Below are 144,179 nucleotides of genomic sequence, written 5' to 3'. Positions count from 1 at the left end.
TGTTTAGCCTGGGAAAGAGGAGACAGAGAGGAGTTATGATAGTCATCTTCAAATATCTAAAAGGTTGTCACATGGAGGATGGAGCAAGCTTGTTTTCTCCTGCTCCGGAGGCTAAGACCTGAATCAAGTTACAAGTTACCAGGTCCTAAGGCTACTGTTGTTTCAGTCCCAATGAGTGGCATGTTGCTTGTTCTGTCTTCTGGAGCCAGCCATGACAGGCTGTTGTCAGCCTGGAAGCCAGATTGCCTGTGATGGCCACCAGCTTCGATGGTTTAAAAGAGGACTGGGCAAATTCATGGAGGGTAAGGCTACCGTTGACTACTAATCATAATGGCTATGTTCTACCTCCACTAGTTGCTTGAAACTGCAGGAGTGGGGAGTGATGTTTGCTCAGGTCCTGCTTGCAGGTTTCCCATGAGCTGGCTGGCCATTGGGAGAAGAGGGCTAGTCTTATGTTCTTAAGTCTCTTTGGGAACCAGGGCTCTCTCCAGCCACTGGTCCCACCGGTGGGAGGAGTCTACCGTTCATGGTCTTTCTTACTCACAATGAATGATAGCAAACCCAAGCAGTTTTTGAGGTGAGCAGGAGGGTGTTTCCCCATTCCTCTCGCGAACACTTGCTTTGTGGGGAATGCATCCTCGACTGTAAGAACACAGGGAATCGTAAATGACAAGATCGAGGTTTGTGATCCTGCAACAGCACACCATTCCTTTGAGATTTTTAGAAGATTCCTCACAAGAACAACACAGAATAGCATAGTTTAAAAAAACAACATGAGAGGGCAAAAAGAAATATTGACTAGAAAGCACAGAGTCTCAAATACTAGACTTAATGCATTTGGCCGCAATTGGATGATTACCGAAAATAAATTCCCACACATCTCCCGATGCAGTCAAATATTTATGCAAATAAAGACTGAGCCTTTATCTGGTGGCGCTCTGAAGCACACAATGCTCGGCCTCTCACAATACTGTCATTCATGTGTGCTCATATTGCCAAAGGCAGAAGCCCCTTACACCATTTTTTTTTTTTTTGCAATGCTAGCATATTTCATTACAGGTCCCCCACCCCACCCCCTTTCCGAAACCCTTGGTAGTGGCTTCTTTATCTCAAGAACTTATGATCTTCCAGGACGCATAGGGGTGGGGGGAACTGATGGCACAGAAATTGTAAAGAAGGGGGATAATTGCAAAGAATGGGCCATTTAATGTATAATTAATTCCCCACTTTTAAATAGCTTTCTAGGAGAAAATAGTGAGCACAAAGCAGGGATGTGAATATATAAGATATTTTCTCTTTAGTCAAACCGGAGCAAGACAATCATCTCCTTTTCCTGTTCAACTAGCAGTGTAGGAAATTCAAGCCCCGCATAACCTACCGGGGCTGCAATATATAGTCCATTAAGGGAAAATTCAAAACTGAGGCTTAGATTCAGGAGTGCATGAAACAGCTCGTCTGCGGCTGCAGAACTGTAAAACACCGGAATGGCGATGAACATCATAAAACACATCTCAGTTTTTTCAGCTGGGCTTACTTCATTCTCTTTCATAAATTGCTTTTGAAACAGGGTGGGCTGCAGTACAAGGGCAGAACAGGTGTTCTGCATGCTGAAGTTCCTGGGTTCAGTCTCTGGCATGTCTGCTTTGAAAAGGGATTGGGTAGTAGATTCTGGAGAGCTGCTGCCATAGGTTGTGGAACTTCAACTCCCATCGACTCCAGCCAGCATTCCCAGTGGTCAGGGGTGATGAGAACTAAGAGCATTTCGAGGTCCACAGGCTCCCCACACATGCAGGAGACAGAGTTAGCCTAAATAGGCTCACCTGTATAATGGACATAGCCAGCATGGCTCCCTCCAGATGTCATGCACTACAATTCCCATCATCCCTGGCCATGGCGACTGGGGTTGATGTGAGTTGTAGTGCATGTGTGTGCATTTGTAATGTTCCAAGTCAATCTCTGGCATCACTAGTTAAAAGGAATTCTCAGTAGCAGAGCTGGAAAAGGCTTCCACTCGAGTTCCTAGAGAATCCAGTTTCATAACCGTTGAAATGCACAAAATTGTGTATCAATGGTCCAACTCAATACAGTCAAACTTTGATTCTTGAACAAGCTCTGTTTTTGAATGTTTTGGCTCCCAAGCACCGAACACACGGAAGTAAATGCTCTGGTTTTCGAATGTGTTTTGGAACCTGAACAGACCATTCTCATACTCATCCTTTCCAGAAATAGGAGTGCCCAGTTCCTGGTTTATTCCCTCCTCTAGGGGGCAGCAGTAGTACACAGTGCAGGAACAGCAGGAAATTGGACCTGAATAGTGCAGATGGGGAAAGGAAGAAGTATGGCAACATCAAGTGACGGAGGATTAGAAGCCTCCTGAAGTACGGCGACCCTTTCTTCCAAGTACGGCAAGGAAGAGAGGGCAAAAGAACAGCTGCCCGGGGCTTTCTCCTTCCTGTATAATAAAACCAAAACCCTTCCTCGAAAGCACCCGGTAAGTGCTTGTCCTCTCACTGCTTAAGATGTCTGATGGAAATAAAATTGTAGACCATCCCCCTCTCCCCATCATGGCAAGGAATGAATAATGCATTTCTGAGGGGGTGGGGAGCTTGGAATTCCTCTGCGAGGCTCATCTCTGCAATCCAGGTGTCCTTTCTACTCAGATTCTCAGAAGAGGCGCTAAATTATACTATCCATTATCCCAGGCACCATATTTGCATCAAACATTCTTCACATACGTCCTCCTGTCAGAGTACCAGTCACTTCTTGGCTTCAGCTCTGTGGCCACCATTCACTGCTTTTGACATCTTGACACCCGCTGCCTTGCTTGGTGCTTTACAGCATGCTAAACGCTCCTGCCCACTACACGTCCTTGCAGAACCCCTTTATTGTTTGATGGAGACGAAGTTCAGGGCTAGACAGTTTGGAATTCTTCCCTGCCAGAAAATCCCATGGCTTTGACTTTTATTTTATTTTAAAGGGGATAAGTTTCCTCCCTCAACCATGCACCTCATAAGCTGATTTAATGATTCACGGGGTTTCCAGATTCATTTGGGACAATAAGCTGCCTGGAAGGGGGAATTTGGGCAAGTGAAGCCTTCCTCTACTTTCTTTCTTTCTTTCTTTCTTTCTTTCTTTCTTTCTTTCTTTCTTTCTTTCTTTCTTTCTTTCTTTCTTTCAGCCTGTTTAGAAATGGGGCAGAAATTCAGTTCAGTTTGGGCTTCAGTCAGAACTGACCTGATTTGCACTACCCTAAACAATAGGCAAACTGGAACCGACTTGGAAATCAACGGTTCCTCTGAATGTTGTGATGTAGTTCTCTTACCCCAAAAAATGTGTACGGAAAAGGTGTATATTTGGAGAAAGCATGTATCTTGGTGAATGTGACAGTTGAAATGAGTTACGTTAGGGAAATTGCTTGCAAAAATGTGTATATTAGGAAAAATGTATACTGAAATGCTGGTGAATTTCCATGAGGACGTCCCTCCCCCCCCCCAAATTCCCCTCTGTCCCGCCCAAACTGAAGACTGCAAAAAATAAGAGACTCAGAAAAACTGAACTTGACAAATTTGTCCAACCCCTCATCCCTTTAAACATAACTGATTTAATGGCTTGTGATCTTGTGCACAGATTGAATCCTGTTGATTTTCATGGGATGACAGCAGCTTTCCTGAGAGTAGGATAGTAACCCTCACTTGGAAAGATTGACTGATTTTTTTAAAAAAATAAACAAAAGTATCTACTGAGGGGATCTACTAAACTTAAAGATTTCACCCGGTATTTTTGCTTTGCTAGTTTGTTACTTTCCCACCCACCCCCCCTTTTTGGAGTATGCAACTGAGTTTTGTTGAAGCCAGCCTATTTCTTTCACTATGGACACATCCTTCAATATTAAAATATTTCTTTAAATGCCACATACGCTGCACCGTTGCTGGGCATGTTTCATAGACTGAATCGCATAAAAGGTCATTAAAGTTACAGGCTGCGGTTACTTCTGCATGTCAAACAAAAGGTGTCTTAGGGCTGATTTAATGACACGTGAAATTGGTAAACACAGGGCAAGATGGTGACTGCCTGGGAGAACAAAAAAGCTGTACATTTTTCTGTAGTGATGGCAACTGCCTTTCTCCTTCCCTGACTATGGCCTGGACCAGCAGGTTGCGTGTTTCAAAATGGGCTTTGGAACCAATGTACCGGAGTTCTGGGCAATGTCAGCCCACTATCAGATGGATGGACAGAATATTAACATGCTTGCTTCTGCTACTTAAATATTCATCTTAACCAACACAGAGAGATATTCGGTCCTTTGAGCTTTGAACTGCATTTAACTGGCATATTTATATGGAAGTGTTGGGGGGTATCCCACTTAATAGCTGAGTCCCGCTTAATCAGACCAAGGGTCCATCTGGCCTGGCCTCCAACTTCCCACAGTGGTCATCCAGAGGACCTTCTGAAGCCCACAAGCAGCTATGAAGGTAATTGCTGCTTTCCCCCAGTCTTGTTCTTCCCAGGCTTATTGCCTTTGATGCCGAGCATCACCATGGCAAATTGCCATTGACAGTAGAGCTGAGTGGAATTTCTTTGAAGATTTTTGTGTGTGTGTAAGAGAAAATTTCAGATTTCCTTTAAAAAACAAACAAATAACACCTCGTTAAAAGAAGGGGGTTGGTGTGTGTATGGACCAATGATAAAAGTAAAGCTAAAGGAGCCCTGAGTGGTTAAGTCCAGTCAAAAGTGACTCTGGGGTTGTGGCACTCATTTCGCTTTCAGGCCAAGGGAGCCAGCGTTTGTCCACAGACAACTTTCTGGGTCATGTGGCCAGCATGACTAAGCCACTTCTGGTCCAACTAAACACCGTGTCAGAAACCAGAGCGCATGGAAATGCTGTTTAACTTCCCACTGCAGCAGTACCTATTTATCTACTTGCACTGGTGTGCTTTTGAACTGCTAGGTTGGCAGGAGCTGGGACAGAGCAACAGGAGTTTACCCTGTCATGGGGATTCAAACTGGCAACCTTCTGATCGGCAAGCCCAAGAGGCACAGTGGTTTAGACCACAATGCCACCCACCTCCCAATATGGACCAGTAGTGTGACTCTGTATAAGGTAACTCCCTATGTTCTTAAGATTCCCGTGACTGAGTCCAAATGTGTTGTCTGAGGCCGGATTATGCAGCAAACATGCTGAAGGAAACTGGGTTAGGTCACTGCTTGGAGGGGAAACTTGCCTTGAATTCCATTGTGGAAGAAAGAAAAGGTATCCAACTAAGTTCTGCTGAAAGTAGAGTGAAACAAATGGACCTAAGTTAACCGTGTCCATGAATTTGAATGGGTCTACTCTGTGCGTGACTAATGCGGAAAGCAACCCACAGGATATAAATATCAGAAACAGGTAAACTAGGGGAGGGGGAGAACCTAAGGCCTTCTAGATATTTCAGGACTACAATTCTCATCACCTCTTATGGTTAGCAGTGCTGGGTGATGCTGATGGGAGTTGGAGTCCAGCAACATCTGGAAGGCCATGGGTTTGCCACCCCTAGTTTATCTAGAGCAGTGGTTCCCAACCTTTTTTTTTTTTTTTGGCCATGCCCACCTAAGCATCTCTAAAATCCTGATTCCCCCACCCCCGTGACATATAATTCTTATTTTTCAAAAAGTGAACTATTCACATGGAAGAAGCCTAAAATGCCATTCTCTGTCAATAACTCATTTTCCAATTGTCCCCCTTAAAACTCCAATTGCCCCATTGTGGGGTGTGTGCCCCACATTGGGAACCACAGATCTAGAGAGACTGAAGTGTGTATTGGAAAGTTGACCCTGAATGCACCTGCCTCTCTCCCCAATGTTACTCAAAGCCACCTCTCTTTCAGGCAATATGCAGGCAGTTGGCACCATCCCAAATGACAGGAGGGAATAAGGATGGGAAAGACAATAGTTCAGTGACACAGTGCCTGTTTTGCATGCCAAAGAAGCCAGGTTCCATCCTCAGCATCTCCAGGCAGGGCTGGGAAAGATTCTTCTGAAACTCTGGCTAGCCAATAGCAGTAATACCAATTTGGGTGGACCACTGGCCTGGCATGTTATAAGGGAATTTGCTATAGCTCAGTCAGTAGAGTGAGAGACTCCTAATCTCAGGGTCATGAGTTTGAACCCCACATTGGCCTCAAGGTTCCTGCACTGCAGGGGGTTAGAGCTTGTGGTCCCTTCCAATACTACAATTCTATGAATCACTGCCATGTCACACTGTGATCCTGTGACATGGTCCACACTACGGCTATCGGGCACAAGGGAACCCTGGAGGATTATAAAATTGTGAATGAGGTGGAGAGACCAGAAACAGGCAGTCACGATAACCCTTTCTAAAATAAATAAATCCAACTGGGAACAGTAAAATAACGCCTGTTTTTGGACCAAATTCCTCTGTGGCATGGAAGATTCCGAGTAACACGGAAAACTTCCTCAAGCGAAAAGTTAAACAAAAAACAACAAAAACAAGGTAGAAGGATTTTTAATTAAAGGGTTTTCTTGTATAATTTCCAGCCTGAGGAAAAGTCAAGGGTTCAATTTCGATACAGGCCCCCATTGCCCAGAAAGAGAAAAGAGTGTCACTCAACCCTCACTTGCTTGCCTTCAGTGAATTATAATTATAGATAGACCTGCTGACTTACACGATACAACTGAGAAAAATAAGAGGAGTTACATATATCAAAATATGCCTATTTTCTTTATGCACTCCTCTGTGTGAGATGTCAGCGGAATCATTATTCTGTGTCAGCCTTTGTTGACAATCCTGTTTTGAGTTCTGCTAATGGAAAACTATCACACTGATTTGCTTCAGTTTAACCTAATCTTCCTGTCACACTACAGGTATTTTCCATTATGCATAGCATATCTATAGTGATAGGTAGACGATTTTGATGAATTCTGACGCAATCTTTAAAATAGCAGCACAGAAGCGCTCTTTTAGAACCGACAATAGCATCAGAGAAATGGCGTCTGTTAGATGTCTAGGGTAATTTGGCTATTTTACTTCATCTTTCAAGTGTGTGTGTGTGTGTGTGTGTGTGTGTGTGTGTATGAATGACTGGTTGTGGTGGAAGCTGTTTTTATGTTTCCGTTGTACAGATTTGTGAGAACAATGCTTCCCTTCCTCCTAGTGATGGGCAAATCTGTCAGTGCTGGTTTCTTTCAGATTCCCATTTTCCCATTCTTAAATTCAGTTCTGCATATTTGCATATCATCAGCATTTAGTATGAATTTCCCCCATATATTTTATTTCATTGATTTCCCACCTTTCTTCCCAAGGTGCTCAAGTTGGTGTTCGTGGTTCTCTCCCTCCCCATTTAATCCCCACAAACACCCTGTGAAATAGGTCATAACCCAGTGAAATAGGTCATAACCCAGTGGGGACTCGAACCCTAGTCCAACACTCTCACCACCATACCAACACTGGCTTGTGTGCAACTTAGCCTAATATACACATTTTTGCAAAGCAGTTTTCTGTAACGTTATGCATTTTTGTATATTATTTTCACTAATATATACACATCGTCCTAGTATATGCATTTGTATACGCATTATTAGGCTGGAGTACTGACTGCAAAATTCAGAAAAGTGCAAATTCTGAAGGATGGCCGCGTTTTGGTTCATGATTCAGAAAGTGTGAATTAGGCCATTCTGGCACCTCTTTTTCTACAAAAATAGCATTGCCTATAACCCAATTGGCATAGTCTGGGCTGGCCCAAGGACTTGGATTATTGAGAAGGAACATGAAAAAAGGCAACCACTCTCCTACTGCTGAGAAGTTTTCCTGCATAAACTCCATTGAGATGAATAGGTACAGCTTGTTACCATGCCCTTGCACAGTTCATTTTGAAACACCTTGCAGAAGAGAACTGGACCCATCAGTATGTATATCTATTATTTTTTGTAAACCTAAATCTCTTAATATACTCTGTTTACTCTTCAACAACTATAGGATCAATTGTTGTGTCATGTATTATCTCCCCCTCCTCTTTAATTAAAAAATCCCCACAAGTTTAATTTAAGGTGCTTCTTTACTGAGCATTCATTCTCATTTGTTTAATTTAATGACCATTTAATGAGCATTCATTCTGATTTGTTTTCTGGTAGGCTAAATGATCAGGACGCGGGTGGCACTGTGGTGTAAACCACAATCGGACGGTTGGTGGTTTGAATCCCCGCAATGGGGTGAGCTCCCGTTGTTTGGTCCCAGCTGCTAACAACCTAGCAATTCGAAAGCACGTCAAAGTGCAAGTAGATAAATAGGTACCGCTCTGGCGGGAAGGTAAATGGCGTTTCTGTGCACTGCTCTGGTTTCGCCAGAAGTGGCTTAGTCATGCTGGCCAAATGACCCGGAAAAACCATCTGCGGACAAACTTTGGCTCCCTCAGCCAGTAAAGCGAGATGAGCGTTGCAACCCCAGAGTCATTCGTGACTGGACATAACTGTCAGGGGTCCTTTACCTTTACCTTTTACATTAAATGATGTTTTGAGGCAAGTGTTACCCCACACTCCCCACTGCATTTCCCCCTGTCACTTTCCATGTGGCAAAAAGTCTGACTGGTGGAAGCAGGTTTGATGTGCAAAACTTCCTGAATGAGCAACCTGAATTTGACAGTATGTGATTGAATGCTACCTGAAAATAGCCACCGTCTGGAAATGCCCTAGTTAGCAGAGGTTTGATTTGCCCTTCTTGAAATGAATGGGGAGTGAAACTACTGGACACCTAAGTTAATGGGGGCCAGTTCTATTGCCATCAACCTGGTTAGAGACGATTTAGAGTTTGAAGCATACGTCTCTAGGTAGACTGATTGGATTAAAGCAATCTCCGCATGGCAACTATATGTACAGCAGTCCTCAGAGATGGGCAGGAAATGATTAATTTCTCGAGAGTAATTTTCTGTCAAATAGACTGGCCGTATCTTTTTTTTTCTTTTTTAAAGGCTGGAAATGTCACACTTGTACAAAGAGTGTTCTTGGGAGCTGCATTTGATCATTCGTTAACTACTGTGATATAAAAATGTAGAAAATCCGTGTGTAATGCTTCAAATCTCTAATCTGGTTTAAAAGGTCAGTGGCAGCCTAAAAGGACTTGACATTTTCCCTTTAAAAATCTGACTTTTTGACTCTGAGCTAACAGCATTTGGAGCCCGAAGGACCCAAAGGATAAATGCAAAAAGCTGATTTCAATTGAACTATTTAGAAAGAGGGGATCTTCTAATTTATAAGATAACATTCACACAGCTTTTTTCCATTAACAACTCAATTGACTGGAAAAAAATTATTTCCTTGGTTATTTCACCATCTTTCTGTGCTTTTGTACATTTTGCACAGGAGGGGGTCCGGGAGGGAGGCTCAGGATGTGTAATGTCATGACTTGAAAGCAGAAAGCTGGAGGCTTTGTGCAAACAATGTATATGGCATCTCATCATCTACCCTGCCTGCACTGTCTATTCAGGCAGCGTGGATCATCTGTTTCAGCTGGTTAAGGCTGCAATCCTGCACACACACACACACATGCTTAGGAAGTAGTCCCACAAGTGGGACCTGCAACCAGTGGCGGAGCTTCATACTCTGGCACCAGGGGCGGACACCAGACGGGGGCGTGGCTGCTGGCGTGCATGGCACACCGCCCAGAGGGGCATGGTGCGCGTCCTGGGGGCATGGCATGCCAACTGCAGGGGCGTAGCACCCAGCGCGCGCGGGGGGGGGGGGAGCCGCGATGGCACCCCACTAGGATCGTAGTGCCGGGTATGTTAGAGATTGCAAATTGCCTACGTGCAGAAATGCAGCTGTCTATCTCCTAGCAATTAAGCAATTAACTAGTTGGCAGAAAGCCCAGATCTGCTCTCTCTCAGACCCTTAGCAACGACCTGTGATTGGTCAATGAGTTCCTTAAGAGTGAGCTCTGTGTGAGAGCTGGTTAGTGTGTGGTGCAGGTGTTGGTGTGCAGAAAGTGGTCAGTAGAGAGAGAGAGAGAGAGAGAGAGAGAGAGAGAGAGGAAAAGATTTTATGTTTTGTTTCTTTTATTTTGTAAAGTCTGTACATAGTAACTTATGGATGCTAGTTGCTTCAATAAATACTATATATAGTTATCCAGTGAGTTGCTGAGTTCCTGCGTTGTGCTGTCCAGTCAATTACACAACAGCCAAAAGCTTCCAGAAAAGTCTGTGTCTAACTCTGCGGTGTCCAGGAATACGTTATACTCCTGACACTAAATCTTAAGAGGGTAGTGGTGCATTCCCCCCGCCCCCTCTTCCTCCACCAGTACCTGCAACAAAATGTTGCAGGATATCCTCACCTCCTCCTAGGAGTGCTCCTAATCAGGGCCCCAGCTGAGGGGGGCAACAGCTGTGGCTTCCTCCAGGCTGCTATAGGTTTAAAGCAGCGTGGATAACCTGTGGCCCTTCAAATGTTTCAGGACTACATCTCCCATCATCTCTGACAATTGTCTGGGGCTGATAGGAGCTGGGAAGCCAACAGCATCTAGAGGGCCACAGGTTAGCTAAGGCTGCTGTAAAATGGTTCAAGCAATGGCCCTCAGTTCTCTCTTCCACTTCAATAGTCTCAACGTTTTGCGCTCCACCCCCGCCCCAGTGGTCACTGAGAAAGATAATTCTCCATTGAATTTTGTGTGTGGCAGGTTTCCAGCTTTTCAGTTCTGTGGACTTCCTGTGTGCATCTGTGAGTACAAGAGGGTGAACTAGGTGGGTTCCATTTGACTTGACCTGGCAGGGATCTTCTTGCACTTATGCAGGGAGTGATTGCCATTACTAGCCATTTCTGAGTAAACAGGCAGAGGATTGGATGGCATATGTGGTCTACCTCAATGGTGGTTTTCTTCAGTCAGTGGTCTGGAATAGGGAGGGTTCCAGCTTGACTTGAGGAAGTAAGCCCAGCTGCAGGCTACATACCTCAAGGATATTTTATTTATTTCATAAATATTATACACCGCTTGATTGTAGAAAAAACCTCAAAGTGATCTAAAATCATAGAATTGTGGAGTTGGAAGAGACCCCAATGGTCATCCACCCCAATCCTCTGCAATGCAGGAATCTCAGCTAAAACATCCATGACAGATGCCCCCCCCCCATCCTCTGCTTAGAAACTTCCAAGGAAAGAGAGACCACCACTGAAATATACTCGGAGTCAAGTGTGAATTTCATGCTCTTTATTCAGCTCATAGTAGTGAGGAATGGAAGTTCCCCCAAAACGTCTGCTTTATATACACTATTTACACAATGGGCCCCATGTGATTGGCTAATTCCAGGATACTCCTGTAGGCCAATCAGGTTGCGGATTCACTTCCACCTGGAGCTGGATTGGGTTGTTCCTGCGGACCAATCAGACTGCTGCATTCTGGATCCTATTGTTCTAGGACCAATCAGACTGCTGCATTCTGAATCCTGTTGTTCTAGGACCAATCAGACTGCTGCATTTTGGATCCTATTCAACTCAGTACATAACAACCACCTTCCAGGAAGTGTTTTCCACTGTCAAACTGCTCTTACTGTCTTACTTGCATTTAGTCGGAATCTCCTTTCTTATAACTTGAATCCATTGGTTTGAGTCCAATCCTCTGGAGCTGCAGAAACTAAGCTTGCTCCATCCTCAGTGTTACAGCCCTTTAGATATTTGAAGATGGCCATCATATCTCTTCCTGTTGTACCCTGCATTGTCGATTGTGCACCGAGTAGGCTTGGTATAAATTACTGCCAATGTCCCTGTCCACTCTATAATTCTATGAAGTCATAAAATATAGAATATGTATAAAGATATGGAATATATTCATCAATCTTGAAATGATGATAAGAAATAAGCATTTGGAAAATACCTACCCACTTTACTGATAGGGAATAGACGCAGGGAATAGAGACAAGCCCTATCACACCAGTACAGTCAGGGGAAGGGAATGTGGGGCAGCATTCATTGGCCCTCCCCCCAACACCCTTGGTGGCCATGGTCCACCCACCCCATCCATGCAATTGAAGCTAGGTCTGGAATGAGAAACCTGGGCATAGATTCCCCATGCAGTTTAGAAACCAGCATGATCTGGGTTCTAAACTGTGTGGAGAGGTGATTTACATCACATAGCAATGGCCTGCTTCAGACTCCCGACCCCTCAACTCACGGACGGTTGAGGTGGGGCCAGTAAGAATGGGGGTGTGTGGTCTGTGAGCACTGTCCTGCTCATATGATCGCTTACTGAAACGGGGCTACAGAGATCACCCGATTTATGTCATGCTTCTCATACACACACTCGGGAGTCCCAATTTGATCCACATTAAAACCCCACACAACTCTTTTTTTTGCTCTTTCAAAATAAAAGTGCCCAACTTGTGCATCCTAAAAAAAGAGAAAAGTTTAACAGAGTTTGGCCCATGGTGAAGCTAACAACAGAGACATGGCACCATGAGAGGACTTTTAGATGAGCATTCACCAGACATAATGACTGCATCTACATCAGTCACTTGGCAATGGGGGGAAAAAAGTCATTTTAACAGAGCGTTATCACAGGATCGATGTCTCCCAGCTTTCCTTCAATGTTTATTTTTGATAAATGCCTCTGCTTCAGCTCTGCATTTATCTAGCAGTTAGAGGCTATTACATGGTGACAACCTTCTATTCCATTGTCATCGCGTCAGATTCTTGAAAAAGATAATAGGCGGATTTTATTTTTATTTTGCTGTTCAAATGTTAAGAAAGAAATGACATTGCTGTTGCTTATTTAGCCACTTCTTAATTTTAATAAATGATTATAGAGATAATTACCGGAGTTTGCCTTAAAAACCGAACAAAACCTACAACATAATGCCCTTTGACATTGTGTGTGTGTGTGTGTGTGTGTGATACACAACCTAGGCACTACTTTTCAGCCAAAGCACCTTAGGCACTTTACTGTTTAAAATAATGTCATACAACAGGAGAGGTAAGATATAAAAAGAAAACGAATAGGGAAGAAAGAGGAAAATGAATGCACATTCAGATACAGTGGTACCTCGGGTTAAGAACTTAATTCGTTCTGGAGGTCCGTTCTTAACATGAAACTGTTCTTAACCTGAGGTACCACTTTAGCGTACTAGCTCATTCCTACTTAATGACAAGGTGGTTTTAATCATTGGATAAACCAGTTGTGGAGGGGTGGAGCCAAATACTCACCAGGCTGGTAGCGAGGAGGGGCTGCATCCTCCATAGATGCAGCCAGGTGGACTGGCTATGGATGCAGACGCATGAACTGCTGTTCTTCCACAAACAGAACATTGTCAGTCTCCATGATTCATTACCCACTTGGAGAAAAAGTCCATTATCCTATTTGGACTTAAACAGTAGTGAGAAGTGATACAAGAGAACATAATGTAAAATCAGGGTTGGTTTTTTTGGTTTTTTTTTAAACCCATCCCACTGCCTGTTCCTTGGCAAATGCCTCCTGGGACAAGGAGATATTTTTCAGTCTCCTGAAACATACTGCAGCGTAGAACAGGGTGGGCAGAGCAGAAGCTAATTCCATCCTGTTTTGCTCTGTACCACCGTGTTGCATGCTGTTTGGTTCCACCCCATTGTGCACAATTTGTATACCCTTTTAATATAAAACAGGAGCTTTTTTTTTCCCAATGCACTCAGCAACACCTTTTATGTGCAGCTACCGATGGAATGGGCAATGTTTAGTTCCTCCGATGCTTCCTGTTCCATCATAATATATCCTATCTGATTTGAACCATGGAGGCATGAGGTCATCACACTCATTACCTCGTCCCTGATTGGTTGGGACCGTGTCGTGGAAACGTCTTTCCAAGTTAAGAACAAAATGGTAGCAGTAGCAGACTGGAGACATGGTAACACCATACCGGAGTGAAAATTGTATGGAACAGTGGAAGGTAGCCCTTGTAGCCACTGGATCTTTTCACCTCCCCAAGCACCAAGTTTCACATTGAAAACCACACTTCACGAAAATTTGGCGTAGCGCTAGATTTATCTTTCAGAATTAACTGGTTTCCAAAGTGCTGTTTGAAACAGCCTGCCTGAAAGCCACATGAATACGTTCTCAGTGCCCTGATGTAGCAACCAAGAATACAGGAAGCACTTTCTCCGCCGCCCCCCCACTTCACAGATGTGTTACATTTTTAACCACTTAAGCTCAAGGACCTTTTATTTTTGAAGTTCAGAGGCTCTTCCTTTATTCATCATCGAGTGTTTAGATGAAAGTAACAAATGATAGAGCTAAAAGTCTTTCAGAAACAAAATCCTACCCCCTTCTCCCCACCCTTTTACATAAACAGATCTGCAGGCCTTGCATTTTTCACCATCTGGCCCACAGTGTGAAATGACATTAGTAGCATGTCAGGTTTATTCTCTTATTGGGGGGGGAAAAAGAGGGGGAGGGAGAAAAATACATAATCCTAATCTACAGTATGAAGAGCATTAAAATGAAAACATCTGCCCTACAGAAAAAGTGTAGATGAACTCTACAGTCAGCAAGCTGCTGGGCTTTGTCAAGAACATGTTTACAATGCTGACGGCTGTAAATTTTCAAGATGGTGACAAGTCTTCTAAAGTATCTTATTCAAATGTTTTTAAATGCATGGCTTTTTTTTTTTACCTTGTCAGCTTTATTATTTTTCATAAATTAACTTTTCTTTGTTATAAGGGACAGGGGACACCAGATGGATAAAGCGGTCCTGAGAGCTCAAGATCCAATAGAAGGTACACAAACTGTGTGTGCTTATAAAAAGTCCCCAAATGAACCAGTACGGAGGTAAAATTACAGACCTGCTCAAAAAACTGTAAGGATTCAGTGTGCGCAGGCAAAGTATGACTTCTTTTAAACGCACCCTTAATTTCCCCCCCCCCCTCCGTAAAATCTGTTGTAGGACTTGCAATGCCAAACTCACAACTGCACTTGTTCAGAAGATCAAAGGGCTGACTCATCAAAAGCTTTCTTAAAACAGCAAGCTGGTTGGAAGGAAGGGGGGGGAGAAATTGTATAGTCTACACAAGGAACCTGATCCCTAACATAAAATGTTTGGTTTATGCTTCCTCTGTTTCCAATTGTATTCTAAACTCCCTGACCACAATCCACTGCGGAGCTGAAGTCTCACTGATTTCACATTGTCTATTATTGGAGCACCTTGGAAGGTCCTCTACTGGGCCTCTATCCCATCTTGTTCCATGTAGCAGGATCCAAAGATATGGCTCTTTTCACGCTGGCATCACTCTGTCCTGGCATTGCTCCTCTGTGGAAGCTGAGTGTTACCAAAAAGAAAAAAGAATGTAGGAAATGCTGACAGTGCCGGATTTACGTATAAGCTAAACAAGCTATAGCGTAGGGCCCCACTCTCTTGCCCCCCCCCATTTCACTATTAATATACTTCTTAATTGTATTTCAGTTCAACAATTACTTTTGATAAAATGCATATTTTGCTATGTGCAAATGGCTTTAGATACCTATTAGGTCCATAAATTACCATGTAGCATATATTCTACACAAAAAACAGCGGCAATTTGTTGTTGACAAAGGACAGCTGGACATATAAAGGGGCCCCATTACCTATCCATTCTCAAGGAAATCGGCCCTGAGTGCTCACTAGAAGGACAGATCCTGAAGTTGAGGCTCCAGTACTTTGGCCACCTCATGAGAAGAGAAGACTCCCAAGAAAAGACCCTGATGTTGGGAAAGATGGAGGGCACAAGGAGAAGGGGACGACAGAGGATGAGATGGTTGGACAGTGTTCTCGAAGCTAGTAACATGAGTTTGGCCAAACTGTGGGAGGCAGTGAAGGATAGGCGTGCCTGGCGTGCTCTGGTCCATGGGGTCACGAAGAGTCGGACACGACTGAACGACTGAACAACAACAACATTACCTTCAGTAGCTTAGGACCTCAGCAAACCTAAATCCGGTCCTGCTGATATTCATTAATTTCTTGGGTTTGGGGAGATTCCATCCTCTCAAACTTATAACAATATGAATACTGTTGCAGTTTCTGGCAGCGCTGATCACTTACTGGGAGAAGCATAGCAGGCACCTCGATTAAACCCACCGCTCACATAGATTCTCAGTGCTCTCAGAAACGACAGCACCAAGCACAGATTCACCAGCCATTGTGGCATGCAGGTAACTTTGGTCTGGAAGTCAAATTCCTACTTAATGGCACTCCCCAGCCGTTGCATACATTTATGAGACTCCATCTAGGAAGCCGACCTGTACCCGAACACTTGTCATCCATAGTTAGGGTGTACTCAGGATTTTCTGGATTCTGGAGCAATTTTTAGTGTTGGTTTTAAAGTGTTGGGGTTGGCATTTTGGGGATAGACCACAACAACAAATTTAAGGGTGAGTAAGATAAATAAGGTAAAGGTAAAGGTACCCCTGAGCATTTGGTCCAGTCGCAGACGACTCTGGGGTTGCTTGCTCATCTTGCTCTATAGCAGTGTTTTTCAACCACCGTTCCGTGGCACACTAGTGTGCCGCGAGATGTTGCCTGGTGTGCCGTGGGGAAAATTTGTTTATTTGATTCCTATTCAAGAGAATTACTTTATATATAGTCAATATAGGCACAGAGTTAAATTTTTTAACATTTTCTAATGGTGGTGTGCCTCGTGATTTTTTTCATGAAACAAGTGTGCCTTTGCCCAAAAAAGGTTGAAAAACACTGCTCTATAGGCCAAGGGAGCCGGCGTGTGGCCAGCATGACTAAGCCGCTTCTGGCAAACCAGAGCAATGCACGTAAACGCCGTTTACCTTCCCGCTGGAGCAGTACCTATTTATCTACTTGCACTTTGATGTGCTTTCAAACTGCTAGGTGGGCAGAAGCTGGGATATATGGGCATTAATCTCTCTTTTTTTTAGTAGATTATGTATAACTGGTAATGAAGATCATCGTAAAATGAGGCTGTCCTTAACTATTTATGTGTATACATTAAATATGTAAAGTCACTGTTTTGTGAGATTTCTCTTCCGTTTCTTTGCACATTTGCTTCAGTCTTGTGCAGCATCTGCAAGGACCAATATGTGTGTGTTTCTTTTTTCTTTTTATAAATGAGAAGGGAGTTTGGATTAAATCATACATTAGCAATATATATCTTAAGATTTCTTCCTTTCATGGGTATGTGAGTAGAGAATCGTTTTCTTCCCTTTTTTTAAAACAAACACACACACACACATTTCCTGCAGTGATTTGGCATACTCCAGACAAAGCCTTGTACTTAAGTGTAACAAAACTGGAGCTAGCAGACTCATTCTGAATGTAAATGCTTGCAGAAAAGTGAAAAGGGGGCTCCAGGTTATTAGGACAGTGAAAATCTTGACTGTTTTTATTTATGTAGAACATCATAGGAAAAGAACATGAAAAATATTAACACAGCATTTATGCTGTAGTCAAAGAAATGGAGGGTTGACTCAGTGTTTTTACATTTTGGAAAAACACACACCCCACCCATTTTGAAACTGAAGCAATATGCCATACCATCACTAAGGGCAAAAAAATATTCAGTTTACCAGTCTTCCTGGGCCACTTTAATATCCTTTGCAGTGACTACAGCAGGATAATTTTGTGTGTGAGAGAGTTTTCACAGTGCATTCTTGATATTTCCTTGGCAGATCCCGAAAAACTAAGGCTTTTTCTCCCCCAGTGGGTTTCAGTTCAAGCTACCTCAGCTTGGTAGTTTATCTAACGGACAAATTATGAGGAGCAACCTCTACCCTGTAAAAGGGATTTTTGGGGGGTGGGTGGGGGTATTGTTTATATTGGTATCACAGAGAGGGAGAGAGAGAGAGATGTTTGATACAAATTGTTTCAGTTGGAAGGAGTCTTGCCAAAGAAAACAGACATGCAGCTGTTTTCATTGCGTATAATTTTTTTTTTGTTAAATATGGCTGCACCTGTGTAAACACAAACTTTATTTCTAAGAAGTGCCCCATGCAGCTGCAAAAGCTTTTAGACCTTGCCAGACATGTTATTTTTATTAAAGCATGTTACATACTAAATAGCTTTTTGCTGGGCTCCCGTGCCTTAAGAAAATGTGTATCATTAGAAACCTTGCACATTTTTAACAAGATATATATTTTATTTGTTCTTTATCATATCCTGGCATAGCCACAGTGTACTTCTCAGTTTAATTTTTCATTGACTTTTTATTAGGGCTTAAAATAGGTCCTATAAAATACTATTTAAGTAACCACAAGAGTTTTCTCGTATATTCAAAGCTCAGCATGGAGATCGGCCAAGCCTCACCAAAGTCCATGGGAACCGTTCCATAGATTTCAGCAAGTTTTCCAGACTGCTTGAAAACAAATACTCCAAATATTTCAAAATTCGGAATTAGATTGTGGATTTTGGGTTTGCAAAAGGAGTACAGAAAGCAAACTAACTTGGGGAGGGGTGGTGGTAGGAAATCCAAAGATTATAATTTTTTAAAACATTATTATATGGAATATTTATGATCTGCAAACAGATTCATATCATACTTTTATGATACTACTTTAAACAGTCATTCCTTCCCACAAAGAAATCTGGGAGCTGTAGTTTGTTAAGGGTGCTGAGAGTTGCTAGGATACCCCTATTCCCTTCATGGTGCTACAATTCCCAGAGTTCCCTGTAGAGACAGATTGAGTGTTAAACCAATGCAAGTTAAAATGCAGAATGGGTATTGTGCTGTGCCTGTAACAGGGTCAATTCTGCTGATCAAAGCAGGCATGGGAGCATATATAGGAAAAGGCCATCTTGTAGGTAAACTGGTCCCAAGTTGTTAAGGGCTTTAAATACTAATAGTACCTCTTTGAACTTGGCCTTGCAGCAGTGTCAAAGCAATGGTTCTTCAACATCAGCTTTGTTGGACTGGTCATGTTATGCGGATGCCTGATTATTGTCTTCCAATCAACTACTCTATTCTGAACTTAAAAATGGAAAGCGCAATGCTGGCGGTCAACAAAAGAGGTTTAAAGAATCTCTCAAGGCAAATCTAAAAAAGAATGTAGTATAAACACCAACAACCGGGAAACACTGGCCTGCGAGCGCTCCAACTGGAGAACAGCCTTTACCAAAGGTGTCATGGGCTTTGAAGATGCTCAAACTCGCTTCGACTTCCGGCGGCGACGCCATCGTCGGGTGGTCGAAGGCTGCTTCGGGTCCGAAGCGCCTTGTCCATCCCGGGGGTTAGGAGCCGCGCTACCGCAGCGCGCGGCTCCGGTTGGGGTGCGGGAAGAGCGTCCCGCACCCTGGGCTCCCCGGCTGCGCCCGCGGAGGCTCTGAACCCTTCCCTTGCCCCCCCTGTAAAGGGGGAGTGGGGGTGAAGGGCAAACGGAGCCGGGCTTCGGGGACATGCCCCAACCGGGATGCAAATGCGGCGACAGAGCCCGCGGTGAGCGTCCAAGTTCTACCTGTGAAGAATGGAGCTAAAAGAACCCGGTGGTCGTGAGTAAAGAATTTGATCAGAAATCGTGCTTTTGGAACGATCCGGGGGGAAGGAGAATGGCAGCCTGCCCTCCCTCCCTTCGAGCTCAAGAATCTAACCAATTTGACTGATTGCTGCTACAGAACTGGTTACAATGTATTTAAAATTGACACAGGAGACTGGCAAACTTTTCTTTTGGGAAGTTAACTAGAGGAAAATATCTCCTTTTAAAGTTGCGGTATTTGCGCTCCAGTTCAGGAAAATGGCGATGAACAAAGAGGGGAGTAGAAATACGACACCCGTTTCCTCCTCCTCTGCCAGCATGCTGGGTTTCGTCCTTGAACTGGCACTGAACTCTGGACTAACGGACGAACAGAGACTCACTGCCTTGAAGGTGGAACTGCTCTACAGAAAAGTCAAAGTCTTGTGTGGGGGTCTGAAATGGAACCAATTGCCCACAGAGGAGGCTTACAAAACTTTTGATACTCTGGAAGAAAGTCTTGCCAAAGAGCTGAGAGGATGGATGCAAAGATGGAGTGAAATGAATGAGCTACTTCGGAGAAGAAATTCGCTTTTTGGGGGTGGCAGCCCCAAGGCGACGTTAAGATTTCGTATATCCAGTCCCCGAGGTGTGAGCTCGGGGGCCAGGGACAGAGAATTAAGGTATTTACAAGAAGAAAAGGAATGTTACAAAGAACCGAAGAAGCTGAGAGATGATGAGATGGACACCTCTGAACTCGCGGCAAGGAGAGGTTTGGACTGTGCCTGGATCTGTGGACGCTTGGAGAGGGAAGAGATATGGAAGCTCAGTGCTGATGCCATTAGGAGAAGAATAATGGACAGAGGGGGTGTGGGGTGAAGCATTAAGTAAAACTTTAAGCAGCCTGATATGGTAAATTGAAATCGGAGGGTGAATACTGTCAACAACTTTTTGTTATATTTCTTATTTGAACATGAAAGGAGATATTTCAAGTTTTTACGTTACTAGCAGCAACCTTAAGGATAGAAGAGATAGATTAGATGTGAATGATTTGAGAAGATTTATGAGGTGGAGTATAAGCAAAGTGAATTTAAGTGGATTAAGTTTATGGATTTAGAAGATTAAATGGTGAGGTATTATTATGATGATGCATTTTTAGCAACTGTTGAAGATATAATTGAATGTAATTATACAATTGTAGTTAATGTTTTTTTGTAGGAGAAATGGTTATAAAATAGACTAAGGATACAAACTCGAAGGTGAAAAGGCAGGGGAAGTCAAAAGTCAAGATATGGAATTAGAAATTTTTTTTTTTTAGAAAGATGCATTAAGAAAGCTTGACATTGTTTGTATTTGTTTTATTTGTTTTGCATTTGTTTATTGTAGGTGTGGGTGTGGGTATATGTTTGTTATAGAAAAATGCCAATAAATTCTTATAAAAAAAAAAAAAGAAGATGCTCAAACTCAGGACGAAAGGGAGAAACGTGCTAATGGTTATACAAAAAACACAAACAAACAAACAAACAAACAAATAAACAAACCTGAAAGCCTTTCTTTTAGGGATGATAGGGACAGAAGTTCCAAAAAAGATTATTACTGGTAAGTTGTTTATGTAGGTAACAACAGCGGCCAGGATTCTCTATGAACAAAGATGGAAAGAAAAAGAAGTTCCCACCAAAGAAGAATGGATAAGTAAGGTGATGGACTGTGCAGAAATGGCAAAGTTAATAGCTAAAATAAGAGAATCTAATGACGATTGCTTTGTTGGAGAATAGAAGCCCCTTTTGGAAATATTATCGCTTGATGAACTCTCGAGCAGGATTTGAAATATGAGCAACAGAAAGGATTAGAGCAGCCAGTATGGATGCGTTTGGTATAAAAAAAAATTAAAGGTATTGTGCAGCAGAGGTGGGGGAATTAAAACACAGTGGCAAATGGGACAGGAAGTTGAGAAAATATATACTTCAATACATAAAAAATTATATGTTAAACTTTCAATAAAAAATTATTACCTCCGCCCCCCCCCCAAAAAAATCAGGGCTCTAAAATTGCTTTGGTATCCTAGGGAGCTAAGTTCAGTCTGGTAAAATGGGGCAGACTCCTGATGCCCAGGGAGCAGTATGGCTTAGCTGAATTTGCGGTTGCTTGGCACTATCAATAATTCTTTTTAACGTGCTTCTTTCTTTCTAGCCTTGGTGCACAAATGGGCACCAGTATAAGGACAGCAATGGGTTATTTTGGCCCCCACATGCCAGATACAGGTGAAACTCGAAAAATTAGAATATCGTGGAAAGGTTCATTTCTTTCAGTAATTCAACTTAAAAGGTGAAACTAATATATGAGATAGACTCATGACATGCAAAGCGAGATATGTCAAGCCTTTATTTGTTATAATTGTGATGATTATGGCGTACAGCTGACGAAAACCCCAAATTAACAATTTTAACTTTGGGTTTTCATCAGCTGTACGCCATAATCATCACAATTATAACAAACAAAGGCTTGACATATCTCGCTTTGCATGTCGTTAATCTATCTCATATATTAAACTCCAGTAGCTAATGAAAACAATTGCTTACATAAATGGACTTTTCCACGATATTCTAATTTTTCGAGTTTCGCCTGTGTAATGGCATGTGGAAGGAAAACATTTCTTTCCAACATATCTTCTTATAGTGCAACAGATATTTGTGTGCTCTTCAGATATAACCTGTACACATCTTTTCTATGTTTTATCTCAACCCAGAGGAGACCTCTTGAAAAACCAGTAAGCAGGGACTGGGACAGGCCATAAGTGAAGACTCCTTTTTTTTTTTGCTGTAGGTCTAAGATACACCCACACACAACACAATCCACAAGAAATGTGTTGGGCCAATGGCCGTAAATAAAACTTACTTACTTACCTCAAGAAATGAATATACACAGGATAGTGCTCCAATGCAGAGTGTATTGTTATGAGTACAAAAACTGGCAGTTGTGTCGTCCGACTCCCTCTGTTTGTGTAAGCTGCACACCCTGAAGAAACGGCTGCTGTCTTAAGCTCCACCACAAAAGGAGATCATGCCACTTTTAGTTTGGAGTTTTGCATATGAAATGCAGCCTGGCTCCAAGTATAAAAACAATGCAGAGAAACCTCAGCATGCTTTGCCCCAATCACACGGGGTAATTCATATTTTATTAAATCCAGTGCTGAAACATAAAGCATTAGTTGATTATGTGTAACCAAATGATGTTAGATGTCCACGGGCAATTATAATAAAATATTAAAAGCAGTTTCATAGCCTGGGGAAGGGAGGGGGAGGAGGAGGAGAGATAAAAATATACAGCTATATACTTCTGATTTAGTTGCTTCAATTTCCTTTTTTCGGACATTAAAAATGTATATAAGAAATGGCATCTCCACTGCAAGAAGATATGAAGCTACTTAAAAAAGAAAAAAAGAAAAAAAAAAGCCAGAACATCAAGTTAACCAAAGTGTGTCTGAGTTCCTAAAAGTCACAAAGAGTTTGGGCTGCAATGCTACTTGCTTGCAAATGGAGTGAAGCTCCGAAATCCTTTGATAACGAAAACCTGAGGTTCTTATGAGAAAAATCTATCAACTTTGGAAAGAAATAACTCTGGGCAGGAGTCTCTTTAAAAAAAGGCAAAAATGACTTCCTTGATAAAGTCTAAATCATTCCTTAGGTTATGTAATAGAAACTGTTGTGGTTACAAAATTAATCAGTCCCTCCTATTACAGCAAATTGGTGAAGATTCTATTGACATGTCTTCATCTACATGTCTCATCGGAGGTGTCCGTGCCATTTAGCTACAAAGCCCCGGAGGGTTTATTCTTCACAGAATCTTATAATACTTCAATTAAGGGACACCAAGCTGCCAACCAGACAGCCGAGCGTTTATTTCTTGATGACTCCTTAAGTTGTGCCACAGGCCTATCATTAAGAGAATATTTTTCACAGCATGCCGCAAAGATCCTCGCGCCATTAAAAGGAATTGAAAAAGCATCCAATTTGTTGTTTCCACCTAACACAGATATTTTTCATTGCTGGAACAGCCATTAAAAACAATCTGTTTTATTGCCTTCTGAAAAGATCACAGGAAGTACACACAGTGATTTATTTCAGGGGTGACAATAGTATTAAAAGCACCATGAATCTGTAGGATTGGGAATAAATATTCAGAGAAAACAAAACATTACGGAAGTGTGTTTTTTATTACTATCCATTTATCATGTGCTGCACTTGGCCTGGCATTCCTGACACCCAGGACTGGCCCAAGATATGTCAGTGACTGAAGTGAAAAATTCTAATTGTTACCCCACCCAGAATGTACACATTACCATAGGGTACAATTCACTGGCACAATCTACTGAGGGGAAATGGGAATCCTTTTGCGCAAGCCCTATGTGTCACTGGAGTTTATGTAGGTGTCCTTCCCACTGGATTATGTTCATAGTTCATATCAGCCTGGCCTGCAACCAGTGTAGTGTTAAGCAACTCGTTCCGTTAGCACAAGAATTTGCTTGCACAAAGTAACTTTATCCCCTTCTCCTTCTGCTGCGCACAATTTAAATCTGTTCTAGGGCCTGGTAGACCTGGAATGGTCCTTGTGCTCACACAGGTGGCCAGGAATGTGTTACAACCCGTGCAGAATTTATGCATAAGCTAAACAAGCTATAGCTTTGGGCCCCACTCTATTCGGAGGGCCCCAAAAAATGTAAAGGAAAAAGCCCACTGGGTGTACATTTACAAAATATAAGATAAAAAGCAAATAAAATGGCTTTAGATACCTGTTAGGTCCATAAATTACCATGTAGCATATATTCAACACAAAAAACAGCAGCAATTTGTTGTTGACAAAGGACAGCTGGACATATAAAGGGCCCCATTGCCTTCAGCAGCTTAGGGCCTCAGCAAACCTAAATCCAGCCCTGGTTACAACCAGGCAAAAAGTATTGGGAAAGAGTGGTCAGCCTCAAGTCTGGTGGCACAGGAGTGACTATGTCAAAACATGGCTGCTGGGACCCCTGCTTTGAGATCTCCTGCGCCTTACACTACTAGGCAAACCCATAACACCAGCAGGGCATGTGTTCAGTTATCCTCTCCTCAAAACCCTTTAGTACTCTGTGGATATTTTGCGTGAGGAATAACTTCCTCCCCCGGTTGCTTCCTTGTCCTCTCTTATGTGAAATTCCTATGGCTTTTGTAACGAATGTGCCTTGTTTCAGCAAGATGGTGCTTACACACAAGTTCCTTCAACTTCAGTAGCTTTTTACACAGATGAGCTTGCATAATGTGGTCCAGCGATGGGGAACCTGTGGCCCTCCAGGTGTTGACCGACTCCAACTCCCATCAGCCCCAACCTTCACTGCCAATTCTCAGACCTCGTCAAACTTCTCCTTGAGCTGTGCCTAGAAAGCATGGGTCAGAGTTGTTTCCCCCCACCCCTGCTCCTTTCCAAGGAGTGATTGATCACAACAATGGGAAGTCCAGGAAAAACCCAAATTGCTGTTTGCTCTGATTGAACACTAAAGAGTAGTTTGCCCCGGGGGGAAAGCAGCAGGAAGTGTGAATAAGGCGACAGGAATGTAGTTGAGCAACATCTGAAGGCAAACAGCTTCTTCGACCCTGTAGCAGTCTGAACAAGAAAATCTTGATACTAATGAAATGGCTCTTACCTTAATTTAAGTTGCTGCTTTATTTCTCATACTAAACGTGTGGGAATGTCAGCATTTATGGTATTTTTCCTGGGTATGTGCCAGCTTAACATTAATTAAATGTTATTGTGATATTTATGCCATCAGTGACATTTTAAAAGATGCTTGGAGGATGCTGTCAAATGGTACTTACTTCGGCTATCAATTAAAAAAAAAAAAGCTTCGGTTTTAGTCATCTTCAACAGGAAAGGGAATCTTCTTTCCATGATACATTTAGGCTGTCAGTTCGCACCCTCTGAAAAGACAGTGAATACAATTTCTAAGATATTTCCTAACATTAAGCAAAATTAAATATAGATTGAACATAAAACTGATATTTTAAATTACCTGGCTGACACAGAAGTAATCTCAGTTTTGCACCCCCGACAGTCATTTTGATATATGGAACTATCCCCCCCCCCCTTTTCATTGTATTTCATTTTGAACTACATACTTTCCAGTAAAGCAGCATGAATGTATAGCCTTGTGGGAGTCCTGTGGGAGTGGGAAAATGTCATTTGTGTTGTAGGAGGAAAAATTAGATTAATTTGCTTACATTTTTGAAACTGGGCACTTAATACCCTGTATACCTGAAGGAGTGTCTCCACCCCCATTATTCAGCCCGGACACTGAGGTCCAGCTCTGAGGGCCTTCTGTTGGTTCTCTCACTGTGAGAAGGGAGGTTACAGGGAACCAGGCAGAGGGCCTTCTCAGTAGTTGCGCCCACCTTGTGGAACACCCTCCCATCAGATGTCAAGGAAATAAACAACTATCTGACTTTTAAATGGTAAATGGACCCCTGCCCATTAGGTCCAGTTGTGGATGACTCTGGGGTTGCAGCACTCATCTCACTTTATTGGCCGAGGGAGCCGGCGTACAGCTTCCGGGTCATGTGGCCAGCATGACTAAGCCGCTTCTGGCGAACCAGAGCAGCGCATGGAAACGCCATTTACCTTCCCGCCAGAGCAGTACCTATTTATCTACTTGCACTTTGACGTCCTTTCGAACTGCTAGGTTGGCAGGAGCTGGGACTGAGCAACGGCAGCTCACCCCGTCATGGGGATTTGAACCGCCAACCTTCTGATCAGCAAGCCCTAGGCTCTGTGGTTTAACCTACAGTACCACCCTAAAGGCAGCCCTGTATAGAGAAGTTTTTAATTTTTATGTTTTATTATGCTTTTATATTTGTTGGAAGTTTTCCAAAGTGGCTGGGGCAAACCAGTGAAATGGGCAGGGTACAAATAATAAAATATACTTTACATGGATCCTCTTTAGGAAATATGAATTTACTATCATGTCTGATACCCTGAGGATATTTCGTGCAGCAAGAACACACATGGAATCTTTGTCATCTTCTGGTTAAAATCCCCCAGCAAAGAACAGAAATGCTTTGGCCACCCCACTAATGGTACAGTAAATTGCATTTTCTCATTTGGAACAATGTAATAGATTTCTCTACAGAGTGATTTATCATGCAACAATTAGGAGCCCTGGGGAATTAGATGACCATTTAAAATTTTATCAGCTTGTTTCAATAAACTGTTAATGTGACCCTAATGTTTGGGAAGCACTTTAATATAATCAGATTTTAGTTGTTCAATCTACTGACATTAATGGCTAACTCATTAATCATGGGATTCTCACAGAGACCTCTGAGTCTGTGCTAAGTTTAGTGGGCCAGTTCTTACAATAATAAAAACAACAGGCAATTTTCTAGACAGCTTTTTCCCTCACTTTCACAGTAGAATATTGTGTTTGTTAGCAGTTGAATGGGTCACTAAGTAATTCATTAGGGACTTGAAGTGGAAGGGGAACATTTAATGTTTGTAGCTCTCTTTTTTAAAAATAAAAAAGGCAGCCTCCATTTTATTTAATCCAGAATGGTGCAATTAAATACATACTTCTAATATATCAATCTCCAGTAATAAAACGAACTTTGGGAGAGAAGACGGGAGGCAATTATGCATTGGTGTTAGGATAGCCATACATTGTCAAAAACCAAGAACTGAATCACCAAAAGAGGACAAAAGAGGATACAGATTTGCATAAAAATTGCACATTGCATATGCAAATTTAGAAATAATTACTATAATTTAAACATAATACAATACATTTTGCCATAGTGGGGAAGACTGTGACCAGATACAAAACACAAGCTGTTCTTGGGGTGGCTAACCAGATGCCTAGGAGAAGCCCATAAGCAGGACTTACAACAAAAGAGAACACTCCTTTTCATGATCTCCACCAATGGTCTTTGGAGGCCTGCTGTCTTTGATACTGATGGTTATATATAAACATCATGACCAGTAGGATACCAAGTCTTGATGGACAACTTCAAGGCCCCTTCTCTGCCTTCTTGGGCTGGACAACCCTTGAGACAGATGACTCTTGCAAATTGGAGACTGTTGCTGCTAAAGTAGAATATGCAGCCACCACAACTGGTGCACATTTCTCTGTGACTACTATGAGCGAGCCACTCTGAGTAAGAGTGGAATGTGATTTCTCTAGTAAAAATGCTATCATGGTGTTATGTGCTTGGCAACAGGGCCAGCCCAGGACATTTTTGCTCTCTGAATCAAAGGACAAGATGTCCTGTTACAAAAGTTGACCAGATTGGCAGGTGAACCTTCTTCAGCACTGACAATGGGACAACACCCCCCACTTCACCAAAAGGCAGCAGGTTAGCTTCATGGGGCCAGGGCTCCCTGCTTCATAGTATCTCCCCCACCCCCCAAGGCATCTGACTCACTCTGAAAAATGGTGGAGCTGGTCCTGCTTCCTACTTCCTCAAGCAGTGAGGCTCCATCGGTAGCACTACTGGGTTTAGTTGCCTTTTAAAGGGCCCTGGTGGATAATACCGAAGGCTTATCTAATCCATCATCCTCTGTCCCACAGTGGTCAACCACAAGCAAGGCATGACCACAACAGGCCACTTGTAATGATGTTCCTCAGCAACAGGTATTCAGATATATGTTGCCTCTGATCCTGGAAGTAGTACACAACCATTCCCACTGGCATCCATGGATTGCCTTGTCCTCCAAAAATCTGTCTAATTCTCTTTTAAGTCCATCATCACATCTGCCTAATTTACACATAAATTCACTGATGTCAGGGACCGTGCTGAGGAGAGCTGCACTGAGGAGGAATGGTGGGAGCCACCACCACCCTGTTCCTGCTCCTGAATCTTCCCAGGACCAGGAGGACAGTATAGATTTGGAACAGTGGTTTGCAGAGGGGCATAGTTCAGAAGGAAGAAGCTGGGAAATACTGGATGGATAACAGCTAGGAGAAGAAACACTGGAAGAGAGAGGGTTAACAGATTCATAGTCATTGGACAGCATTCCTCCGATCTCCCCAAAGTCAGGAAGAGCTCAGAAAGTCTCAGAACAGAGAGCATAGAGGGTACAAACTCAGATTACAAAACATAGGAGTGACATAGATTAATAGGGACGGAGGGAGTGTGATCCTTAATTGGGAGTACCGCCATTTCTAGAAGATGTGTTCTTTGTTCTGTTTCTGTGATTATGAAAGTTTCTAACTGGTAAGATGTTCCTTTCTTTGATCTTCTTATCTACTGCCATGGGGAGAAGGAAGCCGATTCCCCGAAGCCTGACAACTGAGCACAGAAGAGCAGATAGACAGCAATAGTTTGTAAAACATTATCAGGGACTAATTCAACATAATAGAGGAAACCATGAGTGTCTGCCTCATTCAAGAGTGACACAGTAGCCTGCAGAGTTTCCCTAGGTAAGGAATTCCACAATGTAGTGACCGTACCAACAAGCAAGACCTGCTTCTTGTTCCTCCTCTTCTAATTTCAGAAAGCCAAGGAGCTTGTAGTAAGGATCAAAGTGATCTAAGTGTACATCAAAATTTGTATAAAGACATTCTGTTAGATATCTATTCTAGACCATTTGGTGACTAGGATGATATTGTCAGGATGACATATGCTGGGAGTGTATTGGAAGGTAGAATTGAAGGACAGGTACAAAACAAAGCCAATGTTATGAGCAAGGCCATTATATGCACCAAGCTCATGTGCCACGAGCAAAATTTGCCACACTGTGTTGCCACTCAATCTACATGGAAGAGGTTTGCAGTGGAATGCTCATTGTATAGTCCAGGCATAGGCAACTTCAGCCCTCCAGATGTTTTGGGACTACAACTCCCATGATCTCTAGCTAACAGGACCAGTGGTCAGGCATGATGGGAATTGTAGTCCCAAAACATCTGGAGGGCCGGGGTTGCCTATGCTGGTATAGTTTATGCCCATAATGAATCCATTCAGTCAAAGAGGGAGCAGCTCGGCAGAAAGCGAGACACACTCAGAGAGAAAAACAGTCACTGGAAGCAGAGTAGAGACATGTACCAGTCCTTTCTTGTCTGTTATTGGTGTTAAGAGCTGAATCCATATACAGTGTAAGCAAACTTTTATTGACCTTATAAACTCCATGGGTACACAATCTTACATACTACCTACTAGCATGGTTTTATTGACAATTTCTTGGAGAGTTTATATGCACATGGACCTCTCTTTTATAGACCACTCATGTTATGATTGCTAATATAATACACTAGTCAATCCAACTCGAGTGACCACTGGAGTCTCTACCTGGTATACAAGTGTGAAGATAAGATCACTGTCTTAGTTTCAAATGACAACATACAGGGTTAGCACACTGTGGCTAGATGGTCTCTCTGGCATTGCAATTAAAATCTTTGATTCATTTGTTTTGCAAGTTATGATCTTGCAAACTCCTTTTGTGGTCCATGGATGGGAATACCCCAGTGTTGAACTGCTCCAAGGGCAGAGCTATGCATAAATTCAAGGCAAGGTAAATAACAGGATTGTTGACTTTGTTCAAAAGTCAGACTTGGACTTAACAATTCACATTGTAAAGAGAACAAGGTCAGTTTTTAAACTATTCCAGTTTATTCATTGGTCAATGCTGTGGATGCTCAACTGAATGGTGATTAAATATTTATTTTTGTCAATAATAATATACCTTTTGTAAATGATACAAAATCACACTAACTTGGAACATCTTATACTAATGGGATCTAGTTCACATTTCAAGCATCTCTGACAGCAATGAAGGATTCATTTTAAAAATTGATTTTTGATAGCTTTGGGTTTTCTATAATGATATTGCAATCTAAATTATGTAATGCAATATATAAATTATTCACGGTACTGTCAGCATTGCTTAATGCATATTAAGTTTATTTATAAAACCTGTCTGTGGGCTCAATATATTAAATAAGCAACCTGTCTTAGAGGGGATATGCAGTATTGACAAGTCACATGATATATAGGGTTCAATAAAATGAAAGTAAGTTAGGTCATTATTAGTTTAATACATTACCAAAACCTTGTGCACTTTGATAGTCATTTTGTTTGATTGCAAAACTGAACGTTCTAAAATAATGGGTATTCAGCCAATTAAAACTGATCTCGATCCTCATGTAGAGATCAGCAAATCAAAAATTGGGCTCATTTTGTCAAAAAGGATATCAAATGGCCAATTGTGTTTCCAAGGCCAAACTGAAGTTGGGTTAACATGGGTCAGGGCTAATATTACTCAAGCTTGCAATCCACTGCTCTTTGCATGCAGATTTTAAATGCATTGAGTATGTTCAACATGTCAACATCTAAGGGGGAGGAACAAACTCAAAGAGATTCTTGTACAGGAATTCAAACAAGATGGTGTAACTGACAGCTCTGGCTCAGTCCTGATTTAACCATGGTATTGTCATATGTGAAGAAGAAGAAGAAGAAGAAGAAGAAGAAGAAGAAGAGGAGTTTGGATTTGATATCCTGCTTTTCACTACCCGAAGGAGTCTCAAAGCGGCTAACATTCTCCTTTCCCTCCCCCCCACAACAAACACTCTGTGAGGTGAGTGGGGCTGAGAGACTTCAAAGAAGTGTGACTAGCCCAAGGTCACCCAGCAGCTGCATGTGGAGGAGCGGAGACACGAACCCGGTTCCCCAGATTACGAGTCTACCGCTCTTAACCACTACACCACACTGGCTCTTTTTGTATGTGGGTTGTATGTCAACATTTATATCCATGAAAAGAACATATCACAAGGGCAAGATGGTTCCACATCTGGGTGGCCAGAACAAGAACAAGATATTATTATTACTATTTATTTATTAGATTTGTTAACCGCTCTTCATCACAAGATTTTAGGGCAATTCATGGGATAAAAACACAAGGCAAAAACACAAATAAATAGTTAAAACAAAACAATTGCCCCTCTCTCACAAACACATTTAAATGGCTGTAGAATATTACCCAGCCTTATAAAACCAACAAATATAAGTATAAATACAAAATACAAATTACCATACAACACTTAATAACAATTTAAAACAGCTCACCCTCCAATAAACAACACCCACCTGCCCTTTTACCACCGAGAAGAGCTCTGCTAGAGGGTGTTTTGGTGGTGCAGTGCTGGCTAAGAAGAAAGAAACCATCCAGCCATTCTAGTAAGCTCTATGCTGTGCTTGAATTCCATGGCCTGTGTTTTGAGTATACAAGTACACTGGTGTTGTTGTACAACTGAAGAGGCAGGGTGGTTAATGAGAAGATATATGTGAAAGTAGAGATGTACTGTGCTCTGGGGAGGAAGAGGAATTTTAATTTAACCTGCAAGGCTTCCTCGACTTTAAAAGAAAATCCTCCTCTGTAGCAATGGCTTGACTGGGTTTCCAGCAGAGGACCGACATGATGAACGACTTCAGTGCAATACATGACAGTTTTAGTGTACATTATCTGCAGTCCATCATGGAATAATGTGTCACATTAGCTGCTGGAGCCTTCCTGGTTTGATTTAGGTGACTTCATTTGTAGTTAGTTGACTATTTTGAACTACTTTGGTCAAATGGCTCCAGGACTGCTCTGTGACGGGGCTTAGCTTGTTGCAGAGGCAGAACAAAACCTTTTCTTCACAGGGGCACAGGTGCTCCACAGGTGCAATTTCCCTGCACTTACTGAAAATCATAATAAAAGGCAAAGAAGAGCTAAATTGTAAGAGCAAAGAGAAGCAAACCTTTGCGATTACACATGTAAAAAAGTGACACTATTCTAACATTAGCATTATTAACGAAGATTTGCTTGGAGATGTACAGGAAATGCAAGAGCACGATGGCAAAGTTATATTTATTGTGTATATGTGTGAAATACAGTGGAACCTCAGTTTTCAAGTGTCTTGGAAGCCGAACATTTTGGAACCCGAACACCGATAAAACCGGAAGTAATTGCTTCTGTTTTCAAACGTGCCCTGGAAGTTGAATGGCTTCCGCTGCGTGTTTTTTTCATTTTCTCAATGGAAATTGCCAACAGCCCTCTGCGCCTCAGTTGTCGAACGTTTTGGAAGTTGAATGGTCTTCCGGAATGGATTACATTTGACAACCGAGCTTCCACTGTATAGATGTTCTATCCAAATTTTGGATGCTGGAGAATTCTGGGGGAAACAGAAATGGGAGTGAAAATTGCAGACGTTCACTTATTCATCATACATCCAGAATGGATATTAATCTAGTGAATATGATCAGTATTCATTATTTGTTTATTTATGCCATGTTTTATAAAATGTATACACTGCTTGTTTGTTAAAAACCTCAAAGCTGCTTCCACAAATTATATGCAATTGATTTCATTCCCGGCACCCTGAAATTCGCATTGCATTTACTTGGCATTGAAATTAATGGGGTGGAATAACGTAATGACAATGTAGCATGTGTAGTGTAGGTTGTTTTGTCACAGCAGACAAATACTGTAATGTAGTTTCTGGCGGAAGAGTAAACTGCAGCGAAATGGAAACATTGCAGCATGCGATGAATGCAGGGCAGAATGGAAAATGATACTTACATCCAAGGCCTTAATACTCATTAGCTTTCACATGAAGCATGCACATAAATAATCCCCATAGCATCCACAGAGGAATGGATTCCATAATATCTTCAAAAGTAATGGATTGATATCGTCATAAGACCCTGATGTTGGGAAAGATGGAGGGCACAAGGAGAAGGGGATGGCAGAGGATGAGATGGTTGGACAGTGTTCTCGAAGCTACTAACATGAGTTTGGCCAAACTGCGAGAGGCAGTGAAGGATAGGCGTGCCTGGCGTGCTCTGGTCCAGTGTTTTTCAACCACTGTTCCGTGGCACACTAGTGTGCCGCGAGTTGTTGCCTGGTGTGCCGTGGGAAAAATTGAAAAATTCAAGAGAATTACTTTATATATAGTCAATATAGGCACAGAGTTAAATTTTTTAACATTTTCTAATGGTGGTGTGCCTCGTGATTTTTTTCATGAAACAAGTGTGCCTTTGCCCAAAAAAGGTTGAAAAACACTGCTCTGGTCCATGGGGTCACGAAGAGTCGGACACGACTGAATGACTGAACAACAACAACAAAAGCATTTATGAAGAGGAAAAGCTTGTTTAATAAAGCACGTTTACCAAGGGAGTTATACTATGGGGATATATTCAAGTAGCATATACAATGCATGAACAGGTATAAGAATACGTAGGTACCACCCGCCACCCTCAAAATAATTTCAGCATTGGGTCAAAATGAGATCACATTCCAACAAAAGGTGCACAGCTATGGATCCTATACACCAGGAGTGAAGAACCTCTGGTATTTCAGATGTTCTTCAAGTCTAGTTCTCATCATCCCTGACTATCGGCCATGATGGGTGGGGCTGATGATTTCAGTGACCATTGATTTCAATGTCTTAAGCATGGCAAACCCTTCATTGGCTATGGATCCTAATTGATATATTAAGGTGTTAACAAGACATGCTAAACTATAAAAAATACTAATGTAAACAGATTAATTTTATTGTATTGCACTGTATCAATGTATTTAAGTACAAACTGCGTCACAAACTTCTTTCATCACAGCATAATCCTATGATCTCTATCATGAAGTCAGTCCCATTGAATTCAATAGGAGCTACTCCCGGGTAAGTGTGCATATGTCAAAATGCATTTTTGCTTATGACATACCTTTCAGTGTGAATGGTATCTTCAAGTCTATATTAAAAAAAGCAATGAACAGTATGTACAAAACTCACATATCATGAGTACAATCAGCTCCACTTCTTGAGGAAATGTTAGAATGTTCAACATCCATGTTCTCAACAAGTAAATAACACATTCTTTGGCTACATTATGACCAGATTATATCTATTAGTTACTGCTGTGCACCATGTAAATCTCCAGATTCCCCTGGGAGATGAGAAAATCATTTCAGACTTCAATAACTAACAATCAGTTATTGCTCTGGGCAATAATAAAGCTGAATGCAATTACCTAAAGTGAAGTTAGCAGGGTAACAAATGAAATACAGATTTCTCTCTCTCTCTCTCTTAAAATAAATGTAGCATCTCCTCATCACACACTACCGCAGTGTACTAGTGGCTTTTTAAAATGCATTGCCTGAACACTCTTTGAGGTTTGAAATATATGTGATTAAAACTTACCGAAAGTTACTTTTTATGATATCACTTGCATGATTAACACAGGGGTATGAAAGGCTATGGGCTATAAAACTGCAACAGTAAAAAACATTCATTCTAGGAAAATAGACATCCTTAAAGGCTATGTACTTGACCCATAGCATCGTCTCCTATTTATAAAGGCAACACACACACACACACACTGGAAGAGTGTGGAGGGATGTGGTCAAGATCCAAAGGTTCATACAATGATTTCCGCACAAAATGAAGGCATTTTGGGGTACTTTGTTTTTCAGATAGGAGCTCTGCCATGCCCTATGGCAAGTCACTTTTGGAAATATGAAGCGTTTCTGTCATGCAGGTTGAAATACCATGGGATTCTCCCTTCCCAAGAGTGAATATATACACCTACCAGGCATGTGTATGATTGCTGATTTTAAACAACATATTATAAGGCATTTCTTTAAAACAAAAAAGAAAAACAAAACAAAGCAGTATTTTTGTGCACATTCATTTTTCTCTTGTTATACCAGAGTATATTAATGCAGACCATAAAACCCCTAGTATCCAAACATCTATTACGCATGTACAGGGTTGGCATCCCCTCCTCCCGCTTGCCATGGGTTTTGTATTAAACAGCTTCATGACGTTTGGAAATTCCACAGTTGAAGCTTTTCCCTGTCTGCCTGTTACGTGGCTGTTTGATAGCGCAAGAGCCAGCCCTGCCAGGGGAAAAAGGTGACGCAAAAACCCACATTTTCTGACTGTCATATTAAAAAAAAATTAAAAATCATGTGTAGACAGAATATTGCTCTGTTAGTCACAGTCTGAAATGTGAAAGTTCTTAATTAGGAGTGTGAGGATTCATTACAAATGGTGGGTGAATAACCTTGAACATCATCGGCTCACAAATAATTTCCCCCTCTGTAGTGATTTGTGCTATGTGACTATCACTTCAACCTTGTTCATTCACTTGTCCTCATTAATATAATTAATTAATTAGGTTGGAGTTTACTTCTTGAACATAATGAATACAGAAAGCGGACTTATTCATCAAGCTCAATTTCATTTACTTTGACTCTGAGAATTCAAAAGACTTTTTTCTGCCCTTGACTTCCTTTGAACTGGACCAGGAGATGGTGTGGTGTGTGCATCTTCTTGGATGGGAGAAAGCCTGTGTACACTTTACGTTCACTACCTTAAGTACCTTGATAGAAGAAACATGGGCTACAGGTGTCACAAAAGAAATAATTTCCACTCCAGTTGCCTCGTGAGATTCAGTGGAACACATGCAAATTGCAAGCATACTTTGGTGTTGAGCCTTAACATGCTAACTTTATCTCACTGGTTAGTGTCAAGGGATCATTTTCTATATCATTTTTTCTCTTTGCCACAACATAACTTAGTTACCTGGAAACAGGCATACCAAAAGAATGATAATTTACTAGCAGAAGAGAAATTTGCCTCCCTATATTTTGCAAAATCCATTTTGGAAGGAAGGAAGGAAGGAAGGAAGATTCCATATCTACATCCCATCAATTCTACTGCTGTTCTTGAAAAATATTTTGTGCTTGCTGGAAGGAGGGGACAGCTACATTTGGGCCCAATCCCATGGTTCATAAGGAGGCATCCTAGGGGGCATGGGATTTTGTGGATCACTGTCTCCTTGGGTGCAATGGATGTCTGCCCATGGAAAGCTCCTCAATGATGCTGTGAAAACCTCCAAAGTTGTCTCTCTTCTGTTCTCGACAGTAGCAGGAGGAAGGAACATGTTGTGTGGGATCCTTTCATTCTGCTGACACAGACCCTGCAAGTGTCCCTATTTTCCAGGGACATCCCTGATTTAGAGAAGCGATCCTGGTTTCTGATTCAATCCTGGAATGTCCCTCTTTTCCTTAGGATGTCCCTCTTTTCATTGGATAAATTTTGGAGGGTGTGGAGTTATCCAACCCCCAAGCCATCTGAAGGCAATCCTGTATAGGGAAGTTTTTTTTTAAAAAAAAATGTTTCATGCCTTATTATGTCTTTATATATGTTGGAAGCTGCCCAGAGTGGCTGGGGCAACCCAGTAAGATGTGGGTGGTATAAATAGTAAAGTTATCATTATGGAATGGGACATCCCAATTTTCCTTGGAGAAATGTTGGAGGGTATGCTGACATGGCCCCCTACAACACGCGGAACAGAATACTGACTCTGGGAAAGGCGTACATGTTCCCCCGCATTGGTCCTATGGAGTGGGAAATCTTTTTTTTTTTTTTAAGCCACAGAAAGGATGGGGAAAGGGAGTAACATTCCTGCCCTCTTGGTGGTTCATCTGCCTTTGGTGTTTCTTAACATGTTCTTAGGCTCCAACCCACAGTCCAACTCAGAAGAGAACTTGGAGGAAAAGGAATCAATGCCTGCCTTCGTACATATAAACATTCTGACTGTCATTGTCCCTGGCTCCATCTACTGTGGGTCTTCCGCCCTTCTGCCCTGCCAGTTCCAATGGGCACCAGCCACCACTGCTTATAATTAATAATACAGAATGTTCCAGTTATTTTTTTTAAAAGGAAAGTCTATGTATGTTTCAAAAATGAGTTTATATGAGAAGTAGATAGGACAGTGCAGTGAAGAATTGTATTTATTAATAATATTTATAGCTTGCGGTGCTGATAACACCAAGGTTGCAGGTTCGATCCCCATAAGGGACAGCTGAATATTCCTGCATTGGAGTGCGTTGGACTAAATGATCCTCAGGGTCCCTTCCAACTATAGAATTCTATGATTCTGTGCATTCCATGTGAGGTTGGCTCTCAAAGTAGCTTACAGTTAAAGTCTGCACAATCATGCAATATATTACTGATACGTGTGTGCGTGTGAAGCCCTCTCTTCTTGTCAGAACAGACAAGTCATTCCAGAAGAATGGAGCAGAAGGATTTGCAGATGAGCTCCAGATCTGGCTGACAGTAAAGTTTCCCTTCTGTTGATTTGCAGTATCTTCTGGTGTCTGGCTGTTGGTGATGCAGTCTGTTTTCCAGGTTTTTCCCTCCAGAGAAAGGGGGCAGAAGGCACTGCAGGGTCTGGCAGGTGGTAAAGATGCCAACCCGCAGACACAGCCTTTCTGTTGAACTGCAATATTGGGAGTTAGATGCAAGAATCACCTGGTTCAAACCCCTGTTCCGTCGAGAAGTACACAGGGTGACCTTGGGCAGATACGTCTCTCTCAGCCTAACCTATACTGTTTGCTGTGAGGCAAAAAATACCACTGCTCTAAACCTGATTGGAAGACGAGTAAGATGTTAATTTATAGTAATGGAGCACATTTCTGCCACAAATGTTTTCCAATCCAGCTAGACAATCAATGGGCACTTCCAGATGGTGGCTTATTATGGTTAACAGGTCATTGAGATATTGCAAATGGGTTATTGACAACAAAAAAATTTAACACTGGATTTTCCCAAGAAAGTGTAAATCTGGATTAAACTGGAAGGGGTGAATACAGGCTGGCATATTGATGAAAAATATGTTGTGCGGACAGGTCAAAAACTTAAATGTGTGAGGAACACTGGTCACATGATAAATAACCACCTAGAAGCACCCTAATGCTCTTAGCCAGGCAAAGTCTATTTTCATAATGTTTGGGGAATGAAGAGATAAGCCTTTCATTCCCATGTGCTGCTTTCCCAGTAAGAAACAGACACTCCCACACTTATAATTATTTAAGGAAAAGCAGATACATAGTTACATCATACACAATGAAGCAAATGTCTAGTTTAACCCTAATTGTAGACTTCCATTGGCTGTATCCCGGTCTTCTGGAATTAGCTCTGGTCAAACCTTTGTTTCAGAATCTTTCCACTGATATTGCAAGGCTTTGAATCCAGCTGTAAAACACAATTCTGTCAGTACTGGCATAAAGAAAGAAGAAGAAAATAAATTAAATGCTTCTTCCAGTGACACAAGACTCATGAAGAATTAACTAGGATAAGCACTTATTCTATCTGGTGCACTGACAATCTGAACAATGCAGACAAAAATAATAATTAAAACATAGGTTCATGCTGAGATGAAACTTTCAAGAGTCTCAACTGTGTTGAGCTTATGATTTTTCTGTTTTTGTATTTGTGAGCATAATTATGTCCCCGAGGCAGCAGGAGCTAGTGCTTGTCATCTCCCATTTCCCCCTCCAAAGGAAGATTAATTTCTTTACATAGGAATTCAAAAGTTGACGCCAGAGCAATAATAATAAATGTAAACAAAACCTTTTATTTTTTTATATTCTAAAATGCATAATTTAATGGCACAGTCACATAAATAATGAAAACACTACATATACTTTAGCCAATTAAGGGTAAAGCTGAAAGGTAACATTTAATGAAGTATTGACTCGCTATGTCAACAAAATGATGGCAGACATCTGTATGGATGATAGCATTTAGCAAAATGCTATAAAATCAATAGAGAGAAAATGGGGAGTGGGCAGGAGCAGACTTGATGGCTCAGAGTCCGGGTAATGGAATATGGAGCCTTTTGTCCTTCCCTCACCAATGGAGAGGCCTAGGTGGCTGAACAGGACAACTTTCCAATAGCTGGTTGGAAGCCTACATGGAATGAGCTTCCTTTCATAATAGACAGGTGTTTGCATCACAAAGTTAACTCATGCTTCTTCAAATTATCCAGAATCAGTAAAGATATAAACCTTTCCACACAGTCGTTAAGGTCCAGCAGATACTCATGAAGATGGAATCACAGCAGTCATTCCCTTTGTGCTGTAATTTCAACGTCAACAGAACCTACACATGTACTGTACAGCATGCAAGGCTTCCTTCAAGAAAGCAGAAGCCCTAGGTTTCCACCCGACCTTGAAATAAACTTGTGTAGGCCAACGTATATCCTCAACATGACTAACCAAAGTCAATGCATTAAAACACACACACACACACACACAAACTTGTGATGAACTCTACCTTGACACCAAACATGGAAAAAAATCATACTCTTGCAGTTGCACCTAGAAGAATTAGCATCACCCGTGGCCAGTATTCACATATGGATTACAATGCTCATCCATTTAAAAGTTTACACTGAGGTTACAAGCTCAGAGTCAAGTGGGTGACAGGGTGGTTAAAGGATGTTAAGTGGTAGCTAATTTGTCAGATGATCTTGAGTATTGAAACCAAAGGCTCGCCCACACACTTCCACTTTGTTTCTGCTTTCCCCTGGGAAAACCTGCTCTTTACCACTGAATTGGAGTCAGTTTTCCATGGACTGATGTTTGCTCTGATTCAGCTGCAGATAGCAGGTTTTCCTGGAGAAGCAAGCAGAAAACCTCTCAGACCCCTGCTTTCTAGGCATCGGGCAAGAGAAGTGTGAATGAGCCCAAATACAGAAATAATCTTGTATGGTGTTAAAAAAGAAAATTTGTTTCATGTATGCGTACTAATCAGCCATTGGAGAGTGCCTGTCTCCTAGTAATCACAAGTGAGCCCTCCAACAGAATGTGCGTTGCATCCTCCCTTCTAGAAGGATCGTTCCTGTTCAGGGTTCTGCCTATTTCCTACAAACACAGTCATTCTCTTCCACTTTCCTTCTCCAATTATCACTCATTTCTTGTTTTCTTCTTCCCCCTCCATCCCTTTTGCATTGTGCACTGCTTATCAAGTCTGCAAACCTGTGGGTAGTGACTGTGTTGCTTTTCATCTCTCAACTAGTGTGCCGCGGAACAGTGGTTGAAAAACACTGATATATACTGTAACATTATTAACGTTGATCATGATAACTTCCAAGGGTTAAAGAAGGCTTAGCCCTAACTCTGGGCCAGGCTGTTTTTGGAGCGCGGCAGCCTGCTCTCCCCCCAAATTACTTTTTGAAGTCGTCAATTTTCAAAAACAGATGTCTGGCAGATATAATAAAAATTCTTCAAAATATAAAACAGAAGTGAAATCTTATTAGATATTTATAGGGCATGACCCAAGCTGATCTGTATGAACCCCCCCCCCCCTGCACCCTGTGCAGCTGCCTAACGATAGCACCGGCCCTGCCCGGGACCCTCTTCTGGCGCCTGCGAAGTGCCTCTGAGCATGTGCTGAGGGCCGTTTTTCTTACAACTCCGCCCACATATTTGGGGAAGGTTTCTCCATGTCTTTGGACAAGAAATTAAGTTCTGTTGGGAGGCGAGGGGGTGTTTAGAAGAAAACGGTTCGCAGTAGAGGTTGAGTTGCATGTTCCGATTTTATTTCTGTCCTCAACCTGCCCAGTTTCAGAGCAAAAGTCAGGTCTGCCGCCTTCTCCGTCGGGCTGGGTTGACACTGACGGGAGGGAGAGGCGGACCCGTCCCCGCCCGAATGAGCGGGGGCGTCCCTCGGACACGGAGAACCCGCCCGCCATAAGAGGAGGAGGAGGAGGAGGAGCCGACACGTTCAATAAAGGTATCGATGCGCTGGCCGGTGTTTGGCGGGATCCGCGCGGGAGGCGGGGAGGGGACAGAACGGAGGGAGAATTGACGGCCGCGGCGCAGCCGGCCCCTCCCACACCCGAGCGCACGCGCCTGGCCAGGCCCCAGCTAACGGCCGACCTAGCAGGAATTCGCCCGCCCGCCCGCCAGGCTAGCGAAGGCCGGGACTTGCTCAAGGGACGCTTTGCCCAGCTCGATTTCCTTGCCTCCCATTGGTCACCGCGGAAGGGCTCAGCTTCGCCATTGGCTAGGCCCTGCTGCCAATCTTGGTTTGTTTCGAAGTCCACGCGTCCTTTTGTCTTCGGAGGGGAGGGCGTTGAAATGCGCCGCGGTGGCCATATTGCTTTAGGGTGGTAAGGTAGCGCTGGGCGGGGGGGGGGGGAGGTTAGAGTGGAGAGGAAGAAATCTCAGCTGAGGAGGAAGAGCGACTAGCTGTAAGCCAGGGAAACAAAAAGGGGAAAGATGAGGGGACGTGTGTTGTTAACCTTGCCCTTCAGCATCATTTGTTAGGGTGCGCTTGTCGTCCCGTCCCCCCGTTTAAAGTCATTACAGGTCCGTCCAATTAGCTGCTTTTTGGACACCTAGCGCAGGTCTCTTTTGTCAGATCCCGTGGCCCATCATGGATCTGCTGAAATCATCCCTGCTTAGTTGCAGGTTTGCCTTTGACACCAAGATTGTGGAGAGGGGAGGAAATGGGGACTGTATTTGGAGTGGAGGCTCTGGATGATGATGTCTCCCTCCCTCCTGACCTAGAAACAGTGCTCCCCCCCCAAAAAAAAATGTTTAGGGGTACTCTCATTTTCCTACTCATTGAAATTTGTTGTTGTTGTTCAGTCGTTCAGTCGTGTCCGACTCTTCGTGACCCCATGGACCAGAGCACGCCAGGCACGCCTATCCTTCACTGCCTCTCGCAGTTTGGCCAAAATCATGTTAGTAGCTTCGAGAACACTGTCCAACCATCTCATCCTTTGTCGTCCCCTTCTCCTTGTGCCCTCCATCTTTCCCAACATCAGGGTCTTTTCCAGGGAGTCTTCTCTTCTCATGAGGTGGCCAAAGTACTGGAGCCTCAACTTCAGGATCTGTCCTTCTAGTGAGCACTCAGGGCCGATTTCCTTGAGAATGGATAGGTTTGATCTTCTTGCAGTCCATGGGACTCTCAAGAGTCTCCTCCAGCACCATAATTCAAAAGCATCAATTCTTCGGCGATCAGCCTTCTTGATGGTCCAGCTCTCACTTCCGTACATTACTACTGGGAAAACCATAGCTTTAACTATACGGACCTTTGTTGGCAAGGTGATGTCTTTGCTTTTTAAGATGCTGTCTAGGTTTGTCATTGCTTTTCTCCCAAGAAGCAGGCGTCTTCTAATTTCGTGACTGCTGCCACCATCTGCAGTCATCATGGAACCCAAGAAAGTGAAATCTCTCACTGCCTTCATGGATCACTGCCTTGTCGTGGCGAAGGGGCTTGAATTACTCAGGGAAGCTATGAGCTATGCCGTGCAGGGCCACCCAAGATGGACAGGTCATAGTGGAGAGTTTGGACCAAACGTGATCCACCTGGAGGAGGAACTGGCAACCCACTCCAGTATCCCTGCCAAGAAAACTCCATGGACAAAACTCATTGAAATACTGCCCCTCAATGAGGCCAAACTCAGATTTCCCCCCAGAAAAAAGCACTGCCTAGAACCAGTTGGATCCCCCAGCCACGCTCATGTCTGACCATGCAATTGACCTTCTGTAGACCTGCCAAGTATTTTGGCATAGGTGGTGCTCATCTACCTCTCACAATTTGAGGGAATGCTAAAAAAACAACAACAACACAATACAGCTGAGCTGGAATGGGCTAATCTCTTCTGACTTGCCGCAGGGATGCACAGAGGTTCCACATAACTGCAGAAGATGCACATTGTCCACCCCACCTGATGGATCCCTGGAACCTAAGGGTGCTTTGCATTTATGTCCTCCTAAAAAACTGGTTCCGGGGTGGCGCCGTGGGTTAAACCACTGAGCCTAGGGCTTGCCGATCAGAAGGTCGGCGGTTCAAATCCCCGCGATGGGGTGAGCTCCCGTTGTTCGGTCCCAGCTCCTGCCAACTTGGCAGTTCGAAAGCACGTCAAAGTGCAAGTAGATAAATAGGTACCGCTCTGGCGGGAAGGTAAACGGCATTTGCGTGTGCTGCTCTGGTTTTCCAGACGCGGGTTAGTCATGCTGGCCACATGACATAGAAACTGTCTGCGGACAAACGCTGGCTCCCTCGGCCAGTAAAGCAAGATGAGCGCTGCAACCCCAGAGTCGTCCGCGACTGGACCTAATTGTCAGGGTCCCTTTACCTTTACTAAAAACTGGTTGCTGGTGTATGTAAGAGAAAGGCCAAGTTCCTCTCAGAGAATGACACTTACTAACCTTGTTTGCGTGTGTGTGTGTTTGGCAGCTTTTTCTCACTGCAGGGAAATTACAGTACTGTACAGTATTAGATTTCCTGAGGCTAAAAGGCTTCTTTCAGCCACAAGATTGTCATGGACCAAACTGGTCAGATATCAGTGCTGAACCACAAGAAATAAACTATATTCTAGTGACTAGTGTGCAGTATCATAGTCCATACAAGGTGCCACATTTTCTTTTTTTGCAACCTATCAACACGATGCTTCACAAAGTGGCACATTCACACTTCTCACCCACAACACTCAGTTCTCTGCCATCTCCATTGTGTAGGTACACAGGAAGCTGCTTTCCTACAAAGGCAGACCACTGATCCATGTAGCTCAGTATTGCCAACACTGAATGGCAGTGACTGCAGGGTTGTTGTTTTTAAGACAAGAGTCCTTCCAAGCCATACCTGGAGATGCCATGAGTTGGATATGGAACCCTTTGCATGCAAAACATGTGTTCCACCACTGATCCTTGCCCTATGGCCTTTCTTCCTCATCCACTGGTACTAGTCAGTGCTGCTGCTTTCAGTCTGCATGGTGTTTGCTTGGCAAAACCTCCACATTCCTATTGTTGAGTGGTAGCCCTTGATGTTGCTCCTGGGCCAAGCTGGTGGTTAGGTTGGTGGGCTGGGCAATGCATGGCTAAGGGTGGAGCAGTGTGCAAGTTGGCTGCTAGAAGCAAAGTTCTAATGTGTGATAAGTAGTGCCACACCCATTCCTTCCCTAAGACATTTGTCCATGCACCTGGAAATGAATTTTTCATTGGATTTAAATTAAATTTTAATAGTGTACTGGTAGCTTGTCTGGCCATTAGAAAAACATGCAAACTTGTTAAAAAAAAAGCCAGCCTGCTGGTAGTCCTAGAAGATGCTGCTCCTGCTATGTGCAAATTGTGAACGTTCAGCTGGAAGTCAATGAAAATAAGAAATTAAAACCAAAGTAGAATAAAAAGGCTTAACTTTATTACTCAGGATTAACACATGCAAAGATAAAAAAGACAGTGTAGTATGATCCTAAGTAGGTTTACGTTCCATTGATTTCAGTGAAACTTACTGAATCAAACAATCCTTGGTATACTGTAAATAAGACTACGGGCAGCTGTAGTGGGTTGTTTTTTTTATTGAATGAAGTCAAATATTAAAATGCCTAAGTTGTTTTTGTTAACTTTACTTAAAACATAGGTCATAGGAAACTGCCTTATACTGAGTCTCTCCACTGGTTTATCTAGTTGAGTGTTATCTACACTGATTGGCCGTGGCTCTCCAAGATATCAGGTGGTACATTCACAGCCTTGAGATGCCGGGGATTGAACATAGAACTTTATGCATGCAAAGTAGATGCATTACTGCTGAACTATAGCTTTACCCTGGGTTAAGGGCTGAGCATGATAGTGGAAATGAATTTCTAGGTTAAGGCAGCAATTTCTAAGCGGAGACTTTATCCACTTCTTTTCAGGTATGGGCATAAGCATAGCACTCTGCATCTGCCCCAATTTGTTTGTTTTAAGAAATACCTGGTTTGACCACACAAAGCATTTAGTTCAACAGTATTATTATTGGCCAAGTTTATTTGCTCTTGTGCTCATTCTGTATGATCTGCCTACGTGGAACTCTCTGAGATTAACATTGCACAGAAAACTCTGGTCAGTATCTTTAAATATAAAAAACAGTTAAAAATGAAGAGTAAGGCAATACAGTCCATCTCTTGTTCAGTGGCAAAATATAATCTTTTGAGATTTTTTACTTTGACATATTCATGAGAATGTGCGGTACTAAAAGCAATTTGAGTGAATTTTTAGGGGTGGATATTTTTCAGAATCTGTGAATGAATGCCCTTTCAAATTGAACATACCATGCAAATCTTTGTTAAGAGTATCAAGCTGCACTGTTTTGAAATGCTTTTGTAAAAATATGTTGTGTTAGCTGGATTCCATGTAGTGCTGTAGAGAATGTCATTGGAACTGATAACCATAGATTATGATAAATTTGTGTCTATTCATTTCTGGGTTGTATGATGGAAATGCCCCAGGAGTCCGATCGTGGATTCTGTTACCAAACATTTTGTGTAGTGTTTTGGCTGTTCCTCGTTCCTCTTTACAAAGCCAATGATCTTGGCAAATTGTAAATAGAAACCTGAGCTGAAGTAATTTTTCAGCACATTAGCAGCAAATATAGTGCTTATGAAAATGTGATAGTGAAAGCATTAGCTTCGACAAGGAAGTGGGATGATATGAAGTTTAGAAGTTCTGCATGAACCTTTGCTCTTTCATTTCAGCTCCAAGTGGTAACATTTGCCATTTTGCTCCTGGGTGTACCAAGGAAAATATGCCAAGCTGTGTGTGAGGTGGACTGGGAGGAGGCAATCATTAACTTTTACTGTTCTAGCTGCATCAGGATTTGAATACCTGCTTGTGCAATTTGTAGTAGACCATTTCAACCAGGGATCTTGGGAATGGTGATTGGTATTGGTCAGGTGCCCACAGACTTACTGGACCTCGGGCCACTTCCTCCAGCGCTGATCGCGTGGTGGGCCAGAGTGCAGGGGAGCGCACACCCACACGCTATTTCCAGCGCACTTTCGGTCGACGGAGCGTCAGAAATAGCTTGTGCGCATGAGCAAGCGTCATTTCCGGAGCACTTTCGGGTTAGCGGAGTGACGGAAATACAGTGGTGCCCCGCTAGACGAAAATAATTCGTTCTGCGAAAATTTTCGTCTAGCGGGTTTTTCGTCTTGCGGAGCGGCAATGGCAGCCGCGCTTCGCAAAACGAAAAAAAAAGACGAAAGTTTTTCGTCTTGCGAGGCAGCCCCATAGACTTTTTCGTCTAGCGGGGCAGCCTTCCGCTAGACGAATGCCTTCGTGTAGCGAGTTTTTCGTCTAGCGAGGCATTTGTCTAGCGGGGCACCACTATAGCTTGTGTGCGTGCACACGGGCCTCTGCAGACCTGGAAGTGCACTGGAAATGACGCTTGTGCATGTGCACAAGCTATTTCCATCACTTCGCTGACCCGAAAGTGGGCAGCTGCGCTGCGCCGGTAAGAGCAGCCGGTGGCAGAGTGCAGCGGGGGTTGCCAGGGGCCGGATAAATGAGCCCGCGGGCCTTAGTCTGGGGACCCCTGGTATAGATGTTTGTTTGAGTCTAGATTTTATAAATAAGGAATGAGAGAATAACATTCATTGAACCAACTAGCCCTTAAATAATGTTAGTGAGCTCTTTGGTGTTCAGAAGAAAAGAAGCCACATCTCTATTCCTCACCTTGCTGTCTAGAATTATCTAGACTAGCGAAGTAGGAAGAAGAAACATTGATACAAATCAGGCCTTGCTTGAAGGAAAGCATTCTGTGAGGTCCCAGAAAAAAGAGTGCAAACATATAATAAATGCAAAGTGTATCATCTTGCCTCACTGGGGTCTTGCAGGATAAACAGAGAAGACAAAACAATACAAATTACACCCTAGAATGACAACATAGAGTTGTTGCTGATCTAAATGTTGTCTTTCAGGACCAAACTTCACACTACATAGAAACACATGTAATGGTATGGAGGTTTTTTGGCCAATAAGTTGCTTTGAGATGAGTGTCAACCTAAGAAGAGTCTTATTGAATCAGCCAAATGCCTATCTAACCCAGCTTCCTATTTCCTACAGTAGACAACCAGATACCTATGGAAAACCCACAAGCAAGACATGAGCACAGTAGTGATTATAAGCAGGGAAGTGAGGGCCTGTACTTAATTATTTGCACACCCCAAAGTGCCTTACTAAACAGCTCCCCCCTACCAACCTGGTATTCCCAGCAGGTGTTTGAAAACTTCAAGAATGGAAGACTTTTGGGGTTGGGAAAGGGTTAATCACTCCCTGCTTTTCAGTCTCCAGTGCTTCCCTTGTGAAATGGCTTTTACAGCAAAATAAGAGCAATAGCTATCATCACACACATTTTCAGGCAGTATGTAGTTTGGCTGTCATACATAAAATTAAAATGCTGTGTTTCTACATCACTCTGGAGTGCAAACCAGTTTGTCTGTAGTTAGGTTTGGCAGATCACAGTTTTAGTAACAAAACACTCTTGAGCTGTTGTGCCTGGAGTAAAGGATGTGTGTTGTTTTCTATAGGATTGTGATGTTTTGGAATAAGAGATAATCCTTCAAAATAAGGCACATCTGGCAGCCCAGTCTGTCGTCTGCAGCAAATCTATCAGCCTTGACTTGGAGAGCTGCCATGAGACTGTTGTGAACTGAAAAAGCATTCTGTGTACAGCTGTATTGGCACACCTGAGCTTCATCACACACACACACCCCTTCACATCAGAATGATTTTCCCCAAACACAGCAGTGCGCAGGCTTCCACTAATTGACTCACAAGTGGCAAGTGTCTTTTATTGTGACTCCCCCAACACCCACACCTGGTGCAAAGGTGCCCTCTACTAAGTTCTCCGTGATTCGTTCTGAAGTTGATGGAAGGAGTTCTTTCTGGCATCTGCAAAAGCCCAATGATATAAGTACCCCCGCTCTAATTCCCTCTGAATTCTAATCAGTTTATAAAACAGCCAGGAATGGGTTGATGGCAGTTTCAGACTCCTATATTGATTAGGAAGGAGAAAGTATTATAAATTTCCCAGGCTCCAAATAGCTAAGTGGCTTACTGTTTGGGATTTCCCCCTCTACGTCTTTTTATAATGCACATGTATCTTGATTTAGGATTAAGTTGTCCTGGTCAAAGAGTGCATTTTTTTTGTTTTGTTTTTGAGCAGAGATTGAATGGCCATCTGTCATGTATGATCTAGTTGAGATTCCTGCATTGCTGGTAGTTTGACTAGATGACCCTTGTGGTCCCTTCCAACTCTACAATTCTATGATTCTGTGTTTCACTTTACTGCACCAGAAAAGGTATGAGAGCATGGGAACACTAGGAACAGGTTTAGTTACACGCAATAAAACCACACAGCATTCCTTGAAGGGTATTAGCTTATTTGATCAAGTGTTGGCAGCATAAGATCAGTGTGTCCAACAATGTCCCCACCTGAGCATCCATGATGGGGCTCTACATGTGTAGAATACTACTCATCTGTCATGGATGCTTTAGCTGTGATTCCTGCATTGCAGGGCGTTGGGCACGCCGACCCTTGGGGTCCCTTCCAACTCTATGATTCTTTGATTCTACACATGTTCCCATTAATTCATGCCTTCAAATGGGCTTGGGGACTTAGGCAGATAATAGCGCTATGACTTTTAAAAGTGTTTTATAGTTTAAATTATTTTAATGTTATGCTGGTTTGCTATGGGTGTTGATAATTTTATTGTGAGATTTTAGTGTTGTACAGTGTTTTGATTCTGATATAGGAAGCTGCCTTGAGAAGGAAATAAGCTCATCTTGCAGGGTGGCCATTCGGGCACATAAGTATAAAAACTGTTCTGGTGCAAAAGCCGCAAGAGGTCAGATGAGGCCTTCTTCTGATTTAAATGGCAATCCATTACAATGCTCTGCTGTGCTCATGGCAACGGCTACTAAACCACTCTTCTGCAGTTTACTGAACAGGATGTCATATGAAACCTTGGGGAAAGTTTTATTGAAGTTAACTTCTCAATCCATAAGGAAATCCCTTATCTGTCAAACACAAGTGGAAACGGATAACCACTTACCATGTGATTGGTGCTTAAAACATGCCACACGCTGTTTTTAGAAAGCTGCATGGGGGAAGGACTAACATGGGGGGCAATCAGGAAGTCGGACTTGTGTATCTCATGAAGCTGTCGCCATAACTCAAGCATTGTCTTGCCTATAGTCTAAAGTGGCAAAGTCTCCTGTCCTTGATATCTTCCACCTCCTTCTGCATATGTAGACCATGCACAGGGCAGGTGCAAAGTCAACATGAGTGACAGGGAAAGGGCTGTAGCTCATTGGCAGAGCATCTGCTTTGCATACAGAAGGTTCTGGGTTCAATGCCCATTTCCAGGTAGGGCTGGGAATGCCTCTTGTCTGAAATCCTAGACTACTGAGCCAATGCTCATTAATTCAGTAGGAAGCAGCTTCCTGTGTCTTTCCATGTAGTTAGAACTGTCACGGGAGGCTTTTAAAAATAACAACTACCTGGTAGTATGATGCCTTTGACTACCAGTGGTGGTCAAAGAATGAACTGGATTGTTTTGGGCAGCTTAAAAATAAAAATAAAAATACCCATATATACTTGATTATAAGCCGACCTGAATATAAGCCGAGGCACCCAATTTACCAAAAAACTGGGAAAACTTACTGACTCAAGTATAAGCCTAGGGTGGGAAATGCGGCAAAGTTGGCGGCGGAGGAAGGAGCAGCCCAAAAGGGCTGCTTTCAGGCTGCTCGTTCCTCTGCTGCCGCCAACAACAGCCTCTGCCGCTCGCAAGGGCAGGCCCAGGAGCCGCGCTTGGCAGAGTGGCGGTGGCATAAGCGGCGGCAGCAAACGCTCACTCGAGTATAAGCCGAGGGAGGCTTTTTCAGCATTAAAAATGTGCTGAAAAAGTCGGCTTATACACAGGTATATACGGTAACAATAATGGAAAGTTTTGTTAACATTCCACAGCTTTGGTTAACAAAGCATAAATTTCCACACAACCCACCCACCTTCTTGTTTTGACTCATCACCTGAAGTTAAGCAAAACAATAAGCGAAAAAGAAATGAAACCAAGAGAAGGAACACTGAATATTGTGTGTGTGATGATATATTTTAAAGCTGTGTTTTCCAAATGAATGCCATGTGAAGAAAAAGACAAAGGGATTGTGTGTGTGTGTGTGTGTGTGTGTGTAGAAAAGGTATGCTGTTCCCAGTGTGTAGTATACAAAGAATCACAACTCAAAAGAGCTACAACAAGTTATCCTCTCTCCATTAAATAACTTGAATGGTCATACACTTTCTTTTTGATGTTTTAAACATGGTGCGATGTGTACACCTTGGCAGCCTTGATGGCCCATAGACTGGAACTCTGCAAAAATCATTATGATAACGGAACTGCTTTAGAAGCCTCAGATGATTTTGAAAACATGTGATCGATGACCTTTATCGCTACGGCTTTTATTTCAGTTATTTCCCCTCCTGCATCAAAGGAAATAAAATTCAAAAGGGGTGTGTGAGTTTTAAGGATAAAAGAGGGAATTAAACCATTTCTATATCATGTTTACTGCTGATCTCCTTAATCACTAGGGCAGAAGAAATAATTACCTCTAGTAGCATATATATATATATATATATATATATATATATATATATATACACACACACATACATACATGGAAGTGTGCTGTATTTTTATATTGCCTAACAGTGGTAGATTCCTGAACTCTGCCAGTTTAACTTTTAATAATACTCAACATGGCACAGTTTCTGTATTTGTGTTCAGGCTGTTTACATAATATGATCATCCTGCTGGATCTTCTGTCGCCTGGTATTTTTTTCACCAAAGCTGGCTGCATGTACTCCATCCCGTAAAGCCCCGAGGAGAGCAGAGCATGCGGAAGAGCTGATATCCCTCCTGCCCCCACAATAGAAATTTAAGTTGCAGTAAGAGAACATGCAGTCCTTGGGTTGTCCCAAGGTTAAGAGTTCCCACAGCATAGCGATATTTGAAACTATTTTGCTTAACATGCAGCCTTGCCCGGCAGAAGGAGGAAAACGGCATTGCTAACAAGTGGTGAATAATTGTTGCTTTTGTGACTGCTTGTAAGTTTCCCATTTGGTTGGCGAAGGTGGGAAGCAGGATGCCTGACGAGGTGGACCTTTTCTTTGATTTAGCAAGACCCTTCCTATGTTGTTATGAAAGCCAAAGGAACTGCAGGGTGTCCACAGAGCCCGTCACTCTGATCCTAAACAATTGCAGTGACATGTCTGGCAGCAATGCTGCGAGGCATGTTGTTCACAGATTTATACTGATGAAGCCTAAAGGTACATTTGCGTACACCTCCTGTAAGTCAATGCAAAACAGAAAAAAGAAAAAAGATCAATATCTTTATATTAGCAAATATGCTTGTCAACCATCCTATTAACCCTTGCAGTTCTTTGCTCCAACACAGGAATTTGGGAGTGGATTGTTTAATGTTGAACAGTTGGGTAGACTGCTGTTTGCACATTTTTCTTACAATTTTTTGTACAGACAACAATTGGGAAACTAACTTTTTTGTGAGGAGGGGGATTAAAAAGGAATAGTCATAGAAGGAGCTTTTAATATTACTGAAGCCCCTTACAGCTGTCATTGCAATCCAGAATGCAAGTGTGGTAGATGAAGTAATCCACAGTGAGCACATATACATGCATAGCAAGTCTTTGGATCAAGCCCTTCCTATTTCGATGTAGCAGATGTTGAAAACTCTAATATTGCTTTGCAAAGAGGAAACGACAGCTAAATAACATTTATGAATGCATCAACCATGCTTTTTCTGTTAATGGAAAAAGCATAATGTTTGTGTTGTTGGCGTGCAAGCTGTGTGTGTATATGTGATTGATATATAATTACACACAAAACACGCACACACACATTCTCCCTATTTATAACATTGTGGATGTTACCAAGAAAAAAAATGTTGCTAAAAATATTGTTTCTTCATTTTAGGCACATTGTTTCCTATTTTTTTATTGATGCACTAGAACCTTATTTATTAAACTGTCTGGAAAAGGTTAGCTTTATTTACACTCAGGATTATTTGGGAATGCACAGCATCCTGCATATGCTGTGGCTACTTCTCATAGCTAGTTGTTTGTATATGACTGTTTCTCCTCCACCACCAAAAAAGCAATGCTCAGGATGGTAGTCTACTGTGAGGCTTATCGCTGATTTCCACATCATTGAATAATGGGGATTATCTCTGATTCCCACAGCATAAATGGCATTCACACAGCATTCACATAATGCTCCATGGCTACTGACTATCTTTTATATGGAGTCGAGGAAGATGTCTTACACCAGGTCAGACTCTTTGTCCATCGTGACCTATACAGTGGCACTTCGGGTTACATATGCTTCAGGTTACATACGCTTCAGGTTACAGACTCCGCTAACCCAGAAATAACGCTTCAGGTTAAGAACTTTGCTTCAGGATAAGAACAGAAATCGTGCTCTGGCGTCGCAGTGGCAGCGGGAGGTCCCATTAGCTAAAGTGGTGCTTCAGGTTAAGAACAGTTTCAGGTTAAGAACGGACATCCGGAACGAATTAAATACGTAACCAGAGGTACCACTGTATATAGTTTACTTGGATTGGCAGTGGCTCTCCAGACCCTTGGAAAAACAAAGTCTTTCTCATCATCAGACATTTGTTCCTTTAAAAAAAGAATACCGGAGACACTAAGAATTGAACTTGGGACCTTCTGTGCCCATGCTCTATATCTAAGACATGATAGTTCCCCAGCAATATGTTTAATTTGCAACATGATACACCTCACATTTGCCATTGTTAAGCTCCCACAGGCAGTCTTTAAATATAGATTCGGGCTACTCCACATGGACCACCAGACCCAACACTTTCCCTTGACAATGAAGTAAGAGCATAATAGTTGTGTCATATGTCAGGCTAAGACCCATCTAGTCCAGCACTTGTTTGTTTTGAAAAGTGTCTTTCCAGATGTTTCTGGGGGTTCCACAACCAGGACATGATAATGTTTTCCAACCCCTGCTGCCGCTGCTATTGGTATTCATTATATTTGTATACTGCTCTTCATCACAGGGTGGTTCATAGCATAAAAATACAAAATGAGGACACAAAATCCACGATAAACTGAAACCCAACCAAATAACCCCCCTCTCACAAACACATAGAATGTTAATCAGCTAAAGATCTGGTTATAGAGAATCATGTTTGCCTGGCACCTAGAGATATGTAATGAAGGTGCCAGGGGAGCCTACCTGGAGAGAGCATTCCACAAACTGGGAGCCACCACAAACTGGGAGCCACCATTCTTGTGTTGCCACCCTCTGGACCTCTCGTGGAGGTGACACACAAAGAAAGGCCTCCGATGATTACTGCTGTTCATTTCTAGCATCTGATAATCAACAGGTCACTCCTTCTAAAAATGGATGGTACACTTAGTTAAAATGACCAGTAATCATAGTTAGATTCCCATAAATAGGTCTAATTCTTTTTGAAGTATGCTAAGCTGTTGGCCACCATAATAACTTGGAATAATGAATTATCTGAGTATGAATTTCATAAATTATTTTTTCTATGCTGTTCTAGAGGTTAATTATACATAGATGATAGCCCAACCTTCTTTTGAAACGATCTGAAGAAAGAAACTCCATAGCTCACCAGGCAATTTATTCCCTTACTGACCTGCCATTGTGGTTAACTAAAATTGATCTTTCTGCAGAAGAGGGAACAATGGCTTGTTCTATTGCATGGGATAAGCTATTGTTCTCCCCTTATTTCTGCATTAGCTGCTGGGCCATAGCCTAAAAACTTAGCTCATTTGGTTAGCGCAAATTCTTAATTCATTTTCTATATAATGAAGGACTGCCTTCAAGATTTCATTATCTTTATGATCAAAAAAATATTTGGTATTAATATTTAAGTATCTTCCACTATTGAGGAACCCAAATCTATTATAAAAGATCTAGTCTAATTTTCATGAAATTTTGTGTGCCAGTAGATATTGCTATGTACACTGGAAGTCCCGTTGGACCTTATTATTCTTATTAATCATTTATATGGGACCATAAATGTGTAAAGCACAGTGCCATGTAGTTTATAGCTTTTATATTCATTTTTATTATATCACTCATATGAATGGGAATGTGTGATCCCTGAGATAGTGAGGAACAAGGTGATAAATTTCCTCAAAATGTAAAAATAATGGGTACTTCATGAGTGGCAAGCTCAAAAATATTCTCCTAGAGGCTGTGCATAAATTATATAACTTTTTCTAACGTGAACCAAAATCTATTCTTCCATTTGCAATGCTGGGGGAAAATAATCTGCTGTGCAAAATTAAGGGGTCTCATCATTTCTGGACAGACTTGCATCACTCACACCTGATTGGACTTTAAGATTTCACCAAGACTGTCCCAAGCTATTGAAATGAGAATCCTAATAAGGTCAGAAATATATACTTGAAAAAGCACATAGGTCATGATTCAATGTATCCATATAGGTCCTTTAAAATAACCAAAGGGATTCAACAGTGAATTATGCCCTGCCACATGTTGAGGAAAGCACTTGGCTTTAAAGAAGTGCATGATGTTTCAGAGCATGATTCATGGGGAGTGAGTCAGAGACAGGGCAGTTTTCCTTTTGTACCTGCTGCAGATTCTGTTGCTACCACCATAGGCAAAATTAGGTACTTGGAAGGTTATGCCTGGGCTGCAGATCAGCTGTTACCACTGCTGCTATAGTGTTTAAATGACTATGGCCCATGTACAGTGGTACCTTGGTTCTCAAATGCCTTGATACTCAAATGCCTAGGTTCCCAAACACTGAAAACCTGGAAGTAAGTGTTCCGGTTTTCCAACATTTTTCGGAAGCCAAACATCCAATGCGGTTGTCGGCTATTGTTCCCGGGGCGCCCGTACCAATCAGAAGCTGCGCCTTGGTTTCTGAACATTTTGGAAGTCAAGTAGACTTCTGGAATGGATTAAGTTTGGCGCTTTTGTTTTTTGCTATTTATTTTGCGTTTTTGTTTTTGAGGCTTTTTCGGTTAATTTGTTTTCGTTACTGTGTGGAATTCATTTCAGCTACTGATTGATTGATTGATTGGTTGGTTGTGTGACTGCGGAAATGGATAAAAGCCCCCCATCCAAACAATGACTATCATCAGTGCAGTTAAGAAAAAGAGTTAATTTTAATTTTTATCATCTACAATACTATCTTATTTATTTTATAGTGTAGTACATTGATTGTTGCTTTCATTTTATGGCTCAATGGTCTCGTTAGATAGTAAAAATCATGTTAAATTGCTGTTTTAGGGGTTGTTTTTAAAAGTCTGGAACGGATTAATCCATTTTACATTACTTTCTATGGGAAAGCGCGCCTTGATTTTGGAACGGACTTCTGGAACGGATTAAGTTTGAGAACCAAGGTACCACTGTACTGGATTATAAGGGGAACAGGCTTTCACAGCCATGTGACTTATCTCCAGTTTGGTCCTTCCAGGAGAAGCTTTTGTGGGGAGAAAGCATTGGCAGGCTAGATTTAGTCATTTGCCATATTTATAGCCTGCCTTTCCTTCAGTGTGCTCATACATGGTTCCTTCTCTCCCATTTTATCTTTGAAAAAGAGTGACTTGCTCATGGTCACCCAACAAGCTTCTTGGCTAAGTAGGGATTTGATCCTGGGTTTCCCCAATTGTTGGCTGACATTAGTGGCCCTTGTGCTGATAACAGGACACTCAGGTTCAAGAACAGCATGTGACGTTTTTTCCTACATGACCCTACATCAATGTAAGAAAATCACATGTCTTCATGGGAAGAGTGATCTCTGCCAGTCAGGGATCATGTAAGTGAGAGTGATAACAGAACACGATACAGCTGGTCAGATATAGCCATGTGACACCACCACCAAGTCTATTCAGAGGATAGTTATGTTTCCTGAACTGACATTGCCATCACTCTGAATGGGCAAGCCTTTTCATTCCCTATTCAGACCTTCAGGAAGCTTTTCATACCTGCATAAAGCTTTCACAAATAAAGTTCCCATTACTTTTTGACTCGGGCCTTCCAAAAGCTGCTTCTCAACTCTCCTTTGCTGGAAAAGAAAAAGAAAGATAATTATTGTTTCGGTTTCAATCACCACCTTTTTATCACTCTTTGATAATAGTACAGTGGGGAAAGGATTGAACTCATTTCTTGTTTACATAAAAAAACAAACCTCAGTGGTTTGCATCATTTTATGGAAACCATTTTAGTTTAATGAAAGGCTGACAGTTTTCTTTTCAAAGTATTTCATGAGGTGTAAAAAACTGATACAATGAAAACCATTCCTGAGCAGGATTCATAAATAATGAATATATTTTCTTATTAATCCATATTTTAGTTTAACTTGGGCTCATAGCAAGTTAGTTCCTCAGGGAAAGCAGGTTTTAGTTTTTTGGTGTTTTTTATTATTACAAGGGAAGGTGATGAGCTATGGTCCCCCGGGAATTAAATTGTGAAAACAATCTCGGTTTCGTACATGCTAATATAGATCTGTTATTCCCTTTCCACATCTATTGCAAGACATTTTAAATTGTGGCTGATCTTTTATGCAAATAGCTGTCTTATTAGACATTGTGGCTGTATGTGCTAATGTCTCTCTGGGTTTCTTGGGAGTTTGCTATCTAACCATCAAAGCAGTCGAAATGAATGATGATTACTGCACAGCTTTGAAGAACAAAGAAAAGTCACAGCAATTTTAGAGGTCTTGGTTACTGCAAAATCAGTGACAGCTTGAACCACACAGACATCCAGGAGGGTCTCTGTGGCTCATATTAACTAGGCCAAACTTTTTTTGTTTTTGTTTTTTTAAAGAACAAAATAGATATTATTTTTTCGCTTCCTAGTTTACTGGCAGCTGCAAAAAGTGCAGTCTTTTTTCACTGCTGACATTTTGTTGCAAACGTTCCAAGGGTATTGAATTAGCAAAAGGCAAATAAAAAAACCCTATTTCTTCAAGCAAATAAAGTAAGCTGCGAACTGGATGTTGCACATTAAAGTTTGTGTATCATCAACTTTACTAGCCTTTGTTCCTGTTTTGTGTCATCTGGAATATCGCAACATTGCAGATTCGACAGGGAAAATAAAAGACAAACACATAGGTCTCTGTGTGAGGTGAGGTGTAGGATGGGTGGGTGAGGAGGTTATCCTTATTGCCTTGATTTTATTACATGGGTCACATCTACATTATGAACCTGCATCAGTTTCATACCACTTTAACTGTTATAACTTCCCATAAAGAATCCAGGGAATTGTAATTTGGCGGGGATTCTAGCAGTTCTGTAGCCCCCCCCCCGACTGAACCAAATTCCTACGTTTTCCTGAGAAAAGGGGGAGGGAGAGACTGTTAAACCTGTTTTCATAGAACCGTAGGGTTGGATCATCTCGTCCAACTCCCTGCAATGCAGGACTTTTCGCCCAACGTGGGACTCTAACCCACAGCCTTGAGATTAAGAGTCTCTACAATTCTACCAACTGAACTATCTTCCAGTATCCTTTTAAGTCCGTAGTGTGCATTTGTAGAGAGCTGATGATGAATAGCCACATGATGAATAGCGGGTCTAAACCAGTTACAGGTGGGTAGCCGTGTTGGTCTGCCATAGTCGAAACAAAATAGAAAATTCTTTCCAGTAGCACCTTAGAGACCAACTGAGTTTGTTCTTGGTATGAGCTTTCGTGTGCATGCACACGAAAGCTCACACCAAGAACAAACTCAGTTGGTCTCTAAGGGTCTAAACCACAGAGCCTAGGGCTTGCCGATCAGAAGGTCAGCAGTTCGAATCCCTGCGACGGGGTGAGCTCCCATTGTTTGGTCCCAGCTCCTGCCCACCTAGCAGTTCAAAAGCACATCAAGTACAAGTAGATAAATAGGTAACGCTCCGGCGGGAAGGTAAACGGCGTTTCCGTGCGCTGCTCTGGTTTGCCAGAAGCGGCTTAGTCATGCTGGCCACATGACCCGGAAGCTGTCTGCGGACAGACACCGGCTCCCTCAGCCTGTAGAGCGAGATGAGCACCGCAACCCCAGAGTCGTCTGCGACTGGACCTAACGGTCAGGGGTACCTTTACCTTTTACCTGTAAAGTTATTGTGAAGGACAGTGTAGCATTTGTTGATGTGAAACGCGTTGGGTTAGATCAAGAATGGGGAATTTCAGGCACCGTGGGGGGAAATGTCACCCTCTAAGCCTCTCTGACTGATCCTCTGGACTCTCCCCAGGTCAGATCCTCTCCCCAGCCACACCTACCTGCTGTCTCTCTCACACACCCTTTAGTGTTTTCCTCTAGGTGCAGTGTGACCCTGGACTCTGATAATATCCCTTGCTTCCTTGATGGGGGACTGTGAGGGGTGTGTAGGAGCTAACGTACAGTTCAAAGGTGAAATTTACATTAATTGCTCCACCCACTTGGAATCACAGAATCATGTGTGCATCTGTGTAGTTATTTATTGAGTCAACTATTGGATGTATTGGTATCCTACCCTTCTGCTGCAAGGACAGCATTCAGGATGACTGACACCACTTACAACCATAGATATTGATAAACTCTTTCCCTCTTTCCTCACAGAGTTCTAGGACACAAAAATGGGTAGAAAAGATTCTTCTTCTGCAAGAGGTCCTGTTGAGCAGCACAGAAAACAAATAGGTAAAACATTTCCCTTTTTACTTAATATATTTGTTTCTCTTTTTAGTTTCCTGAGTGCTACATTCCTGTAGGAAAGATAGTGAGTTCTAAAGCAGATTACTTTAACTGCCTTCTAACAACATGTTTTGAACTGATTCAACTTTCTAATGCAGTGGTAGCTCACCTTTGCACCCCCCCCCCAATGTTGCTGGACTATCATTCTTGACTATTTGCCATTAGTCTCAAGCCGATGAGAGTTGGGGACCAACAACATCTGGAGAGCCACAGGTTAACCACCCTGCTGTAATGGTTTCACTGGATATGATGTACTCTCAGATTAACTCAAAGTGAAACTCAGTGTAATAATGTGGCTCTTTCGGTTAAAAGAGGAGTAGTTGCATATAGCACATACCAAATTGATTAATAGTGAGGGTGGCTTGAACTGTGGGTTGTCTGAATAAAGAGAATCTGTTGCATTGAGGCTGCATTCACACTAAGTCTGGACCTGTGATGAAGTGAACATGGGATTGCTTCACTGTGCATCCAATTCTCCAGTTTCCCATGTGGACATTATCCTGCATCGCTACAGCACATTAGCCAGAGAATCATATGCTGCTGCTCTTGGTGAGCTGTACTGCATTAGACTGAAAGCTGTAAATTGGTTTATCATATAAAAAAATTACCTGCACATTTGGAAATAGTTGACAGGAAGAAGCCGAGGCATTGTTTTGCATTTGTAGAGAAGCCATTGTATATGATTGAGCATTCACAGTGTGATTCCCCACTTGCAGTCGGAAATGGTGCAACCCAGCATGAGCCGAATCAGCACTGTGAGTTGTTCAGCAAAGGTGTGCTGGAATGTGGACTGGAACTGAAAAACAGAGACTTGGGTGCAAGTAATCACACATGTGCTTCACTGTAAGCCCAAACTCTGACACTGTTTTTTTCATCTGCATCTGAATGACGAGTTTGCCTTCAGTCTGAAACCAAATAGCCTACAGGCTGTTCCTTAGAGGGTTGAATCCAGGGAACACAAGTTATTTGCCTTAGTTTGTTGCAGTGACGAGCATTAATTACTAGATATTCTTCTGCCTAACTTGCCGTCACTTAAGGCAAGTAAACTGAAAAAAGAAATAAGAATGAATGTTCAGATTCAGATAGGGGGAAGACTTCTAGATCAGGGTAGATTTCATCTGGCCCATTGCTTTCCCTTCTCCTGTATGCACTGTAGAGCTCTGCTTCAATTTTCTATCAGGAGAATTAAAAAAATAATTTTAAAAATTGACACAAAACCTTCCTTTGTTCTCACATTATCTGTTTAGGTACCTCAGTTACCATAGGTTTCATCTGACAGTTTATTTGGCATGCACACACCACCACCTTGGCATTTTTTTGTGTATAGATAGCAGACAGAAAGGCTTTTTGTGCAACTACTCTAAATATCAAAACAGCATTTAGTCTCTGTGCATTAACTCCTGCAGGTACCTCTTCAGTTACAATAGTGTAATTAGGGTTATGGTAGAGACTGCAGAGTTTTCAGTCCCACTGCATCATCTCCAGTATGGAAGCTTTGTAGGGTGTTTCAGATTTCCGTGGAATTTACCAACGACTTCAAGTGTTTTTCATCCTCCCCGCCCTTCAACTTGGTTGTGCAACGGTTTGCACAACCAGCAGTCAGTTCTGGAAAATTCAACCCTGATTGCTCCTTATCGGGTTTGCTTCCTGCCTCTGCAATGAATGCAAGGGGTTGCCAAATTGGCTCAAACTAGTTAATTTCACCTCTACTGTGAAATGACTTCTCTGAACTCAAGCATGTCAGTTTCAAGCTGTCTCTTTGCAGCCCTTGTAGAACTTTTCTGGGTTGTTACATATCCAGCTGCATCTATTTTTTCCTCTGTCTGAGCTGCATGCCCCAGAGCTTGCACATCCAGCCACTGATTATTTTTATTTCCTTGTGGGAATTATATTGAATAGAATTAGACACCACAAAGCATTAGAATACTTTCCCATGCTAACAGAACAGCAGTACTTGCAATGGAGATTGAACCAGGAGGATTCATGTGTCATCCCTAAGTAGAATATTGTGTTTGCACACAGTAGATTGGGGAAAACTTGAAGCACAAAATTCCCATGAGTGTCAAGCCCTAGTTCTCTGGGCATCTGATGACCGAGCTAAGGACTCAGATGCCGGGGGGTGGGGGGTTGATATATTTCTTAAGTTGAAATGCTGCTGTTGCAGTATTCATTACAATCTGAAATGGAGAAGAAATTTTAGTGCTTGAATTGTCATTCTACCAAACATTACAATCAGTCCAGGTTCATATTCTGAGACAGGTAATTATAATGATAATTTATTTAATCATGAACTTCACTGACATAACTTAACAGCAACACAAAAAAGGCTAATACAGTAGTAAGGTATTGCTGTGGAGCACAGTAAGGCAGACTTGCTGGTTTTTAGGAAAGATGGCTGAATAAGTACTTTTGCACTGGAGTTGTACAGCAGAGGGATTTGCAGCCATTAATAATTTGAATTCAGAAAACATAAAAAGGCTTACCAAATTAGTTTAGCTTTTGGGGGTGTAAATTTGTGAATCATTGCAAAACACCACAAAAATAGTCTGTTAATTGCACAACACTTAAATGCAACACAAGGCATTCGGAATGGAACTAGTTGCCTGCTCTTACATTTTTGCACATATTAGATAATATCAAGGCATATTGTAAGCTTGAGGAAAACCTTTGGATCAAAAGGGGGGATATATAATATTAGTATCTCAATTTAACATAAATTGATTGGTTTTTGGCAGTCACACCAAAGCAGAAAAACTATGTAAAGAGAACCAAAGCCTGTGCTGTCAGGTATTTATGTTAGGTAGCACAAATTCATATTCATTAACTACTGAGAATCAATTTACAGACAGCTAAAGCTTGTCTTTAATCCATTGTTTAAAGTCAGGGAAGTTCTCTCCATGAACTCTTCTTCATTACAGCTGTTCTAGTTAAGCAAGTGTGTTATTTACTGGGATGCTGATTACGTTCTATGATATATTATTATTAATCTGAAAACCACCACCGTCATCACCAGTGTAATGGGGATGCAAAATGTGGACTGCAACTGCTCTGAATACATAAATAGCTTCCTTTCTTTAAAAAAGACCTTCTCCTGTTTAATTTAGAACACATGTCCTCCTGAACAATCGCTATCATGTGGACTTTCTGCTTCTACCTTAGAAGAAGGAGAAAGGGATGGTGTTGACAGTGTTTTCTCCTCCCATTGGAGGTGGGCTGTCACATATTCCAACCAGCAGTAACTCCATGCTCCACTGGTAACATTCAGCTTCTCTAGAAAGATTAGATAAGAGCAGTGTGTACTTGGTCCCAACACCAATTAAGAGCATGACCCATAGGGATGTAGGAAGCTGCCTTATACCCAGCCAGACCATTGGTCCTTCTAGCACAGTATTGTGGACGCTGATTGCCAGCGGTTCTCCAGAGTTTCAGAGAGGAGTCATTCTCAGCCCTTCCTGGAGTTGCAAGGGATTGAACCTGATGCATTCTGCATGCAAGGCAACTGGTTTACCACTAATCTACAGCCATTCCTTGTAGACATACATTACCAACATGTGGAAGAATGAACCATGGAGCTCCTGCTCCCTCCCTCCCTTTGTGTACAGTTGTGCATGAAAACAGCACACTGGGGCATTATGATGATCAGGCGGTGACATGAAAAAGAGGGTGCTTACTGCCCCTTCCTGATTCCTTCTGCTACCTCTGCATTCAGTTTTGAAAAGTTGTAAAAGAGGAGAAGGGGCATGTCTTCCACAAACATGGACTATATTCCTTGCATTGCAAATGAACACATCCGACGTCCCGAGGTATTTCTGCCATGTGTGTTATTCTAGTTTATTTTAAAGAGAATGGATGCTATTTCCATCACAGCCAACTGTACAATTCAAAAGAATGGGAGAATACGATCATGAATTAAACAGGTTGTTTCCTTTTGTTGAAGTGAATAGGAAATTCATGCTGAGTGACTGTAGTAACTATTAACCTTTGTCATGCATCCCTTGAGCTCCCAGCACAAAACAGTAAAACCATCAAAGTGACACAGGTTAAAGAAGCAGAAATGTGCTTGTTTCCAGCACGGCACTTTTTAACAGTACAGTATTTTTAACCTGTCAAATAAATACCTGATTGTCACTGATGTATCTTACAGTCATATAAAACTTATGAACCACAATATATATACTTTGAGGTGTTGTTTTTTTTAAGTGCCTGATGTCTCTTGCCAGTTTCCCACTCTCACATTGGCTGAAGCTGCTGTGATGTCACAAATGATCCCAACTGCTGTGGGGGAAGGACTAGTTTATAGAATGCTGGAAATCAGTAAAATTCAGAGAGAAGATGGAGCATTAGTTTGGCTTGGCATGTGTGCATCCTTCACACATGTAATAGAGACTTTTTACTGCATGGGGGTTAGAGAGATGGATTAGTGGGTAGCATGCAGGGGCTTGAGGGATGATGTGGGACATTAAGAAGGCAGGGGTGTATAATCCTCACAAAAAGGTTATAGACAAATGGGGTGTGTTGTTGCTGGGAAGAAGTACTGAGTATGCACTACCTGCGCCTTGTCATACGACAAAGCAATAAGAAAGTCAACATGTGACATTCATAGAGCATAATTCCAGTCTCAACACTGTAATAATAGATTCTTTATTGTGCCTTGCCATGAACAGCTAGGTGGAGGGTCTGTTTTCTTTATCTTGACTGTCATGATCACAAGCCTATTCTCCATGAATTCATCTGACTGGCTTTGAAGATTTTGAAAGCTGACCATTTTTTATTTTTTATTAATAAGGCTTTTGTGCATGTGCCCTGCCATGGCCTGTGTTTAATTCCAGAAAGTGAAATCATTATGCATTTGTCTATAAATATTTAATACTAATTTTTTATAAATGAGAAATTGATTTTGAAGTCCGGTAATAGCAAGAGTCAATTTGAAAGAGGTTCTTTTGCAATTGTTTTCCATGCTAGTAGTAAATGTAATTTATGAGCCTTTTTATAACGTGCCATCAGGGAGATGGCTCTTGCAATACATTATGATATTGAACCAATAATTACACTTAATACTTTTTCATATGTGTAGCACCTTGTATCCAACAAAGTCCAAATGCTTTACAAGGACTACTTGACTGTTTGATTACCTGGTTACGTTTCAGAAAGTAGACAGTTGATGCTACTTGGATTAATTTTAATTGTGCGAGTCAGCTGGACTACTTTTGTCCTTAAAAAAAAAAAAAAGACAGTGAGCCTGGTCCGCCTAAATTGGGAGTTGCAAAGAGTAGGTATATACTCAGAAGTGTTCTTCCCAACTCTGAATTGGTTAGTTGTCACGTGATGGTTTGAATAAAGGTTTCCGGACTCACTGATCAGAAAAGGCAAAGGAAAAACAGAGAAGCTTAAAGGAGTCACCTCTCTTTCAGTTTCTGCCTTGTGTACTGCATGCATTGGCATTCAGGAACTGGTTCCTCGGGGGATCTGGCTCAGGGGGTGCTGTCTCCAGGGGTTCTTAATTTAGGGCAGGGGTCAGCAAACCTTTTCAGCAGGGGGCTGGTCTACTGTCCCTCAGACCTTGTGGGGGGCCGAACAAATTCCTATGCCCCACAAATAACCCAGGGGTGCATTTTAAATAAAAGGACACATTCTACTCATGTAAAAACACACCGATTTCCAGACCGTCCGCAGGCTGGATTTAGAAGGCGACTGGGCCTTAGTTTGCCACCCATGATTTAGGGTTCTCTGGCCCAAGGGATCCTGACTGACAGGCTCTGGATTACCCCCACAGTTTGCACTGTCTCCTCAATTCAGCTGATTCCTTATTTGTCAAGAGTCCGGGGTGCTGATCAGGGTTGGAGGTCATGGCAGCCTCTTTTCTGCGTTTTAGAGCCGAGGAGAATTCTAGTGGATCTTTTACTCCTGCATTTATTATTTATTTCTAGAGCAACACAGTAACTATAGGTGCTGCACATGGATCCAAATAAAAGCTACAGATCCCACCCTCAAGCTTATGCTCTAGAAATGATAATAATAAACAAACACAACAAATCAACTGAAAGGTAGAAAGGGGAAGATGAGTTGGAGAATGCCAGAGTTGAAAAAGGTGAGTTTTTAATTGGCTTTTCTACACACATGAGTTGAAGGAGCCAGATGGCAGGAAGAAGTTCCAAATGTCAGGAAGTAGCAGAAAGAAAAAAAAGTACTTCGGGAGTTCATGGAAGAGGAAGGAAAGAGAGAAGGGATATGGAGAGAGGGAGCAGTTGGCAGAAGAGGAAAGAAGAGACTGAAGACCACTGGAAGGCAGTAGAAGTCTTAAAAGAATGTGAGAGGAGGGAAGAAGGGAGCCCAGTGTGGAGGAGTAACGTAACAATGAGTAGAATAGACAGAGACAAAACTCAAGACTGAAGATTTGAAGGAAGAAGCAGAAGAGGGTTGTAGCAGCCGATGCAAAAAAATCACGGAGAGTGAACATGAGCTTTTGTTCATCACTCTGTTTTAAAACCCCAGTGTGGTACATGTAGAAACTGCAAAGAAGAGAGCCACAAGGCCCAGCAGTTGAGGGAAGGCATGGGGAACAGAGATGGAGAGGAAACAAAGACCAAACCAACAGCCTCCAAGTAAGATTATCCTGAAACCATCCTGCTTCAGAGTTGTCTCCCTAGCCCATTGACGCTGTGTCCTCTTCACTCATATGGTGACATAGGTGCCCTAAGAGAGCACCCAAGGCTTAAAAACCTCTATCCCAGCGTGTGGTTGGGAAGGATCTCCCAATTTCTTCTCAAAGTCACCTAGCACTTGATTGAAAAAAGCCACAGATTCCACAAACTGCATGTTGATTTCTGCTTTTGTGCCCCACTGTAAGAGAACAGGAAGTTTTGAAACCATTGCAAGCAAATCCAGAGAGCCCGTCATATGTGGGTGAAGCAATGTTTTGTGCAGTTTAGAAGTACTTTGGGAAGGTTAAGGACCAATAATAATTTTATAAGGGGTGTCGTAAAATCTCTTTGAAACAATCATTAAGCCTTCAAACATGATTGCTTTTTAAAAGCTTAGTAAATAAAGCCAATGAAATTCGCCCCCATGTAAAATGGGAAACATGTTAATGGGGAAGTTAATAAATACGAACTGAATTAAAATTGCAAGCGGGCAAGCTAAAAATGTCCTCATTATGAGCAAAAGGCTTAGGCAAGGTGTTACAATAGACAGAGATTGTTTCTCTCCTTTGATCCATTACTCCTTCACTATAGCATCTGTGCAGCTACTTCAAACAGAAATGGTGTGCAGGGAGACAGTTCCCAGTGGCTCCCTTGCAAGACCGTTTTTTCCGTTCTGACTGTGCAGATGGCCAAAAGAAATACCCACTTCAACAATGTTGGAAAATGAATGCAAATAAAGTCAGTGCTCAGCTGAACTGCAAGTCCCGCCTTATAGCTAACTATAAGCTAACTCAAGATTCAAGATGAAATTGTAACCCACAAATTTTATGCATGCAGTTGCAAAATATATGGACCACTTTTTGCATATTTGCAAGGAATGCAAGTCGCTGAGACATTTTCTACTCTGCTTTGATCTTGCAGAGAAAGGAATTGCAGTCCTGTGCTTTGCACAACATCAAAGCCCTTTCCCCTCCCTGCTGAACAGCTGATGGTGAGGAGGGGACCAAGAAGACTTGATGAAATTTGGCTGCCATATCTGGCCTGTGGGTTGGGGTTCCCTACCCCTGCTTTAGAGTATTCTATTTAAATCAGTTCGTCTGCTGTTGAGTTAAGTGGCTTGGGGATTCCAGTCCCCTTTCTTGACATCAGCACGGATACCTTTGAATCTAGCTGGTTGCTAATATTTCCTGGTATAACTGTTGTTCATTATTTCATTTCACCTGAGGTCCAGTGCTCCAGTTGCTCATAAATATGTACAGCCTCTACTCTTTAGTGTAAGCTGTTATTGATGTCATTCATCTTTTCGTTAAGACCTGTCAGGTGGCATTTATGTTGAAGCGAAGTAGTGTAGAATTACAAGTGCCCTGAAGACTTTGGAGTGCTAAAATTATGAGTGATTTGGGGAGATTATTCCTCACAAGTAAATTTAGCGGGAGATAATACCGCTGCATACAAGAAGAGATCTTTTTCCTGTCAATTCTGTTAAATGTTTCAGTTTTTGAATAAATCTTTGAAGGACATGATGGGCTTTTTCGTCATTTCCCACACTATTTTCCACATCTAATATCTTCCTATCACAGCCGTCAGTGCATTAACATATGCAATGCTATTCTGCTCTTAGAATATACTTAATTAGCATGGCATGTGCAAACTATGATGATATACCTGTAGATGGAGAGCATGTCCCTTCTAAAGTATCAATACATCAGCCTGGCGTATTTTATTTAAAAAAGAAAAAGAAAAAGAAAGACTACTGCTATAAGGTGGTCAACTTTAGATGGGAAGTCAAACCCCCCCCCCCCCGGTTGTTTCCTGAATAGCTCTGAGCCGCAACTGTTCTGGGCAGAATATCTCATAAGACCAAGCCCTTCCAGTTTATAGAAGCTCAGTTCCTCTGTTTCAACTTGTTCTGCTTTGTGTTTCAATCTTTATACTTGCACCCTTGTCATTTGAAACACATCCTTGTGGAAACAGCTCCATGTTACATTCCTATACCGACTGTGCACTCCACTCACATTTCTTCAGCTCAGTACTACAGAAATGCTATCTGAAATGGATTACAGCTTCTTTGCAGTCCAGTTGAACGTGGATGACTGGACTGTTGGTCCCAGGGCACCGTGGCAAATCATTCCTTGCATGAAGTGTTTTCCAGGGACCTCCCTTTGGAGAGCTGAAATGATGGAACATGCCCTTAGGACCTGCCCAATATGAACTAGTGAATGTAGCTTTGAAAGCAACATGAAAGTAAAAGCTTTATCTTCAAAAGCTACGTGGATATGGAACATTGAATTACTTAGTGTCCCAATGCCAGTAGCAGCTAACAAGATAAAATTTGCAATGCACATACTGGTGAAGATCATTGAGATTTCTGATGGAAAATCATTCCCGCTCTCCTTGATCAAGCTGGCTTGGACATGCCTGCACAGCTGCAGAAAGCATCTACTGCCTTGATTGGTTTGCAGAGAGTCTCCCACCACCTTTCTGGCAGTAGGTTTTACAAATGCTCTGGTCCACTATGCATATTTGTGGTTTGGGCGGCCTCCCTACAGAGGCTGCAGCATATGAAGTCGCTCTTCATTTCCCACCTCCTCGTATCACTTCTGCCTCCCGTGTTCATTCAGCCTGCGTGAGACGGCTGCTTTATGGGTTTAAAATTGTAGCTTAACTTATACAAGCAGAATTCTGAGTCGAAACTGCAGGGAGAGTGGAAATAATTGAAGGTATAGATACTGGTATACTCAAGAAAGTCTTTTATTCAGGCTAAAGAAACCCTTGCTGATAGCATAAAATAAACTTATTCACTTTAATGCATCCTTCTTGTTGGCTTAAAGCTGAAATACAGTTGCTTGAAAATTAATTTACCTCTCATGAATGGCTGGCTGGATTATCTTTGTAGCATAAAATGTAATGATATGTCAACCCTGAGCTCAGAACATGTTGTGTCTATTGTAAAAAAAAGTTGTTCCTGAGCACTTAATGTTGTGTTAAATGATGATGTGTCCTTTGCAAATGTATTATTAGTGTCAAGCTGTTCCATCTCTCAAGATTGAAAAATGGCCAGTGATTTGAGCTACCATTAAACCTGAATAAAAAAAAGAGAGAAGAGCTGTGGGGGGTTCCCATGCTCTCTCTTTTGAGTACTAACACTTTGACTATATTCAATATATATCAAAATGTTTCCGTTAGCTGAAGACTCCTAAAACATCTTTAATCGCAGCAATTGAAATGGTATTAAAGCAAATCTCTCTTCCTCTTTTTCCCCCCTGCGTGTGCCGGGGGGCGGGGTGGGGGGGAGCGCTCTCTATACCAGGGATGTTCATCGTAAGATGTTGCAGAAGACTGCTATGAATGCTGCTTATGTTGCAGTCAATTGGCTTGCTATTAACTTGAACGATGATGAAATGGGAGCCCTTTTATTTGAAGCAGCACTTTTTTTACAATTGAAATTTTCAATTAATATTCTAAATATCCCAGCTCCCCATGTGATAGAGCCTTTCGTATCACTTTGTATTAGTTGGAGGAAAATGAGCGCCCTTATTTCCTATTATGCAAAGGGGGGATTTATGGCGCGATAGCGAGCAAACCACTTAACGGCGTCTGGTTACATGCATGGCCAAACGATTTTTGAAATGCTTTCACTACAAAATGTACATTTTCTACATTGCTACTACTTCCCGGACAACTCCTTCGTTTTAAATCAAAGGTATCAGCGTTATTTATCATGCCAGCTTGAGAATTAGATTGTGGCTCCTTTGCCTCAGCGATTGAATGTAAAATAGTTTTTGCGCTTTCTTGCTTGAGGGACGGCTAAAATTGGCAGGGCCGCGGCAGCACAGTTTAGCTTGGCCCAGGCATTGTGGCTAGAGAAAGCAACAGACAGGGGTGCTGGAACAACACCTTCTGTGAAGGCCCTGCAGCTTTTGAATTCCCCTTCTTAAATTTATCTCTTTCATACCACATGTTTAAATGGCTGTAATGGAGGATTAGAAAAGAGGGAGAAGTACATGTGAGCTTGGCAATGGGTGATATCGAATGCACCCAACACTTCAGTAGTGTTGTCAATGTTTACTCCCCCCCCCCCTATCATTTTAAAATGTATCTCAAAGTTTAAGGATAGCTGATTCAAAATAAAGGACACTGTGGACATCTAATCTTTCTCTTCTAAGGTTTCAAGGTATTCTGCATGTGTGGGTGTTTTTTAAAGGTCAGTTTATGCTCCTGATGCAGAGATCTGCCATCCAGCTTCTGTCTGTGTCTATAAGGCTATAGGATGGGGGACCTGTCATCTCTTATCATTAGCCATGCTGGCTGGGAGTCGGAGTCCAACATCTGGAGAGCCATAGATTGTCCATCCTTACTATACAGGATCCTTTTGAAAGTCCTGATAAGTGGGAAGGTGGTCAGCCACACCTGGATTGGGGTGTGGGTTGTGTAGATTCTAGTAACAAGGATATTTGAGTTCAGTGTGTTTGATGCTGCATTTCCTTGCATTTCAGTACCATTTATTATTGTGATGGTACTGAACTATGGGAAAGATATAATGTTTTTGTTTTTGTTATTATTATGGTACCAGCACAAAAATATTCAGGGCAGCAGTTTCTTGGCAGTTACAAATCGTAGAGAAAGCGCTGAAAGAGATTTTAAATCTGTAATGTTGATTTCTTTTACTATCTGTCAGTTTTTGGCATGCAGTAAATAACTCATTTTCAAATAATTTGCCTGTGTAATTAAATTTAGATTGCACACTTCTCCTTTCAAATATTTTGACTCTTCCTTCTCTGCCATTCAATTGTGGCATAATTGGTGCGGTCTGTATAAATGGGCAATAAATTTATGGACTTTTGTTTGAAGATCAGGCAGTGAATAGAACTTGGTAATCATCCCAGGAGGAATTATGATTGAACATGTTTGCGAGAGTTAAAGAACGGAATTTACTTTTGTTTTTGAATTAAAGACAATTAAAGATTTGCAGGCACCCATAAAAGACAATGAATCAAGGAACAAGTTAGAAGCAAGTCCATTTGCAGGTGAAAAGAAACGCCTTTGAATCAGAACCAGCTGTATTTTCTATGAAAGAATGTGCTTGCTTGATAGCATAATGTGCTCCTAAGCAGCTTACGCTTCACAGTATTCAGAAAATCGGAGTGCATTAATTTTTAAAGTTGCAAATGCAAGCGAAGAGCAACACTGCCTCGTGATGATAATGAGGGTGGATATTGGAAAGTCTATGTGTGGGTGGGGGTGGGACATAGATGGAGCTTCTGAAATGTGAATATTCATAAAACAATAGCCAGGCATACACATGATAATGAGCTTGGACAGCAACACAAACAAAGGGCAAAGATGAAGACCCCATTAATAACTAAAAAGAAGCCCTATACTCTTAGTTGATTGTTTAAGCCCAGCAGTAAACATGCTGAAATGCTTGCATGTTTCAAGGTTCAAATATTGATATCCCTACATCATTGTTAGCTAGAGTTTGGCAAAAATGAATTCACCTGCTACCGAGAAGCGGCACTAATGGGAGTTGTAGCTGTACTAATGGGAGTAAGTGCAATACCCTTGTGCAGTAGAGTATTGGGAGTGGACTCCAGGCAGTCATAGAATTATAGAATGGTAGAGCTGGAGGAGACCGCAAGGGTCCTCTAGCCCAACCCCCTGCAATGCAGGAATCTTTTGCCCAACGTGGGGCTCAAACTCACAACCCTGAGATTAAGAGTCTCACATTCTACTGATGGTCATTCTGATATATTCTCAAGCAGCCTTCCATAACCTGGAGCCCTCTGGTTGTTTTAGGCTCCAGCTCGCATCATCTGTGACACTTAACCATCCGAGATGATACTGATGAGAGTTAAAGTCCCACGCAGGACATAAAAGTGCATGCAGAAGTTTCCAGGTTAAATCCCTGGCATCAGTCCATCTTTTGATGTGAAGAAGAGAGGAACAGTCTTCGCAGCTGCGCGAGATGTGGGAAATCTGTTAGGGAGGAAAGTGTTCATAGTAAAACTGAAGACCTAAAGATTCTGTAAATCCGGGGTGTCCCACTCAAAGCAGGATGGTTGTGCCATATGCACCAACAGCCTCACTGGGATCTGGGGTGTGTGACTGGGGGACCACACCACAAAGACCTTCACCCATGTTCCCATATTGAATCTCTCTTTGAGGTATCGCTCTGAGGAGGCCCTTAGATGGTGACCAAACAGTTCAAAAACCTGCAGAACAGGGATACGTATACATATGTACCACGAGCCAGCACCCCTTTCATGCCACCTTCAGCTCTGAAAATATCCTCCACTATAATTGTTGCTAGTTCAAATTAACGTGAATTTACATTCCAGCTAGCAACGGTCAAAGGTGTTTGCATTGCTTATATAAACTGGACATTTCAGGTGGCAATTTTTGGGGCACATATGCCATTTTTGCAGTACAGGTGGTTATCTTGGGATTTTTTTTTGGGGGGGGGAGGGGAGTTCAGCTGTTTAAAGAGGTGTTTTTAAAAAGTCCAATACTAAAATGTGGTTTTCATTACCAAGGACTTAACAGATGTCCTTTGTAAATTTTTACACACAGTTGATTCAGACTTGTATTCTCTGGTATGTACTTTCTCTTCTGGCTATAGCATTTAGCAAGGAGAGTGGTAAATTAATCACAGATGCTTTGTTTTGGAGACTTACCAGCTGTAGAGTCATTATTAAAATAGATTGTTTGCAATAAAGAGTGTTTCAGTTGTTAATATCGACTTCAATTTCAGCCTGCAAATATTGTCACTGTTAACTTGCACCAAGGTAAGTTTTAGGGAAACAGTCACATAGATCATTGAATTCAGTTCATTTGAAATCTTAAAGCCACTTTCTCAGACGCAGTCCTATTTCTGCTCATGGTTCTTCTCTGGAATGGGTAGTTGCTAGAATATAATCCTGAAGAGGATCGATAAACTCTCTTGGTTGAGAAATAACTGGTTATTCTTAGGGCATAATGATGCAAAAATTAATAATCCATTATTATCTCTACTTTCAATGTACTCTGGTGTGCACTTAATTCATGTAATCTTTACTATGACACAGGTCACATGCCACCCCACTTTAACTGCACTTAGAGTCATGGGTTTGGTGGAGTTTACATGGTTGCAGAAATGGTACCTGCATACAATTGCTCTGCACCACACATTTGCCTCAAAGACAAGTGGCTCATTGAGAGGGCAAGGATGCCTGGCTATCCATCTTTATGCTTGGTGGGCAAGGGGGATGCTCGGTCCATTCCCAAAACTGGTGAAAGCCAAAATTGGCTCTGCCCATCCACTGCACTTTGTAGCTGGCTGCATGGCAAAGCCAGATGAAGTGAATGATAAAAGTTATTCAGGCAACCAAGTAATAAAATTAGATATGGCTTCCAAGACAGGACAATCAGGTGGTCACTTCACCATCTAGCTAGTTGTAGTGCACATTGGTCTAAAGCCAGAGTGAATTTTTGGTTATGTATACTAGTTCATTGTCCCTAAAACCCACAAGATAAATTAGATCCTAAACCCAGGGGAAAGGGGAGATGAACAAATCCCCTTCTAGTTACAGGTAGGTAGCCGTGTTGGTCTGCCATAGTCAAAACAAAATTAAAATTAAAAAATCCTTCCAGTAGCACCTTAGAGACCAACTAAGTTTGCTCTTGGTATGAGCTTTCGTGGTATCTGAAGAAGTGTGCATGCACACGAAATCCCCTTCTAACATTTTATCAACATCTATATAAATCTATATACTTGAGCTCTTCTGCTTTTCACCCATTGCATCTTGCACTGCTACACTTCCAAAATATCTACAAGGTTGTATTCAAATGTACTCTGAGGAAATGCCAAGCAAATAGGATAGCACATCTACAACATTCCCTTTGCTTTCCCAAAGCTGCACCTATTTAATTTTGGCTGACCTCTAGAAACAGCAGGTCTTTGTGATGTAAATCACATCTTAGTTGTCCCACCTTTCATTTTCAGTGCAGACACGAGAGTATATTTCAGACTTTCTGAGATCTTGAAGTGAAACAATTATTTTCCCCTTGTTTTCTTCTTAAAGTCTTATAAATCTGTGTTCAAAGCCCCATGTGAATAAATGTCTGCAGTTTGTTTGCAAGTAAAAGTTTTTAGCAGCTGCATGTCTTAGTTGAAATTGGCTCCAAACAGTATTACAGGTTCAGATATATTTTTAAGCCAAGTTTCACCCTGGAGTGAATTTTTACGAGCATATAAACTCAGTCAATTCATAATGGAAATTCTGACAGGTCCTTTACTATTGCATAGCACATGGTAATATCATAATGACTGGCGGGGAGCTCTAGTCATGTAAACTCTTTCCCCCTTATTCCACGATGACCATACTTTCCTCTGAGAAAAGAACAATTTTTCCCATGCATTAGACTTTAAAATCTCCACCACTCCTCTGGTATAGTACAGATCACAAGAGAAATCTATCTTGAGTCTTCTCAGTAAGGAAAACGTTTCCCCTAATCGTAGATATTTTTTTTAAAGGACTGGGAGTCATTTAAAGACAACAACAATAACAATTTGCACCTCCAATGACCAGAGAGAAAACATAAGCCCTGTTTATGTGTTATTCACATGTAGAGCATGTGTTTGTGCAGTGAGGGGTGAGGCCATGGTTTTATTCCTTCTCCCAGTGTCATAAGAATATAAGAGGAGCCTGCTGGATTAGCCCAATGGCCCATCTAGTCTAGCATCCTGTTCTCACAGTCGCCAACCAGATGCCTGTGAGGAACCCTCAAGCAAGATCCAAGCACAAGAGCACTCTCCCCTCCTGTGGTTTCCAGTAACTGGTATTCAGAAGCATATGCCATTGTGGCTAGTAGCCATTGCTAAGCCTTTGAAGTTGTCCAGCCCCCTTTTAAAGCCATCCATTGTCACATCTCCTCATCCCCTGCCGAAGCAACCACATGTTGGGCACAGTTGTAGGACAAGAAAGCTTTTGCTCAGGAAGAGTAGGAGCAACCGGGAGACCAAAGCATCATTCAGGCATTTGCCTGAATGCACACTGAGATTGGAGTGGCGTACATCTTTTGTAGATTCATCTGCATTCAATAATAATAATAATAATAATAATAATAATAATAATTTATACCCCGCCCATCTGGCTGCATTTCCCCAGCCACTCTGGGCAGCTTCCAACAGAATATTAACATGCAATAATACATTAAACATTAAAAGCTTTCCTAAACAGGGCTGCCTTCAGATGTCCTCTAAAAGTCATCTGTAAGCATGTACAACTGGAGGGGCAAGGCAAGGAGCGTCAACTCAGTTGCCTTGGTTGGGCAAAGGAGATAAGTCCCTTCTTTGCCCACTCACTGAGAATGGTGGGGGGGGGCTTCATTTGCCCTCAGTGACATCATCCTATAGCCATGTCTAATTAGGCTTTATAATGTTTACCGCATGCTCCCTGATGGTCACACCACACATGGCTGCTCCCCCCTCCAGCAAAGAAACCTGGGAACTGTAGTTTCCCCTTCATAGAGCTAACATTCTCAGCACCCTTACAGTTCCTCAGGATTCTTTGGAGTTGTCATGCGCTTTAAATCTAAGGTGTGGATCTGCCCACGAGGGTGAAAAAGCCCATTCGGGGTTGGTTTGTTGGTCTGTTTTGCCACTCAGGCCACAGCAGAATAGGGAAACTAAAAAGGCAGTAAAAATGTGCGTAAGTATGGAAGGTAAGTCCCCTCACCCACTCTTCCCAAAATAGTAACTTTAGCAGCAGAAACTAAACCTCTCAAGCATTGGCCTAGCAGTAGTCCTGAATGCATTTGCTTAAGATCAGAGCCCTTAATGACTACCAAGGTTGCAAAGTATAGCTTTCAGCTAATCTAACACTGATCGGCCAGCCAGCCACCATAATGCAGTCTTGTGACATGAGGCATGAAAAGGGATACTGTGAAAACAATTTCAACATGGTCAAAACCTGTTATTACTAGGCAGGAAGTGCTTTTTATTTTTTCTAGAACTGAATTTGGGTGTAGGCCTAATAACCTTCCAATTTACAAGCGGAGTGGTTACGAACTCTTGAAAACTGTCTCGGAAAAAGTAAGATTTTTATCTTATGCCTAATTAACCCCACAACCCATGCAAATACTTTGCACGGTTGTTTTCAATTGCGTCAAATTTTTCTCATCGTGGGCTTTTCCTTTTTAAATTTTCTACCTTTGGATGTGGCATGATGTGGCGTAGCATCAGTCTTTTAGGCTGCCCATTTGTAAATAATAAACTGCTCAAATTATACTGGCATATGTATTCCCTATTAGAGCAAACATTTCAAAGTTTGTCACTCTGCAAGCAGCTCTATCATACAGTGGCCTTTTTGTGCTTTGTAAAGGAAAATTTGGATATGCTGCAGACATTAAAATAATTGTCCCTCATTTACCATGGAGTGTTTTCAGTAACTGGTTTTTTTCTCTCCCCCCCCATAGGAAAACAAGATTACAAGAAAACCAGGCCAATGTTAAAAGCAACAAGATTAAAAGCAGAGGCCAAGAAAACTGCGCCAGGCATGAAGGTACATCTAACTGATAGCTTACACCAACATCCTAGAGATGTTGAGTTTCTTTTCCCCATAGATGTCCTGTGTGAATATTGATCTTTGAAAGATATTGTTTATGACACTTCAAAACCCTAAGTGGAATGCCAGGATCTAAAATATTCATGACTGATTTCTTTTGCGTTAACCTACAGCCAAGCTGGAATAACTGAAACTCGGAGGCTGCAATCTGACATGGCTTTGCTTAGGAATCAGTCCCATTTTGTTATTTATGAATCAAGCTTCATTTTACCTATTTTTAAGATCTCTTGCCCCTACGCAAGTCCCAGGGCAAGTTGCAACGATGAAATATGCAATTGTAAAACCATTCCAGTTATAAAACATGGAAAGCCATTCCAAAGGCAACAGATGGGTATAAATTCAACAAAAGGAGTGGGTCCCACAAAACAAAATACCTTCACTGTCAAAGGCCAGGGCGAAGAGGTCTCTCTTCAGCATACAATGAAATCTGTGCAGTGAAGATGCCCCTTCTTCGGGGATGCCACCCTCTCCTTGTCTATGTAGGGTGCATAGAATAAAGCTGCAAAGTAATATTGATAGGCAGTATTTTTTTTTTTTAAAAAAAGCTTGTCAACTACTGTGTGTCATGGAATAATTTTTTTAAAACAGCTCCCATAGGCACACAGTGAATGCTTTACAGAACAATCCAAGGCATATAACAATAGATTTGAAGAGCTGGAAGGGACCATGAGGATAATCTAGTCCAACCCCCTGCAATGCAGGAATCTTTTGCACAACATGGGGCTCAAACCCATGACCCCGAGGTGAAGACTCTCATGCTCTACCAAATGAGCTATCCCAGTTTGGCTCATATCTATTCAGCAGTAAGTCCCAGCAGGCCATAATCCCAAGGAACCGTGCGTAGGATTGTAGCCTTCATTATTTTTGCACATCAGTGCTTTCTTTGGTTAAAAACCCCACAATGTGCCAGTACCCAAGCTTTGATAAAAGTGCCATGGGTGCCAGCACAAAATGGCTTCCACAGGCAGCAAAATATGAGGTGCCAGAACTCCTAACTGGTGAGTACCAGAAGCTCCATCTTTCGAAGCACATTAATGCAGCCTGATACATCGTTCTGATGTCATGTGTGTGATGTTGAACAATGTACTGATGCCACATGAGCTACATTGCGTGATTTCCTAATGTCCCTCCGTGCCCAGCTTTTGAAAGGGGATGGACTGTCCCCCTCAAAAAACCCATAGAGGGGGCCCATTGTGCCTTAGCCTCCTGGAGCCGGCATGTATGGTGAGTACTGTCACCTACACACACACACACACACACACACACACACACACCCTGACTATTGACCATGATGGAATTTTTTGTATAGATGTAACTGTAAGTGGTTACAGTTTTGCCATAAATACATATAACTGATACCCAGCCTACAGTTTTCATCTTTATGTCCAGCATGGAAAAAAAATGCCTTCTCTTATGACCCAGCAAGGAAGCTGGTGGACTCAAAATTATTTTGGAACTTCCTGTTTTTAAAGCTTAAAGAACGGAAGGTGAACAAGTGAAGGTAATAAATAATAATAGGAAGGATATTTATAATATTTTCACACCCACACATGACCCCGTTGTTGAGTTTGGCTAAACATATGTAGTTTGTTTAAATTGCTTCCAATACTTCCCTTTCGATTTATTTTTGGTTCAAAATAAATTAACATGAAATCAGCTTAGCAACCCATGCTGAGGGAAGGATGCAGATCAGGAAAAATAGATGCAAAAATGAGCTATTCCTAATGAGAAGAATGTCAGTAATGTTCAAAGAAGTACATTTCCTTGTTTCTGGCAGATGAGAAATCAATTCCCCCCCTCCCCAAGTTATAGCTTACAGCAAATGGCAAGGTATTACTACCATGCTGTAACAGCTGTTGAGCCGCCAGATGATGTATTTGGTTGTCTTCCAAAATTTGCTATTATAATCACGAAACAGTGGTTTCTTTTCGCTCGCTGATAGCTGATCTCGATCAAGCATTGCCATGCAATGTGGTCTGCTTTCACAACATCATCTCAGTGCAGTGTCAGGTTTTAATGGGGGGGGGCGAATAGATTGCCTTTTTGTTGTTTGTTTAAAAGGCAGATTATTAACCTATCAAGTTATGCAATTTTCTCTGTCCCTTTCTGATTTAATTTTACCTTTCTGATTTAATTTTACACCGTAGAAGGAGCCACAAGGGTCATCTAGTTCAACCCCCTGCAATGCAGAAATCTTTTGTTGCATATGGGGCTCGAACCCACAACTCTGAGATTAAGAGTCTCATGATCCACCAACAGAGCTATCCAGACAAGTGGCCTTACAAGATAGGGTTGAGGATAGCCTCAAACAATGCATACATTGGAAACTTGAATTCATTTGTTCATTCTTTAGATTTGTATAGCGCTTTTCCACACAAAAAAAACATGCTCAAAGTGGTTTACAAAACAACAACACAGGAACACATTTCAAACGCTACAAAACCATTTTCATAATAAACAGCAAATTAACATAGTAACAATTTCATACTAACATAGCAAAAAAATAGCATAGTAACAATTTCATAATTACAAAGCAGAACAATAGCAAATATAACATAAAAAATATAAAGAATTCCCAGCAGAGCTGCTGGTAAAGAACTATTTTTCAGCTTCAGTTGCCATCTGTAAAATAGGTGTACTTTACCCTGGCTGGACGATGATAGTTAAAGAAGGTAAAGATTGTGCAGCGTGTGGCATGTAAAAAGTGCTATGCAAATTGTTAATAAGAATAAAAGGAAATCTTGCAGAAGCAGAATTATACTTCAGTGTTGTGTTTTCAGTGTTGAAGCATAGAGTTGAGTCACATATGCACACCCCTCACACGATTTCTGGACACTTGATTGTACAACTTGGTTGGCAACTGAATGAGAAGCAAGCTTCTTGAAGTATTGATGTAAACTCAAACCATTGTTTAGTGTTGCATGAGCAAGCCATTTCCTTATGTCTCCCTGCCCTCATCTCGTCAGGTTCAGTTAGTTGTGTCCAGAAGATGAGAGCAAAATATAAGTTACCTTCTGCCAACCTAGCAGTTTGAAAGCATACCAGTGCAGGTAGAGAAATAGGTACCGCTGTGGTGGGAAGCATTTCCGTGCACTCAGACTTCCGTCACGGTGTCCCGTTGCGCCAGAAGCGGTTCAGTCATGCAGGCCACATGACCCAGAAAGCTGTCTGGAGATGAACACCTGCTCCCTTGGCCTGAAAAGTGAGCTGAGCGCTGCACCACATAGTCACCTTTGAGTGGACTTAACCGTCCATGGGTCCTTTACCTTTACCTATAAGTTACCTTGACATCGAAACCTGGGAAATAATGCTTTCTACTTGCCCTCTAAACCAGAATTGCAAAGTATGGCTTGGTTATGTTTTAGCTCTTTGGAGTATAAGGGAGGGAAAACAGCTTATTAGTTTAGATATTGCAGCAAAGTATGGTTTGTGTTAAAGAGGAAATAACTGGATATGAGTAACTGAAAAGAGGAGGAAGTAGAAGGAGGGTGGATGTAAGCCTGTAGTATGTTCTTGGTTCTTGACACTTCACTTTGGGAGACTGGGAATGTTGCATTTGAACCAAGTTGCTGTGATATGAAAGTATAGCCAATGGATTAATCCAAATAGTCACTAAATTCAACAGTCCCTTGTATCTTAAATTCAACTCCCACAATGTATGTTAGCTCATACAACCAGTGCAAGGACCTGGGTATCCTTGCACCTATATAATAATAAATAATAATAATAACAATAACAACAACAACAACAACAATAATAATATTTTTGTTTATACCCTGCCCATCTGGCTGGGTTTCCCCAGCCACTCTAGGTGGCTTACAGCACATAAAAAATTGTAAAACATTAAAAAATTCCTGATACAGGGCTGCCTTCAGATGTCTTCTAAAAGCCAGATAGTTGTTTATTTCCTTGACATCTGATGGGAGGGCGTTACACAGGGCGGGCACCACTACCAAGAAGGCCCTCTGCCTGATTCCCTTTAACTTCACTTCTCACAGTGAGGGAACCGTCAGAAGGCCCTCGGAGCTTGACCTCAGTGTCCGGGCTGAACAATGGTGTGAAATCAAATGTCTGCGACCTAAATCCAAGTTTCAGGGTTTTGCATTCTGTGCCAGCATGCCAGTGCAATATTTCCATGGGCTATATTTATAAGCAAGCTTTGGTAACATATACTGTATACAATTTGCATTCATTTTCCTATCTATAAGGAAATAGCCATACTGAAGATTCATCACATTTGAGGTAGCAGTAAGTTGGAGCAGTAGGAACTGGACATATTAAGAATAAGGTCCAGAATATTTAGGAGCTTAATACAAAGGTTTTAGATTTGCAGGGCACAGAAGATCAATTCAGCTTAGTACGACATTTTGATTTCATGGAGTTTCAGAAACACTAATTTGATTAAACATTATTCTTAAAATAATAATAATAATCTTGATTATTGCTTATTTTTCCTATTATTTACCCAGGCAGACAGGTTGAGTTTTCACCAGGGGTGCATTTTGTACTAACTTTGCTCTTTTAAAAAAAAAAAAAGTATGATTCCCTCCTTACTTTGAAACGGGCCCTAAACTTTTCTAAACCAACCCCAGTAGGGTACTTTTAATTTCAAAACTGGCATGCTAATTAGTCTATCCTGTCACATTTTGATTGCCTATCATTTTTATGCTGGATTGAAAGTAACAAACTTTCATTTAGTCATTGCCATTTAATACTTTTTTAATTTCCCCAATGAGTGATTTTTATCTTTTGTTGATAATGTCAGCACAGTAACTTGTGGGCAATAAATATCCAGTGTTTTTGACTCTGTGTTGTTGAAGCAGGATGACTGTGATAGACTGCAGAATTCATGTGCTTTCCTATGTCTATTAAAACCTCTCCATGCGTAAATAGTTTTCATGTTACAAGAAAGGCATCAGGCCAATGGCCTGTCAAGTCCAGATGTCTGTGTGAAGCCCACAAGCAGAAACGGAGTGCAGCGGCACTCGCCTCCCTTCTGATTCCAAGCAAACTGGTATTCAGAGGCTTACTGCCTCCAGCAGCGAAGGTAGAACGCAGCCATCTCTTCTAACTCCCATTTCCCTCAGCTCCTTGGTCTTCCTTCCAATAAAAGTTAGTTTAAGCAAAGGGATCTGCCCAATCTTCAAAGACAGGTGAAAAGGATTCATTCAGCTGCTCTGCAAACTCCTTATCTTATGCTGAAAAACAGAAACGATTTTCTGTTACTCAACAAAAAATTAAGTGTCACTATCCTTACTGTGAATTTATTCAGTTCTATCATACTTTCCTCTTAAAAACAAGCAGTGCTTGTTACATAGGGTAACATCCAATGTCAGCTGCCAGAAGGGTATTTGTCAGCAGAAAAATGAGGGAGGCCATTTTTGGCAAGAACTTCCTCCTGCAGTGACCTGCATGCCCCGACTCATTAAGTGTGTTCTGGATTATCCTCTAACCTTCTGGAGTATAGCAGATTTCCCCCCTTTTTTTGACAAAGTAAAGAGAAGGGGATTCCTTCCTTCCTTCTCTATTGCCCCTAATTATCAGATTGCAGGAAAGAAGAAGCTGAGGAGGAGAGCAAGCAATGATAGAGGAAATCAGAAGACTATGAACGACTCGGGGAGTGGGGAACCACCTGAGGTCATCTTGCACAGGACCCCCTTAAGCAGTATTGCCGGGCCCAGATAGGTCTAGGAGGACAACTGTAGTAGATACAAGAAAATGAATGAATTCTGCCTTATATGACCATTGCATTTTGACACAGAGAAGACATGTGCCCGCAGTCCCCCATCTCTTACTATCTTTTTCATTCCCATCTCTTTCTGAAAACAAATTTTACATAGCTCTTTTCTTTGAAATTCCATTAGATAAAACCAAGAGAAGATCCCAAAGTTTAGACTTACCTGACGATCCTTATAATTACGGGTTGGGAATGAAAGCATGCCGGCAGTTTTTAAATGGCATTGTTGTTTTTTTCAAACCTGTGAGTTTGTGGGAAAGGAAATTTGTGCTACCTGCGGAATGACAATCCACTGAGAAATCTTCGCCTGAAGAAGCGATAATATTTGAAAAGTGTATGCGGTGGCATATACTGAATTATGGATATGAAATACTGATAAAATATAAAGCGGATTCATGTAAATGCAAATGAAGTGTGTTCCAGAGGAGTTTGCGATGGGGGAGAGAATTGACAGAGGAACGTTAACTCTTTCTCGGGATGACACTGTTTTGCTTTCTCCCTGACGTGAGTACTTTCAGAAGTGCTTGCAGAGAGAGAACTTGCATGCTATGTGAAAATCGTTAAATCCAGCTCGAAGATATAAAGTAGGCTCGAGTTACACAATGTGCAAACGTGTGTGTGAGAGAGGCCTTAATTATGTATGCCGTTCAAATGAGGAAGATGCCCTCCCAAAGGCCTCATTTATGCATGTCAACCCTAGAGCCAGTCCCCGTTGTGTCAGGTCACAGCCTTCCAGCATTAGATGAAACTGCTTGCGTGAAATGGCTCTTAGCTTTAAATAGTCTCTTCAGAAGGTGGAAGAGCCCTGGTCTTTGTCCACCTGCCCCACGTTCTTCCTGCAGTAAGTTTGAGACATGGCCTATCATTTAGAGAGCTGCAAAGCTCATTTTACAGAATAAGTTCCAAGTGCCTGGGGGGTTTCCTTAACATTTTTTTTTTAATTGGTATGGTAGGTTGCTTCCCAGCTCCCTGAAAAGATGGGGAACTTTCCAAGTTCACAAATATTGCCTAGGGAGAGGGTGCTGTTAAAAATGTGTGATTCTGCTGGCGCACACTTGGATACCTTTAAAGTACTCTGTGAATTCTGTCCCTCTTTAGAGTCCTGGGCAAAAAGCTTGCTAAGCCTGTTATACAGTAATCTTTCTTCTTTAGCCTCATGGTCACCAGATTCAGTTCTGATAACCAGACTAGAAGCGTCATTAAATGCACTTTTTAAAATGTGAACTTAAAAAAAGGGAGGGGGGATTTGAACAAGATTAGGACCACAGTGGGTGAAGAGAGAGAAATGAAGCCTTTGCTTCTGCTGTGATTCCAGTGAAAAGCCCCAGCCCCACCCCAGTGATTGGTGCTGTTGGCCTTAATAGAAGTTGTTGGCCAGCGCAGTAGCTTGAGGGGGTGGGGGTTGTCATCAGATTAGTGGCAGGGGGAAAGGGATTGAATTCCTCACCTACAAAAATCCTGTGCTGCTCTTCACCCCCACAGCTGTTTACGCTAACAAAGATCTGTGTGTTAAACATAAGAAATGCATTAATATCACATCTGCTTTGGCCCTTACTGTTAATGCATGTTAACCACCGAATCATAGAATTGTAGAGTTGGAAGGGACCCCATCCATGACAGATAGCCGTCCACCTTAAAAACCTCCAAGCAAGGTGAGTGCACTACCTCTGAAGGGAGCCTGTTCCACTCTTGCTTTCAGAAAGTTCTTCCTGATGTTTAGTCGGAATCTCCTTTCTTGTAGCTTGATGCCTCCAGAGCAGGAGAAAACAAGCTTGCTCCATCTTCCATGTGAAAGCGCTTTAGAAATTTGAAGATCACGGGGAAGGTTAGGTTTGCTCATGTGGTAAAACAAACCAATAGTGGTCTTCAATTTAGATTATATCATTATTTGGTCAGGGTGTTTGTTCACGGTTGTTGTTTTTTAAAAGTGTATTTTGACATTGGTTAAGTAAATTGTGTAGCTCATTGCTTTGGATCTTGCAGTGGGACCTTGCATGTGGAGGGTCATCTAACTGTGCTTGAGTAAATTACAGGGTAAGTTTCCTACCATGATAATTTACAATGTGTTCGGTAAATTGCATACAATGTTAATGTATTTTTGAATGAAAAATGTCATTTGTTCTTAATTAAACTGAAATGATGACATATCTAACTTTTTTTTAACCTCTCTTATCATTGCTACAGGAAGTCAGCCTCATCCTTGCAGCTATATTGGTATTTCTGGTGGCATGTTATGCTTTCTTCTATCTTAACCTGTCCGAAGAGGTTGACCTTGAACTGGATCAAGATGAAAACTAGCAGGTGTCTTTTTTTGCAAGCTTTTTTTCTAGAAAAGATGATGATGATGAACAAGCCATCTCTTCACAGAGGTGGCCATAACTTGAACAAGTTCCTGCACTTTGGAAACTTTTGACACTCATGAGAATATTGTAGCAAGGCTTACAGGTTTTAATGATGGAGCCCACTGACCAAACCTCTGTTATTCAACCTGGCTTATTGAGTGATGTAGACCCTTTTCATAGTTTGTTTCATAATTTGAGCTGGAAAATATTTGATTCCAGAATACAATTTCCTACATTTATGAGCATTACCATGTTGGAGGGCAGACTCTGATTTCCCTGGACTCATCTTGGAATTAATTTGTTATTTTCAAAGGATGGCAACAAGTAGAAATCATAAAAAACAAGACAAACCAAAAACAAATAGGATGGGACTGGATGAAGTTACATTGTCTGTGCTGTCTGTGGGCTTGCTTCCATTATCAACAATGTTAAGTTGCATTAAAGGCAGTAGGAAAGGTTCAAGAATATGTTTAATTCTTAGACTAATACCAGGGAGAATTTAAATGTGCTTAACTATAGCTGGATCATACCCAGTAATTAGTGAGAGCAAGTATTAGTATGCCAAGGTTTACTTTGACTTTGCGAGCAAAAAGTGTAGACAAGCTGGAGAAGAGGGATTCGACCATGCCAGCACAGTCTTCTCCATATTAATGCATCAATTGTACCCTCTTGCACCTTTGGGCATGATGCTGCAAAAACACATAGGTTGCATTGATTTCAGTGAAAGAGTAAAACATGCTTAAATCCCATTCAAAATAAGGAGATTGTAAAATGCTGAATGTTGGCTGGAACATGCTCCTTGTTACTAACTGCAAAACAGCCCAAGTGCCAAGATCCAGAGCTCAAAGGAGTCCAGAGGATGCTAACCAGGACAGCACAATTTATGGACAATTCATGAATATAGGTAAGGCCTATTGAGTTCAATTGGACTTGTTCCCAGATAGGTGTGTACAGGATTGCAGCCTAGGTTGGTTGCAACCTCTGCAAGTGTCGATATCAAACAAGCAGTCTTAATTCATGGGGATTTAAAAAAACTAATTTGCAAAGATCACCTTGAGTTAACCACCACGAGTTTCCATTTGCAAAGAAAGCAGATTTTAACTGAGAAATTAATTAAAGGTAATTTATGGTATTGGCCTACAAGTTGATATACTTGGATTTATTTCCTAACAGCAAATTAAACTGTGCTCAAGTATAGCCATCAGTGAGAGAACCAAGAACCAGAGGTGTATTATTTGATTACACCAGAGGTGTAATCAAATATTTTAAGATCGGAGCTAATGGAAGCAGACGGGCCACTACACTGCTCTTCCCTCTCCCAATGGGACCTTCATCTACCATCAAAGCATTCTCTGCTGTGGGTTTCAATGGATGTTTGTATAGAATGTGGAGAGCCTCAACTCAGTAAAAGCTACTTGGAGTCAACTCTGATCAAACTCTACGATCCAAAGCTTCCAAATTATCAAGAGTTGCCAGAAGAAACACTTCCCAAATAAGCATGCTTTAATAATTTGTAATTGTAGCACATCTATACATGGAATCACACGGCAAATCTCTCAGTTTAGAAGAACACCCTTCTATTCCTTTTTTAAAAAAATATTTTTTGGTGCAAGTTTATTTTCAGTGTCACCCTGGCTCCTTTGTGCATATATATCAGCAGTCATCTTTTTCATTCATTGCCAACTGTTCAAGGCACATGTGTTCTGTCAGAAATGGCACCTGGATGACAGAAGCTCAAGCATTCACATATGCCTCTGAAGCAGAGTTCCTTGCCTCTTGGGCTATCTTAACGAATGTAAATAGAAAGTTCAGTCGATGTTGATTTTAATTAGCACATTGCTTCATTAATATAAAGTTGAAATTCTGTTTTAATTATACCATTGCTGCTCCTGCAATATCAACATGGAAGATACATGGTTGCTGGTTGTAGTTTTTTAGTTTAAAAAAAATCTCTTTGGCAATTAGGCAGTCATTTTTCATAAGTTCAAATAGCGGTTAGCAAACCTTTTCCATACAAATTCCCAGTAAATTTGAAACACCCTGGCTCCTTCATACTTTCTTGTATGATACTATTCCAAATATACTGTATAAGTTTTCCCCCCTAACCTCAGCTCAAAAGAAAAATAGATAATACAAAAAATGCATCTGAGTATATGATAAGATCTGCAATTTTTTTTTTTTTACTTCTGATGAATTTGTGCAGATTTGATGGTTGGGAAATTTATGATGCTGTTCACATGGTTTGTTCATTTTAATGGGGCATCAGAGAAGCCCTAGTGCTGATTAGGATATGGAAGCTTAATAGAGAATTGTTTGGTATGTTTATTGAAGCCTTGAAATTCATTTTAACATCCTGACCAAAAAGCTGCTCTGCTCGGTCTGTGGACCAAATCATAGGTGTTTCTTTTGTTGTTACAGGTAGGTAGCCGTGTTGGTCTGCCATAGTCAAAACAAAATTTAAAATTTAAAAATCCTTCCGGTAGCACCTTAGAGACCAACTAAGTTTGTTCTTGGTATGAGGTTTCGTGTGCATGCACACTTCTTCAGATAAGTATCTGAAGCTCATACCAAGAACAAACTTAGTTGGTCTATAAGGTGCTACTGGAAGGATTTTTTTTATTTTTTATTTTCTTTTGTTGTTGTTTGTCATAAAGATTTTGAAAGTCAACTATTATAATGCAACCAAGTTGAAAGACATAACATGAAAACATTCCCAAAACAGGAAACACAATGCAGATCAATCCAAACTGAAAAACTGTTCGCTTTACATGTAAAGTTTTACTTCTTTTGGCTGGATTATTCAGGTTTTTTATGACTAAAGAAATGATAATATGGTACTTGACTGAAATTGCAAAAAAAAAAGAGGTAGTGTTGGAAATGCTTCCTGGCATATATTTTTTTGTAGTGAATTCTGCTTGTAATTGTGAGAATGAAATTGGCAAATGAATAAACTGGCTATGATTATTTGTGTACTTTCCCCTCTCAACAGAACAATAAAGAAACCAGGGTCTGGTTCATGCAACTTAGAGAACTGGCACCATCATTGCACTTTGGCACCCAGCCTGCATGATTTCTCCCGTCTGTGGGGGAAGAATTATGAGATCAAATGTCTGCATCTGCTGCATCAAATGCTCTCTGTATGGTGGAGGCAGTGTTGTCTCTTGAGTTGGGACCCCTTTCTCTATGGTCCTTCCTTTTCCTCTCCAATGCACCACTGCCCACTCACTTTTCTGCACACCAGCCTGACAGTGAGCCCAAGGGAAATGGATGTTGCTCCTCCATCTCCTCCCTTTTGTCATTGCTTGCATGCCAGAGAGGGCAGGTGAACAGGCAGGACTAGAAAGGAGGAAGAGTAGCAGAACCAAGCAGTTTCAGAGCATAATAGTGCTCTGAGGGGTGTGGGCCATGACAAATGCCTAGCAATTCCCACTCCTGGCACCAGCTTTCTGTGGAGTGGGAGTGGAGGGGTGTTTGCTTGTTCCTTTACCCACTGCTTTTTTTTTTCTTAAAAAAATGTTTAGGGGTACTCTCATTTTGACTCAAGAAAATCACCATCTTATAGTTCAAATTGGAAAAAATAAATACAGTGGATGCTCGGGTTGCGAACATGATCCGTGCAGGAGGCACCTTCGCAACCCGCAGCATTTGCAACCCGCAGCGCCGCTTCTGCGCATGCGTGAGTGCTGAAACCCGGAAGTAACCCATTCCGGTACTTCCGGGTTCGGCGTGAGCGCAACCCGAAAAAACGCAACCCACAGTGTTCGCAACCTGAGGTATGACTGTACAGTAAATGGACAAAAGTACAAAGATTCACAAAATGTTTAGGGGTATGCATCCCCCCAGGAAAAAAAACACTGCCTTTACCACATACCACTGGTCTGTTAAGGTGTGTGAACTGTACTTAAATCAGAAAAAAGAATATTGTGAATGCATATCCTTTTATGTGACCGTTTAACTTAACCTCAGTGTGCCATGTTTTATATAATGACACATAGATATAAAATGTTTCCAAGAAGAGGAAAAGGAACTTTATATGGCATGTCAATGCCCTTAACCAGTACCATTCTCTGCTAATGTTTACTGAATCCCAAATTTGTGAAGAGACAGCCAAAATGTTAGGTTCCAGTGTCTCTCAAACAGATGCCTCAGCATTATTTTGTAGCTTGTTTGGATGAATAAACATGCACAACTGTGAAATGTTACATTGTAGGAGCCTTTTTATTTTATTTTTAAATGGGCCAATCTGTTTACTGTCCCCAGTTGAGACAACAGTATCAGTTATTGCCAGTTTGGGTGTCACTGCAATTACCAGTACCCGACAAGTACCTGGGAGCTGCAATAGCCCGTAAATAAGGTTACCAGATTTTTTTCAATGAATCCAGGGACACTTTTCAACTTCAGTCGGAATGGATGGGTTTTGTCAGGGGACTGATTTGTAAATCCAGGGACTGTCCCCAGGAAATGGGGACGTCTGGTAACCTTACTGTAAAACCTGTAACTTTCTGGACTATTGCATAATTGTGTCCAGTTTGTTTTGCATGTTAAATCAAAGACAAACATATAATTATTAAAACACTGGCCCATTTCCCCCCTCTCTGTGTTTACCTAAATAATTTTTAACTTGGTGAAATTGTGGAGGTGAATTCATGTATCAACATTCCACTTTACTTCCCCAAAATAGGGATTGCTAAGGCTGCAATCTGAAGGATATACCGGTACTGGCAAGGCCTGCCAAACTCTGCCCCCAGTTTGTACAACAATACTTCCCAAAGAGAGTGCATTCTCCTAGTACTTCGAGAAACCCTTTTCCAGGACCACTGTTGCAACCAAGTATTTCTTGGGAAACATTTAATGAGCTCTTAGCAGGCATTATGGAGCCCAATAAGGAAATGGATTTATTCATTTATGGATTCAAGCAATGAAACAGTGGTTAATAGACATGTTAGACCTGAAGTTCTCAAGCCATTTATCCTGGGGTACTCTTTATCCCAGAGTACATTCATCCTGGAGTACCCTGTACTCTACAGTGTGACAGCTGCACATTGAGTTCCCATGTTTACAAAATTGATTTCTTCGTGAATTCTGAAGCCAAACATTCAGTTTACCATGGCATCTTTTTGCAGCACAATAGGGGACCTGCTGGAAGTTGCACTTAAATTAGTGTGCCTTGCTTTCCTGGAGCAAGCTCTCGATGACAAATAGATTGTCAGATTGAGATACACCTCTATAGATCAGCTTTCTGAAGACATTAGCTCCTGAAATGACACCGGGCAGAGGCAAAAAAACAACAACAAAAACCCCCCCCCCCACATCCAATTATAAGGAAATCTCTCAGGATAGGTTGCCAACATTTTGGATTCATTATTAGATTTAATAATGCTATGAAAGAGCCCTGGAACTCTCAACTTCTATTTATCGCAACTCGGTGGCATTTGAGGGAGAGGCGATGCGGCACAAAGGTAAAGAATTGCCAGAGAAGACCAGCTTGAGAATGGCTAAGATTAATGAACAGATAAAGACACATATGATTGCCTGCCTTTCCAGAACAAGCAGCTACCAGCTCATTAAGCCGGTGAGAACTCTTGAGACAGTTGTTACAAACAGCCTTGCTTTGAGCAGGAAATAGTGGCATCTCAGTTCACATTTATAAAGGCTTCTGGCATGACAGCAAGAGAAAAGCCTTAAAGGATGGCACATTTCTGCCAGAATGTGTGTGCTCAAAGGTGAGCCTAAGGAATGGTTGTTTTAAGGGAGAAATGCCTTTTCTAGCAAACTTGTCCCAATCATCATAATAGCAACATAATTTTGTATACACAGTAACCAATTACAAACAGATTCCATAGTAAATTAGCCGTATCAGATAAACACACAAACCTTCCCAACAATTTATTACAGTACTTTTTTTAAAAAAGTATTTTGTTATTACCTTCCTATACTGTAGTTAAAATCACTTAACCCCCTTGATTAACATTTAACTCATTTACATTCTTTAGCATGAACAGAGAGTAGTGCAGCTGATGTGTTTTCTTGAGGCAATGTTGGTGTCAGCTTTTAGACTTCAGAATTCTTCACAAGCTGAGCAGAAATGTGCATAACACTCGGGCATGTGAATAGTGAGGTGGGTGACCTGAATGATTTGGAGGAAGAGTGTGATACAGATGTGAGAGATTCAAAAATAGGCGCATGCACATAAATTTGTCTTGAGGGCATACAGAGTGAGGCCATAGCTAAGATGGAATGAGAACTCTGGATTCCTTAGGTCTGGTCTTCTTTCCACTGTGCTAGTGTGGGTCTTTTTCAGTAAATGGCAAAAGATTTATACTATCTGAAGAGAAACCAGAGTGGGTCTATGGGAATGACATGCATCGCATGCATGTATATACTTGAAGAAGAAGAGGAGGAGGAGGAGGAGGAGGAGGAGTTTGGATTTGATATCCTGCTTTATCACTACCCGAAGGAGTCTCAAAGCGGCTAACATTCTCCTTTCCCTTCCTCCCCCACAACAAACACTCTGTGAGGTGAGTGAGGCCGAGAGACTTCAAAGAAGTGTGACTAGCCCAAGGTCACCCAGCAGCTGCATGTGGAGGAGCGGAGACGCGAACCCGGTTCACCAGATTATGAGTCTACCCCTCTTAACCACTACACCACACTGGCTCTCAACACTCAGGGCCAAACAAGATGACATGTGCTAGTAACATGGAAAACACCACATGTTCAGGTTTTACTGCCTTGCAACTCCTCTGCACAAAGTGAAAATTGACCTTGCAATTGGCTTACGCTGAAGTTGGCAGGGTAAATGGAACTGGTTGCAGCTGCTGACAAAGAGAGCCAGTCAAATGAAACAGGAGCAGGAGACACAGAGACCAAGTATGATAGCCTACAAGCATCTGCATCTCTGTAGGAATATCCAGGTTGCATGCATCCAAGGAATTTGGATTCTGCTCTGTTACTGTATCAAGGAGTGTGAACACTCTTGGGTTTGTTGATGCTGTGTATATTCCATGGATATGCAGAAGCACAGGATGTGTTACACAGCACAGTATCCACCAACTGGAGAAACTCGGTGACTTAAAACTGGGCGATACCTGGAGAAACTCAGAAGTCACTAGGGCACAGTGGTGGAGGAAACCGCTCGGTCACCCGGGGCGGCAAACCTGGGGGCGCGGCGGGGCGCATGTGCAGTGTTGCTGCATCGTGTGTATGACGCATGGCGCATGCCCCGCTGTGTACTGTGCATGCGTGCCATGCTGCTTCATAGCAGTGCCGGCAGGTGGGCCCCGGGCGGGCTGTGGGATGGAGTGGCTTCCCTCCACAGCTTGTTCACAGGCCGCCAAGCAGGTTTGCAAGCAGGCTGCGGGCAAGGCTGCCTTGCTCCGCGGCTTGCTCGGGGCCCGCTGGTGGGGCTCGGCTTGGGCAGGGTGGGGTGGAGTGGGGGCGCCAAGTGTCACCCCCCCCTCCCCTGGAACCTTGGGAGCCCGCCCCCATCGCCCTCACCTTGCTACGCCACTTCTAGGGCAACTGATCAGGTAGGTTGGAGTAGTATGTGGAGCTACTTTACTCCCCTGTCTAGCTGAAGAACAAATTATGCAAACGATAAAAATATGCAAGTTTGCATTCATGTTGGTTGCAAAATTACATTTCCCTTGGCAAATAATATGGAGTTTATTCGTTAGTAGATAGCTCTGAAGGTCAAACTCTACAAACAGAACTTTGGGGTTATATCAAGTTTAGTCATTCTCCAAGTATCATGCCACTTTAAACAGTCAGTGCTTTCCCCAAAGATTCATGGGAGCTTCATTTTGTTATGGGTGCTGAGAGTTCTTAGTAGACCTCTTTTCCTGTCACAGAACTACAATTTGTAAAGCTTTCTGAGGAGGATTGGTTTTTTTTCATTGTTTTTTTTAAAAAATATTTTTTATCGGGAATGGTAGCTCTGTGATGATTAAGTTAAGCCCATTGGGTCTACTCAGAGCAGGACATAGAGGCAAATATATATTATCTAGAATGGCCTGCGCTTTTGTTGCTTGGTATAAATAACCCATTTTCCAGACTCATTCAAGTTGTTGAGAAATGAGAAACTAAATATTACTGGCACAAGCACACATTTCCTTGCATGGATGGCAGGTGGGCACCTAAAGGAAAACTCCAAAGGTGAGGATCACACACATTTTCGCTGAAATTGTTCTCTAACGTAAATGTAAACTCTACATTGGCAAACACGTTCATCTGATTTCTCTCCTTCCTGTTCCTCCTTGTTAGCACTCACACATGTCACAAATAGTGAGAGAGATGCTGAATGCTGAAAGGCACTCAAGATGTAAATTGGAAACCACTGGAATTAGAAAACTTTTGTTCCTGGGGTGGGCAGCCAATTCTGAGCTCAACCATGTCCACATCATCTGCCATGAATAAATAAATATATATATATTTATTGCTTATTATATATATATTATATATTATTTGCTTATATATATATTATTTGCTTATATATATATTATTTGCTTATTCCATCTGGGCGATTTACAAAAATCAATGAAATACAGAAAGACAATTCAGTCACTGAAACATTCTCAATACAAATGACCAAAAAACACCCCTCAGAACCGAGCATAAAACACTACCAAAAACCAAAAACAAAAGAGATGAGCATAAAATGAAAATATATAGGGTTGTATTCAACTAACTTGTAAACCCATCGAAATTAATGACCATGACTAACTTTCCAAGGTATCTACTCTGAGCAAAAGCTACTTGAGTACAAACCCATTGTGTGTGTGTGTGTGTGTACGTGTGTGTGTACATGTGTACTACATAGTAAGGCAGGATAAATGCAAAATAAAGAAAAGAGGGAGACTAATCCCAAAATTTGTGCTGCTAGAGGGGGTTAGGATCCAGTAGCCAACCCCATCTGCTGGAGGCAGAGGAAACTCCATCATCATGGAGGCATTCACTGAAGCCAGGCAGTTGAGAAGCTATCACCGGCAATGTAGGTTCCCAAAGTTGGCAATTGCAGGATGGAGGCAGACCACAGCCAGTTATGGATCTGCTGAATCCTAAGATGTTCCATTCCCCGGAGTGGAGTTCAGTTTGAGTCCCTCAGCTGTATCAGTCCAGAGTTACCGCAGCAGCAACATCCCAAACCCTGCTGCTGACATGAGCAGTAGGTCCCGGTATACTGTAGGTCTGAGCCACAGCTCCCTAGCTGTGGTTTGGATTTTGCTGTCCATAAATCAACCAGAGTACCTGGATGAACTGGCCCCTGGAGATCTGACCCCCCTCCCCGGACTCTATACTGGGTCTGCATTAGGACCCTAGCTTCAGGGCCTTAGCAATGGCATCAACACCAATGTCTATGGGTGTCAGTCCTTGCCTTGGCAGTGAGTAATGCTCTCCCAGATGTATCTCCTCCACTTTGCATTACTTACTGGAAGTGGAGGGCTGGTGGTGGTGGGGTCCATTACCCACTGTGAAGTCCATCTGTGCAGGATATGATTGTTGCATGCCAGGGCTTGGAAGCATCACTGTTGCCTAATATGGGCCAAGGTCAGACCTGATTTTCTTTCTTAAAAAATAACAAGAAATAATTTTAGTGATTTATCATAAACATGCACAAACTAACATAACCATACAATAACATAACTATACACAAATCGTATTCAGTATTAAAAATAAATAAATTATCATAAATAAATAAATAAATAAATTTCAGTTACATATAGCCAAAGTTTTAAGATAAGTCTATATAGCCCAACTGCAATGATTGCTTTGGGAGAAGTACTTGTATGACTCTCTCTGTTTATATAATAAAAAAAATGGAGACCAGTCTGGGTCAAAACTATGCAGTTTGGCTTCACCCCAGATTCCACGTCTATGTCTGACCAGACCAGATCTGATTTTCAATAAATCTAGGGAGAGGTGGATATTTAAAATACAGGGTCTGATTGCGCATATTTCAGTTTGATGCCACCTGCACAAAAGACAGTTTCAGAAGAAGATGCAAACCCTGCCAGCATCAGTACCTTAAAAATAATTAATAAAACCACCAGCGAGAAACAAAATGTAATAATCATTGCTCAACACTGTTGCATCTCACTCTGCGTTGGAAAATCTTCTCTTCCCCCACCCCCAACCACCTTCTGTTATTTTAAAATACAAGGGCATCTGTAACAAGGTAGTGACAGAAGCAGCTTAATCCCAGAATAACAAAGTTCCTACGTCTCATTTCTCAGATGCTTCAAAAGAAAATGTGCTAGAGGCAACTCACAGTTTATGTGGGGGTTAGGTTCCAAGGCATTGCATGTTTAAGTGAAATCATGTATATTTGAAACACTGTTGAAAAAGCCTGCTAACACCTCATTTCGCCTCTGCGCCAGCCTGTTCCGCCCCTTTTTGTGACATTTTTAGGTCACTTCCAGGCTCGGTGCAATACCTGAATGTGCAGTTGTCCCCATATCAGACACGCTTAAAACGGTTGCTGCCTGTACAGAAATGCAAATTATCATATTGGCAGCTAGGAACTGGGGCAAATAAGACAGACCTGCAATCCCACTGCAGCTATAGGAATAAATTCATAAAGGTGTATCAGATGCTTGCTCTTGTTCTCTGTTCCAATTTGTAAGAAGAGCCATTCAAAAATATTTATGTGAATTGAACAACCAAGTAGGCTACACACACACACACACGCATGATTTTCACATTACAGCTTTATTATCCTGGCAGGTTTTTGAATTCATTTATGGAACATCATTACATCTGCTGTGTAGAGCACTCCAAGGAATTGTTACAGGTGTGCCCTACCTGTTGCTTACGGTGTCTGGACTGGTATTGCTAAGATAATAGTTAGAAAAACATTCTTGTTTTGAAAGCATTTACCACCAGTTTAACTAAATGTGTCAGTCGAAACCAAGCGAATAATGTTATTTAAAATTCCCTGGGGCAAATATTGTTATATCATTAGCACATAGCATCATTTTAAAATTGATTGAAATGGATGCAGAACTTGATTTATTTTCTTCCACTCTGTGTAAAGTTGTTGGTGGGGAACCAAAACTAAATTTTGCGTTCATTTCCTAGGATGCTATATCCTTTATCCCAACCAAGTGCCCCAGACAAAATCCCTATTTAGGTTTCTCCCTGTGTATCGACAAACAGAAGAAGAAAAGTTCCACCCCCTCCAGCTCATCATTCCTACACATTCCCACCCAATTGCCCTCACAAGTCAGTGCCTCTGGCCCTAACTGTTCCCCTACGAAAAATATCCACCGCATGCCACTAGTGTGATTCATGCACCCCAGCACTGAGCAGGTGGAGAGATAATATGCAATCTATCTCCAACTCTCTAATGGACATACTGTAGTTTTCCATGTATAACACGCCCCAGTGTATAAGACACCCTCTATTTTGGGGGACTCCAAATTAGGAAAATGGGGGAAGATTGCCCAGAGTTGTGGAGCTTGTTTTTTTTTTTTGGGGGGGGAGAGAATTGCCCAGAGTTCTTGAGCTTTTTTTAAGGGGGGTTGCTGAAAATCACTCACCCGCTGGTCACTTACGCACATCCAAAAAGCCGCCTTACGTCTGCCCCCTACAGTCTCCTGCCCAATTGCTTCAGTGACAGCAAGTCCAAGACCAGCCCTCGCCACAGCCACCAATAACACGCCAAATAGCCGCTGACAATATCTGGGTCGTGGCAGCGACCAATCCCACGCCCCCCCGATGCACTATCCATGTATAAGATGACCCTCCCTCTTTTGGCATAATTTTCTAAGGAAAAAACACCTTGTCTTATACATGGAATGGTACATACGGTACATGGGTGATTGTAGAAAAGTTGTAGACTCTGATCTAGCCCTCTTCTCTGTAGCACAACTGACCTGCAAGTTAACTTTTGTTCTTGCCTGTTTAATTTTACCAAATATTTGCAATGTATTATTATCGCATTCTGCTATCTTAAAAATTTGGTTTCGTTGGTCACTTGTTATTTTACTGTTTAGAAGGTGGGCTGATCTTCTTGTCTTTGACAGCCCAGATTGATAAGCTTACATCTACCTTGTCCCTGCCCGTGGAGTGTGAGGGAAATGAGGGAGAGGTCCTTCCTCGGTTATTTTCCCCACATGCACACATTTCAGGGAAATAGCTTGCCCTTAATTAACATTCCACTCATGTACCCAGTTCTTAAGTTGCGGAAATGGCTTTAGCAAGAGGAAGCCTATACTTAGGAGAGTTTTCCCTGGATGGCTCTTTCTAAAGTAGCACTACAGGAATGCAAACACACAAGAGGTTTTGAGAACAACAAGGTCATAGAAACAATAACTATCACAAATGACTGCTAATAATGTATATTTTTCCTCTTTAACTACCATCCACACTGCTGTCCCACTTCTGAATAATACAGCTGTGAAGGTAATTAATTAATGTAGGAATGGGGTTTAATAATAGCACACGATCTCTCATTGGTTGCTGGCACCAGCTACCATGCTGATAACAGGTCCCTGCCATTGTTGTCACCTCACTAGAAAATTAGCATTTAATTAACTTAGGGAGCTGTGGAATCATTTTGATGCAAGACTTATTTGTATCTTTCAAAATTAAATGCTCCTTTTTAAAGCAGGATAATCCAGATGTGCAGGCTAGTGGGCTGCAAAAAATACCCACAAAGCAACAACTCTGGAAGCTGGCTGGGCAGCTGCAATGGTTACCCTGGGTTTAGGAGAAATCAGAATGATTAAAAACCCTGCTCACAGATTGCTTCTGATATGTGCACAATGGAATAAACAGATCTTCCGCTGGTATTTTATTCTCAGTTTTAAAAGTTTATTTCTGATCTACGCTACACCCTACCTCAAGAGCACCAGATGGGTAATGGTTTAATGCAGACATAAAAATGAGATGGTTTTCTGCCCTAAAGACTCACAATTGTGAAATACCTGAAGTCACTGGAGCACATCTTTGAATTTGAATGTCTATTGCCTGAATCTTTTGTAGAGTTAACTCTTCTATATGAAAGCTCTTTCTTGGTTGTGGTGCTCTTTCTTGGTTTTATTTTTTTATTTTTAAAGCAGGTGAATATCCTTAGGACATGATATAAAGGGATCAGTCCATAAGTTTATGTCATTCAGCATTCTCTTTCTGACTGTAGCCAGCTAAATGCCTTGGGGGAGCCCACAAGCAAGCAAAAGCTATTCCTCATTGTTTGCCCTCTCCAACTGTTGCAATGCCTCTGATGCCTAGTCTCAGGGTATAGACTGAAGGCACAGGAGGCCACCTCCTTATTGAAACCTAAGGAAGTCTGGGTCTTGTCAATGTCTGGGAACCACATGCTGATACACTTCCAGATTCATTTCAAGGTTCTGGTGTTTCTGTTAATGTTGGCGTCCCTCTGTCTTGGGCGACAATGGAGGAGTGAAGTCAAAACTGTTAGAAGGTCTCAGCACCTGCTGTGGCTGTAGAGCCTGACACAGGACAGGCATGTTTTGTTGCAGCTGGGGCAGATGAAGGCATCTGGTTGTGCTGCTGCAGATGTACCATGGCGTTTCTTCTTTCTGCACTCCTCCTCTGGTCACTAGCCTACTGTGGATGCATGTCCTGATGTTGCCAGCCTTCTGCATCTTTGTAGCACAGAGTTGGTTATTGTATAAGGTCCTAAATGGCTTGGGTCCCAATAGCTTGAAGGAGAACCTCTTCCTGTTATCTGCCAGCTCAAGCTTTGAGGTCTTCAGAGGAAGTCCTGCTTGTGGTTCTGCCTATGAATATTGGTGGCCTGGGACAGGACCTTCTCTCTTATGCAATTCCTTGCCTCTTGAGATGCAGCTGGCATCTTCAATGCTGAACTTCCATTCATGTATCCATTCACCAAAACCTTTGGAATATCCTGAGTTGGTGGACTGTGTCTTAGAATGTTTTTATTCCCTGCTGTATTATGGTTTTTTTGAGCTGAATTATGCTTTGGCTTTAAGATGATTGTTTCCTGATGCATTGGATTTGCATTTCATGTTTTGGGCCTATGTGTATTTGGGCCTATGTGTATTAGGCGTGCCTGGAGTGCTCTGGTCCATGGGGTCATGAAGAGTCGGACGCGACTGAACTACTGAACAACAACGTATTGCAAATGAACAGCAGTCTATAACCAAGAAATAACAACACTGTCTGCCAGTTAGCTACTGGGTTAAATTCAAGGTGTTGGACTGGTGTACAAAGCCCTAAACAGCTAGGAACCAGGATACCTACAAAATTGTCTTATCCCTTACATGCCTAACTGATCACTTCATTCTGCAGGAGAGCGAATCCTGCAAATACCATCCTAGCAAGAGAACTTTTCTTCACCAGGTCAGAATCTGGGCTTTAGTTTGGAGTCATCCTATCATTTGGAAGCCCCTCCCATTATATATAGAATCATAGAACTGGAAGGGACCACAAATATAATCTAGTCCAACTCTCTGCAATGCAGGAATATTTTGCCCAATGCGGTGCTCGAACCCACAACCCTGAGATTAAGAGTCTCATGGTGTACCAACTGAGCTATGTTGGGCTATCAGACAGGCATTTCCCTTTTGGAGCCCGTTGAACATGTCCCTCTTTCAACAAGCCTTGTTGTTGTTCAGTCGTTCAGTCGTGTCCGACTCTTCGTGACCCCATGGACCAGAGCACGCCAGGCACGCCTATCCTTCACTGCCTCCCGCAGTTTGGCCAAACTCATGTTAGTAGCTTCGAGAACACTGTCCAACCATCTCATCCTCTGTAGTCCCCTTCTCCTTGTGCCCTCCATCTTTCCCAACATCAGGGTCTTTTCTAGGGAGTCTTCTCTTCTCATGAGGTGGCCAAAGTACTGGAGCCTCAACTTCAGAATCTCAACAAGCCTAAATGGAGACAATTTATTAGATTAGATTTAGATTTAGAAGGAAGGCAGGGTATGTAAGGAAATACAAAATAAATACCTTTCAAGTTTCATCCTCTATGAATTTGCCCCATCCCAAGTCATGTAGCCACTGCTGACACATCTTGTGCCAATGAATTCTGTAATTATATCGCATGTAAAGAAAGACTTCCCTTTATCTGTCCTGAACCTTCTGTCTTGTGTGTTCTAAGTGACTTATTTGTACTCCCACAGGAAGCCTCTTTCCTGGCATCACCATGACTAGAGTGACTTATTTTGTTCTTCTGCAGCCTGTGAAGCAGCCTGCCACTTGCTGAGGGGGCGGGAAGTGGCAACCAGATATTATACTCTCATTGAAAGGGATTGGTGGCTGTGTTGCAAAGGGCCAAGTCCCGGGAGGGTTGCTCATTCCTGCCATTACAGCAGGCTGACAGGTAGGGACTGACAGCACCCATCAATCATGCCTTTAACGGCCTGAACTTTTGCCATTTCTTTCTTTGAGAGCAGCAGCCGAGCAGACAAGCTGTGTTGTGCTGTCAATGAGGTAAAAGTCCTTGGTGTCAGAACCTCTCCTGAGGGGTTCTCCACTGTTGTGCATTTTGAGTTGAGAGCAGCTGCCTACTCTCTCTCTCTCTCTCTCTCGTATTTCTATTATTATTATTTTAACCTGTCCATGAGGTGAATGATAACATGACTAGGGAATGGGACGGAATTATGATCAACCCAGATGTTTCTTCAATCTCTCTGTGTACACTGGATTTGCTTGACACCATGATAGGTCTGTGGTGTGACAGAAGCCTGAGTGGGACAATCCAATTAAATTGCTGCAGCCAAACAATTGGCTGGCTTCTGATATCCTTTTCAATAGAAATGAGACATTAGCATAGGCATAGACTCCTAGGGGCTGAGGCAGTTCCAGTGTCCCCATTGTATTTTTGATGGGGTGGGGCTGAGCATGCTATGGAATGTTGAATATCAGGTGGAAAATAAAGACCTGATATGGTAAGCAGAATGGCTTCCTTGCACACCTAACAGATTATGGTTTTCCAGGGAAAGTCTTGGGATTCTGATCTGTTATGGAGTGAAGATGTTATGGAGTGTAGATCTCATGACAGAAATAATAACAAATATCAGCACCAATGATCTAACATATATATCGCAAAACTATTATGACTGGGAAAGCTTGTTTTGAAGGCGTGGCAAGAAAAAGAGGCTAGAAATGTGTTTTCAGTTTACTAGACATTTCCTCCTATTATGTAAGAAAAGCACTAGGTTCCTATGGACCAGATAAAATTTTGGGAAACAGAAGCCCTAAAACAGCCATTATGATAGAACTTAAAATACCCCTCACATACAACTTTAGGAACAAAACAACAAGAAATGTACCACAATCCCATGTTGGAAACAAAGCATGTCAACAGAGTTCATTTAGTAGCCCTCTTAATTTCAGCTACAGGAGTTGTTCCAAATCCCCTGGAGCAAAACTTAGAGAGCATATATTTGCCACCATGCCTATTAAATATAATGCTAAAAGCTGTCACTCTCCTCGCTTCCACCATAACAAGGACCATTCCTAACAAAACTATCGACACTATCGATATGTGGATACGGAAACAACCAAGGGGGAAAAAGAGTGATTGTTGTTATTACTATATTTTTTATTTTTAGACTTCATACTCTGTCCCTCATCACAAGTGATGCCAGAACAGATCTCAACAATATAAAAACAAAATTACCAGAAAATACAATTAAAACATATCATTAAGACATCCATCTGTCATATCTGTTCTAAATATTCAAAAGCCTATCCAAAGGCTGGCAGAAAGAGAACTGTTTTTGGCTACCACCAAAAGATAGAGCACATACCAACTGGGTTTTATGGGTAGGGAGCACCATTGCAGTGAGGTCACACCTTGCTCTGGAAGTGGAAAGCAATTTCCATTGAAACCATGGCTAAAGATTTTCCCCTCCTTGGAAGGCTTTCACAGAGACCCACAGTGCTGTTTGAAACTACTTTGAAAAATGGAGGTTCAAAGAGCAGTGCGGGGCTGTTTGAAAGCCCTTTTGCAAACAGCCCTTCTCAGTTCTATGAAGTTCTGGAAACCAGAGGTTCAAAGAGCAGTGTGGAGTTGCTTGAAAGCCCTTTTGCAAACAGTCAAACATACGATGACCACTGTGTGATTCCACTCACTTGGCTTGCTGGGATAAAGAAGATAAAGATCTGGTGCATCAACCAGAAAAGGTTCCCCACCTTTGCTTTACAACAACCCTGTAAGGCATCACCAACATCTTTGGCTATTTTTTCCATTAATTTAGGGTCCCCTCTTCTATCTGAATATGAATATACTGTATATGAACCTGAAGGCAGGTTTTCAATTCTCAGACATTTATGAAACTCCCTTCCCTCTTAAAAATCCAAAATATTGGTGGGGAACTATTTATAAACTATGAGTTGTATTCCACTAAGAGTCCTACTCAGAAAGACTCTACTTAATGAAACTAAGTAAATCATGTTTATTAACTCCAGTGGGTCTACTTGGAGTAGTACTAGCATTGAGTACCACCCGTTTATCACAAATTGCTTTTATAAATACTATGAAAGTCTAAAGAAGACTATGACAAATAAGGGGCCATAGCCTAAGATTTCCCCCCAAAAACCCATTTATTCCAAAAGTGTTCTATGGTACCTAGACCTACATTTAGTCAAAATAGAATAGAACAAACATTTTATACTGCCCTTGAATTAATTTTCTTTTAAATGGAGGTTTACAATAGCATGCCCATGAAAAAATACAAATGGAGGTAGATTGAGCATTTTACATAATACTTTGTAACATGCACATAATTGTGCAACGCTAACAGAAATGTTCAAAGAACTTCTTTCCAGAGAAGGATGCAAAATGTACTGGCATAAAGAATAGTTGTGCGAAGATTGCCAAATGGCGTTTGCTGGGAAAGTACCGTTTAAAAGAATGATGTAATGTATAATTTCGAATTAGAAAATCGAAGGGAAGGTCCAGTGCTTCCAGCTAAACTGCTGGAAGTTAATAAGGTGTTAATTGAAGCACCAGCTGATTATAGCACCTCAGTGCTTGGTTGACAACTAAATTTTAAAAGTGAGAGAATGGAAATAAATAGTGTTTACACAGTATATGCTGAAAGAATAAAATAGCTGAACTGTTTTAGTCGGGAAATAATTGCGGGCTGCAATCCCGTGCAGCATTATTTAAATCCCAGTGAAGTCAAGGGCTACACAAGTGTGGAATCTGGCATCTGCATGCGTGTACATATAGCTGAATGGGAAATTGTGCAAATAAGTGATTTTTATGTTTAAAGAGAAATGCCATGTGCAGGTAACCCCATGGGATCCAGGGGACATCAAAGGTGGCATTCAGGATCAGCATCATTGGTACCTGCCCAGGCTGTAGTCAGGGGTCTTCTGTCAATTCCTGAAACGGGACCAGCCCAAGACATTTTGCTGCTTGATTGTCAGGCTTTAGGGAATAGGCATCCCCCCTCCGTGGCAGGAGATAAGAAGAACAAAGGAAAAGGAGTCTTCTTACCAGTTAGAAACTTTAATAATCACAGCGAGAGAACAAAGAACATGCCTCCTAGAAATGGCAGTGCTCCCAATTAAGAATCCCTTATGTCCCTATTAATCCACTTCACTTCTATGTCTTGTAATCTGAGCCTGTCCCCTCTGTGCTTTCTGCTCTGCCACTTTCTCAGCTCTTCTTGACTTTGGGGAGAGCGGACGAATGCTTTCCAGAGACAGTGAATCTGTTAAACCTCTCTCTCCTAGTGTTTCTTCTCCTAGCTGTTCCCCATCCAGTATTTCCCAGCTTCTGCCTTCTGAACTATGTCCCTCTGCAAACCACTGTTCCAAATCTATACTTTCCTCCTGCTCCTGGGAAGATTCAGGATCTGGATCTGGAGGGGGGGGAGGCTCCCACCATTCCTCCTCAGTGCAGCGCTCCTCAGCACGGTCACTGACATTGAGGCAAAAAAACAAAAACAAAACAAGCCGACAACTCGCCCATCCCTTTCCATGTACAGGACTAGCAGCTGAATCTTGCTTCAATTCTGCCAATGGGACAGAATCCTCCATTGCTGTTATTAATATTGTGCAGCTTGAAGCCATAGGATGAATAAAAACTGACTCTTCTTGGGGAGGAAATTATCCAAACCAAAAATATGGTTCCAAAAGCATTACTAACAGAACTTGTTCCAAAACAGTTTGTGTATTGTTTGGGAAAGTTCAGATCACGTCAGTTTGCATGAAAATGCAAATTGAACCAAATTCCTACTCCATCCCATGTCTTATCTGAGAAAGGGTCTTAATGAAATGCACATGCCTGTATACTATTACTGCCCCCAATAACACCAATAAAATACATATTTTAAAACTACATTGTATTTATTTATTTATTTATTTTACAAATATAGCAACTCTTATCTACTGGGTGAATTTGCAAGAATAGATATTGAAAAAGTTGAATAGATATTAAGCTTACGATTTATTTATTTTTTGGTCAGGGAATCATAAAAGTCTGCCATAGCTAAGTTCTCTTTTGAGAAGCTAACTTTCTTTAGAAGAATTTATGGTGTATGAAATTATTATACATTCATAATGTGTTTCATTTGATTTTGTCTGTTTCCCTTCTCTGGTGTCACATTCATTCACAGAAGACCTTCTTCACACTAAAATTAAAGATCTCCTTTGGCAAGCTTGCTGCCGTATAATAATCTTTTACAGTATATTAAAATTGCAAATTAAAGGTAGCTTTAATTTAAATTGGAAAAAAACACACACACACCAGCCCATTTTCATTATACAACTGCTGTCGTAGCATAAACTGTGTGGGTGTACAACTCTCATGGGTCTTAGTACAGACCTGAAACACTCAGGGAAATGAGAGACACAAAGCTTTGAGTTTTCAAATAAAGCAAATAAATAAAATTGCACATAAATATTGAGGTAGTGAACATAAAATAATTCATGTGAAAATATAGCTGACTTTATTCTCTTTATTTAAAAACAAGTAAATTAAAAAGCCACCACATCTACCTCAAGAAGACAGAAATAAGCAGAATTACAAATCAGGATGTACAATGCACCATGTCTAGGTTTATTAACATTTTTTAAATATATTCTCAACTTAAATTATTGCACAAGGAACTTATCACTTTTCTTCTGGCAGTGGCATGATTGCTCATAGCAAAAACAACAACATCCCAGAAAAGACTTGATCATCTGCACATCACACAATGGTAACAATCTCTTTGTCTGAGAAACTAACCAAGAGAGTACACACCCAGAATGATGCTACTGATATGGACATATTTTTTTTCTGGAAAAAAATGACACCCCTTTGTTCTCAAATGCACATCCTGATGACTGGCACCCGCCAACTACACATATAGATTTATGGGAAAATTTGTTGTATCCCGTCTTTTGTTCTGGGGGAGGGGTGGGAGAAGGGAAACCAATTGCCTTGATAATGCCGTGTTGGTGCTTACAGCCTGTTTCTTGTAAATTAATAAAATTTATTATTTTTATTGCAAAGAACTACACCCATTGATCAATGCAAAGAGAGAGGAGGGGAGCGGTCCGTGTGTGACCTGTTTCACCTGGCTACTAGCTAATTGCTTTTAATTAGATCTTCCCAGGCAGATAATTTTGCCTTTTTTGCCACAAAGCGAGGTCACTTGTGTGGTCACTGTTGTTTCACTCCAGGCTTTTAAGCAACAGTTTTGGTTAATTTACCAGGTATGTAGAGACCGGCAACGAGAGTCATTGGGTAGCAGGTATTTATTTGGGAGGGAAGAAGGTGGTAAAAAGTTTCATGGGTCTCTGATGTGCAGGTGCTCAGTGGGCGAACTTTGACATAGATCCTTTCATTATCCTTTTGTATGTGGGCTCTCTCTCTCTCTCTCGTCTCTCCTTTGTTGAGGGACATTTGAACATTACGCAGCTGCGATATCAGTTTCTGCTTGTTAAATAGGAGGCTTGTTGCAATCATACCTGGAAACTCATTAAAAATAAAAGTCAGGCTTCAAGGACTAATTTGTATGCTTGTGTGTGCTATTTTAAGAACTCTGCCATTTAAAATCTTCCTCTGAATGAAGGCCTGTTATTTAACCCCCTCGGGATCAGGTTGCTTTCCATAGTAATATTTTGAGTGGCAGGATCACTGGGCCATGCTACCTGACAGTCTGCATAAGAATAGGGCAGATTCCGGTCCGAATAAGCCAGGGAAGCATAGTCATGGCATCGCTAAAGTGGGTGCTACTAGGTGCCCTTTATTTAAGGCACTTTTAATAATAATAATAATAATAATAATAATAATAATAATAATAATTTATTATTTATACCCCGCCCATCTGGCCGGGTCTCCCCAGCCACTCTGGGCGGCCTCCAACAAATACCAAAATACAATACAAAGTCACAAATTAAAAACTTCCCTAAACAGGGCTGCCTTCAGGTATTTTCTAAATGACAGGTAGTTGTTTACCTAAGCTTACTGCTTAGGTGCCATTATCATGGGATAAATTTCCATGCATAAGCAACACTTGGCTGAAGGTCGACCTTCTTTGAATTTTTAAAATCTGGTTTTGGTTGTATTTAGTTTTTTAATTAATTGGCTACACTCCCCCCCCCCAATTCTACACTGTACTTTCATATGTTATTAGCTACATTTAGACGCAAATGAACTGGCAACCATATGCATTTCATGTGCCCTCTCCCCTAGTATATAATTTTTTTTGTACACATTACTTGGCTGGAGAACGGCATTGAAAAATTCAGAATTTTTGTGTGAATTTTTTGAAGGACGGCTGTGTTTTGGTTTGTGTATTGTGAATTAGGTAGCTTCACCTTTAAATGTGAACCTCTCATGCCATCTCCCACACCCCTACTTTAGATTAGGGTATTATGCTGCCAAAGACATTTGTTGGCTGTGTCTTTTGAACCGCCTCTATCCCCAAATACAAGGGTGTCAGATACAGAGGATACATGTGTGAAGTAATTTGACTAGCAGGCCATAATATAATGGCCTTGCTCTGCTGCTCGATATACTGATTAATTGATCTCTTCCTCCACCCAACAATGAACAGAACACAGATTTAGACTTACTGGCAAATTAATTCCAATGAGATTTAGTCAGGCTCCAGATATATCAGAATAAAAATTGTCACTACACTATTCAAAGGATTCGTCTCTGCATATGCGGCGTTCCAGCAGGGAATAGTAAGGTGTCTCCGGGATAAATATATAAGTAACTGGCAACTGTTTGAAAATAATTACAAAAATGAGATGACTACTGTATGTAAAGTGGGCTTTTAATTGCAGCAGAGAAGAAAATCTTCAGAAATTATCTGCAAGATAGCTTAATTCCCAAGGGCATATGGGTGAGGTTTCAGCAGAACGTGTTAGATAAAGACTGCATGATGTGTGAATGAATTTGATTGTGGCAATAAATCATTCTGACCACAACTTGGCTTCCGCTAGAATTAACTATAAAGCTTCCTAAGTACTGAGGGATTATTGACAGTGGACAACACATGTTTATCTGTCTAACAGAGATGCAAATAATCAAGAGACCCGGGTAACGCACATGATCAGAGCTTCTATAAATTACTCGCATGATGTGGAGGCCAACCTCAGAAAAGCCACTGTTAATGTATGATATTCAGTGTGGCAGGCTAGCTGTTGGAAACCCAATACCCAGTGGCTGACCCCCTACATTGTATTGGTAAGGTATGGAAGAACTGGTCATGTGGCTCACCTACCGGTAGATCACATGATTATTTCCCATGAAGTGCAGTGCTGATGGGAAGCCAGGCGTCCTCATGTGATCAGAGCTTTCTCAATATAGAAAAGCCCTGATACTGAGATGTAGTAATATGCAAATATAATTAAAAGTGACTGATTAATTGATTGGGTCCAAGGCTGATAATCTACTAATGTTGCATGCAGTCTTGTTTGCACATACCTGGGATTGAGTCTTGTTGAACTCAGTGGGGCTTACTTCCAAGTAGACATACATAAGATTGAACTGAAATAAATATTAAATTAGTGGACAGCTTCGCTAAGCCAATCCCCCACCTAAGGACCTTGTTCTGCAATTTACCAAGGCTCAGATTTCTGAAAAACAGAGAGCTATTTTGCTGTCAAGAGGGAGCAAAATGAAGATAGCTTTAGCTTCAGGCATGGGGGAGGGAAGAAAAAGAGAGTCTGAAGTCTACAAAGAGCTGGATTTATAATAGGATAGATTACTAAGAAGATAATGAATGGGGTGAAACAATTGGATCTGCTGTTTCCTTTAGGGCCATTCTCACATCAGTGGTGTAACTATTCGTTTTGAGGGAGGGAGGTTAGTTTAAACCATTTGGCTTTTGAATTGCTTTTGGCCATGAAAATAGGCAGTGCAATCCTGTGTGTGTCTACTCAGAAGTAAGGCTCATTAACTTAATGGGGATTTAGAAGTACACCTGTGCAGGACTGCACTCTTAGGTTCCCCATGCCAATATGTCTCAACTGGAAGGGAATAAATGAATGAAGGGAATTAAATATGTTTCCCACATAGATTGTGGATGTTGGTTTATACATTAATTTTATATCAAAAAACCGCTTTGTATAATGTTTTATATCCCTCAAAATTCAATTTATTAATCAAAAGATACTTCCAGATTGTGGCTATTTTTTGAGGGTAGGGGCATTCAGTCACATACCAGCAAATTCATGGTGTGCAAGCACTCTTGCGCAACTACTCTGTTCTCCCCCCACCAAAAAAATCAGGCTTTTTGCAATAAGGAGAGTGATGGGAAATGGACTAGAAAGAGTGGGGGTAATAATTGTTTGATTCCATGTCATATTATCTCCCTGCAAACAAATCAGAACAAATGCTGAATAAAATAGTCAACATTGTTTATCTTTGGATGGAAGGTCAATAAACAGGTTGTCTGGAAGTGGCAATGCCATGAAAACTGAGAGCAGTAATATGGACCAAACAAAACAAATCCACAAGCAGAAAGGTATTAAAATAAACCCCAAACTTGGCTGACTATGGCCTTAACTACCACCTGAAAATCTGCAATGAAGGGGACAATCACTTGACATGAGCAGAAATTCCTTCTATATCCAATGCATTCTGGACGAATCTCCTCAAGAACTGACAACCTTCTCAGAGGTTGTTCTCCAAGTGTGTCTGGTGCACTTGAGTTTGAGTGACAACTGGAGACAATGTCTTTTCAGTGGTGGCACTGGGCAGGTGGAATTTCCTTCTCAAAATGACCCACATTGGTGTCTTCATGGTGAATATTCAGGAGAAAAGTCAAAACTTCATTCTTTGCTCAGACATTTAAAGGTGGTTTTCTTTTTTAAAACTGAGCAGTAGCACTTGTGGTGATTTTATTCTGAATGTTTTTTTTTAACAGTGTTCTGCTCTGTGTTGCTTTTATATGTGCCGTTTTTTAAAAAAACCTTTGAATGTTTAGCCTGCTGCGCTTATGATTTTACTGTTTTCAGTACGTTGTGTTAAATTGTTCTTTTCTTTTGCCTTTCTATTAATATGCATTCAGAAGTTTCTGGGCTGAAAAGTGGACTGGAAATATTGTAAAATACAAAAATAAGACACATATAGAGAGTCTTCTGCAATATTTTAACGGCTTTGAATTATACCATTCAGGGGTGTGTGGTTTTTTTTTTAGAGAGAGAAAGAAGCAAAACCCGTTTCAGTTAAGCCTATACACAGCAAGCTGGATATAATTAAAAAGGAAGCTTTATAAAATGCATAAATAATTTAATCTTTACATTTCAAAGAAAATCACCATACTCAATAGTGCTGCGAACCAACAAAGAACTTGACCTCCTTCACGGGGTCGGTGGTTGTACGACAGCACATAGAGTGTAACAAGGACTGAGAGATTGGGGGGGGGGCTCATTTAATCTCACTGTAAATATGTGGTACAGTGACAATAAAGTATTTCTATTTCTATTATTTAGTACAGGGTTAGAGTACAACACCCATCATCCCAGAGCACTGGCCTGGCTGGCTGGGGCTTATTAGGAGGGCGTCATATTGGCCGACTCTGATTTAGTAGGTGACCGCTCTGGCTGGGGCTGATCAGACCTGTGATCCAAAACCATTGGAACGCATCAGTTTTGGAACTTATTGGCTTGGACTGGTTTCATACACAATGCTGAAATCTCATTTGAGACTCACTCCAACCATTGGGTGACCATCTGTGAATACTGTTATGCGATGAATGCACACAGCAATATTTTGCCCCATAGACGAACTCTGGAGTGCCGGTACTTGCACTGTACTGGGCACTGAATCCACCCACTGAAAGACAGAGACACACTGGCAGCAGCTCAGGGTGGGGGACATGCAACCCCTCTAGCCCAGCACAACAAAGTGAAGAGAGAGGAGATGGAGATGGCCTCAGTATGAGAGAACCAGCACAAGGGGTGGTGTTTCTCCCTGCAGGGGTGGTTTACATTCCCCCCATCTGTTTTAAAAAATCATTTCTGGACTGGGCAGGCTGCAACCACCAGCCACACTCCCTTAAGCACATATAAGCAAGTCTTGGCGAGTTCCAGAGGCTTCACAACACAACCGCACCAGTAAAAAAGCAGTCCCCAGTTGGCTGAAGACTGCTCCCTTGATACCTTCAGAGAGTTTGCAACTCTAAGCATCCTTTATTTGGAAGGGAGAAGGTGCCGTTCTGTGGACAAAACGGGGGTTAATTCTGAATAAACAGGCACATGTCTGCCATGCATCTCTCACAGGATTTGAAGGTGAGGATTTTATCAGGTTCTTCAAGTGGCTTGCCCTTGAGAGATTTTGGACCACAACTCCCTCCAATCCCCACCTATTGCTATCACTGTCTTGGGCTGATGGGAGCTGTAATTCCAACAATAATTTGGGACAGCGCCATCTTGGGAAAGGCTGAGTTGGTTGGCACCCATCTCTCTTGGGAGAGAATGGAGGAGCGTGCCTTTGGGGGTGAAGTCAAGCTGTTGGAAAGTTGCAGCTCCTGTTGTGTTTGTAGAGACCAATATGGGAGAGACATGTTTTGTTGCAGCTGGGGCAGATGAAGACATCCGGTTGTGCTGCTGCAGATGTACCATGGTGTTTCTTCTCTCACCACTGAGTAGGGCCACATCATCCTCTTTGCCACCACAGCTGGCCTCTTTGTTTCTGAAGATCTCCCTCTCCACCCACTCAGGAGGCTTGTCAGGATAAAATGGTTCCATTTCCCCAGCATTCTGGATAACAAAAAATATCAGGACTGGCGGTTGCTGGCTCTATCGTTTGACATTTTTTGAATTTTTCTGGGCTTTAATTTTTCTGCCCTAGGCAGCCATCTAATTTACCTAGTGGTTAAGCCACCTCTGAAAGCACATAATTTGTTAAAAAGTAAATCTCACAAATAAGCCACCCACAAGCCATTTTGTGCACACATTTTAGCTGCGCTTTCTTTTCTTTTCTTTTCTTTTTCTGGGGGGAGAAAATAAAATGAGCCCAACTGGATATTTATTCTTGGAAACTCTCCACACCTAATTTGAGATAATTGTAGTTTACAGTGATTTAAAAATTTGCACCAAGAGATAAACAGATGCATAGCCCATGCAAATTAACAACTTAAAAAAAAGATTTTGAATAACTGTGTCAATTAGTACTTCTCCAAATAAAAACCAAGAGGTGTGAGCTACTGACATATTTCACCTGGCGCCTCATGTTTGGCATTTTTATTTGTGATGCTAAACACACATGCTATTCTAGCGTGCCAAACATGCGTAGAAGAGCAAGGAAACATTTCTTTGCTAGAGCTAAGATCACCTTGTAGTACTTGAAGGTCATTCAGAATTTTAGTTGACCTGAGCTTCTCAGAAGCACCTTGAACAAGAGGAAGTATCAATAGGCTTGGGGAAATGCCAAGGTTTGCAGAATCACAAGCAATATTTAAGAAAACAACTTGTAAAGGGCAGGACCCCAAAAGGACCCCAAGGAGGCATAGGATCCAACTCCTATGGGCCTAGGTCCCTTTGCCCCCCATAAAATATTTGAGGGGGCTGCCCCCCAAAGTTGATGGGCACTGGAATTCAAATGGTGTGCGTACACAACGTCATGTGATCAATTATGTGGGGTGGGGCTTACCTGCCCCCCATATTTTATTCAAGTTGGCACCCCTGCATGGAGGACAGAATGAACTGCTGATGGAGGGCCCATCTGTAGTATTGTACCACTTTAAGCAGTCGTGGCTTTCACCAAAAAATCCTGGGAACAGTAATTTGTGAAGGATGCCAATGGTGAATTTTGGGGTGGGCGTGTTAAAAGAGGGCACGTACCCTGGGGGGCAGGGCAAGGCAGGGCAATGGAAAACAGCATCATGCCCTGAGCTATGTGGATGACAAAGGTGTACTCCAGGGTCACAGGGAGTCACTGACACCCTGTTTTTTTTCCTGGGCCCCATGTCTGCCTCCTAAGAGCCAATCAACATGAAACAGCAACCTCTCAGTCACTTAGAAGAGTCTTCACACTTGGCTCCTCTGGCATGCTGATTTGGCACATAGAGATGTCTGTGCGGAAAGGAAGAAGAAGAAGAGTTTGGATTTGATATCCCGCTTTTCACTACCCGAAGAAGTCTCAAAGCAGCTAACATTCTCCTCCCCCACAACAAACACTCTGTGAGGTGAGTGGGGCTGAGAGACTTCAGAGAAGTGTGACTAGCCCAAGGTCACCCAACAGCTGCATGTGGAGACTGAGGAGGAGTGTGGAAAGGTTAGAAACAAGCAAAATTGCAAAGTTGCCCACTGAAAATGGCTTGGTGGTGCCAACTAAGGGGCTTCCCATACTGTGAGTGGGTGAATGAGTCAATGATGGCCTTCTCCCCTGTTGTTGTTGTTGTTGTTGTTGTTGTTGTTGTTGTTGTTGTTGTTATACCCCCATAGATCCATAGATCTCAGGGCAGGTCACAACATAGCAGTCACAGCATACAACACACCCACACAATAAATAACCATAGACCCCTCTACTTGAGCTGGGTACATGTTTTAGTGGGGCGGTGGAATAGAAGAGCAGCAGCAGTCCTCCTCCCCATCTGTGCCCTGCAAACTGCCACCCTGCACACTGATATGGTAAAGTGAGAGTGCAATCCACCACTCTTAGCAAATGCATGTACGATGCAGACATCCCTGCCCACCAGCATGAAAAGGTTGAGTTTGCAGGATCCGGTGATAAGATGGAAGGAACAGATGAATGGGTCAGAGGATGAAAAGTATCGGACTGTTAGGGCACAAATTTCTTTGAAAAAAAAGGCTGCTCAATCCAAAATCACTTCACTTCTCGGCCAAACATTTAGATACTCATAATTGTTGTTTCTTGAGCACAATATTGAATTTGTAGCTTCATAGAAAGGCTGATTGATTTATGATGCAATTATGTATTCACACAGGCTCTCATTTGAGGTTGATCAATATCTTTGATTAATGTGCTCTTGTTTTATTGTTTATATTTGAAAGCACTGATGAAATAATTGCATTGCAGGGTGCGTATGGGGGAGGTCACAGTTACGGCTCAACATACCTGCAATATATATTCCCAAGCATTTTACAAAGGGGATTTTTTTTGTCTCTTATTCAATGTTTAAATTTTGAAACAGAGAGGTGACAGATTTCTAGCCAGTCAAAATACCTTATATGAAATCCTTTGCTCCTAATTCAAGATGGGAGGCTAACTATATGCATATGCAATATAGCATATATGCAATAGCATATGAAGCGGCTACACCTAGTTTTCTCACCTGAGACCACATTAACTAAAGGTGCTAAAGACTGAGCTTGAGTATTTCTTATGTGCAAGGCAAGTGCCTGTTTCAACAATTCCCATGCTTTCAATCCATTCTAGGAATGTGACCCAGGACAATACATACCTAAAGCAGCATGCAAGTTTTTCTGCTGTGTGGTTTAGTGTGTGGTAGCTGCAATAAATGGGAGACACTCCTGCGCACAAGACATTTCTACAACAGTTTAGCCATAGTGATCCATGTTCTGGTAACCTCCTGGTTGGATTACTGCAATAACTTATATGTGGGCCTGCCCTTGGAGATAACTCAGAACTTAACCTTACGTGGCTTGTTGCCAAAATATCTGAAAGAACGTCTAATTCTGTACATAGCTGCCCTTGTTTAAGAGCTGGTTCCCTCTTCCTAGTTTCTAGAATGCCAGCTCAGGGCATTCTACTCAATGGACCTCTCCAAGCAGTATTGCCTGGCTCTGTAACATAATATGTTAAATAATATGCTAAATATCATCATACTGCAAACCTGGAGCAGATTCAACTCTGGAACTTCAGTGTGGGTCATGCAGAACTTTCTCCATCCTTCACCATACCTCGTTCCTCTAAGCAGGCCTCTCTTCAAGTTTGCTATTTATGGTTGAATTATATTTCGGTTGTGCTTAATTTTCCAAGATCTGTGTGAAAAGGTTGATTTGATGGCTGGTATCCTGTTTCTTTCTTAATTGGTTGTTGTTTGGCCGCTGTTCAGCCTTCAGATAAGGGCAGGCTTTGAACAAGCTGAGGTGAGAATTGAGAATCAGTGTGAACTGCCTAGACAATGTACAAGAAAGGCAGGGGTCCTGGGATGGTAACTTCATATTGGACACCACATTGTGCATTTCAGCCATGTCCTTCTCCAATCCCTCGCTCAGCTGATAATAGGATGGCCAGTTGCACATTGCCCAAAGAGAGGAATTGATCAGCAGAGAGAGAGAGACAGAGAGAGAGAGAGAGAGATGTGCACAATATCTTTAAATAAAAATTTATACATATTGATGCAAAGTTTGAAATAATCACTATAATTTAAACACAGTACATCTTTCCATAGTAGGGTAGATTGTTACTTATGTGCCTACTCAGTCTGCAGACCAGGTGCTAACTTGATGGGCAACTTCATCGCCCCTGATCTCCCTCCTTATGGTTCTTCATCTTTGAACAGGACTTGGACCAGACAACCTTTCAAACAGATGATCATTCTTCTGCAGAAGATTAACACAATATGAGAGTGAGTACAGCCATTGCGACTCCCCAACACCCCGGGAATTCAGGTATGTTCTGCTGGTTCTGATTGTCACACACCACACACAATGATGTTGTTGCTAATTACATTGAGCAGCTTTCCCCAATACCAAGACAAACATTCTCTCTCTCTCTCTCTCTCTCTCTCTCTCTCTCTCTCCCTTCCTCCCTCCTGCAACACAACACATTCATCTGTCCCTTTCTTTGTCTTCCCAAGTGTATCTCTTCCTCTACTTTATTAGTGAACTGCCCTCTGTAAAGTAGGATACATGGCTACCTTAACTGATAAATGATGGCTTCGAGACTTGTGCTTCTCTTTACATGGCCCTTCCAATTTGATAGTTGTTTCCTTACCGACTACCTCCCCTTAAACAGGAAGGCGACATGCCTTAGAGCGAGTAAAGAGTGATTGGATTACACTGAAGAATTTATTTTAGGTTTTACAGCATCTTCTGCCTGGTTGACTTATTGCTGTGGGTGGCTGTGGGGTTTCAGTCGAGGGATTTCAGTCGAGGTGTGAAAACTCCACTGTCTGGTGGAGGATGTTGAGACTTTCCAGGCAATGAGTGACGGGTCACAGCAGCCAGGACGTAATTGGCAAATTCTGTGACATCACCAGGTGGCAGGTCAATGTTAACAAAGACACCTCCTTTGACACCTCAAACCTGGGACAGTCACAATGGTAAAACGTTATTGCCCACTAGAGATGTGGGAGAAATTTGATTCCGTTCGCATTTAAAAGCAGACATACGAAATTCACACTTTATGTGAAAAAAAGCACAGCCATTCTTCAAAATGTGCACTTACCTGAATTTTGCAGAGCCATTCTCCAGCTGGGTAACATGGACAAAAATGCACAGAATATGGCAGAATGTGCATATAAATGCATCAATTGCTTAAAAAATGAACACACACAAATGCATTTTATTAGGAAAAATTGCTTTGCTAAAATATGTATATCAGGACAAATTGCACACACAAAAATGCCCAGTCAAAAGTGGAGAAGGCAAGGGTGATACAGCTGTGACTGAGGGACAACAGGTGTACTCTCTGAAAAAGTTACACCCTTGAATATTGAAGGCACTGAAATGCTGATGAATTTTCATGAGGACTTCCTTCCTTTTTTAAAATAATAATAATCACAAACTGATGTGAAAATGCAGAGAACTGAATTGATCCTTTGCATGTTTACTTGGAGAGAAGTCTGATTGTGTTAATTGAGTCTTGCTCCCATGGATTGCAGCCTAAACGTGCTATTTTTAACTAAAATCAGATGCATTGCGTAAGAACGGCACTCTTGGCTGCTTAAAAAGACAACAGTGCATTTTCAAGTGAAACTTTCATCACCAGGGTCAAGATGTGGGGAGAAACATTTCTTCTAAGAAGGCTATACTTTAAACTAGCGGAAAAGACGTCATGAAGGAAGGGGGGAGATGGATGAAATGGACAGGAACAGCCTTTGAGCTTACCTCAGGAATAGCTTTCTTAGTGTGGCAGAGCAGGCAAGAGGGGGTGAGGTAGCAATGAGGTTGAGACTGCATGAGAACACTGGTGGTGCCAATTCAGTACTGGTGCCAACGCATCCATGCAGCCCCAACCTCACATAGAGAAGAACAGCTTCAGGGTTTTCTTTTCCCCCAGAGCATGAGTGATTATTTATTTATCAAATTGCTATACCACCCTTCATCCGAAGATCACAGGGTGACTCATAACACAAAAATACAAAATGAGAACACAAAACATACGACAAAACAAAAGAAACCAGTAACTCCCCTCCCACAGACACATTTAAAAGGCCATAGAGTGTTAATCAGCCAAAGTCCTGGTTATAGAGAAATGTATCACCTAACTATATGCAAAGAAGGGGCCAGGTGAGCCTCCTTGGAGAGAGCATTCCACAAACCGGGAGCCACCACAGAAAAGGCCCTTTCTCATGTTGCCACCCTCTGGACCTCTCACGTGATGGAGAGCCTCACACAATTACTGCAGGATCTGGGTTGCTTCATATGGTGAGAAGCGCCATATCCTATACATGTGAGTGACCTTTGAGTCACACTGTGGATACCTTGTCACTGATCTGCCACAGCGCCAGAGTACCGGTAATTGACAGCTTTTCCTTGCTCTGGCAGGTGAATGAGGTGTCCGGGAGACTTTCAGTGTTTTGATTGCGACAGGAAATCAGAGAATAGTTTTTCTATTCTATACGATACGATATGATAATCTTTATTGTCATTATCCGACACAGAACAACGGAATTGAAAAATCTACATCAGACAAGCAAAACCAGACAGGCCTACTATCCTGAAAATGCCTGTCGACTCATTCCCCATCCCGCCTATGCATAATTAACCTCCTAAACTTTAATACCCTACCTGGTTAGCCCCCTAAAAACTCTGGTGCCCCACAACTAAATACAGATACTCCCTTAGAGACTGCCTAACACTGAGTTTAAAACCAAAATCGCTTTTGGATGGAAACTGTTTCTCAGGCGGCTAGTCCTGGTCTTTATAACCCTGTACAGTGGTGCCCCGCTAGACGAAAATAATTCGTTCTGTGAGTATTTTCGTCTAGCGGGTTTTTCGTCTAGCAAAGCGGCAATGTAAACCGCGGTTTTCGCTAGACGAAAAAAGAAAAAGAAAAAGAATTCGTCTTGCGAGGCAGCCCCATAGACTTTTTTGTCTTGCGGGGCAGCCTTCTGCTAGACGAATGCCTTCGTCTAGCGAGTTTTTCGTCTACCGAGGCATTCGTCTAGCGGGGCACCACTGTACCTTCTTCCAGAAGGCAGAAGCTGAAAGAGATCATTTCCAGGGTGCTCACTATCCTGCACTATCTCTGCAGCTTTCTTATAGCATCTGGAGGCACAGATTTGATCCAAGGTGGGAAGAGTGCACCCAATTATTCTCTCTGCAGTCTTTACAACTTTACAAATCAGGCAAGGTTGGAGACTTTCCTCCATTGATGGGGTTCCCACTTCACACCAGTATTTTAAATGGTAACCTGGAGGGGTTAGCAGGTTGGGGTTGGGCCTCGTTGCTTACCTGGCCTCCCCAGTTACTGCTGGGAAATGAGAGGGGTGTATGTGAAGCAATGTGGGAGCCAATCAGATGCTTCTGCCACTGTGCCCTCATTATGCCAACCTTCTCACAGCCTCTCCTCTTCAGTTACTGGTAGGCCAGGCACCTACTTCAGTTACTTTGCCAGGCACTCTGCTCAGCCAGCCACTGCTGGTGGTAGCACTCCATTGCACAAAATACGCATGCAAACAAGGAAATTGAAATATTTTGAATGTACTTGCTGGCTTTCCTTTCTGGAACAAAACCACCACGGTAAGATTCAGTATTAAACAGGCTGGACAAGGGTGTTCAACAATACAATGAGCTGAACATATGGATGAGTTAGTGTATTATTATTTAAACAGGAGGCACACTCAGGTAATAGAAACTTGTTGCCTACCTACCGCAGATAATGAGGGTCTCATCATTATATTTCCACAGTGAATATTGGGCCATTTGCAAACAGATAAAAGCTCTTTTTTGTATATGGTTATATTGAGAGCAATATATTCATTACTTTTGCAAGGTGGTTTCTAGTTTCTCATTTCTACTAGTTCTTATTTTTGAAGGTATGAAATAAAATGATTAGAATGTTCCTTGTACTTCTATATTACCTCTTTCTCCTTTTTTTCATTTTTGCAATGCTCATTTCATCCCGCCACAATAAAATGCCATTTAATTTGAATTGCACTGTGAATTTGGTAATATGGAGATGTGATAGCCTTTTACTTAAATGTATGGCAGCTTCGGCTCATTTTGTGTGTTTCAGGAATAGTTTCTTCATAATTAAAGTGTCAGAAAAACACATTTGTAACAAGAATGATGAAATTCATTCGGAGCAATTTTCTGGAGAATAACTTTAAACCTCTTCTGCTCACATAGTCTCATTTTATTGTAGTTGTCCGTATTCCTTTTATCTTTCCTCTTCTTCATTTTGGCTTTTCTTCCTATTGTTAAAAAAATTGAGCGCTCTGACAGCACCCGATTGTCTGCATTTCTTTTGAAGTTTATGAGAGGATTTTTGTCAGCCTTTTACATGAATTCTAAAAAAAATGTCAACAAATATTAACCTTGCAGAATTCCCTGGCATATAATTCCAAATCTCCAGTGGAAATGAGCATTTACTGGCAAGAGTATAACTTTTCTTCCTTTTTCTTTTAATCTGCTCAGGCCTTTTGAGATACAAGAAGTGCTGTCACTGGCTTCGTTGCTGTCCGATGCTCAAACCACGGGTAACAATGTTTTGATTTTTTATTATTATTCTTAAATTTATGAGTGTATTTTTGTAGTTAGCTGCTTTGAACTCCTTCAGGAGGAAGAGGCATGACAGAAAACTGATGGGATTAAATAAATGAATGAAAAACCCCAAGCATTATTTGAATATCCAAGAGCAGGGGTGTTGAATTGCTGTGTTTGGCCTGGGCAGCCTCTTGAGAGCCCTGTCCCGGAAGTATTTTGTTTGTTTGTTTATTTATTTATTGTATTTACAACCCACCATTTCTCCAAGGAGCTCAGGTTGGCGTACACGGTTCTCCCTTACTCATTTAAACTCAACAACAACCACGTGGGGAAGTTTAGGCTGAGAGACGGTGACTGGTCCAAGGTCACCCACTGTCATGGGACAGCCACGGAACGCCCTTGGGTTGGGGGAAGGAGGAGAGTCAGAACAGGAACAGTCAGAAGGGGAAGACAGGGAAATGAGGGAAGAGGCAGGGGGGGAGAGGGCAGAGAGCAGTCAAGCGGTGTCAAGCCTCTGCGATGCTGAAGAAGAGCCCAAACACCACCCAGGCTGTTCAGGAACAGAGGGGGGAACTGTGCCTTCGGCAAAGGAGTTGTTGTTGTTGTTCAGTCGTTCAGTCGTGTCCGACTCTTCGTGACCCCATGGACCAGAGCACGCCAGGCACGCCTATCCTTCACTGCCTCTCGCAGTTTAGCCAAACTCATGTTAGTAGCTTCGAGAACACTGTCCAACCATCTCATCCTCTGTCGTCCCCTTCTCCTTGTGCCCTCCATCTTTCCCAACATCAGGGTCTTTTCTAGGGAGTCTTCTCTTCTCAAAGGAGAGGAGAGAGTTAAAACGCAGGGATCAGAGACGTCTCACGAGATTCCCTCACTTACTGTGCTGGAGAAGGAGTCAAAGAAAGCCACTCCCCGAATCTGACCCATCGGATTCAGACGCATGAGTTGTAACTGTGCTGCTTGTACATATGTAAATAAAGAACTGTAAATATCTCTCTGACTGAGCAGAGGGTGATTATTGCAAAGAGAAGACACCACCTTGACACCCGCTGAGCTTCATGGCCGTATGGGGAATCTTGAACCCAGGTCTCCAATGTCCTAGTCTGACACTGTAACCACTACGCCACCCTGGCACTCACAACTTTCGCATGTTCTAACAACAAAGCCAGGTGTTGCCTCTTATAGTCAGGTTTGTTGGGACGTAGCCAAGTGGACCCTCCTATAGAACTCTGTGCTGGTGCAAGACGGAGACCTTGGGATAAGACACTTTTAAGGAATGGATCGTGACTGTGTGTACGAATATTGTGAAAACCACATGACATTGAGACCAAAAGTTATCGGAGGAAAGCAGGAGAGGAAGGTGACTCTCTTGGTAAAGCATCAGGCTACGGTGCTATAGGTTCCTCTTCAGGTCCCTCACAACCCCTCTGTCCTTTAATTTTTTAGACAACTGTCTCTCCTTCCTCTTTATTTCTACCCTGATTTCCACCAGCCTCAATCTTACAAGGCGCTTAACGCCCTGCGCGAGGGTGTTGAACATCCTTTGTTCTCCCTGATGTTAATGGAATAAGAGGTTGCAGGATTAGCTCCAGAGATCCAAGAGACAAGCAATCGTAAATGGCACGGTAGTCAGCTTTAGGGTTTACTCAGGCAAAGGTTAAGAATAATTGTATGAAGCAAATAAAGCATTCTGAATAATTTATCCCTTTTAAAAAATGTTTGTCCCATCCGTGCAGCTGCGTAACCATAATGCTTTCATTAAAGAAGACACAAACACACATGCACATCTGTGCTGAATTAAAACAGGAGCCATTTCCACCCAGAGAGGGTATGTCAGGTTGAAAGTTTTTCTTGTAGCTCCTGAAGCTTTTCCAGAACCCCCTCCCCGCAAAAACAAAACTCCCCCAAAGGGCTGAGATGGAGAGAGTACAGGCTTTGTCAAGAGCTGGTCCCCTGTTCCAGGCAGATTCCTGCTCCATTATTCGTGGTCTGGCTCTAATTTGGAGGTACATCTCCCTTGTGTTCACTTTATTAACTTACATATGACTAGATATTTTGTTTCATGTGGAAATTGGTAGGGAAAGTTAAAATAGAAGAACTTGGAACAGAAAGCAGTGTTTTTGAAACATCTCCCCAGGCTTTTCCTCCTTAGATCACAAAGTTTAACCAGTTACATAAAGGAATGGAATCTCATCGGGCTGCATTAAAGTCACACTCAGAGTGCAGACCCATTTGAAAGCAATGGGTTTCATGACTAACTTATGACTAATTTTTTTTATGGCAGTACTCATTGGTAGGGAGTACTGGTACCTTTTCCTTTGAGCCTCCTGGTAGCCATCTTGTGATGGCGCTCATGGCACTTTTATCAATAAATGGGTACCAGCACCTCAATTTTTACCCCCACCCAAAAAGCACTGGATACAACCCATAGCAATATTACTTTCAAAAGGTTTTGCTACACAAAAGAGAGAGGGGCATTTAAATTGTATATTTACATTTGTTTTAATGGGACTGCCACTGTGTGTGTTGGGGGCAGCATTTCTGGGAGTGGAATCCAAACTACAGTGGGAAGCTGGAATGCTTAAAAATAAAATCAGCTCCTGCTTTGTAAGATTTGGATTCCGTCAGTGAAAAGACAATGGCATAATGGACCAAATACCTTCCCTGAGGCAGCAAATGAAATGGCAATTATAAAGTTTGCTGCATTTGCAGCACCAAAGTGACCTCTCCTGGGCACAAGCCTGGGCAGTACGCATGGAGGTTCTGGGCTGCTCAGATGTCAAGACCCCCTCAACCTCAATGATGTGGTCCAAAGGAAATCAGAGCAATATGTTTGACACCAGCTTAGCTGCAGGAGTTGCTGGAAGGAGGCATACAATGCGCCATCCAACTGTCTTTGGGACTTCACTCCGGATTTGTGTAGGGTTTAATTCTTAGCCTTTCCTTCTCCTGAAGATATCATTGAAGGCACTGGGAGAAGAAGAGGGGGCAAGGGGAGTGCACAGCCTCCGACAGCGCGATCCCAGTGGGGTGCCATCATGGCTCCCCCCCGCCCGTGCTGGGCACCACGCCCCTGCAGGTGGCGCGCCACACCCCCAGGATGTGTGCCATGCCCAGTCTGCTCTCCGCCCCCCCCTAGTGCCGGAGCATGAAGCTCTACCACTGCCTCAAGGCTGTTCCTGTGGGATGTAACATAAGCAGTCAAGTACAACATTTCCTGTTTGCCCAGAGTGGACACACAGGGGGATGTTACTCCAGCCAAAAGGACTTCCTGTGACACCTGGTCTGCAGCATCCTCCCCCTGCGTGTGACCAAGTAGATGGGTGTGACCCTGGGAGACCCCATGAAAGGGCTGGTCATGCAGCCATCTTTCTCTCACTTTGCTTTATACCATCTTGATGCTTTTGCTGTGTGCTGGCTCACAGCCAGCAGCACATGGGCTCAATCCCCATATGGGATAAACCCACACTCTCTTCAGTAACTATAAGCTAAAGCCTGCCTTCAGGATCATACTGTGAACTGAATGTAAGTAAACTTCTTATTACTTTTAAGAAAAGACTGTTGTGTCTTTATTCTTTGTAAGAGGGAACAAAGGGGAATTTACCAGGAACAAATCCAATTTGGGCAAACCAGACTGGATTGCTTAACTCAAAAGATTCAGATGAATCTACCAACTAGCTTCCTGAAATATACAGGGGAATGTACTAGTGTGAGTGAGGAAGGATAATATTTAATCAGTATATCCTCTCCTACTATCCACAACATTCCCACGGTTCCTTGGGGTTTACTCCTGAAGCCTTTCTTACAAATGTGTACAACCATTAGGCAGAGGAGGTTTAGGATCAGAGTTTTCCTTCTCCTGGATGGGCTACCTTCCCAGGTTGACAAGCCCAATATATAATCTGTAAGTCTATAAGAAGATCCCTGCTGGATCAAGTCAGAGGCCCATCTATGCTGTCCTGTTCTTACATCACCAGCAAGATGCTTCATGGAAGCTCAAAAGCTGGATTGACCTCTACAGCACTCTTCCCACCTGAGTTTCCCAACAACTGGTATTCAAAGGCATATTGCTTCTGACAGTGGAGGTGGAACATAACCATCAAGACTGGTAGCCACTGATAGGCTTGTCCTCTGTGAATTCCATATATTAAAATCAGGCTGTTATCCACACAACACTTAAATCAGTTATCTTGTAATGCAAAAGTGCAAGGCAGTGTGTAATACGCTGAGAAAGCACTCTTGACACTGGGCAACTGCGTTCAGAATGTTAATTGCTGACACAGAGGAGCATGCAGTTTATAAGTAGTGGGAGCTTGTCTTCTGTGATGGTTTTCCTTCCAACTGTAGCAGATTTTACAACAGACTCTTAAAAGGGGCAACATATTTTTTTACTAATCGAAAGCTGGTAATTTTCATAGTCGTTCCACCTCTGCTTGTGACCCTTATCGCATATTCTTAATTCAAGCGTCAATATGTGTTTAACTCTTCGCTTTGCAAAATAAGTAGCCGGGCATTACTCCAGTCCTAGAGTGATGAAAGGATGTTTTCATTTCATTAAGAGTTATATTTCACATTTTCAATTAAAGTTGTCGCTTTGGTTCATTTCCTATCGACAATAGTTATGAAGTAGGCACTTTAGGTTCATTATAATGCTAGATAATGGAATAATGGTGGTGCTGTTGTTTACTCTTTAGTTAATGCACAAACAATGAGGTTTTAAAGTCCCCTGCTTGTTTGGCTAGCATCCTGTGTCATAAGTGTGTTTTTCTGTTGTTCTTAAGATCCTAAAATCTGAAGAACCCCCTCATTGCTCAGTTGGTTAGAGCATGGTGCTGATAACACCAAGGTTGCAGGTTCAATCCCTATATGGGACAGCTGCATATTCCTGCACTGAAGAGGGTTGGAGGAGATGGTCCTCAGGGTCCCTTCCAACTCTACAATTCTTTGATGAGCAAGTCAAGGCACCCCAGCATCCCAGGAGCAGAGTGTCAGGTCCAGCTTGGGGCAGAAGCAAAGGCGACTAAACAACATGGCAACAGTCACAATCTGATTGTCAGATCCTGTGATTGTGGAAGGAGAGGAGAAACTGGGCTGTCCTGGTTGTGTGGATGGGTGGCATATCTGTGAGAAGAAATGAAGCAAGCCTTTACAGGTCCTGATAAGACACTGAGATGGCCACTTCCTAGGCCTCTGAGCATAAAATGTAGGAAGCAAAGGAGAATATGTGTCAAAAATGGACTGGGGAGGTATGGGTTCAAATCCCAACTCAGATACTGTAATAAGCTCAACTTCAGCTAGTCACTATCTCTCAGGAGTGTGTGTGTGAGAGAGAGGCCAGGGGGCCCTTCAAGCTCTTCTGGTTCTTGAATAGTGACCATTCCCTCACTCCCTGACCACACCCCATCTCTCTGTGTGGAAGCCTCTGTCTTTTGCCTTTTGTCCCACCCGCTTTTGCTACGGGCCGCATTTACCATTGGCAGGCAGTCCCTGGTAGTTCCTCCACCACTGTCTTAGTCCCCCATCTGCACTACACATTTAAAGCAGTATCATACCACTTTAAACAGTCATGGCTTCCCCCAAAAGACCCTGGGAACTGTAGTCAGTTAAGGGTACTTCGAGTTGTGAGGAGACCCTCAGAGCGCAACAGTTCCCAGAGTTCCCTACAATTAGGGTGTGTGGGGAGGGGGGAAGGAGACAAGGGTCTCTGCTCAAACAGAAACAGCTTTGCTGACAGGATGGATACAAGCTACTGTATTTAAAAGTATATATATATTTATTTTATCATATTTTACTTTCTTCTGACCCTCTTCAAGATCATGTGTGATGACAGGTAGAATATAAATCCTTTTTTTATGTGAATCTTGCTACAAGGCTGGGTGTCTGCCTCCTGTGTCTCCGTAAGTCATGATGCAAGCCGATATGGTCCAAAGTGCAAGAAGAGAAATTGTTCCTCTGTAGCACACACAACACGTTCAGCAAAGTCAGCTGTACCCGTGTCTGCACATAAAACGGCGGAATTTTGTTACCTGGTTGTTAGTTTTTTCCTTAGTACCAGTGCTTGAATAATAAGCACTTAATAACACTGTCTCCTCTTCATTTCTGTCCTCTCCAGGCATGTAGCAAACACTTCTGTGTGTATTAGAACTCAATTTAATAAGGGAAACTTCATTCTGCTCAGTTCTGTCTCCTCACTAAGTTGCCGGCACTGGCAAGTTTTCAGTGTGAGGTGGCTGGGCAGCTGAGATGGTGCGTTTTGCAATTTGGGAAAAAAAACAAAAAACCACAGTGCGTAGCTGAACTGTGGAATCTGCTCCCACAAGAGGTAATGATGGCCACCAGCTTGGATGTATTTAAAAGAAGGCTAGAAAAATTAAAGGAAGATTAGGCTATCAATGACTACTAGCTACAGTGGCTGTGCTTGATCCCATGCTATTTTGGGAGTTTAATGTTACCCACTGGAAAGCTGCTCTTTGGTCAGATTCACGTGTCTTGAGATTTGCCACATTACTACCGTGTAAGAACTTAAGAAAGTAAGAAGAGCCTGCTGGATCAAGCCCACCTAGTCCAGCATCCTGTTCTCATAGTGGCTACTCAGATGCCTATGGGAAACCAGCAAGCAGGATTCGACCACAAGGGCGCTCTCTCCTCCTGTAGTTTCCTGCAATTGTTATTCAGAAGCATTATTGCCTCCAACCACAGCTAGCCATCAGGACTAGTAGGCACTGAGAGCCAGGGTGGTGTAGTGGTTTGAGTGTTGGACTAGGACTTGAGAGACCAGGGTTCAAATCCCCATAGCTGTGAAGCTCGTTGGCAGACCTTGGGCTAGTTACAATCTCTCAGCCTAACTGAACTCATAGGGTTGTTGTGAGAAAAAAATTGAAAGGAGAGAGAGAGCTGTGTATACCTCCTTGAGCTTTTGGACAAAAGGTGGGTTCTAAATGTAAACAACAACAACAACAACAACAACAGCCTTAACTTTTGTTAATTTGTCCAATCTACTTTTAAAGCCATCCAAGATACTGTAGCTCGGTCAGTAGAGCATGAGACTCTTAATCTCATGGTTGTGGGTTTGAGCCCCACATTGGCCAAACGATTCTGCATTGCAGGGGGTTGGACTAGGTGACTCTTGTGGTCCCTTCCAACTCTGTGATTCTATGATTCTACATTGGTGGTCATCACTGCCTCCTGTGGGAGCGAGCTCCATGGTTTAACTATGTGAAGAAGGGCAAATGAGTGTGCATCAGTATGGACAGAACTGCACATTGGACAAGGAACAGAAGGCTGCTATATTGGCTTCCCCTCCTGCCTGCCTCTCTACCACATCTGGTAAATCCTACTCCAAGTCACTGTTCTACATCATTGGCTGCTGCTGATGGGGCAGGAAACGATGACAGGAAAAGGCATATAATACATTAGGCATTGTGCAGGGATTGGTGGATTATTTTTGATTTTTTTTAAAATGGCAGCTCCATGCTCTTTGTCAATTTGTACTTCTTCCAAAACCATCTCAGGTTGGGAAAATATTGCATTACAGAATCTTGGCTTGGGGAGAGGAGCAGCCCCAAATCTTTGGCAGGGATGCCTGATACAAATCACATTTTCCATTTCCTCCATAAATGAAGGCTATGCCCTGCCTGTTGGATCTTCTAAGTGGAGCGCGTGTTTAACTGGCTCTCTAGATAGGGACTGGCACACCTTCTATCTTTGCTTCAGCTAAAGTATTATAGGGACATGCTTTGAATTCAGATGACAGAGACAAGCTTATATTTCACTGGACCAAAGCATGTATGTGTATTTCTACCCTCCCCGTACAATGAGTCCATCATCCTGTTCCACCACCTGAAAAATTTAAACATTTGTTTTTGGGATTAAAATCTTCTAGAGAGTTTTTGAGAATCAAATGATTCTCAAAACCTGTTGCAAATGTGTGTGTACTTTAATTCCCTATGTGGGGACTGTGCTGCTTCATGGAACTGAATTTATATTCTAAGTAAGTTTACGAAACCATTTATCTAGGTGCATACCTGAACTGCTAAGGTTTTCTACAGTCTGACAGGTAGCATTTTGTAGACACAATCTATGGCCGATTGACTGAGGATTCGACTAATCCTCTAACCCTGTCTGCAGGCTATACTTTACCAAGAGGGTTTCCATATGAACAGTGTGGATTTTATTTCCTGCCCCAGATTAGTTTTGCTTAAGGTGTATTTTATATATCAAATTACTGCATAACTAACATGTTTTCCCATCATCTCCTGCAAAATCCATTCTTACTAGGTTGCACTCTCGTACCAATCCACTTTGTCCCTATTTGCAAACTGCTCTGAAAATTACTGCCTTATTCATCTGTTAATGCGGTTAGGAAGCCGGTTACAACTGCCACCTATCAATGTAACTAAATTAGAGATGGTTCACCTAAGACAGGATACAGAGGAGGGAAACGTATTTATGAAACACATGCCTCCCTCAGCTGAAAAATGGCAGCAATTCTGATAAAATGCTTTCATTATTTACTCTGAACAAGTCTCTATAGCTATAGCTTGACTACTGCCAAATCATTTCCATAATCTTGTTATAGGGCAGGCAATAAAAGGAAAAGTGCTTGAATGGAATAAAAAGGCCTAGTAGCACCTGAAATGTTTAATGGTATGTCCGTGATATGTAGATATCCGCTTTCCCATCAAAGCAGCACTGCTCTCTTTGAATCCGGAAGCAGCAGTGGCAGTGGCAGTGATTTCATTTCAATTTTTGTAAATGAAAAAAGAAAAAGAAAAGAAACTCCCAGAACTATCATGGAATATGCTGGAACTACAGTATAGTGGAATATAGCAGAAGTTCAGCACTCATTTCCATATTATTCGCAAACAGATTTTTTTTTCTGGAAGCAAATAACATGGATATTTGCACTCAGTTCCACTATAGTTCCAGAAGGGGCTTTTGTGTTGTGTGAAAGCTCAAATATAATGCAGAACTTAACAGTTGGGGGAAAGTTGTGAAAACAGGATAAACTGTTGTGCGAATGTAGCCATGGATAGATGAATAAATATTCTAGCTGGACTGCAAAGATGCCCGGGCAGGATGCCTGAACGGCTGTGAGTGGCATGTTGTCCAAAGAGATGGCTCCCAAACCACACTTTGTGCTGAGAGCAAGGATGATACGGTCAGGTGAAGGTGCCCCTCTTTACCCAGGTCTCTGGGGATGAATGAGGAGCACTGGGAAATCAGACTCCCTGTTTGCTGCTGCCTTTTCTGCTTGTATCATGGATCTCGTTTCATTGTTCTTCGTTTAACCTTAATACCATGTCAGTTTATGTTGTTAACTTGCTTCTGTTTGAGCATTTATGCCCTGGGACTTGTGGATGTAGCATGTACCACCAGTGCTTTAATAGTTAAATAAACAGCGTACTTCCATTAATCATTGCATTTGGGAATCTTACAAGAAGATTTGAGATACATTTCCACGGAAGTTCATCTAAAATATTGGTTTGCAAGAACCCCTCTACCTTAACTTCATGAGTCAGAAATTCCAGGTAGGGCGAGAACTTCACAGAAAGGGGGAGAGTTGGAGTCAGGTAGGAAGGGAATGGTGAGAAAATGATTTATCTGGCAGTCCTCAGGGGAAGTTCTGCATGTTCTTCAAGAGGTCCTTCAGGGGGCCTCATGGTGTCACAAACGATGCTGGAGTCCTGGTGCTGGGAATGAGATGCAGCCCTACTTCAGATGAGGCCCAGATGAACTAGAAGCTAAATTTTAGATCAAACCAGGCTCTCCCGAGCTCAGTCTCTTGCAAAGTCTATAAATGTGAAAGCTGAAAGATCTCCCAAGTGAAGTGGAGAAAGCTGGGAGAGGGGGGGGAAGGGGCTTTATTCATTCTGCCTGCAAGGGCTGTGTAAACACAAACAAAACATTCTTTCAGAAGAGAACATGGAGAACTGGCAAGAAAACAAGAGTGTAATGGAGAAGATTTGTGGGCCACCCAGCTGCCTAATTATTGGCAACATCTCTACATTTTTACAGCATGCCTCTCATAACACAGCCTCGTGCAAAACAAAATGCCACATTATACCAAAAGAGGCTCAAACAGAAAGTTATTCTATATACTGTAGCCTGACGTGCTTTTCTTTTTTCTTTCCTTTTTCTTTTTTGGAAGCCTACTGTGGAATTTTGAACAGGCACATTAAATTGAATAGTGCAACCTGCTGCTATCTCGTCTTGTAACGTATTAAAATTTAATTGATCGAGATGAAAGCTGAGAGTGTCTCATTTCATTTTCCATCTTGATCCTGAAGACAGTAGCGGCATTATTCACATGGTTTCTCCCAGGATGATATTGAAGAAGCAGGGCACTGTGCAGCCTTGCATTGATGGGGACCATACTGTGCTTTTGAAGAATTACGTGGCCACTCCCACAAGGGGCTGCAGTGTTTTCGGTAACAGATGCTTCTGTGGTGCCATTAAACAAACTTGAGTGGGTGGATCTGAATAAAAAATGAGGTGGAGGAGGAGGAGGAGGAGGAGGAGGAGGAGGAGAATGCCACCAGTGATTGAGGCAATGGGCAGAATGAACTGATGCACATTAAACCAGCCTTACCCAACCTGGAGCCCTTTGGGTGTTGTGGACTACAACTCCCATCAGCCCCAGCCAAAAGGCACCAGGCTTGGGGAAAGCTGAATTCAACAACAACAAAACAACCAAAGAAGAGCCTTGGTGGATCAGGCCAAAGACTTATCTAGTGCAGCACTCTGTAAGGTAAGGTAAAGGTAAAGGACCGCTGGATGGTTAAGTCCAGTCAAAGGCGACTATGGGGTTGTGGTGCTCATCTTGCTTTCAGGCCGAGGGAGCTGGTGTTTGTCCACAGACAGCTTTCTGGGTCATGTGGCCAGCATGACTAAACTGCTTCTGGCACAATGGGACACTGAAGGAAGCCAGAATGCCTTTTACCTTCCCGCTGCAGTGTTACCTATTTATCTATTTGCACTGGCGTGCTTTTGAACTGTTATGTTGGCAGAAGCTGGGACAGAGCAATGGGAGCTCACCCTGTTGGGGGATTCAAACCGACGACCTTCTGAATGGCAAGCCCAAGAGGCTCAGTGGTTTAGACCGCAGCGCCACCTGCATCCCCAGCACTCTGTACCCACAATGGTTCATGGGATTTCTGCAAACTGATGAGCACAACAACACTCTCCTCACCTGCAGTTCCCACCATATGGTATTCAGAGGTGTACTAGTGCCTTTAGACCCAAATTCTGTCTTTTATCAATCCTCAAGGGGTTGAATATGGAACACATACAATTTCTGTTATAGTGGTTATATATCATACCACAGGGCTGGAAGGAGTTCTCACATTTTTTCCGTATCCTTATTTTTTTGGGTGTATGTGTGTGTGTGGATCATATATTAAGAGTATCTCAGGGTGTAACTAAACCTATGGAATTTCCCTCAATTTGGTGGCCATTTGTTATTTATCTGATAGGTCAATCATGGGGATGGCAAGTCCTGATGAGATACAACTTTGTATGGTATTCATAATATTTCCTTTGTATTCTCTTTTTATCAGGCTGGTTTTTGTTGTAACTTCTTATTGTGTAGTCTCTTGAGAATGCACTTTGTTTTCTGTTGTAATGGCTGCAAACCCAGGGTTTTTCTCCCTACAGTTTTCATTTTCATTTTCTTTTAAAGTTCTCACCAGACTGTTATTGTAACTTCATAGTAAGTTTTTGAAAATGAAACAACAGCAACTTAAAATGCAGCAGTAAAAACAGTTGGTTTTTTTTAAAAATTACAATCACAAAAATACAGTTTTGCCCTGGTGTGTCCAAGCTAAATGTCTGAAGTGGAGTTATATTAGGTGTAGATTGACTATATGCAAGGACAACAACAATTAAACTTGGTCCACCTGACCGCAGAAAACAATAAAAGGTAACAAAAGACAGGCATATAATTCAGGAACACCTAACCAAAAGAAAGAAAGAAGACTGAAATCTACAGCTGCGGTTCAAGGTTTTCTCCAGGCTGGCTAGAGATTGTCGGGAAATCAGCACATCAGAACATTGATCCCTTGAGAGTAAAACAAAACAAAACAAAACAAAACAAAACAAAACAAAACAAAACAAACCACTATATAAAATCCCCCAGCATCACTTGACCACTCCAAATTAGCCCACAAAAGCTGAGATGTCTTCCAGGGCCCTCCAAGGCAACTTCAGAACTGAAGCCTGAATATGGCTAAATGTATCTGTTGGAAATATCTGACATACATCCTGACAACAACCACAAAAGGTATATGGTAGCAGACAATCTGGATGAATAAAGGCAACTCAAACAATTCGTCTCATCAAATTCTGCAAAGGAACTTAAGAGGATACAGGTCTCATTCACATAGTCCGTTTAAAGCAATATTATGCTGCTTTAACAGTCCCGAACAATTCTGGGAACTGTAGTACATTGAGGGCAGTGTTTTATTTTCTAAAAAAAATGTTTAGGGGTACTCTCATTTTGACTCAAGAAAATCACCATTTTATAGTTCAAATCGGGGAAAATAAATACAGTAAATGGACAAAAGTACAAAGATTCACAAAATGTTTAGGGGTATGTGAACCCCAGTGTACCCCTGGAAAAAGACACTGATTGAGGGTGCTGGGAACTGTACATCTGTGAGGTCAGTATGCTTAAAAACCTACAGTTCCTGGGATTCTGTGGGGGAGTCCATTTAAAGAAGCATAAGAGTGCTTTAAATGGATGGTATGGCTGTGACCACAGAGCTTTGTTGTTGTTCAGTCGTTCAGTCGTGTCTGACTCTTTGTGACCCCATGGACCAGAGCACGCCAGGCACGCCTATCCTTCACTGCCTCCCGCAGTTTGGCCAAACTCATGTTAGTAGCTTCGAGAATACTGTCCAACCATCTCATCCTCTGTCGTCCCCTTCTCCTTGTGCCCTTCATCTTTCCCAACATCAGGGTCTTTTCCAGGGAGTCTTCTCTTCTCATGAGGTGGCCAAAGTACTGGAGCCTCAACTTTAGGATCTGTCCTTCTAGTGAGCACTCAGGGCCGATTTCCTTGAGAATGGATAGGTTTGATCTTCTTGCAGTCCATGGGACTCTCAAGAGTCTCCTCCAGCACCATAATTCAAAAGCATCAATTCTTCGGCGATCAGCCTTCTTGATGGTCCAGCTCTCACTTCCATACATTACTACTGGGAAAACCATAGCTTTAACTATACAGACCTTTGTCGGCAAGGTGATGTCTTTGCTTTTTAAGATGCTGTCTAAGTTTGTCATTGCTTTTCTCCCAAGAAGCAGGCGTCTTCTAATTTCATGACTGCTGTCACCATCTGCAGTGATCATGGAACCCAAGAAAGTGAAATCTCTCACTGCCTCCATTTCTTCCCCTTCTATTTGCCAGGAGGTGATGGGACCAGTCTTAGTTTTTTTGATGTTGAGCTTCAGACCATATTTTGCGCTTTCCTCTTTCACCCTCATTAAAAGGTTCTTCAATTCCTCCTCACTTTCTGCCATCAAGGTAGTATCATCAGCATGTCTGAGATTGTTGATATTTTTTCCGGCAATCTTAATTCCGGTTTGGGATGATGGGAGTTGTAATCCAAAACAGCTGGAAACCCAAGTTCGAGAAACCCTGCGTTATAGCAAGAGTGAGGTTGGTGGGGTGCTCTAGATCTTGTGGGACTCCAACTCCCATCATCCCTGACCCTTGGCCGTGTTGGCTGGGGCTTATGGGAGCTGTAGTTCAACAGCATATGGAGAGCCACAGGTTTCTCAGCCCTGCATTCAAATATTATCTTTGGCTCATCCACACAAAGGACCAGTCATAAAGACTGATTGGCTGTGCTCGCATACAAGTTCCATCCAGCAGATCCATAACATTCTCCAGATCTCATTTCGTGGCTAGCCATCCCAGCATAAATGCAAATCAGCCATGGCTACGTGGCCAGTCAGGTGCTGTGTTAGAGATGGTTAGGGTTCTGTCCTGTTAATCCTACTCAGGATAAGTGGAACTTCCTTTAACGTATGCTTCTCTGAACTGTCACGCTGGCCAGTTACGTGCTGGCGAGCTCAGTATCCCACTTTGTTTGCTTCCCTTGGTCTAATAATACACTCTTGTAATCGCAAACATCTGTATACAATGATGCAGATGTGTGTAATTATAGAAGCATTTAAGGATTACATGAGATTTCTGGTGCCGAAGCCTTCCAAGCTTTCTGGTTGTTCTTTTTAATTTATTTATTTTTGGTAAATGTTGAAAACATGTTTTTTGTTAGGGGGGATTTTTCTTCTTCTTCATTCCATTTATGATGACCGATATAGTCAGAAATGCAACCTTGGTCTCTCTGCTCTAGAAATAACTGCCCAGTAAAGAACTGCTGGCCCTGTTAAGTTTTTGCTCTGTTTTAAAGCCTCTTCCTTTAACATTCTTGCGGGAGTCCTCAAAATTCATTTCAGGGGAGGCAATTAAATAAAAACAAAAATAAAGTCTTCAGTTGCAAGGTGGAGCTATGCAGGGTATTACAAATATCAGTCAACTCTAGCCCTATCTACGAATATTCTGAAAAGTTACCACCCCCTGCTCATATTTCCTTGCCCATGAATAATAGCATGGAGGATTTTTGGGGGGCCATTTTAGCTAAGTGCTAACTCAGGTCCTGGTTAAAACAAAACAAAACAAAACAAAACAAAACAAAACAAAACAAAACAAAACAAAACAAAACAACAAAACAGCTTAGAGACCAACTAAGTTTGTTCTTGGTATGAGCTTTCGTGTGCATGCACACTTCTTCAGATACATCTTGCAGTCCAACATCATCTGAAGGTCCACAGGCTCCTTGTGCCACTTTGAAATGGGCTGGTGAGGGGCAAATAGTACCCCTTCAAATCTAGTGACCAGGTCTACCAATTGCAGAGTTTGGCCCTGACTGCACATCTCGGGTAAGAGACTAGCAAAGCTGGTCAAAAATGGTTGCTGCTGGTTAAAAAACAAAACAAACATGTGCCTTACAATTTCTCTTTCTAGTATTTTTAGGAAATGTAGTCTGGTCCTTTAAGATTTTTTTTTATATATATAAAATCTTAGAAATAGCATTCAGATCATATGATATGGTGGTTGCCATAGTAACTATGCATTTGCTAAGGGATAGCAATGCAATACTGTGTAAAATGTGTAAATTATCATCTCAGAGCAACTGGTGCCCTGCAGCACTCTGCTTCTTTTTTAAAAAGGAAGTTTTCAATGGAGATGAACTTTTCATTCACATATGTTCAAAGTGATATTACTCTGCCTTGTAATTCATTTCACATTTTTACTGCCTCTGCTGACAAGTCGTCCAGTGGCCTGGCATATAGAGAGGCCCCTTGCACATTGCACCCCAAATGCATGAGGGCAGGTTTTTGTTTTGTTTTTGGGTAGCATTATGTGTGTGTGTGTGTGCAAATTTAGAAACGCTTACAATAACTGAAACTGAAATGCAATATATCTCATTGTGCTGGGGGAGAGTGCAGCTAGATGACCCATTTGCTTGCTCAGGCTGCTGTCTCACTGCTTTTGATGGACAGCCACAAGGCCACTGCTCTCCCCTCTTAGGGTTATTTATCTCTAAGCTGCTATTGGATCAGACAGTCCTTCAAAGAGAAGACTCCCTCCTCTGTAACATAGTCCATATGGCTGCCCTACTGGTGCATAAGAGACCTCCAGATCATCATGCTAGTTTCATGTTATTATTTTTAACAATTGCTCTGAATATGGAAATACAATGTGGAAATAATTTCCCAAAACCCTCCTTCCCCGTCACAAAGGATTCCCAAGTTTCAAATTTATGGCACCCTCTTGGTCAAATGACTAGTGCTAACATGAAGGGAAGAAGTCTTTTACATGCAAGAGTCAGGAGTGGAGGGGGGAGAACACTTTCTGCTTAATGTCATCATTAGAATGCCGCTGACCTAATGGCCTAGAGATTTTCATTTTCATTTTGAGATCGGTATCCACTTGTGTCATGTTCCAGAGAGGAGTACCCACAACTCTAGCAGTGCTGGCTGAAGATCACACAAACTTTCATGCAAGAAGATTTATATACTGCTAATACATAAACCGTTTACGTCACTTGTTTTAATTATCTTAGGTGGCTGTGATATTTTATTTTATGAACTTTCTAGCTTTGTTATGATCTCCCTCCCTTCTTCTTTTTATTTAAAGGGGGCAACTTTAACTGAAACATAATGTGTAGATCCATCACTTAAATACCCAGGAACCTTTAAAAAATAGCTTATTAGATTTGTACATGATGATTGCTATCAGCTTAAGATATTCATCTAGGTCACAGTTGAAAAAGAAGTATGCAACTAGTACCATATGACCATTGGTGGTGGGGATTTGACTTTCTTTTTCAAACCTCGGTCACTTGTTATTTATTTATTTATTGCATTTATATTCCCCCCCCCCAGGAGCTTAAGGTAGCATACACGGTTCTCGCCCTCCTCATTTAACCCCCACAACAATCCCCACAACTCAGAGGTACTGAGCTTCATGACCAAACAGGGATTTGAACCTTGGTCTCTCAGCTCCTAGTCCAACATTCTAACCACAATACCACACTGACTCTCATCACGTTGCATTATTTTATTTTATTTTATTTTATTTAGCATTTACTTGCATCCTTTTTTTTTAGATGCTTTTCAAAGGTAATACAAACTTAATGAATAACATTCAAAACTTGGGTTACAGATTCCACCTCTCACAATGCAACAATACATAGAAGTCAAATGTGCCAAGCTCTTCTGCAAACCCTTACAATCTTAGCTCCTGTTGTCAGCAAGTAGGCGAATCTCTCGAAAAAGACCTCTGCAGAATGGAAGATGGGGGCTAACTCTATTAGAATCCACATAGGAAATGAAGGGAAAACTTTTTTTTTTTAAGGAAGGTGTTCTGTTGTAAGTTGCTCAAAGCCAACCTAAGCTGTCGCTTGCACTTTTCAGTCAAAGCCACCAGTCAGATTCTAGTATGCCACCTACTCACGAAGAACCCATCTTTGCGTTCTCCTTTCATAGCCCCTTTATAAAGGTTGTGTGTGGGTACTGGATTTCCAGAAAGTTTTGAAACACAGTTTCTGGTGTTGAATGACAATCTTCGTTCTCAGGAAGCCTTAGTATGCAAAATATTTCATGAGTGTGTGTTTGTGTGTGTTTATTTCCACCACATTGGAATACTTTTCACATCCTTTCAAAACCTGAAGGCAGCCCTTTTTAGGGAAGTTTTTAATGTTTGATACTTTTGTATTTGATTTCTGTTGGAAGCCGCCCAGAGTGGCTGGGGAAATCCAGCCAGATGGGCGGGGTACAAATAATAAATATTATTATTATTATTATCCTTGCCTTGAGCAAGAAGTGTTATTGCAAACAAATCAAATGCTATAAAGATCCCTATGATCTTGTCATTTCTTTCTACATTTTCCATATTCTCTTACAAGAGTTTTCTGCAACTGGCAATAATTGCAAGAGTTTTCTACAACTCGCAATAAAAGATCTATTTTTTTTTCATTTGCAAAGTGAAATAGGAGAGAGTTGACATCTTCTTTGGCATTCTGCCACACATGCCTTCTTCCTACTCTTCCTGTGACACCGAGACATCATGCTCCATTAACAGAAGTCATCTTTTAATTTCATTAGTCATCAAGCATAATCAGGGATGAATCATTTAAACCATCCTTTCACTGCTAACTTGCCAGGAATATAATTTTTAACACAATCTCCCTGGATAACCCTTGGGCTGCCCAAACACTGGGTTCATAAATTGGAAAACATTTTTCTTATCAGTGCCCTACTTCCAGAACTTGACCTATGCTGTCTAGACCAGGTCCACCTTAGCATTGTCCTAAGGAGGACTTCCTGATGACTTAGGGCCTGGAAGGGTAGAACGACTCTGATTTCTTAATAGGTACGAAGAAGTGAGGTAGTTGCTCTAGCTCAGCTCTATCAATTACAATATTAACTGGTGACTTGATACAGGTGAAACAACTATCACAAATCCAGCACCAGCCATAGAATAACCATGCTAGGGATGGAAAAGAAATGTAGCTCAGTTCACTTTTTAGTACAAACTTACTTATTTCACACTTCCCAAAATAATGCACAAACAAAAAGCCTTTGAAATTTGCTGTTCTTGCCCCACCCCCCCAAAGTGTACAAAAGTGTATGTATTAGGGTATATTAGTGTACATTATGTGTATAAAAATGTGTATATTAGAGAAATGTGTGCTAAGATGCTGACAAATTTCCACGAGGACTTAAAAAAAATAAAACCACAAAATGATGCAGAAATGCAGCAAAATGAATTTAGGATTGGAAAGTTGAGAAAGTGGGAGAAACCAAAAATGCACATCGTTTATCCCTTTTCTACATCACCTCATACCACTTCAGCAGAACACTGTGGATGGAGGCGGTTCATGCATTCACGATTGAGTCCTCTTAGTACTGAGCTGAAAATAGCTCTTGCTTTCTTGGCTCCATTTACGGGCTGTGAAACTAGGGAGGCATTTCAGTAATTGTACTCAGGGAAAGGAGAAAATCTAAAACAAGAAAAGAAAAAGAAATTATGCTGGGAAGCTTACTGGGACAAGCAGTAGTGACTTTTTGGGATTTGGTATTTGTCTGAATCTGGTGCATAGCTCTGTCCCCTGGTCCATCTCACGCACAGCCAACTCCTCCCCTGAAATCTGAGACATATCTGCCACCAGACTCCAATGAGTGATCCACAGGTTCTTCAAAGGATCAGATGAGCCCTGAGTAAATATCCCTACAGCTTGGAACAGTAGGACCAAGAAGGAGCCAATAGCAGCAGAAGAAGGCACCAGTCCACTAACAAGTGAAATTCAGCATGCAGAGGATTGGACCTCTAGTCAATAAATACTTAGTCCAGGCAATAAAAACCTGCCAGTTGCTCCAGGACACTTCTGAGACAACTTGCACGTTCTGTCTCAGAGGCAGGTCCTGAAACCCACACCTTGGTCACTCTCCAAGGTGCTGATCCTCCATTGCCTCACCTTGTCTGCCTCAAAATCTGGGATTCCTGATCTTTCCCATGCTTGGGCCATGACTTTGGTGCTGTGCATCCTCATGGATTAGAGCAATGCTGTAACATCTTCACAGAGGCATTGATGGAAGGAAGATGGTGGACCCCATGAAAAATGCTCTTCCCATCGCTTTTCTTTCTTTATTTCCGATTGCCTTGCCTTCCCCTCCAGTTTTCAATAAAAATCATTGCTGCCAGATGCTTTTGCTCAGTTATAGCACGAGGGACTGAGTGATTTGCTATTGGCTGATGTAACAATCATCCTTTAAGATCCCAGTAACTACAGAAAAATCAGCATATGGATCTTTCTGTAATATATAGATACCACAACTTTAAATCAGACCAATCTTAACAATTCACAACATATCAGTTAGCTAATCTTACTTCCTGTCCTTTTCTCTGTTTTCTTTTCTTTTTAAGGGAGCAGGATTTGTCCAAAAAAACTCAGAATAATATAATCACACTACTAGATTTATAAAATCTGCTTCTTTATCTTCTCTGGTAGCAGATTGTAAAATGCAACTGCCAAGAGGTTACCACCCAGGCACTTGACTCCTTGCCTTGGCAGATCATAGAATCATAGAATCTTAGAGTTGGAAGCTATCCCAAGGGTCATCTAGTTCAACCCCTGGCAATGCAGGAATCCCAGCTAAATGCCAGGTGTTCCATACCAGTTATTTCTCAGAATGGTGCAGATTCCTGCCATTCCCCTGAATTAGCTTTCCATTCTTGTGTGTTACATCTTCATTGAGATAACTGCCCTGCTTACTGTCTTCCATTGCCTCTCAATTGCCTGTGAGTGTCTAATATCCTAAACTGGCATGAATCAAAGTGGCTCTGTTTGATGCAGACCTCAGTTGAGCTTGGCTGACATATTCCAGAGGAGGACGTGGTCTATAATTTCTCCTGTGCTTAGGAAACCTTGATGTTCTTTCCCCCCTGAAACTTCAAGCAGGCTTTCATCTCATCTCACCCTGGTTATTGTTCTTCGTACCACAAGGTTTTGCCCAAATCCCAGCTCTGTAGAATGAAGTATTTCTTAACTGCAGCTGCTTGTCCTCTTTCATATGCAAGGCAACAGCACTACATGACCGCCCCCCCTATCTTTAGGCACCTTGTCTGGTTTCCAGTTATTCTGGAATCGAGTTCAAAGTGACTTTCATTGCTCTGCAGAATCTCCAAGGCCTTGCTCTGTCTGACCCCAGAGGCATTGGTCTCTCTCTCTCTCTCTCTCTCCACCCCTACCCCCCCTCTTCCTTCCTTGTCTCTCTTTCTCTATCCAGCATAGATTTTCACTCACATTGCTTGCCTTAGTGATTTTCTCAGTCTGAATGAGAATGGCAAGTTCCCAAACAAAGCTGGTTTTGATAAGCTACTACTGTTAAATAATTCTGAAAAGGGATTTATTGACATCATGCTTCGAATCAAGGATGGAGAGGAGACCCTCAAATCACTTTGATTTGTCTATTTATCTGTTCCCCACTTATTATCGTTATTATTTATACCTTGCACCTTCCTCCGAAGACCAACACCCCTAATTTCTAAGTGTGCATTTGCTGTCCAAATGTACTTTCCATCAAGTCTGAAATGTCACACCATGCCCCAAGTCAACCTCCTTCACACAGAGAAAACACTTCATCAAATTAGAATATCAGCTACTGGCTGATATTAAAACTGGAAAAGGAAACATCTGATTGAACAGTAAACAGTAAACTAACAAATCCGGAGTCCTTTTTGCTTCCCTCTTTTTTTTTCATGATTTGCTGAATTGCCTTTAAATTACAGCATCAAAAATCCCTTTACTATGAGAAGAGACAATTCTCCAGACTCTGAGACTGTGAACAAAGTCATGTACCGGAACATTCCTTGTGACTCAGGGGTTGTTTCTGAAACAAAAATGAAAAAAAACCAAACCCCACCTCAAACAGATGTAAGAGTGTATTCCGCTCATTGCTGAAGGGAGCAGGTTTCTTTACTACTGATAACTGACTGAACTTCTGGAGGTTCATAATTCCTTCATGGGAAAAGTTAAATCATTTAAAAGAAATGAACTGCCTGAATGGGAATGTGTAACCCCTTTATTCATATTTTCTATCCCTTTCTACGCTTTCTAGCATTTCGGATGAACAAACAAACCTAGTGTTTCAATGTGCATTTTGATATTTTCACATCAGTTTTCCCTAGCATAGGAAAATCAAAGAATTGTATCTCACTTAGGTTTACTCAGAACAGACCCACTGAAATTGTTAGTCATGTCCATGGATTTCAATGGGTCGACTATGAACAACACCAGTGCTATTTGTCTAGAAAAAGAGGTGCTGGAACTCACCATGAACAACTCCCTCCTTCTCTTAGAATGGCAATGGTGCCCACGTAAGAGCTGCCAGAACCGAGTTCTAGTGAGTTCCAGCTGGGGAAAAAAAGCCCTGAATGTGACCAATCTTGGGTAAAACTCAGATATTCTTCCTTTGAGAAGGTGATCCTAATTGTACAATACGCAATAAAGTGGGCAGTGTAATATGTTTTCCTGCAAACAGTGTACACCATGAAATATCATTATATAAATGATATGACTTGGCTTGGGAAAGGTAGCCTCTCCTATTCTGTTTTAGTTTTAGATACTGTAGTCACATAATAGGTGTCTCTAGCATGTAAACGGATTAGTCAATGCAAGGTTAAGCTGTCATTTGACCGAGAAAAAGTAACTAAATTGATATGAGCATTGTGACATAGTCAGGTGATTTGAACCAAAATTACACGATGCCTGATATTGATCACTTCTTATTCAAGAAGCTTTTTGGTGTTTGTAAGCTGAACTAGGTTGGCTCAGAGAACAAGCCAGCCAGTGCCCCTAAAGTGGTTTTTTTCATGTTTGAATCAATTTGCCTTCCAGCAAGATAGATGTCTATAATCATCACATTGTAAGAGAGTGTGCTATTGACCACAGTTCTTCTGCAGAAAGTTTAAAAGAATCAAGGGGAAAGACTGTGAAACCATTATTATTATTTCTTTTTTTAAAAAAACAAAAACTGACAAAATATATCTGTCACTATAATACACATACACTATTGATAGAAGTCAAGACTAACGCTAACCCAAATTTTAAAGGGGGCACAAGGGGGAGTGGGAAGCTGAAAATTAACATTGGGTGAAGCTTCAATCAAAATACTCCGCAAATCATTTGGCAATTCTAAGGTTCATTGGTGTGTTCATTTTCCCTTCCTGCAGCCACTACCAGTGGAGAATGACTTGTTTTGAGATCTAGGAATTTCTGCCCTAAGCAGATCAAAAAGGAAAGCGGACGGGAAACTTTCAATCATGGTTTGCCTGCTTTATGTTTGGAAGCTCAAACTATGATAAGGGATCATAGCTATGGTTATTACCAACCATGGTTTTGTGCTACATCTCAGTTCAGAGGAATATGGACATGTGTTTAGTCGGCATTCCTAAAATACTTTTGAAAGCCTTTACTGTGCAGATTTTACTTTGTTTTGTAGCTAGGTGGCAAAGAAATGTGTCACATGTCCATTGGTACTGGCAGGAATAAAGGCAGGAAGTTAAGATGACCGCTGTATATTTTTATCAGAACCCACTGACCACCAAGCAAGCTTGACCACTTTATAATATTGCCCTGAGAATCTCACACTCTCAGGTGTCCTCTTCACATGAATAATGAAGCCAAATGTACAATCCAGCATGTACAATGCCTCATCAGGAGATGAAATGAACCTTCCACATGTCTTTGAAAAGCTACCATCATCTCTAAGGAGAACAAAGAACAGATTGGTTTAGAACTACCATATGGGGTTTGCACCCTGCTAGTCATAAAAAGATATGTCAGTAGGAAGAGATCCCATTGGTTTTCTAGCTTTGATCACAAGAGGGAGCATTTGCAAGTAATCTTTCTTTAAAACAAAATTGCTACTGTACTTCATAACACAAGCAGTGGATACATGCAATTATCTGGTCTCTGCAATGTGCTGACAGCATCCCTGCTGATCAAAACAAACGCTAATTGAACCAGTATCCCTTCCTATCCTTAGGAGCAAGAACAGGAGATGTTAAAGATTGCTTGTCCTGTATTACTGTTCCTGAGGATGAGGATGAATGGTGGACATGAGAATTTGCTATATACATCTAAGTCGTATCTCTACATGATGAAGTGTCCCTCATTAACCCAGAAAGAGGAATCTCTTTCCCCTAGCTGAACATCTTTGCAGCTCAACAAAGTGTGGATAGGCTGAGTAAAGCATGATCTTCCCCCATCTTCAAGAAGAACACATTAGATCTGCAGTATTCAGGCTTGCTGTTTGAGTTTAAAGGGAGCACATGAGCAGAGTGAAAGGGGACAAATGCAGTAAGCTCTGCCCCCCACATTGTTATACGCTCATCCCTCTCAGTGAATTGGACTTAAATGCCTCCTCTGTTCAGGGAGTTTTTCTGCCTAGTTTTGAATACTGAAAAACTGAGGTCCTAAATCATGTGGAGAGCTTCCATGATGAGAGGCCTTGCTTCGGACATCATCCTCCAAGTTGCAGAAAGTGATGGGCATTGTGATGCAGGGAGCTTGTTATGCTCAGCCCAACTTGCCCTACTTATATGAAGCCTTTACACTCCTGAATAAGGCCCTCGTTCAAAAATATTTCACGATGGAGTTGGTGTAGTATAATGACTTTAAGGTCTGAACAGTCAGACCCCAGGGCTGGCACTACCATTAGGCAGTGTGGCGGCTGCCTCAGGCAGGAGATGCTTGGTGATGGTGGTGAAGGACTCTGCACTGGAGGACTCTGTCCTCTTGCCAGTGTTGAATCAGGGGTAGATTTAGGGCTGTGTGAATGGTGCTGAGCTGAGAGGTGCATTTATTGTCTGTAAATGAGTGGCAGTGAGGGTATCCTCATCATGATCTACTGCTACTACTATCACTATTATTTTGCAATCTGGAAGCACTCATTAAATCATGATTTGGTTCTAAAGAGCTCTCTTTTTTATCTCTGTGTGTCAACAGGATAAGATCAAGAGTTGCACCCTCTCTGTAAACCCCTGGCTGCCCTAGCTACACATTTGACATCATGCTTTGCCAAAACGAGCCTTTGCAGCAGCCAGATAGCCTAGCTGCATTCTACCCCTAAGTTTCTGGAGTAGCAAACAAGTCAGCTGGAAAGCTGTGTTTGCTAGAAATTCAATAAATCAGCAACTGAACTCTCCATATGAAGAACAGAGACATCAAGAGTCTGGAATCACATTAGCCAGAAAGTTAGGTTCCACGTTCTGTGTCCATGCATGCAGGAATTAGAGGCATACACAAACATCAACACTAGAGTCCGGCTTAGACACACATATTTTTCCTTCCTAACAGATCCTGTATGCAGGATCATTCTTTCTTTTAAAAATAATATATTGACACCATCTTGACAATGAGGGAGGGAGAACTGCATTTGGTCCACATTTTAAGCAAATTGACACAATCCACACCTCCCAGATGAATACACAGATCAAAATGTAATTATCCTTCAAGTTTTGAACTTCTACAAATTTTATGATACAGTTCTTGGCTCCAAAATACGTAATAAAATACATATTTCAGGATATGTTTTAAAAATGCATATATTGAGATAAAATACACTTTTGTGAGAAAATAAATATTTGTGTGTGTGTGTGTGTGTGTGTGTGTGTGTGAGAGAGAGAGAGAGAGAGAGAGAGAGAGAGAGAGCGAGCATATGCATGTATCACAGAACAGTATGGAATGGACTTATGAATGAGCACACATGAACCTGGCATAGCCCAGAAATAGACTGATCAGCCCAGACTTATTGACAACAGAGATAAGCACCAAATTATAGCAAAATGCATTCTTTTCCTTTTGGGGAAAGAGAGGAAATTTCTTCATCTTTGCCTTTTGGAAAAAAGAAGGGACGAAGACTGCAGGTAACTGGACTGTTCAATTTTATTGATTCCACACCCTCGTAACATTTCACAAATATATTCCTGAAATATTTCATGTCCCAAATCAAAGGTCACTGCCTGATACCCCCTGTCCCCTGCAAAACATGTTGGTTTGCTTTATTCATTTACTTTGCAGGTCCCGTCTGACACTGGCTTTTGTATAAGTAATTAGCAAACTGGGGAGGGGTTGCAGCTCAGTGGTAGATCGTTGTTGGTTTTTTGCATGCAAAAGGCCCCACTTTTAATCCCTGGCATCTCCTGGTAGGACTGGAAGACCCCCATGTAAAATCCTGGAGGGCCACTACTAGTTAGTGTGGACAATATTCAGCTGGATGGTCTGACTTAATATAAGGTGTTTTGGGGCACTACATGGGATCGCAGACCCAACTTTTTTCCAGGGTGAGATCTCAGCCCCAAATCAGGTGAGAGCAAGGTGCCCCCAAAGGCCTCACCAACCTCAGCCTGCCTTAAGCAAGCCCTCAGCTGCCTTCCTTCTTACTTACAACCAGTCCAAGGGATGGCACTGCCTGCCAGCTTCCTCCTCTGTCGTCTTAGTGCTGCCCTCCCTGAATGCAGCAGAGAGGATGAGCCTGCCATTGGCTCTGGCGGCACTTATTGTTGGTCTCTCTGCCTTCTGTCCTACCAGTCCCAATGGGCACCAACCACAAATAATGAACTCCCCACTTTCCTTTCCTGTCATGCTAAGTGCACCTGCCTTTCATGCCATGTGTTCACTCTGCCCTCAATATTGTGGAAGAAAAACCAAACTTTTGGGCTGTGATTAAGGGGGGAAAGGTCTGTTCAAGCCTTTGTTTGTTAAGATAAGGCAATTGCACTGGAGAA

At 41.9% G+C, this 144,179-nt stretch overlaps 1 protein-coding gene across 2 annotated transcripts; it reads left to right on the top strand.

The window, feature by feature from the left end:
- Positions 1-41,405: 41,405 nt before the first annotated feature.
- TRIQK (triple QxxK/R motif containing) lies at positions 41,406-85,287 on the top strand. 2 transcript variants are annotated; one of them, XM_033155560.1, is made up of 4 exons: positions 41,406-41,424; positions 58,619-58,696; positions 75,847-75,932; positions 83,917-85,287. In XM_033155560.1, the coding sequence occupies exons 2-4, from the start codon at positions 58,636-58,638 to the stop codon at positions 84,028-84,030; spliced, it is 261 nt and encodes an 86-aa protein (XP_033011451.1). In that variant the 5' UTR covers positions 41,406-41,424; positions 58,619-58,635; the 3' UTR covers positions 84,031-85,287. The 2 variants fall into 2 exon arrangements, with proteins under 2 accessions (XP_033011451.1, XP_033011450.1); XM_033155559.1 differs by lacking the exon at positions 41,406-41,424 and adding an exon at positions 44,907-45,061.
- The last annotated feature ends 58,892 nt before the right edge of the window (positions 85,288-144,179 follow it).

Source organism: Lacerta agilis, chromosome 7 (genome assembly GCF_009819535.1).
Source record: "Lacerta agilis isolate rLacAgi1 chromosome 7, rLacAgi1.pri, whole genome shotgun sequence".
Classification (NCBI taxonomy): domain Eukaryota; kingdom Metazoa; phylum Chordata; class Lepidosauria; order Squamata; family Lacertidae; genus Lacerta; species Lacerta agilis.
This window is presented reverse-complemented; position numbering and strand designations above follow the sequence as displayed.

Bases quoted from the DNA above. Each gene is read 5' to 3' on its own strand.
- TRIQK (XM_033155560.1), top strand. From the start codon at position 58,636: ATGGGTAGAAAAGATTCTTCTTCTGCAAGAGGTCCTGTTGAGCAGCAC. The intron at 58,697-75,846 runs GTAAAACATTTC...CCCCCCCCATAG, and splicing joins GCAGCACAGAAAACAAATAG to GAAAACAAGATTACAAGAAA. The intron at 75,933-83,916 runs GTACATCTAACT...TCATTGCTACAG, and splicing joins AAACTGCGCCAGGCATGAAG to GAAGTCAGCCTCATCCTTGC.